This window comes from Cricetulus griseus, assembly GCF_003668045.3.
Source record: "Cricetulus griseus strain 17A/GY chromosome 1 unlocalized genomic scaffold, alternate assembly CriGri-PICRH-1.0 chr1_0, whole genome shotgun sequence".
Lineage (NCBI taxonomy): Eukaryota > Metazoa > Chordata > Mammalia > Rodentia > Cricetidae > Cricetulus > Cricetulus griseus.
Genome location: NW_023276806.1, coordinates 104,823,633 through 104,967,811, shown reverse-complemented (window position 1 = coordinate 104,967,811; position 144,179 = coordinate 104,823,633). Strand labels below are relative to the sequence as shown.

At 36.4% G+C, this 144,179-nt stretch overlaps 1 non-coding gene and 1 pseudogene across 1 annotated transcript; both read left to right on the top strand.

Annotated features, from left to right (window-relative positions):
• The first annotated feature begins 24,294 nt into the window (after positions 1-24,294).
• Positions 24,295-116,536, top strand: LOC100757938 (annotated as a pseudogene).
• Positions 116,537-127,517: 10,981 nt separating this feature from the next.
• Positions 127,518-127,680, top strand: LOC113833022. The gene has a single exon (XR_003480569.1). It is a non-coding gene; the product is annotated as a U1 spliceosomal RNA (small nuclear RNA).
• Positions 127,681-144,179: the final 16,499 nt, after the last annotated feature.

The window sequence follows — 144,179 nt, the reverse complement described above, 5'->3', positions numbered from 1 at the left end:
TTCCCCTGACCAAGAAAATATACATTCCGTGAAAACAAGAAATCTTTTGTTCACTTTTATTACCTTGTGGTTTGAACATATGCACAAAAGAGATATTTGTTGAACTCATTCACTATAAGGAATCATGGATTCTCATCAGGAATGATGCTAAACTACATAGAAAAACTGGCATATAAATTTTGAGCCTCTCTTTAGTGAGAGACAGTAAATTGATTGTCCAGCATTTGCAATATCCTGTAATGGCATGCAAAGAAGAGTCATCTTCAGTGTCTGCAGAGAATAATAATCATTTGCTTAATAGGTTAAACACACTGATTTTCAGATCATATCACTCAGGACTTTGCTTTAATAGACCCAGAGAACAGCCTCCTTCCCAGTTGTCATTTCCTAAGTTTCTTCCATGTCCTGGTCAAGTTGTCATTGTAGTACTATTGCTCAGAACTGTTGCCCAGAATAACTGTTTTATATTTCAAGATCAGTCTAAACTATCATTTTACTATGGTTATTTAAAAAAATGAATCATTTGGATAATCAAAATGCCCAGGAGAGTAATATTAAAGACTCTTCAAGAACTTTGGGTAACAAAATATGTTAACCCTTACATTTTGCTTTAAAGTTTTGTTTGTCTGCTGGGTGTTGGTGGCACACGCCTTTAATCCCAGCACTCGGGAGGCAGAGGTAGGCTGATCTCTATGAGTTCAAGGCCAGCCTGGTCTACAGAGTGAGTGCCAGGATAGGCTCCAAAGCTACACAGAGAAACCATTTCTCAAAACTCAAAAAACAAAAAAACAAAAAAACAAAAACAAAGTTTTGTTTGTCACTTGAAAAATTGTATATAGCACAAAATTTGTATGTATTCCCATCATTATTAATTGTTGATTTTTAGAAATAGTTTTTCTTCCAAAACACACACATATTCTGTAGATAAATACCTCATTTATATGCATATATTACAAAGATGTTAGAGGATATTTTGAGGAAAAACTTATACACTCAAGATTGAGATTACATGCTCACTTGGAACTTCATTTTAAATATGTTCAAGGGGTCAACTTATAAGTTAGTTATACACAATGAGTTATAGACTTCCAGATCCAAAAAGACATATTCATGCTCTACTTTTCCAACAGCGTATGTTATAAAAAATAAAAAGTCATGTTTCAGGGAAGAATGTTTTTGGTGAACTATCAGTAGCACTTCATAGCATCTATTTTCTAGCATGAAAATCATAAAGGCTCAGTAATGTTGGTTTTATCACTAAAGAAAGGACATTACATCACTTCATATGTTCACAATAAGGATGAACCTTCCATTGAATATTTTAATGACTTTGTGGTATATTATTTACAAACAAACAAAAAATGTGAAAATAATGCTGTGAATTTTACTTTCATTCAAAATATTTATCTTAGGGTCATTGGAAATTGGCTCTGCTGTTATTCTTCTGTCCCTATGTCAAGAGATGCCAGAGACACATTAGACTAATAACAAGGCCTGTGGTCTTCCATCTGTTCTTAGGAGAACAAACAGTTATGAGCTCTGAACTCTAGCTATCCCATGCCTTGCAGTCCCTCTTGAATCCAATCCAACAGATATTTAGTTTCCCAGAAAAAGAGAAGGATGTAATTATAATATCAATATACCCACAGAAACATATGGCACAATGGAACCCAACATAGATGGTCTAGTTTCTGTTGGCATCTTACTAAACCCAGTGAAATTTCTTTTCAAGGCAGACTTTTGATACTAGCTATCCTCTAACATTGCCTAAATATCCTCCTCAGACCTCATATGACCAAGTCTTTCTTAGACTCATATATACAAATGTAGTCATATTCTGTCTGCCTATTTTAATCTCAAATTTGTAGTCCATTTTGAATAACACAAATCCTTATGCTATGTTCCTTTGGAAGTTTTCATTTGTTTGTCACTGATATTCACATAGCATTCAAAGGCAACAGGCAGATAAAATAATGGTGTAGAGTTTGCACAGAACACGTTATATGGATAAGCATCTTGGAGAAATAAAACTAAATAATTTCAATGACCTAAATATATCATACAATTTAAACAATTTTTGCCAAATTATACATATTAAAGAAAAACTAGTCAGACATGAAATATGTATAAATGAGATTAATAATACAAATCCTTGTGCAAAGTATGTATGTGTAAAATTGTGCATGCGTGTGGAAGCCAGAAGTTAATTTGAGGCTTCCTTCAATTGCTCTCCACATTATTTTTAGATGGTGTCTCTCACTGAGCCCAAGGCTAACCAATTTGTAAAGACTGAATGACGAATGAGAAGATCTGCCTCTGTGCCTCCCCAGTGCTGGCATTATTGGCACAAGATGTCCTGACTAACTTTTATGTGACTTCACGGAATAAAACCAGTTTCTCATGCATACATGGCAAGCACTGTAACAATGGAGTCATCTCTCTATGCCCATGAACTACATATAGGTGTGTAACCACATAGAAAATATCTTTATCTGCCCTGTCATGGGAAATAGGTGCACAGATATGAGGCATTAACACCTGGTCTTGGAATGTATTTTATTAAAACCTTTTTATGACATCTAAGTGATGTGAATTACTAAATGGTTTCTATGACACATATTTAATTAACTGAACTAATAATAAACAATGACATTACAGAGACTATCCAATTCATTTACTATATAATAATATGCTGGTTAACACTTTTAAAAAGTGGCCCTTAATTATCAATATCTCATTGTGCATTGTGGGATCATTAATCGAATCAAGTTAATGTAGTGTTATTTTTAACGTAGGCAGGCATTAATGAACGCTTAAAAATGTCACCATGACATGTTATCAAAATATCAAAAGCTTAACTCCATGTTTAGCATAAAAAGGTTCATTAAATACTAATGTTGATGAGAACTTTGTTTTTTCTTATTAAATGATAAAAATCAGTATCAGAAAGTACTTTAAAATTTATTTTTAACAGGGTATCTTCAAAGTTGCATTTGTGAGGAATAATAATACTACAGTTAAGCTATGGGAATTCTTTTTCACCTGCTACCTTTAGCCAGAAGATCAGTTCATTTCTCTTACGAAACAGTAATATGACTTCATATTAATGATGGAATCAAAACATGTGGAGCTATTTAATGGTTCAGGCAGGAAATGAGAGGAGGAATTATAGCTTCTTACACTTATATCTACCACTGATTCACTCAGTGACCTTGGGCAAATTACTTAAGCTGCCAGGTCAAATTTTCTAAGTGCACATCTTTTTTTTTTTATGCCAAGAGCACATATTAACAGAAAGGAAACTCTAGAGACATAGAAAAGGGAAATGATATAATATAGAGAGGAGAAAAAAGCCTTTGGCATGCAAGAGATTTAAGTGGCTTATCTAAAGTTTTACAGGCAGTCAGTGAACTACCTGAGTTTCAAATTCAATTTTGGATGAATAGATTCTCAACTTCTCAGTCTCCAACATCAGCAGAACAGTTACTATGAACATACATTACAATAAGGGGAAGTTAGTCTGACAAACTATAGCTGTGACTATGCCATATCATTTCCCTTTTCCAGTAATAACCAGTAATACCTTTTATTCTTTAAACGGTGTTTCTTTTCTATCTGTATGCATGTGTGCTTGTAAAACATGTGTGCACAAATGTGTGGAGGCCAGAAATGAGCATCAGGTAACCTGGAAATGGAGTTACACATGGTTATGAACTGCTCCGTAGATGATGGAGCCTAAACCTGGGTCATCAGCAAGAGCAGAAAACTCTCTTAAACGAAGAAACATTACTCCAGTCACAACAGTTTCTATTCTTAAAATAGCAAATGGATTCATGTTTATTTAAGGGAGACTTTACCATCCCAATTTTATGTTTAATAGAACTGACTAGGCATTCATTAATGTAAATATTGCTATTATATAACACCATTGCTTTTCTACACCCATTCATGTTGCTGCTGTCCAGAATACATACACAGAAATTTAGACCACAATACTAGAGGATCTAGAACACAATATGAAGAGGGCCAAGACCTTTTTTCTACAGGAACACACTTAGTCTTGTAAAATATGTGGAAACAACAGCAAAGTGTATGTATACTATTATGTCTGGATCATCTTTCTAATACCCAAATTCAGTAAATTTGCAGGGTACTTATTCTACTTTCTATCTTATTTGTGTCTAATATTCATAAACATCAATCTAAATGGACATCTCTCCAATAAGACATATATTATCTTCTTGGAGATTGGGCTAGTTCTGCAGGCTCTAATGTTTCTTCCTGTTTTCTTACAAAACTCAGGACATCAACCCAGAGGTGGCACCATCCACCATCAGCTGAGCCCTCCCCCATCAATCATTAATTACCAAAATAACCTACAGGAGTGTGTACAAACTGATCTTATGGAGACATTCTCTCCAGTGAGGTTCCCTCCTTTCTCATGCCACTAGCTATGTCAAGTTGAGATAAAACCAGCAAGCACATCTCTGCTTTCTCCTCTACCAGATCCACCAAATTTGACTTTCCATCTTCAGGAAGCCTGTGTGCTTTGAAGATGGCAGTTACTGGTTGTCTACATTTTCATAAACAATTGGCATATACCCACAATTAGATTAATTCCAACTTTTAAAATTATGAATTCCATTTAGTTTTTGTTGTTGTTGCTGTTGTTTCTGTTTTGTTTTTTTCATTTTGAGACAATATCTTAATTGTTTTTAACATCACAGAGAAAATGTTCCTAGTGGAATTAAGGGGAGACTTGATTTGTCTAATGTAATAAGGGTGAGGGTGAACTCAATTTTGTTTCAATAAAACACAGGATATTTTATAGTTACATGGAAACATGCTGAAGGCTATTATTAAGAGGAGTCACTGGCCAGGCATCTATGGATTGGCATGGATGCTTAGAGAGCTGAGATTCACCTTGCACAGAGAGGCTCTTGGGCATCTTCTTCCTCTGTAATCCTATTTTATGATGTCTTTAAAATGCCTTTCCTGAACCATAGATCTGGTAAAAGGCTGAGAGATTTACATCTCTAGGGGGCAAAATGAGAATTTACAATTGTAAGTTTTCTGAAGTAAATATTGGAGGAAAAGGGAGGTCAGAGGCCTGTGGTGAGGCTGAAACCTGTCTGAAGTAATTGAAGCCCAAGAGAATTAAGGCCATTTGGTGTGCAGGATGATTTATTTTCTGTTTGCCTAATTATAGATACATCAGAACTTCAGATGTTGCATAGAATCTACACATTTGCTTTACTTTTTTTCTTTGTGTACTCTGAAACCGTTCCTCATTTTTCTTCACTTTATTTTTTTGTATTTTTAGTTTTCAAGACAAAGTTTCTGTGTGTAGCTTTGGAGCCTGTCCTCGAACTAGATCTTGTAGACTAGGCTGGTGTCAAATTCACAGAGATTGGCCGGCCTCTGCATCCAGAGTGCTAGAATTAAAGGCATGTTCCGCCCTGTGTTTTATTCACTTTTCTTGTTCCTTCATTTATATGCTATGGTCCCTGTCTTTATTAGTATTTTTAAATTAAAAATAATTTTTATTAGAAAGAAAATTACTTTAGGTGTCAATCCCAGGTCCAACCTCTCCCCCCCAGCAACTAACACCCTACCTATCCCATACCCTTTCTGCTACCAGGGAGGGTGAGGCCTTCCATAGGGGATCCTAAAAGTCTGTCTTAATTTTTGGGAAAGGGCCTAGGCCAACCCCCTTGTGTCTAGGCTCAGGGAGTACCCCTCCATGTGGGATGGGATTGGCTCCCAAAGTCCATTCCTATGCTAAGGGTAAGTACTGTTCCACTACACAAGGTCCCATAGATTTCCAAGGTCTCCTCACTAACACCCACATTCAGGAGGTCTGATCAGTCCCATGCTGGTTTCCCAGCTCTCTGTGGACCGAAAGCTCTCCCTTGTTCATGCCAGCTGTTCCTGTGGGTTTCACCAGCCTGGTGTGGACCCCTTTGCTCATCAGTCCTCCTTCTCTGCTACTGGATTCCAGTTCAGTTCAAGATTAGGATGTGGGTGTCTGCTTCTACTTCTACCAGCTGTTGGATGAAGGGTATACAATGTCATATGAATTAGTCATCAATCTCATTATCAGGAGAGGGCATTTAAGGTAGCCTCTCTTCTGTTGCTTAGATTGTTAGTTGCTGTCATCTTTGTAGCTCTCCAGACATTTCCCTAGGGCCTGATTTCTCTTTAACCCTATAATGTCTCCCTCTATTATATTATCTATTATCTTGCTCTCTTCTGTTCTTCCCTCAACTCAACCTCACTGCCCCATCATGTCTTCCTTAACCCTCCTCTTCTCCCCTTCTCATTCTCCTAGTCACCCCCACCCCCACCCCCCATCCCTATGCTCCCATTTTGCTCAGGAGATCTTGTCCCTTTCTGCTTCTCCAGGGGACCATGTATGTCTCCTTAGGGTCCTCCTTGTTTACTAGCTTCTATGGCAGTGTGGATTGTAGGCTGGTAATCCTTTACTCCATGTCTAAAATCCAAATATGAGTAAGTACATACTTACCTCACTCAGAATGGTTTCTTCTAGTTCCATCCATTTGCCTGCAAATTTCAAGATTTCATTTTTTTCCCCCACTGAGTACAATTTCCATTGTGTAAATGTACCATACTTTCTGTCTCCATTCTTCAGTAGAGGGGCATCTAGGTTGTTTCCAGGTTCTGGCTAATAAAAATAATTTGCTAAGGTGACCCGAAGAAGTCTATGTTTAAGCAATGCCTATTTTCAGCTCTACCTGGGTGAAAATTTTCACGGAATTTCTTACCTCACATTAAGTAAAACTTTATTATTGAAAAAATAATAAAAAACTGAAGTTGCCAAGCAGTCTACTGCTTTGAAAACTTCAGAGTCATCAAAGGGAGCTGGTTATGTAGAAAAGAGGGTACAGTTTCCACTATACAGTAGAACTCAGATATATTGTTTGGGATGACTGTGGGTTATTGGGAGAAGTTACTGTAGCCCAATTCTAGTAATTTCACCATATTTTGCACAGGATAACTACAGAATATCTTTTTTGGGGGTGGCTGAGGGAGCAGAAGAGTAATCACTGTGAAATGTGCCCTATTCATTAGCTGTGATTAAAAATCAGTAAACAAGACAATCTCTTTAGAACTATACTCCATATCCACTGATCTTTCCTATCCTGTCCCAGGAGGAATAGGGTAGGGGCTAAGAAATGTTTGTAATTCCATCTATAGTTTAATTATATTAGCTGCCTTGTGTTTATGAAGAGACACAAAATTAAATAACAATATGATTTCTTATTTTGCATCACAAGTTGAAAGAGTTGTTTCTAGACTTATCATTTGTCATTTATTATTTTCATTTAGGCATGGTGTGGGAGGACCTCATTGACAAGTCTTTTGTTAATGGTCCTTTAACATAAAATGGAAATGTCAATGGTACAAGAAAGAAAAAGAGGATAAACCTGTGCCATTTAGTTAAGTAAGTAAAGTAAATAAACCTTCAACAAACTAAATAGCACTGTAATTACTAATTATATAGTAGCAAATAAATTGCATAAAATGAAAAACAATAAAATGGCAGGTTCAAAGCCAAATGTATTCTACCTTTTTTTTCAAAATATTATATTTCTATGTTCTAAGTCAATGAAGATAAGAGGTAGATGGAATTTTTCAATTAATTTTATGAAGCCAGCATAATGTATAATTACATCGGTTGAGGAGAAATAGGCATTTAATGAAATTCAAATGTCATGTCTAATAAGAGATCCAAATAAAACAAGAACAAATGGTATGTTATTTAAATATCATAAGAAATACTTAATAAAATTGAATTGCAAATATCAGCTTTAGAGAGACACTAGCATAATTAAGTTAAAAACAGTAATGTCCTTTACCATCATCACCATTAGGAAGTTTTTGAGAAGTTCTAATAAATACTTAAGGTAATGAAATAAATAACTGGAACAAATATTACAAAAGAACAGATGAAGTTATCTACCTATGCTGATGATATGATTTTATAATTGAAAAACCACAAAGATAACTTTAGAAACACTGTAAATTTTAGCATTTTGAATACACTACTACCTCAAAACAAAATGAAGTAAAGCAACTCAGATATGAGAAATAACTCCCCCCAATAGAGACTAAAAGTTGTTTATATTACATGAAGATAATTTTTAAAGGGGATCCGTTTACAAAAAACAAACTTGTAACATGCATGGAAACTTCTGTGTTATCTTTTTTGTGGCTGTGACAAAGTGCTTGCTCAAAGACTATAGCCCCTGTTAGATCAATTTTGCTCAAATAGAAGACCAAACATCCCAGAATTGTTGGGTAGCACAAATTGATCTTGATGAAGAAAAGGGGGGAGAGAATCACAATGTTGATTGAATAGTAGATCTGGGAATAGTTGTGGAGGGGCATAGATACTATCAAAACATTTTGCGTGGATTTTTTTATTGCATTACAATATATTATTTAAAACAAATTTAAAATTTAAATATATTTAATCAAATCTTTCCCTTCCAAAAATCCTTGAAATTCTTAAAGAATGTAGGGTTTTAAAAGTTGTATTGGAGATTTTCTGGGTCATGAGTTTTACAATAACTGAGCAAAAGCAACTCACATAAAGAAATACTTAATGACTCATGGTTCTAGAGACTTATATGGCTGTTCAATTATATTGATTGAGAAACTGTAGTGATATATATAAGCTGCTCACATTACAGATGGCTATAAGCTTGAAGAGAGTAGAAGGGGTTGGGGCTGCAATATCCCCTCAAAGGGAATGCCTGCAATGATCATATACTATGACTCACCTTCAAAGGTTCCATCACTTATTAGTACTGCAACAAGTTGTGAACTAATGTTTAACACTTGCACCTTTACAGAATTTTATGATCTAAGCCATAACTATATTTAAAGGTGCTTATTTCTTTTTTTTGATACATCAATAACTATAGTTCTTCTTTATCTGGCTCATGTTGTCTTCATGCTTCTTAGTTTATAATAGGTGCATTCAGAACAGATAATTGTTAGTTGAATTTGAGCTTGTTTTCTCCTTTAGTGGGAAGTTACTTGCCCTGGTTACAAATATTTGTAGGAGAACAAAGCCCAGGTCCTGCTTTTATGCAGTTAGTAAATGAAAGATGGAAAGATCAAGTCTGGAATGAAGAAACATAGGCATCTCAGAACTACCAATGTGGGGACAACTGACTTGCACACAACAGCAACACTCTTGCACTATGGTTTCCAAAGCCTTTGAAAGGACCAACAGGAGAAGAAAAAGTGGAATTTAGTGTATAATCCATTGTTCTGGAAAAGTTGAAGAAAAAATTGAAGAAGACCATGCCAGGAACAACTGGTCAATCTGTGCTTCCCTTGATTATTTTATAAGAACCTTCATGAATGAAGCTTTTGTGAGTTGTTACCAGTGCTGTGTTGAGATTTAGGCTGTGTAACTTCCTCTGAATTATTTATTTGGAAGTAACCCATCCACACTATTCCTGTAACTCCATAAATCACTCCAGTTCAGTAAGTTATAGTTGTTAGCATCATTACTTCAATCAGGTTTTTAGTTGCTCAGGAAATGTCTCTGGAATCTTCCATTGCAATTACTTTCTGTTTGCTTCAATCACATTGATGCATTTCACATGGCTTTGCTTTTTCGACAGGATGGCTTGATTAATGTCATTTCTGCTGGTATTACTGTCATTAGCAATCTCACATTACCCTTATTAACTGCTTCAGCCCTGATATTAGACTATATTGTCTATAAAGATGCCAGGTGCCCTGCATTTAACACTCATGTGTGACACAGTCCATTAGCTTACAGTCTTTCTGAGGCCGGCTGAATGATAAGTATTTTAATTTAGTTCACAACTTTATTGCCTGAATCATTGTTGGACTGCCCAGGAAACTTTCTGTCTTTTAATGTATTAATCCATTTTGCTCTTTGTAAGCCTTTTGATTTCAGAATATTTTATTGTCTGTGAATATTATATTTGGTTAGGTAGTGTTCTCACTTGTAAAATATCCTGCATTAAATTAGACTTACTCATTGAATGGTGTGCTAATTATCTTCTTTTGATGCAGAACTACAGAAGTGTTAGCACTAGTTGGACAATAAGTATAATGTAATAGTTATTATTTAACTATGTAGTATAAGGTTTCTAAATTTCATACTGAAAACTGGGAGAGGGAACAAGAGTACAAGAGGAGTATTTCCTGTTAATATAAAGAGATAATGATGATACTTAATAATTTAAAGATGATAAAACTGGTCTTTCATAACATTTTTCAAGATTTTAAGTTTATTTACATTTGTAAATTTCTAAATGACTGTTATCTAATCATCAATCTGAAAAGTGTATTATTAAGGTGGGAAAATAATGCCACTGAAAATAGATTCTATAGCAGAATTCAAAGATACAGTATACATCAAACTGCTTTCTTTATGTAGAGCGAAATATTGTATGCCATGCAAGACTGACATCTTTAATATCAGATAAAGAGAGTCAGAGATCTGTAAGACAATGTACCTGAGCCATTTAACCAGAATTGGTGAGCTCCTCTTTCAACAAGATACTCTGCCTCAATAAACCCAATGGTATATAATCAAGAAAGACAATCTGTGTCAGGCTTGTGCCTCTACATGTCTGTGCATATAGTACATGCACACCTGGGTGGGGATATATTATTTACCCTGAATAAATAATACACCTGAGTAAATTATTACACCTGAGTATTCAGAAAGCAAAGTCAGCCACAAGCTATAGAGGTCAGGCAGTGGTGGCACACACCTTTAATCTCAGGATTTAGGATTAAGAGGAGACAAATCTCTGTAAATTCAGGGCCACTATGGCCTACGCAAGAGTGAAGAGTAATATTGCTCATGCCTTTAATCCCAGAAGCCATAAGCTAGGAGGTGGTGGTATACACCTTTGATTCTAGACTCAGGATTAAGAGGTAGACAGATTTCTGTGAGTCCAAAGCCACCCAGATCTATACAAGATTGATCCAGTCCTAAAGAGAAACATCTCAAACAAGAGATGATCTCAGCACCTGGGGTCACATGCCTTTTATCCTAGCATTAGGGGGGTATATACGACAAGAGCAAGGTCTCAATATTAGGCATTCATTCTTCATCCACGTTGAGGATAGGAAGACATTGAAGTCACAGAATTTTGCAGACATGCTGAGAAGACATTACAGTTTGAGGTTTTGTGGAGCCAGGATCACCTTTCATTCTGAGGTAGTGAGCAGCTGCTTTGCTTTTCTGATATTCAGCTTGAATTGTGAACCCCAAAACCAGTCTGTGGGTCATTTATTTTTTGTGTTACATACTTGTACACATACACCTGTGAAAATGCATACAAATTGGGTGCATTCCACATACACATACAGATGCAAAAAAATGAGCTATACAAAAAAATAGAAGCATAGATGGGAAAATGTAAGGAAATAATAGTATTGGTTTTCTACATGTGAAAATAAAAGTAGAATTAAAACTGCAATATCAACAAGAGAAGTGAGTTTTATGGAAGAAAATTATAAAGACTATTAAGAGCTATAAAAGTATGATTAAAATAGAAAGGAAATTTCATAAATTTTAAAAGTGAAACAAAGTGACCACAGTAAATATCTCCATATAAAAAGGAATCAGAAAAAATGTATTTGAATGAAATAACAGTATCAAGTTGAGGCCAGACAGAGACATAGTATCTATTGTGTGACTTAATTCCTTGACTAGAAGATTCAGACTTGTGGATAGCTGTCTGCTCTCCACAATGCAAGAGCCACACACAAAATGATATCACTGGAAAATCTAAGTAACATAGGTATGGACAAGTAAGCATATTAAAGACACAAATTATAAGACAGCAGGCATGGTGGGCTAGATACCACTGGAAGCACAATCGGGGATAAACTGTTATTCTTAGAAAAATCAGACGTTAAAATACCAAGGCCACAACTTTAATGAAGACAAAATAATTTTGTGTATTTATGAATTTAATAACAGAGAAATTTCCCAGTAACACTGAGCCTAAAAAATTAAAGGAACTGACCAAACCCCACTAATATTTGACTTTAACACTAAATAAAAAAATAAAGACAATTGCAAAGTAAGTCACATGATATATATCAATTTTGCTAAGATGGTGATAATGTATTACCAACTTGGAGTATTCTAGAAAACTGAAAAAATATTAGGCACAGGAACATGAAAAATGCAATTAGCATAGCAATTATATATGTATCACTAATAGAATTTTGTTCATAATTCACATATTATATCTGGACATTAATATCATGTTATCAAGAATAAAAAGAGCCTACTCTTTAAACAGGTATAGATATTCTTAAACTGCTTGAGTTAAATGCTAATATTAATCAAATCTACTGTATTTATAATAATATTGGTTGTCAAAACACTTGAAATCAAAATCTATAACTTGCAATTAAAGCTGAGAGTCTACAGCACTGTATTATCTGTGTAACACATCAATAATAGTAAATCAAAGAAAGCCACTGAGATAATTCTCAAAAAAAGCTAAATAAATGAAATAGAAACCTAAACTCTGACAACAAAGTTTAACATCAGAAATTAAGAATGCTGTTAAAAAGTAAAAGTATTGCAAGATATCATGCATAATGAAACTTTGAAAGCATTATTGTTGCCTATAAAATACTGTATCATTTTTTTTTCGAGACAGGGTTTCTCTGTGGCTTTGGAGGCTGTTCTGGAACTAGCTCTTGTAGACCAGGCTGGTCTCAAACTCACAGGGAACCTCCTGTCTCTGCCTCCCAAGTGCTGGGATTAAAGGTGTGCACCACCACCTCCCGGCAACTACTGTATCTTGAAAGTGAGAAAAGATTAAATTTATAGAAAATAAGCAGAAAAATTAAAAATGATATAAAAAAGGTTAAGGTCAATAGCTGCTTTACTTATCTCTATGTAAATAGATTTCACAACAAAAGTGATGTTTGGTAACATAATATTATCAAAATTTGACCAAAGCAGAGACAGTTTAAATAATCAACTTCATATAGAAAGATACAGAAAAAAGCATACTTGATTTCATGTAGTAGGAAAAACCTTTCTTTCAAAACCCATTAATGGAGATCACATGAAATAGGCCTGAAGAATTATGTGCCCAACACTTAAGATTTTCTAAGTCTAGTTAGAAAACACACTTATCAGGAAAATTTCTAAATAATAATCAAATGGGATTTCTTCTAGAAATTTAACTCAGATGTGTTTCAGTATTAGGAAATGTAAAGCATTTATATAATTCTTTATTATATTAGAAAATTGGATTATCTTCAAAGACAGCATGTGTTTGATATTAGCCCAGTCTGAACATCCATGAGTTAACACACTCCACACACATGGAGAATTAATGATAAAATGCTGGACATGTGTCCACAGTAAAGGCATACAGACTGTGTTTTATTAAACAGTCTTTCAACATTTCTGTAAATTTAAAACTAGAAACCAAAGTCTGTAGGTCCTACAACCATTTCTAAAAGAAAAATAAAGGAAGGAAGGTTTTTTTTAAATATGATACAATTTTAAAATAGCTGAACCACAATTGAAAAGTTAATGGCATACTGTAATATGACCAAGGCTTAGACCTACTTTTGAGAAGTTCAAAGAATATTTACAGATCAGAAGTTTCCATCTATGTCAGCAGAAACGTCGTGGATTCATGTCTACTATGTACAGAAGCATTTCAACATACCTCACAATGCAGATGTTTGAGACTGCTACAGAGAATTTCATAACTTATACAAATCATGGGCTGGCATAATGATCTATAAGCCATGAGTAAAACTTCAAACTGAACTTGAGTTTTTCAAACATTTACTACAATGGTTTACTATGAACAAAGGATAGGTAAGGGTAAAATAGTTTTGTTGTTGTCTTGGTTTGTTTTTTTCTTAATAAGATGACTAATAATATAAGATATGACACAAAATAATTATTTCAGGACTCAAATCTGTATATAACAACTCAATGTAGTACAAAGTCATAAATTGGGCAATTTTACTTTGAATTATATGATTAATCAATTTTATCCCAGCTTCCAGTTTAAACAAGGTGTTCATCTAAAGAGGTTTGAAAGTATTTGTGAGGAAAATGTCTCTCTGTTTATATTTATTTTTATTTATGAGTGTGTATGTGTGTGCATACATATGTGTGTGAATATGTGCCACATTTGTGCAGGTTCCAGGGTTGAGCAGAAGAGTGCAATCAATGCCCTGCAGCTGGAGTTTGACTGTTGTAAATTGCCTGATGTAGGATCAGGAACAATCCCTGGTCCTCTGGAAGAGCAATTGGTACTGCTTTTCACCATTGAAACACTGTACCAGCCACACACACTATTTCTGATTTACTATTTCAAAAGTACACTGGATGCAGTAGGGATTAGATTGTGTGCTTGCAGAATGTGATTTAAGGAGTTGTATTAAGGGTAAAAGATATATATATAATATATAATATATTATATATATATATATATATATATATATATATATATATGCCATTTGGCAAAAACATTATGACTCAGAGATAAATTCACATCTCAATGATTCAACCTAACCCCCCCTGACCATGTCATCACTGTGGGGAAGAGTTTGGTTCACTGACTCTTGCGGATGTTAACTCCTAGGTCAGCAAAGCTTCTCTGGGCAAAGCAGCCAGTCCTCAGTTTGGAGGACAAAAGAATGATGCTGTGCCACAGAAGGGGTTACTCAGATTCAGCTTCCCTATACTAAAATCTATTTCTGAGATAGAGGCTGTGCTGGCCAGACAGCTCAATGGGTAATGTGCTTGCCTTATAAACTTGAGAATCCTAGTTCAGCCTCTCAGAACTGAACTGGTCTTGGTGGTGGGCTGCTATGTCATGTGATGGAGAGGATGAAAGAAGAGGGTGTCTGGGTCCTACTGGCTAGCCACCCTACTCTGTTTATATAATTCTAGGCCAATGGAAGACTTTGTCACATCAAATGATGGATGACACCTGGGATTGTTCTATGTTCTTCTCATATATGCAGACACACACACACACACACACACACACACACACACACACACACACACACACACACACACACACACACCAGTGATACTGAAATAATATCAGAACATGGTTTTCTTAGTTTGAGAAAGGTTTTTTGTGACTTTGACTTCTGTTTTGTTATCTCCTATATTCTACTGTTTTATTTCATCTTTATTCTCTAAATAAAAAGCTAAAATCTCATCCATAAGTAAAAATACAAATACTATACTTAAATGAAGGCAGAATCAAAGAGGAAAAGTGGTGATTCATTACAATGCTTCCTGAAATAAAAAACAGAAGATAAAAGAACAGAAGCAGCTCCATTCTTCAGGAGCAGAAAAGGAAGCAGGGGAAGGAGATGTCCACATGCAGAGGACAAGTGATTGAAAATCATCTTTGCAAACTCTTCCTCACATGCAGAGTGAGCAGGGTTCATTAGCATCTGATTATCCTACACAGTGGATACTACGGAGCACTCTTTCCCTCACACTTGCAAGAGTAATGGATTTATAGTCTTATGGATATGTTCAGGGTTCCATCTTTATTATTTCATTTTGTGGAAAGAATGCAGGACTGCGAGGTTACAGTCAGGTGGGAAGTTCTGAGAATGCCCTGGTTTAACTATGAAGGATATATTATTTTCATTTCTCTTGTTTGACTTTCTAGGATAGAAGTAGGAGATATGGATGATACAGCATCAAAGTGAAGTTTCATATTCCTGTAAAGTGAATTGAATGATTAAAAACAGAAAATTTAATGTAAAGCAGTGATTGTCAAACTTTCCAATGCTGCAATCCTTTAACAGGACCTCGTGTGTGATGACTTTCAACCATAAAATTATTTTCATTGCTACTTCATTTCTGTAATTTTGTTGCTGTTAAGAGTCATAATGCAAATACCGGTGTTTTTACAATAGTTTTAGGCAACCTTTATGAAAGGGTCATTTATCACATCGCACAGTTGGAGAATCACTGGTTTAAAGTGGAAGTTATAAGGTCTTCCCTAAGACATTATGTAAACCTTTGTGTATCTCTGTGAGTAAAATTTGAAAATAAAATATACAGCTAAATTTACTTTCACATGTATTTTATAGTATATTTACACTTTATTTTTGAAAAAGAAAGGAAATGATAGTTATTAGAAATAAAAGTTATAATTGCGATTCATTTTTCAATGGTGATGAAATTTGCAAACTGTAATCTAGTTACATTGATAAAATACAATCGATGAAATATAAAATTTTATTAATGTGATTATGAAATCAACTCTGCTCATTATACTTTGAATTTATCCAACAATAAAAAATAAAATAAAATTTTATATTTAATGGAAGGTGAAAAATCAAAAAGAGAAATAACTGAAATTAAAGTAAATCCATATGCTTTGGTTTTAGAATTACTGAAATGAATCTTTCTGCCATTTAATTATGTTTCGCAGAACAGTGTAATCTCTTAATTCCCATGAGCTTCTCATTTATCCTGGTAACTGGCACGCACGCCTCCAGCATTCACAGTCCACTTTTCATGTCAGGAACAAGGCAGACTTTGGAATTAGAAGCTTTTCAGAAGTGGAGCTCAGCTCTTTAGCTGCTGATATACGAATCACATTGAATATCCCATCAAACATCACCCTTTGATGGGGTTAATCTATATGTTAATGCTGTCTCTGCTTTTTGTGCATATTCTTGGCCTTTTCATTTGTTGAATATGTTGTATCCTTGAAGTGTATTTTGCTCCAAAAGAAATTTGCAAGTCAGTGAAGAATGTAGTATCCTCTCATGACAGGGAAATTACATTCTGTAAAACTTCGATTTTAATGATACATTCACATTAGTTTAAAAAGCTCATTTTCAGCGGGTTTTGTTTGTAACAGAAGAATGTATGGAAGTTGCAGGTAGATTTTAGGGAGTACAAGGGAAGATGAGCTATACTCAGAAACTGAAATTAATGTTTCTGCCACTTAATTATGTTAATGAATTAAACTATAAGGTCTGCTTTATTGTAGCATTCAGAGATGTTAGATGTACAATGTACATCCAGCTGACAGATGCACAGTAAATAACATCTACCTCCAAAACACTGAACCTTCTGAAATTGACTAACATATTTCCATAACTGAATAGATCTACAGATGGTACTACAATATATAAGGAGACAGATAAAACTGTTAGGCATTCAGGAAAATCCTTCTCTACTAAGATGTGATATAACAAAGGAGTATTATTTTGGGGAGGAACTTTGTTGTTGTTGTTCCTGTTTCAGACTGTCACAAGGAAATGTACCAAGTTTTAGGGTCTTGTCAAAATCTGGTCACTAAAATCATGAGCCATGTTATTTCATCTATTTCATACAGTATAAATTCCAATGATAGAATTTTATCTGCACCACATTTGCACCAGTTATTCTGTCCCAGTTGATTTATTTAGTTCACATCCTTCAGTTTTCTTATGTGTTAAATGATGGTAATGTGTATGAGTGTGTGTGAACAGTAAGTTTTTAGTAAACTGAGATGAAGAATGTGAATGCATAAAATTCTTGGAATAATGAACAGTAGTCATTATTATTATGCTATTAACTCTAAGCCTAACAATGTGCTGCGTGTTAGGTGTTGACAGAACTGTGGAATATCCTCTCTTTGTTCAAGAATTTCGAAGCTTAGTCTGGGAAAGGAGGGGTTTTGTGGGTTTATTTGCCAAAATTAAATGCATATAACTGCAAATATTTGACAGTCTTGGTCTTTCCAAATTTTCAGAACATGAATAGCTAATTTATTTTAGAATAATAGGCACTATGCATTTTCAAATCATTTTGTTGACTTTTATCTTTGTATTATAAATTTGATTTCACTTACTTTGAATGTTCTAAAATTATGATCTAATAAATGTTATCTTTATTTGGTAAATTAAAGCAATGAAGAATAAGTCTCATTTGATGTTCAGTTCTTGTCTCAAAATAGTGCCCTTCTTAGCCATTTGGATCAGGTGGTTGGTCCAAAAATGTGTTATGCATTTGTACATTGTGTGTGTGTAAGGGTGGTTTCTCACATTGAAAAGCATCCTACTACTTAAACCATTTGTATACTTCAATACTTACTGTTTCTTTGTGCACTCAGATCTACTTACTTTAAAGTTACTCTAAAAATTATCTTTGTGGCAAAGACTTAATGCAATGCCTTACTATTGCTTAAATTAGTTTCCTATAATTTTAAGTATTAGCTGTATATGTCAATTTTAAGATGCTTATTAAATAGGGTTTGCTTTTATATATCAGTTTCTTGGACATTCTTCCTACTCCTTCAGTGTCTTTGTGATCGGGCTGGGGTAAAGTTAAGAAGTGGATGTGGGGGTTGGGAGTGGAAGTGTTGAGAAAGAATGAATCTTTAGGAATAACTGTGTGCAGTGGAGCAATGGAGCTGTGGAGAAATGCTGTATCACCAAGGCTAGGTCGTGCTTTAAGTGATGTGTCTTGTTTAATCATCCATGATACTGTGAGTCACCCATCTGCCACACTCCTGTAAGGAATCCCAATAAATTCACTGGTTCAACAAGGTAGGCTTGGTAGAAACATGTCTTTGTTCTATAGTGTGTGCTGTCTGGGGTGAGATATTAGTTTATGTTTTTCTACCCAGTAAAAGTCAAAGAACAGAAACCTAAGACACTCTTTTCCTTGACATACAATACACCAGGCATCTCTCAGTGATAAGAACCATTTAGGATTGTGAATTGAAGTGATGCCACTCTTGTAGATATGTAGAGCACATTATAGTGACAAACTCTCAACTGTCAATCTTTCTTACTAATCTTTTCATTCATTATTAGGACAAAACCTTCAGGGGGGAAGAGCCTTATTAAGATCCCTATCAATCACCCCTGTTTCATATCTTCCTTCTCTACTTGTGTCATTTATTATACTGCCATGGCCTTCACTTGTTGAAAGTGGTAACAGTGACAGTTCAAAAGAGCCACTCCAGGGTCACAGGTCACAACATTTTTTTCTTCACACTCTAGAAAAACAGTATAGGGACATGAAACTATTGAGTTAGTTTACAGGGAATATAAAGAATATGAAACGTTTTTATCATCACACTATTATTGGTATTTGTATTTTGGAAGATAAAATTAAACTTATTTATAATTTGTTCAATCTTTTACTTCTCGTAGATATAAAACAAGGTCAAAGGACATCTTCTATATTCCATCTCCAACTTTCAACATCAGCAGACCTCATTCAATCATCTGTTTTATTCATGTTCCATGTCCATTGATCCATGTTCATTTAAAATGGTTTAGGCTATAAGCCGTGAGCACCAGAGCTGCTCAGCTTAACAGTAGTTGAATCACATAGTAAGAAGTGTCAACAACATGGTGAGCAAAACAAGGCTATGTTTTGGATCTCTGCATTTCCCTGTCTTATCACCATGTGTGTTTTAACCTAGGGCAAGATCTCATTCTGGTCATTTAATGACTGCACCGAAGTTGCTTCCTGCATTGAGATACAGCTGTGTCCAGAGGCAGAAAACGATGGTTTCCCCAATGTGCTTGTTAGAGTGAAAACAAGAAGGTAATCACCTGAAGTTACCTTCTGCCCCTAACAATGCCTCACTAAACAATGACAAAAGTGTTCTAATGCCTAAAGCTGTCACTCAAAAGGATGGCTTATACTTGACAGATATAAATTGGTTCTCAGCCTGTCCATGCCAGCACCTTTGGCTGCAGGAGTGATTGACCTTCCTGGGGGTCCATGGCCATGGGGATGGCCATAGGGAGGTGATTGGGATCTGGATTCATGAGAAGCTCTGTGATAGAGGGGTTCCAGGGAAACTATGCCAAATATTGTCTAGGTAAACACCAATTTCTATTATACTACTGCAAGAAAAAAAGGGAACATTTTCTCCCTTCTAAAATGGCCTCAGATGAAGATTAAAGTGTTCAAAGAGCAAAATAGTTAAGAAATCAATAGAGAAGTGAGAGGACCTAAGGATAAAATCTAGCAAGCTTTCTGTCGCAGAATAGGAGTTTTTGGATTGCTAGTTTTTCAAAAATCAAAGTCACATGATTACCAGTAAAGTACATGAAAATAAGTAAGTTCATGAATAATAATTATAGCATTTCATATAGAAATAATAACTAAAGTATTTGTTACCAACCAACCAGTTATGAAACAGCACAGTTATTTGAATAATAAGGGATTTCACTACATAAGTGCAAGCTCTCAACACTGATAGAAGAGTGAATGGTAAATCTCTCAGGAGATCAGGTTGGCCTCGAACTCACCGAAATCCACCTGCCTCTGTCTCCCGAGTGCTGGGATTAAAGGCGTGTGCCACCAATGCCCGGCCTACCACCAATGCCTGGCCCACATGTACTTTCATGACAACAGTTCTATAATGTAATTAGTAGAAAGCATTCAGAATAACATATGTGCCAAGTCAATAGTTCTATTGTTATTGAGATATGTATGTTCTACTTCACGTTCAATGTAGACTTTCTATAGATGTTCACTCTTCCCACTGTACACTGAGTTTCTGGAGCAGGCTGCCCACAAATAGATCATGTCTTTCTTCATTGCATGAGACTTACACATTTCCCTGTGAGGTCCAAGAATCTTGGCAGATATTGTTGGCATATTCATACTATCTAGCTTCAGAACCATGTCCCAACAGGTCATAATGAGTTATATCTAGAGGGAAAAATAAGTCCTCCTAATTTTCTCTTCCAAAGAAGCCTTACCTCTGTAGTACTCTATGTGTTATTGAATATGTTCAATGTACAACATATATATATATATATATATATATATATATATAATATATATAAAGCTATAGATGTCTTTACAGCTATTGTGGTATTTTACCTTTTTTCTTTTGTGTGTGTGTGTGAATTTTTGTGTAGATTCTATAATCCCAAATTCATGGACAGGATTTTTTATAATTATTTTTATTAATTTAAATAAATAAGTATGTATGTATGTATGTATGTATGTATGTATGTATGTGTTTGAGTGAGGGTGTGTGAGTGAGAATGTAGGGTTCCACAAAGGCTGGAATGAAGCAGCACATCCATTGGGACTGAAATTACAGGAGGTTATATACTACTTGACATGGGTGATGGGTAGTGAACTCAGGTATGTGCTGCTAATGTTTGTGTCATCTCTCCAGCCCCATGTAGACAGCTTTTAAGCTTCAATCATACCCTCTTGTTTTTTATACATAATCCTTAATTTTAACAAAAGCACATGTCCTTCATCTTGGGATATATATGAAAGTTATTAGTTCTTTTTTTCCTATGGAGGCCCACAGTCATTTGTCATGACTGGTAAGATCTTATATTTGCATCATTATCATCATTGCTATTGTTACTATGAGAGTCTCATTATGTAGTTCTGGCTGGCTTTGAACTCTCCATCCATATCTGGCTAGACTTGAAATCACAGAAGTATGCCTGATTTTATCTTTGGAGTGCTTGGATTAAAGGTAGTTGTCACAATAACCATCTATCATGTTATTCCATCTACTGTGCACACTGATTTTGATATCCTCTGAATGAGGTTGATACAGAGTTATATGCCATGACTCAGCTCTGTTTCCACTCTGATTCATTGTTTTGTTCTATGTGGCTCCTTACTTTGTAGCACCATTTTCTAGAGTGTGTTAAATAATGTCTTTTTTTTTTCAAAGGTTACATTACTATTTATTTTTAGATTACTATACTTTTAACTAAAAGTAAGATTAAGATTGAGTTAATTGTTAGTTTAATTTGAGAAAGAAATATCCTATGTAATTCATTTATGTGTTTGTTTCAGAGATTTATAATATAGTATTGTGGGGTCTTTGTAGTCAATAATCAATAGTCAATAATCATAAATTTCCCATGATAGTGATGATAGTTTATTTTTGATATATAAACAAGTCATTATTATTTGAGTTGTATGTAAATCTCATATTCTGTAATGACCAAAATATGAGCTGATGAGATGGCTTAGTTTGCAAAGGTACTTGATGACTCCTTATGTTCTGAATTTTATACATCAGATTCACATGGTATAGAAGGAGAGAACAGATTCTTTCAGGTTGTCCTCTGACTGCCATAAGTACTTTTGCACAAAATCATGCCACCCCCTAACATACTCACTCACTCACTTACTCACTCACTCACTCACTCACTCACTCACTCACACTTTCACACACACACACACACACACACACACACACACACACACACACACACACACAAACACACTAAATAAATATAATAAAATGTTAACTTAAAATGTCTAGGCAGTATATCAACTGTATCTATAAAAATTTAGATCATTTGGTTTCTTTATCTGTTCTCTCCAAACACAAATCAGCATAAAATATATGTAATCATAGTTGTTGTTTTGTATGAATATGGGTAGAAAGGTTTGTGTCCTTGGAGATGTTTAAATAATTTCAGAAACTGACAGTATATTCTAAGACACCATTATTCTCATCTAAATGTGCGATGCTCCTGAATTTAGATGAAAATATTTGTTAGTTACAGTTTGATATTCCTGGAATTGTTGCTGCTGTAAGATCTATGTGCTTCAGTACCAGGAGCACCCTTACTACAATTGAAGTGAGAGTAGATGCTTACCCATGAGTGATATCAATACATGCAGATCAAGCAGCAGAAGCCTGAAGCCGGTAGCTTTCCTACTAATATCAATCACATCATTTTGTTAACTTATAATAATGTATTTTTGAATTATATGTGGTTTAGACAATGTATCCTGCTTGTCATATAATGAAAGGTCATGTTGGAGGATCATACTGGGCAGATAATTTCATTAATATTTGGTCAACTGTTTTCATTATCTAAACCCTTTAGGAGTTTGTTGATCCTACTTTGATTGCCACAGTGTTGATCACCTCATTTTCAATGAATGAGGGCTTTTTCAATACACTTCCAATTCTTTCAGTTTTCATCTATCTAATAGAGAAAACAGACAATATAGAGTAATCAAATTTCTATGTGCTTTCCTTCTGTGAAATGAATACATCTGAAGGTTTCATCAAATGTGATGTTTGCTGAATGGAGTCACTATACAATGGAAATCACTCTGGTCCTTGTCCAAGGGTACTTAAGGCAGGGATCCTTTCCTTAGAAATCTCCCCCAAGAGAAACAGGTAAAATTAAGGGATTAGAGTGTTAGTATGGAAAGAATACAGTAGATACTTTCTAAAATATAAACATTATATATATATATATATATATATATATATATATATTATTTAAATCTCCAAATAATGAGGGACAAAGCTCCAAGTGGCCAGCTATTGTCACAAACAAAGCTTTTCATCCCAAGAATGAGTTACATATAGTTGATTTGTTGACCAATAAGTTCCCCTTGAAAATTCCCCAAACAACAGAGATTGTTGCCAAGAATCTACAGTAAGTTCCCATTTCTGAGGACAACGACTACACAACTCTTGAACATGGATAAATCAAGCTGATGCCTACCCACAGCCTTCACCCCTATGTTCTAGGATCTGTGATCCAGGATGAATTGTGTGTGTGTGTGTGTGTGTGTGTGTGTGTGTGTGTGTGTGTGTGTCCAAGGAAGAAAGATTAGTTCATTGTTGAGCCATCATCAGAGATGCTTCCTCCTGCAGCAGATGGAAACAAATACACAGACCCTCAGCCAGAATGCAGAGAATGAGAGAACTTGAAATACTTACACCTAAATGGGATATCTCCATCAATTTCCCCTCCTTGGAGGTCAGTGAACCCCACCAAAGGTGATGCAGCAAAATTGCAAGAGCTAGAGGAAATGGAGAGAAGAAGGCCATCTAAATCAATTTGACACATGAACTTAGAGAAATCGAGGAAGTATCCACAGTGTCTGAGCCAATTATGTCAGGCCTTGCTCCCATTTTAGTGTTTTATCATTTCCTGAGTGGGTCACTGTTTCTTGGGTTTTTTCTTCTGCTGCTTGTTTTCCTCAATTCAAATATGTTAGTTTTTAATTTATCTTATTATATTATATGTTACTATCTCTTAGAAGTTTTGTTTTTTTTTTCTAATGAGAGATGTGAAGGAGAAAATGGGGCAGAGTAGATAGAGAGAAAACCATAATCAGGATATATTAATTAAAAAATTGATTATCAATAAAATGGAAAACAAAGCAAAACATCCCCAAGAGTAAAAAGAAGAGTGAAAATAAAAAACAAAAGGGTGTATTTTGAAGCAGCACAATGGAGAACAAAGAATGAGATGAGCATGACAAATAAGTTCTACGAGGATGAAGTGACTGTGGGAGTGGAAAACTTCCTTGTGTCTTCTGAGCCCGCCCAGGAAGAAATAATTAACTTCATTCTATCATGGTTAGTTGTAATATTATGGTCAGCCAAAGGTTGTCCTAGGTAGCACAGAAATCAGAAATATTTAAAATAAGAATGCTCAAACAATAACGAAAAGTGTTTAAGGCCTAAGGGTAAGTATCTTGACTTTTGTCTTACTTATTTCTCTTCTTGAAACTATGAAACTTTCTGAGAAAATTTGAAGCAAGATTGTAAAACATGTACAAAGTCAAAATATACATATGTATCATGGAATTTATTTATTGAAATGAAATTAGGATATTGTTTTTAAGAAAACAGATGGAAATGGAAATTGTCAGGTTAGGTGATACATTCCTGAGTGTCAATTGGGCATGGAAGTAGGAAGGAGGCCATTAGAGAAGAAAGTTATTTAGTGAATAGAAGAGAAAAAAATGAAGGTAGAGGAAGATCTGTGAATAAAAGTCATGAGAAGCAAGTCAGTGAACAGAAAACTTCCATGGCCTCTGCTTCATTTCCTGATTTCAGGTTCCTGCCTTGAGCTCCTACCCTCACTTCTTTTGATAATGGACCATGAAGGGGAAGTAGAAGAAGAAAAATAAAACCCTTTGTTTTCCAAGTTGCTTTTTGGTCATGCGTTTTATCTCAGCAATAGAAACGCTAAGAGAATCAATATAGTAAGGATTTGTGCATTCTTTTGACTGATATTTTTATCTTAGCCTGAACAATGTATGTCAGAAAGTAACATTATAGCATTCACTAAAGAAGTTTTCATTTATAAATAAGCATAAAAATACTTTTATTTACTTTCTAAACTGTTTGATAATTAAAACTCCAATGCTAGTTGGATATGTTATTTTTAATAGAATTATTAAATAAGGAACCTATCTTAAGTCTTAACATTTATTTTAAATAATAATGTTATAAGTGATTGTTAAATGGGCTAAATAAACTTTTTATGGATACATAATACAATAATTTTTGTTAAATGTCAATTGCTGAGGTTCATAAGAAAGTATATTAGATGTTGCTATCAATATCTCTGCCTAGTATGATTAATATGTAGAATGAGGCACTAGAAAAATTTGAACTGTACTTTATTATACTCTATCAAATCTCAAATAGCTACAGTTTCTACTGTGAAGGATGCCCAGTGATTTACAATATAGACAATTTTATATACATGTGTGAGTTATGCGATTAGACTACCCAGAGAGGAAATCATGGTGGGATATTGCATTAGCACATTTTCTGTTACTATGATAAAATAATGTGATGAAAGGCAATTTAAGGCCGGGCGTTTGTGGCGCATGCTTTTAATCCCAGCACTCGGGAGGCAGAGGCAGGCGGATCTCTGTTAGTTCGAAGCCAGCCTGGTCTCCAGCGTGAGTGCCAGAATAGGCTCCAAAGCTCCACAGAGAAACCCTGTCTCGAAAAACCAAAAAAAAAAAAAAAAAAAAAAAAAAAAAAAAAAAGGTAATTTAAGGAAAAAAAATAGAAAATAGTTTATTTGGGCTTACGGTTCCAGAGAGATATGAGTCATTGTTGGCAGAGAGGGGAAATGACAGCAAGCAATAGCCATTGTGGCTGTAATAGGAAGCGGACAGCTCGATTCTCTACAGGCATGAGACCAAGAGAGCAAACCAGAAGTAGACAATGTGTTTTACTGTCAAAGCCTACACCCATGATGTACTCCCGCCTGCAAGGGTGTACCACTTAAACATAACCAAATACCCCAACAACTGGTGACCAACTACTCCAATACCCTAGATTACAGGGGTTGTTTTTCCTTCTAACTATAAGAGATACATATAATCAAATACATGTAACAATATCATGGAAAATTCAGCTCATTGTGAAAAGAGGAATAAGCAATTCTGAAGAAAAAAATCTAAAGACTGAGTCAGATCAATGTAACAACTGCTGGTATGTGGTGGTACATCCTTTAATCTCAGAAGTTGGGGGACAGAGGCAGGAATATTTGTGTGAGTTCGAGGCCAGCCTGGTTTACAAAGATAGCCAGGGTTGTTATGCAGAGAAACCCTGCCTCAAAACAAGATAAAAAATCATAAACAAAAACAAAAACAAAAAAAACAAAAAGGAAAGAATGTGAACAAATTATGAAGTAGATAAAAGAATGGCACACCATTAGTTAAGTTTTATATCTCATGCTTCCTGAAACACATATATTTTAAAGGCTTATTAAATATCTTCATTTAATCTTAGTAACAACATATTTTATTGTTATTAAGAACAGTATAAAGTCTCTAGTTTCTTTGTGATGTTCACACATATATTTGATAATTATTCATTTATATTGTTTCTAAGTTAGATGTACCAAACATTTAATAAAATATTCATGGCATAATAGGATTTTGTTTGGTGTGTGTGTATGTGCAGTATGTTGTATATGTATGTGATCATGTGCACATGATTGTAGAGGCCAGAAGTCACTATTGGTCATATCATTGTCAATCAGTTTCCACCTTGTTTTCCAGACAGCGTCTGTCACTGAAACTGGGATTTACAGATGAAGCTCCTCCATCTGGCCAGCAAAACCTAATAATGGGATTAAGTCACACACCACTGTGCTCAGTACAGAAATCTTCGTGTGGGATCTGAGGGCTTAAACTAAGGTCCTCAAACATCTTTCTGACTGATCAATGTCCTTAGTATTCATATGAATTTTAGTATTCACATTTATTAGAGAATTACAAAATAAACAACTTTGTCTAGTCCCATATGCATGTGTGTATTTGCATTGATCATAACAAGTAATGTTCTTGATTTACTTATATTTCGGGCAATGCCCTATGATTGGTTAGATTTACAATAATGAGACTTGACAAACAATGGCAGCAGAAACATCAACACCTTTAGACCACCTATCACTATTTCGAACACCATAGGACAATTAATTTTAGAATAGAGGTGGCCCAATATTTTCACAAAAGCTCAGCTTTCAAAATGTTTTTCACTATACTTTTCCATAATTGTATCTGGCATTCATGAACACCGAAGTTGCTAAAGGAGAGAATGAGAGTATGATGAATATGTTGAATTTGTTGTGCTTTTACTGGCAACACTTCTTACATCTTATATTTTATTGTAATGATATGAATATAGTATTCACAATGTGTTATGGACACTCTCAAGGAGGTTTCTGAGATGCTGTCACCAAATGATCAAGGTCATGTCTCTATTGATGATGTCTCTAAAATACACAAGCATTAATTGCTTGTGTGAATTTAAAAATAAAGTGATTTATTTTGCTTTCTGACTTCCTACCTGTTTGAAGTCCATTTATTCATAGGTGTGGGCATATTGTCCTCTAATCAAAATTGTTCAAACCAGGTCTATTAAGAAGTTAGTAAAACAAAGTATTGAAATGCAGATTGCATTGATTTGCTCCAAGTTATTGCAAGGTAAGAGGAAACAGTTGTGTTAGGCTAAATCAATATAATCTACATTAAAGTACATTGTCTCTCAGAGTGCCAGGAAATATCCAGCAATGTCCATTATGAAGTGGTCATTGTGACTACCTTATGTAACCTGTCCTTAGATTTTTAAATTTATGTCCTTTGTGTTTCAGAGTAAGTTAGGCTTGCAAGCTTTCTCAGATCCTAAATTTAGCTTCCTTTTGGTTTCCTCTTGGTGCTTCCAATTGCTGATCCAAGAATCAGGGCTCAGTTCCATTGCCAAGAATAATGATATCTTTATAACATTCTTATCATAAAATTTATACCTTTACTGTAAGTTTGGTATGCAATTATGACTTTATTAAATATTTGCATAACAAAATATAATTAATATTTTAAAAAATATTTTTTCAAAATCTTTATTGGTGGTGACTTATTGTTCTTATTTTGACAAGTCAAAAGGGCTTTTAAAATCATTCCCCTTGGGATAATAATTGTTTTATATGAATAAAATGAACTTTGTAAACTGTTACTAGGAAACTAATGTCACAGCAAGATGTGACTCCTAATGGAATGTAAATTTTTTACTGCTCTCTGATGCCCAGATACCTGGAAGACAATGTTGTTAGAGGAAATAGATCCAATAAAAGCTGCCCCCAAGGAAGATATAAGATAAATGGAGGATTGTAGTGAGAAAAGGGGCAGGAAGTCCACATTCTGGAGGAATCTTCTAGAATGTCTTCTCCAGTTGGCATGCTTCATGAATTTACAGCTTCTGAAGCTACTTGTCACACCTCAAGAAAGGCTGTCTTCCATACATAAGATCAGGAGGAGAGAAGTCACAAGGAAAGGAAGCAGGGCAGCCTCAGAGGAGCTCCTGGTGGAAGATTATTACTTCAGATATAGTTGCTTTCCCAGGCATCATGCTCTATGGCTATAAGCCCAACACTCAGAAGGCTGAAGAGGGAATATTTAGTGTTCAAGAAGAACACAATTGAATAGAGAGATGCTGTCTCAAAATTAATCATGCAAAAGTAAAGCCAGAAGGTCCCTGATTCTTTACATTTAAATATGTGTGAAGAAAAGAAGCAATGGAATGTTAAGATGACCATTAGTATCTTTGTAACATTATTCTGTAATGTTTATATTTCACAATTAAAAAATATGCTTCAAAATTGCGGACAAAAAAGCAGTACTGGTATTTGCTTGCCTTTGTTATTGTGTGGTTGACAAGTCACTTTTTGTTGTTTTATCTTGAGAATGAGGATGAGACACAGAGTTCTAGACTACTTGAAGATTTGAAACAGCCTAAAATACACTATTTTCAAGAAAGATATTGGATGGTAGATGTGCCTGAAGTACTGTAGAAACGTTTTTTATTGATTTTGACCAATTTCTTTTGATCATTGTTCTAATATTTACTAGATACTTATGCTGGCAACATTCACTTCACTAGTATTTTTCCTTTAATTCATGATGAATAGACTACTTGAAAATGATGTCACTACAGTCACATGAGGTATGTTATTTGTATTTAACTTACTGTATAAAATCAATATAATGTATAAAATTTGTTTCTCCACTGTAAATAAAATATATCATTCATAAAATCTCAATAAAAATTGTAATTAACATATTAATATACTAGCTGCTGGAGAGATGGCTTAGTGGTTAAGTGTAGGGAGCCCTTCCTGCATTCTCCATTACAATGATGGTGCCTGCAGGCACCAAATGTAAATTATTTCACAGGCGCTGGGTAATTTCCATTCCTTTGATCTCTGCCTATCCTGTGGCTCATTTGGCCTGAGGAGCTGAAGCCATTCATAGGGTAACACATCCCAGGCGGGCTGCCAGCCTTTATTAAGGAACGGGATTCTTGGGCCGGGGTCTCCGCTCTGGTAAGCTTATGCTCTCCCACTCTCAAGATGCATTAAAGCTTTCCTGCAGAAGGATCCGAGTGTCCTGCGTGTTTCTTGCCAGCGAGAACATAGTACGCGGGACATCTGGTGCCGAAACCCGGGAAATTGACCTCAACATCACCGGCACCTCGGAGACCCCTCTAACGGGGCGGATTCAGAACTGCAGGGTGGTAAATTCGGAGAGGTATGTCTTTTCTGGACTTTGGCTTGGGAATGTTGCTATTTTGGGAGGTTAATGTAGAGGCTTCTGTGCTTTTACTAGGAGCTATTTTGACCTTTCTCACTGTTGTAGCAATCTTAAAGAAGTCCAGAATTACATGTCAGAAACCAAATGTAGTGAGAGATGGGGCGCGCCCAACAATAAAATATAAGGAAAAAGGACCTCCCGGGATGTCTACTGACAAGGGACTGTGTATAAGAAGAGAAACAGCAACAAATAAGAAAAAAGGACCTCCCGGGATGTCTAATGACAAGGGAGTGAATAATTTGTTAGATGATTCTGTAAATAAGTTTAAAGCTTTAAATCTTAATAGCTCTAATGACTCTAAAAGCTCAAGAGATAAAGTTTTAGAGGAAACAGCTCAGCTAGGTAAACAAGAAACAAAAAAGGAGGGAGAGAAAATAGGGGATAACCGGTCACACCCTGGTAAATTTAAGAGACCTGTTAATCCAGCGGGTGTACTTCCATCAACACCCCCATTATTTGGTACCCACTCCTTCTTACCATTAGAGGAGCGGAGGAAATTACAGATGGCTTTCCCAGTCTTTGATAGGGGAAAAGGCCATACATGTTAGGCCTGGAATGCCTGGAGCTTTAAAGCCTCATAAACATTGACGCTCTGGCCAAGCGTCTCACCTCAAAACCTAAAAGGCCAATATCTTAACTGATCTTTGGAGAGGCCCGGATCCTATTCTCATAAGATCCAGGGGAGCTATTGTGTTTTTTCACAGGATAAAGAGAATCCCCTGTGGATCCCAAAAAGACTCACCCGAAGAGCCCCTTCGGACCTTCAAAAGTTGAAACTCCACCCTCTCCCCGGGAGTTGAGAGCCGCTATTGTTATCCAGATTAACTCCTGTCCTTGACGGAGAGATTGTCATCATAGATCGCTTAAGGGGTGGAGGATGGGATTGTTTGGTGCAGCTGTTTGCTGCGGATTGGTGTTACTTCTCTGGGTGGTCTGTAAGCTCAAGGCTCAAAGTAAGAGAGACAAGATGGTTATCGCCCAAGCGCTTGTAAAATAATTTACATTTGGTGCCTGCAGGCACCATCATTGTAATGGAGAATGCAGGAACGGCTCTTTCAGAGGGTCAAGGTTCATTTCCCAGGACATACATGGTATCTTAAAACCATCTGTAATTCCAGTTACAGGGATGTTGATGCATCCTTCTGTCCTCCTCAGATTCCATGAACACAGTAGTGCTCAGACGCTCATACATGTAAAATAATAAAATGAAAAATATACTTTTATACTACTATTATGATAATATACTAATATTTTGGAGTCATATATACATATATATGATGTATTTCCATGTAATTTTATACATTAAAGTAGCTATTTATATTTTCCTAGAATTATTATAATTTGCAATTATATTTAATAATATATGCACATGCATATCAACATGTATACATATATCTATATGTGAGCATGTTTGGTATGCATGTGTATATAGGTGAATGTATATGGGTATGGATGTACATGTGGAGTCTAGAGGACAACCTTGAGTGTTGTTCTTCAACAGTTGGCTGTCTTTGTGTTGGAGATTCTCTCACTGAATCTGGACCTTATTCTGTAGGCTTGGTAGAGTAGCCAGAGAGTCTCAGGTATCCTGCTGTCTCTATCTTCTCAGTTTTGGGATTATAAATGTTTGTCCCCATGCCTGGCTCTTAGAAACAATCCTATCTTTATTATTTTAGAAGTTGAGAAAAATATATAAATAAATTTTGGTTCACCATTTATCTTAGGGTTTTTCTGCTGTGAAGAAACGTTATGACCATGGCAACTCTTATAAAGGAAAACATTTAATTGGGGCTGGTTTACAGTTTCAGAGGTTTAGTGCATTGACATCATGGTGGAAAACAAGGTGGCATGAAGGCAGACATGATGCTGGAAAGGTAGTGGAGAGTACTTCATATTGATCCCCAGGTAATAGAAGGATACTGTGTACTAGAAAGGGTGTAGCTGGAACATATGACACCTTGAAGCCCGCCTCTGCAGTGACATAGTTCCTCCAACTAGGCCACACCTCCTATTAGTGCCAATCCCTATGGACCAAGCATTCAAACACAGGAGTCTATGGCAGCCAGCTGTTCCTATTCAAACCATCACACCATGTTTAGTTCCTCCTTTTCACAATGTATCTTTATTTATTTATTGGGAAGGAGATTTAATTCAGGGCCAGGTTTGTAGGAATTAAGTCAGTTCTTCATGCTTGCTAGACAAGCACTTTTTGAAGTGAGCCTAGAGACAGTTTCCTGTTTTCTGAGAGTTCATATTTATAAATGATTTACTCATTTAATGAAAACATTATGATGTAGAGCTATCAGGACACAACTTTGTCTCTTTCTAACTTTATAAATTTTCATAGGTAACTAAAGGTGATAAAAAAAAACCTTCTACCTAGTCTTGAGGAATTGACCCAAACATCTGCTGCCTTCATTGTCCTTGTATGCCCTTACAAAAGCACAACAGTTTTATTTTATAATCCTGTCATGAAAGACAAACTGGATCTGAGAGTGGTTATACTCACCCTCAGTTTTCCAGAAAAAGTGCAGGGAACTTTTTCCAAACAATAGTATCATTAGAAAACTTCATTCTTTGAAGCATACTATCCTTCAAATGTGTAATTAATCCTGGCCAGGTTTTTATCTTATTTTTTCTCATATATTACATCCTGACCACATTGTTTTCCTTCCTTTCCTGCCAGCGCCTTCACCTCCCCTCCCCTCTCCTCTTCCTCAGATACACTCCTCCTCTGTTTCCTTTAGAGAAGGACCTGCAGGAATATCAACCAAACATGACCTAACAAGACACAGTAAAATATAAAACATACTAAGACTGGACAAGACAAACCAGTAGGAGAAGAAGAGCTCAGAGACACACATCCCCACTCCCATTGTTTGGAGTTCCACAATAACACCAAGCTATACAACCATAATATATATGCAGAGTACCTAGCTCAGACCCATACAGGATCCATTTTTGTTGATTCAGTCTCTGTGAGCCCTTATGAGCCTACATTAGTTGAATTTGGGGTTTTGTTGTTTGTTTGTCTGTGGTTTCCTTGACCCCTCTGGCTTGTAAAAGCCTCCCTCTGCCTCTTCTACAGGATTCCCCTGCTCTGGCTGTTTGGCTGTGGATCTCTACATTTGCTTCCATCAGCTGATGGAGGAATCCCCTCTGATGATGTTTATGCTAGACTCTGGTCTATGGGTACAGCAGAGTATCATTAGGAAACATTTAATTGACTTTTTTTTTGCCATTTCATGTTTTGTTCCATCCTAGGTCTCTGGGCTATCAGCTTCAGGTTCCTGTCTCTCCAGACAATATCAGTGGTAGGCTCCCTCTCATGGCATGGGTCTCAAGATGGATCAATCATTAGGTTCTACTCTCACAAGTTCTGCACCACCTTTACTTCAGCACATCTTATAGGCAGGACAAATTGTAGGTTGAAAGTTTTGTGGCTGGGTTGTTGTCCCAGTGCCTCCATTCCTAAGATCTTAAAGCTATCAGGTTTTATCCATTAACAGCAGTCATGTAAATAAACTAAAAGTCTTTCCTCAAGAATGACCTTATCCATGTTATTTTCCTATAAGGCTTGTAGATTTAAAAATTTTAGTTAGAGTAGGAGTGAATATTGTCTTTTTTCTTCAAAGGATATAACTCCTCATTTTATAGCAATTGGGATTGAAGCTAGGACTTGGTGTACACTAGTCAAATTCTCTACCACTGAGATATGCCTGGAGACTGATTTGGGTTTCTTTTATTAATTTTGAGAAAAGATGTCACCAATTGTCGAGGCTGCATTGAACATGTAGTTCTCTTTTCTCAGTCTCACAAATACCTGAGAATCACAGACTTGTGTCACCAGGCCCAGCTTTCCTGCCTGTTTCATGAAAATGGAATTTTGAGAATATTGCATAAATAATCTGAATTCTAATCTTGTTCCATGAAGCTTAGAGAAGGATTTGTCTTATGTCTGGCAAATAAGAATCTTCCATACAAACCACTTATATTAGCACAAGAAAAAGTGACTGAGGTCAGTTCCATTAAAGAGAACCTTGCTGAGAATTCCTAAAATAAACACTCTATTAAAATTGATTAAAACACCAGATGGTCCACACAGACTTCCTAGAATCCATCTGCACTATAGAAGAACTGGGTTTGAGAGTATCGAGCCTACAGGGAGGAAAACAAAGCTGAAAGTGAAAGACTTCATCATGTTGTCTTTGTTTCAGACTTCTGTCCCAGCCATGCCTAGAGTCAAAGTTCCTTAGGTCTTTTAAATAGTTAGTATAACCTTCTCCCTTCCTCCCCCCTTCTTCCCTTTCTCCCTCCCTCCATCCCTCCTTTCTTTTTCTTTTTTTCCTTCCACCACCTTCCCTCCATCATTTTATTTATTTATATATTTATTTAGTTAGTTAGTTAGATTTTGAGACAGGGTTTCTCTGTGTAGCTTTAGAGCCTATCCTGGCACTCTCTTTGTAGACAAGGCTGGCCTTGAACTCATAGAGATTCCCCTGCCTCTGACTCCTGAGTGCTGGGGTTAAAGTCATGGCCTATTTATTTATTTATTTTTGCTTTTACACCCCAACCACAGTTTCCCCACCCTCCTCTCCTTCCAGTTTCCCACATCTTTCTCCTCTTTCCCTGCCTCATTCACTTCTCTTCCTGCTTACTCTTTAGAAAAAGGCAAGTCTTCCATGGGTATCAAACCAGGCATGGCATTTGAATTTGCAGTGAGACTAGGCACCTACTCTCCTATTAAAACTGGACAAAGCAACCCAGTAGTATGAATGGGTCCTAGAAGCAGGCACCGGAGTCAGAGACAGCAGCTGCTCCTACTGTTACAAGTCCCACAGGAAGACCAAGCTACACAACTGTATCATATATATTGAGAGTGCCTAGGTCTGTTCTATGCAGGTTCTCTGGTTGTCAGTTCAGTCTCTGTGACTCCCTATAATGGTCTTATAGGTTTTCTTGTGGTGACCTTAAACTCTCTGGCTCCTACAATCCTTCCTCCTCCCTATTCAGCAGGAATCCCTGAGCTTGGCCTAATGTTTGTGTTCAGGTATCTGAACCTGTTTCTATCAGTTGCTGGGTGAAGCCTCTCTGGTGACAATTGGGCTAGGCATAAATCTAGGAGTAGAGCAGAATATCATTAAGAATTATTACCTTGTCTTTTTTGCCAGTTATATTTAGTTATATCCTAGGTCACTGGGCTATTCTGCCTCTGAGTTCTGGTGTTCCAGGCAGTGTCAGAGTAATCTTACTCTAATGGTATGTGTATCCCACTATTTTATTAGAATTATGTTTTTAAAATTTCATTTTGCAGTCCAACAAAAGTTGGACTCTTTACTTCCTCCTAATCCACCCTCCATGCACTCCTTCCAACAGGTAAGGGCTCCAATGGGGGAGTTGAAAATGTCTGTGACAGGACTAAGACCCTCACCTCTGAATTAAAGCTGAGTATGGTATCCACTTTGCCCCACTTTTAATTCTATTATTTGGTTTGTGATATCTAGTTTCTTGAGTTCTTTATATAATTTAACAATAGCCCTCTGTCAAATATAGAATTGGTGAAAATCCTTTCCCATTCTATAGGTACCTGCTGTTTTGTCCTATTGACAATGTCCTTTCACTTAAAGAAGGAGGAGTGATAAGCAAAGTGGTCAAGACCAGGCTGGTGAAACCCACAGAAACAGCTGATCTGAACACGGAGGAACTCTTGTTTCCCAGAGTGATAGCTGAGGAACCAACATGAGACTTATCCAGACCCCATGAATATGGGTGTCAGTGAGGAGTCCTCTGAAATCTATGGGGCCTTTTGTAGTGGATCAGTACTTATCCCTAGCATAGGAATAGACTTTGGGAGACCATTCCAAATAGAGGGATACTCCCTGAGCCTAGACAAAAGGGAGTGGGCCTACACCTTATCCCAAAGGACATGACAGACTATGAAGACCCCCTATGGAAGGCCTCACTCTCCCTGGGGAGCAGAAAGGGTATGGGATTGGTAGGGTGTTAGTTGGTGGGGGGGCAGGGGAGCAGGGGAGGCAGAGGGATTGGGTTTGACATGTAAAATAATCTTGTTGCTAATTTAAATAACAAATGGAGAGAAAGAATAAAAGAATTTATCAGTTTTATGATGTCCCATTTATTAATTGTCCATTTTAGTGCCATTGCTGCTGGTGGTCTATTCAGGAAGCTGTCTCTTGTGTCAATGCATTCAAAGTTATTGTCCACTCTCTCTTATATCAGGTTCAGTATATCTGGTTTTGTATTGAGGTTTTGATCCATTTAGACTTCAGTTTGTTCAGGGTGATAGATATGAATCTATTTGCATTCTTCTACAAGTTAACATCTAGTTAGACCAAAACTATTTATTGAAGATGCTTTCCTTTTTTCCAGTGTGTATTTCTGGCTTATTTATCAAAACCAAGATGTCCAGAGGTTTGTGGGTTTACATCTGGATCATTGATTTAATTCCACTGATCAACCAGTCTGTTTTTATGCCAATACCACATTGATACTATTAGTATAGCTCTGTAAATCAGGGATGGTTATCCTGAGTTTTGTTATTCCATATAAGATTCAGTATTGTTCTTTTAAGGCCTGTCAAGGTTTTGAAAAATTTCAACTAATTTTCAGAAATTTAATTATGGTTGGCTTAGACAGTCAAATCATGATGTTTTTAAACTTTTTCTGCTCATTTGTTAATGATTTCTCTACTAATTATTTTATTTTTCTTATTCAGAATATACAAATTAGCGTTTGTACCATCTACACTTTTAAGTGGCAAAACACTTAGTGATTGTGTTTTACTTTCTTTGTTTTTGAAGAGAAGCTTCATTAAAGACCTCCAGTTCTGCATTGAATGGGTCCTTCTGGGAGATGAAGATATGAAAATAACTATTCAAGCAACCTATTTGGAAAAAAGTTTTTTTTTTTTTTTTACAATTCTTCAAGATATCCTTAATGTATTTAAAAAGTTCACTCATCTCTATTTGTGGGACAAATGTCACACATGTATCTATTATTCCATAGCATCAGCAGAATTATATATACTCAGCCATTACTCATTCCTTTCTTCTAATTCACTTGACAGTTGACAATGGTTGTGGGTTTTTCCACTGATTTATGTGAATTTACCTTTATTTTTCCAAAATTTGTGGACATATTTCTATATGCCTAAGACAAAGATGGATGGAAGGAATGTAAATGGCCAAGATATATGTCAAATAGATCTGAAATGATTTTCTATAGTGACATTTTATATCTAAAAATAATCTTTAATACTTTCTTAAGTATTTTGAGGTTTACAGAAACCATTTGGAAATGTGTTTATGAAACACATAACTGATAAACAGAAATAATATTCATTGTGTGTTAATTTGAATACTAAGAATAAAAGCAACTTGAAATTGTCAAATTAACATTGATTAAGATGAAACAACCACTCATCCTATTGTTCTCCATCAACTGTTGGGTAAATGTGACTTAGCAATGAGGCAATTCCTTGGACTGATGTGATCTTAAGGACCTTATCAAGTATTCTGAACAGACCTGGCATTTTAATGACAATTTTTATGTTGGCTGTGTGTATCAAAAGTTTATGTATGCTGAAAAAAGCAGTAGAAAACTCTAAGCATTTTTTAGTTGATGCTTATTTACTGTATAACTCCCTTTATATTGGCATCCAAATATATTGCTTTGCAAAGTCCATTATAACAAACTTTTGAATTCTATTCCTCATTTTTAAAATAATCACTGGCCTTATGTATGTATCTATGTCTTCCAGGCATCTATCTTCCTTTTCCACACTGTGTCTCCAAGAAGCTTTCAAGTCACCTGAACCAATTTACTCTAAGCCACATTTGAGGCTAATGATTTCTAGGTTTTCTTCTAAGTAAGGGTTGGAATATACAATTTAATCACCATTTTGTCACTTACTTTTTGTATCTTACACAAATAAGTATTCACCCAATACTTTGGGGGTAATCATCCTTTCATCATTTATTAAGTCACCAATTTGCTAACTTTCTTTTTTAAATTAGTTTACTTAATTTAGAAGCAATCTTATTTTACAAATATCAATCTCCGTTCCCTCTTCCTGCTATCCTCCCACCAAAGCCACACTCCATCGACTCCCCAGGGAGGATGAGACCTTCCATGGGAAACCAGAAAAGTCTATCCCATCAATTGGGGGAGGGCCTAGGCCCTCCTCTCTGTATCTATGCTAAAAGAGTATCCCTTCATGGAGAATGGGCACCCAAAGTCCATTTGCTCACTGGAGATAAATACTGGTTCCACTGTCAGAAGTCCCATAGACTGCCCAAGTCTTCTAACTAACACACTCTTTCAGAGGAATTTCTGGGTCTTGATGTAGACTGATCCCCATTTTCCTGAGAAACCACCATACTGATTTCCAAAGTGACCACACAATTCTGCACTCCCACCAGCAATGGAAGAGTGTTTCCCTTTCTCTACATCCTCTCCATCATAAACTGTGATTGATGTTTTTGATTTTAGTCATTCTGGCAGCTGTAAGATGAAATCGAAGAGATGTTTTAATTTGCATCTCCATGATGGCTAAGGATGTTGTGTACTTTCTTACGTGTCGTTCAGCCATTTTAGATTTCTCTATTGAGAATTCTCTGTTTAGTTCTGTACCCCACTTTTTAAATGAATTATTTGGTGTTTTGTTGAGTAGCTTCATGCGTTCTTTGTATATTTTGGATATCAGCCCTTTGTCCATTGTGGGGTTGGTGGAGATCTTTTGCCATTCTATGGGGTGCTGGTTTGTCTTGTTAACCGCATCATTTGCCTTACAGAAGATTCTCAGTTTCAGGAGACCCCATTCATTAATTGTCTATCTCAGTGTCTGTGTACTGGTAGTTATGCTCATGAAATGTTCTCCTGTATCATTTTTTTAAGGGTACCTCTCACTTTGTCTTCTAAGAAGTTCAGTGTGGCTGGATTTATGTTGAGATATTTGACCCATTTGGACTTAAGTTTTGTGCATGACAATATAAGAATTGATCGGCAATCTTGTATATGTCAGCATAGAGTTATGGCAGCACCATTTGTTAAAGATGCTTTCTTTCTTCCATTGTAAAAGTTTAGCTTCTCTGTCAAAAATCAGGTGTTCCTATGTGTGTGGATTAATATCAGGGTTTTCAATTCAATTCCATTGGTCTTCCTGTCTGTTTTTGTTTCAATACCAAGCTCTTTTCACTACTATAGCTGTATAGTAGAGCTTGAAGTCAGGAATGGGTGATGCTTCTGGAAGTTTCTTTATTATACAGGGTTGATTTGGCATCCTGGGTTTTTTCCCATATAGTGTTTAGTATTGTTCTTTCAAGTTCTTTGAAGACTTGTGTGGGTATTTTGATGGTGATTGCATGTAGTAATAATTGATGTGAAAATAAAACAAAGACACAATCATAATTTTGGTGAATTAGTATGACTGGGTATGTGAACTGCTATTGCATTTAAATAATATTATTTATTTTGTTTTTTAATGTAGTTAATATAGAGTTGTTTATTCTATGAAGATCATTTATTGAAAATTAAGGGATCTCAGTCTTTTTTCTTCTTTTATTCCCTACAGACATACAAGTGTACAGAAAAACCTTGACTTACAACTCTCTCTCTCTCTCTCTCTCTATATATATATATATATATATATATATATATATGTATATATCACATTCATGCCTATATATAAATTCTTCATGTACGAAAATAAAAGCACACTGTTTATCATTCTTATTCTTGCTTATGCTTAGCACAGAGAAATCTGTGTCAGAGTTTTCAAGAAAATAAAAAACAGACTAAGAAGTACCACAAGCCGCAAGATGATGATTTTGATTAAAAATTCAAAAGAAACAAATTTATGCATAATATTTATTATTTGCTGTTAATATATAATACAAATGGAAATTAGAAAACAGACAATATGACAAATGAGTATGTGTATATTTAGAGGAAGCAATACTAGCATTTTCTTCTCTGAATAGCATTTGTACATATTACACTCAACGTAAAAATATACATACATAGGATATAAGACTGATAATGTGCAAATGAGAAAGTACAAAAGCAGATTCATTAAGTATTACCTGTATTTATTTTCTTGGACAAATTTCCCATCTTGGTATGTGTGTGGCTTGCTTATAACGCGACTGTTGGGTCCTAAATTACATTATTATAGAAACAGACATTTTACTTAAAATTATACAGAGTATAATGGATTAGATATACTGAGTTCAACACATCATTTATTTGTATATTATGGAGATAATGCATATTGACACAAGTTCAGAAATAATACCACTTTAAGAACCTACAGAGCAAAACAGTGTATTTTTAAATGTGCTACATTAAAGTTCTTAATAGTTTATATATAAGAAAAAGTATTATCCATCTGTTTATAAATAGTCAAAGAAAAATGAGACTTCATTTGCCTCTGTTTATCTTGAGTAAATTTCAGCCTGTCAGCATTCATCACATGCATTCTGTACAGGGTCATCCCTGGTTAGCCTACCTGGAATCAACTTGAAGAATAAGTTTTGAAGTTGTGTTGAATCCTTATTTGCAGAAAATAGCAGGCCATTTAATTAATATATATATATATATATATATATATATATATATATATGAACTTACTTAAGGTTTTCAATGTGTAGACATTGAACCTTTCCCTAAGATTTTCTGACAGACAAGAAAGATTCCTGCATATACTAAAATTTGAGCATCACCAGAATAAAAAATTGATTAATGTACTTCTTCTTATTTCTTATTTAATTAAAATATGTATAATTGGAGATAAATAGTCCCTGTTCTGCTTTCTGCTCTCTATAGCCTGAGTAATTGTCTAAATGATTGAAGCATAAATGCATTTTAAACATCACACCTTATCCAAGGCAACCAGCTCACCTACACTTCTAATGGAGCATACATTTCCTAAATGACTCACAAGCTACCCACAGAGATAATTTTCCTGCAGGATATAGGGAAGAACTTGTTCTTTATGTTTTGTATTTGAAGAACTTTGAGAAAGCTATTTCTTATTATAAGTATGATCCTGCTTTGTTTCTATTGATTTTAAAAGAAACCAAAACCTTCAACTACAAAAAATTACAATTCCATATCTTTTTTCTTTGTTAAAACAGTTGGATCTGAAAAACTACACTGCTATTTATCAACATACTATTTCTAAGGGAGGGCAGCTGAAATTATAGCCCTGACCCTTAAAATTACTGACTGCAGTAATGTGTCATTTTAATTTTTAGTCATAGTAAAATGTGAATAACTTCACACCAAATTTTTGGTATTAGAGAATTTTAATTTGTTTTCCATGGTCATTCTTATCAGTGAGAGCTATACCTAAACAGGTGTTCTTAGAAATGTATGTTTATTTCAGGATTTTTTTGTCTTTTTATTTATTTATTTTTTTAATGAAAGTGTCTCCTACATCCCATTCTACTCTCAAACTTGCTTTTGTGGACCAGATTAGCCTATAACTTTTGATTCTACCTTGTTCACAACCACAGTGCTATGAGATTATTTTGTGCAGTGTTGGGATAAACCCATGGCCTCCGATACTAAGAGAGATATCTACCAGCTGAGCTGCATCCATGACTCTTGCTTATTTGGGTTCAAGATCTCCCATTAGTGATCTGGTCAACATTTCTCATATCTTTTGTATATCTGTCACAGTGTTACCTTTCCCAACATCCCAGTATTATTTCTGAGTAATTGTTTTGCTTGTTGGCACTACTGCTATTATTAGCTAGTTTCCTTTGATGAGGCAAATATTACTGGCCTATTAGGTTCCAACATGGAAATTTGCAGTCAGGTGAATTCTTCTTATTATCCTAATTGGAGATGTTTCTTTGTCTTTGGAGTTGAAAGGATGCATTTGTTGCACAATATCTTGGGGGTAGATTAAAAGAATAATTGTGATCTTTGACCCACGTTGTACCTAAATATGGTCTCCTCTGAGGTTTGGCAGTTTCCTGCTATGATGACTTTCAATAAGCTTTCTGTCCAATTGACTTTCTCATGTTCCCTCTGAATTCAAATATCTCTGATCTGAGGAAACCTATAAATTTCTTACCTTTCGTGACAGCAATTCCGTTAAATCTTTCAAGCCTCTTAGCTCTTGCTGAATTTTACCACTAGGTTTTTGTCTCTCTGTATTCCAGTTAAAGAATCAGCTCCATCCTGATACTTAGTAACTCTCTTCATACTCATTCCAATCACTCTGCCCTGTATACTCTTTCTCATCCAGCAGCTCCTCAGTAGATGCGGGGGTCTCTGGTCCCCATTGCATTCCTAAGCAGTTCAGGGGCAGACATTTCCTGCTGTCCTGTGCATATGAGAGATTGCACCTTTGTTTCACCAAGCTCTGGAACAGTTCTGATACCACTGAGGCTTCTGTGAGAGGGAAGGATCCTTTCAAAACTCTTAAACTCTAAAAGCCTCTGTACTTGCTTCTGCTTTAGTTCAGCTCTCCTGGCTGCTAAAATACACCAAAGTAAATATACTATCATCTGACTAATACATTCCTGTTTCACATCTCTAACTATGTACATTTTTACTCTAAAGGTTAACTCACTTCTGTTAATCATCTAGCTAATATTCCCCTGTTTTACATCTACATCTGCATTTTTTACTCTGGAGTCTAACTCATTACATTTCATTTCTTTATCATCTGACTTTCATTTCTCTGTCTCATATCTACACTTGTGCACATTTTCATTATTAAGGTTAATCAACCCTTTTACTTTTTTGTCAACTGACTAGTATCTTCCTGTTTTATATTACAATTATCTGTTTCTTATTTCTACAATTGTATACGCTTTTACTCCTCTTAAAGTCGTTCACTCACCAAACTGCACTTGTGTTAGTTTTTTTTTTTCTTTTTCCTGTGCATGTTTCTTCTAAGACTTGTATACCTGTGGTGTCTATCTCTCTGCAGTGACCTCTCCTCTGTGGTGTCCACTCCTCTGCAGTGTCCATCACTTCTTCCCCCGTTCTCAGACCCAACTTTTCTGCGCCATTTTGCCAGGGTCGGCCTTGTCAGTCTCACACTCCAGAGGCCATCTATTTCTGACTGATGTCTTTGGGGCTGCACTCAGCATACTGTTTTGTTGTGGGTATATTGGTTTCCACCAGTTTCAGGAGGATGCTTGTCTGAAGATGGTTGAGCAAGGAACATCTTTCTCCTTTGACAGTGCAAAGGAACTTCCTGTACCAAAGTCCTAGGAATATAAGGAGGGAGGTTCTATGTAAGCACAAGCTTGGCTTATTAATGTCCAGTGAGTTGTGGAAGCATCATTTTCATTAACGAGGCCCTTGAAAGTTTCTGGACAGCAAGCCATATATAGTCTTAGAAACAGCCTTCATCATTTGTGGTTCCCATGAGACACCATTTGGCCAACAACTCAATTAGACATAACTGAATTTTGGTACTAGAAGCTTCATTAGATGATAAGAGATGTTCAGAAGGGACTCAGTACCCCATTATTTTTAAATTTCAATTGGACCATATATATATATTCAAATAGCTCTTAATATTAGCTGTTTCTCCACATATTGCCTCCCATATCTCCTTCTCCCTTCTTCCTCCCCAATTTATCTTCTCATTCTAACCCCTCATCCATCCAGTCATAATTATCTCTTCTATTTCCTTTTCCTATGGAAGTCTATCTATACCTCCCTACCCCTTTCTCTATACTTAACTTATATTATTCTACAGATTAGAGCTTAACAAATAATATTAACATAAATAAATATCTATTATATTGTTCTTTCTTCATTTGGGTTACTTGAATCAGGATTTTTTGTCCAGTTTCATCCATATACTTGTGAATTTCATGATTCTATTGTTTTAATGGCTCAGTAATATTTCATTGTGTAAATGTAGCACACTTTCTTCTTCAATTATGCTATTGAGGGACATACAGGTTATTTCCAATATCTGGCTATTATGAATAATGCAGCAATAAACATGATTGAGCAAGTGTCTCTATGGTTCCTACATGCCCAAGTGTAGTATAGCAGGATCTTGTATTAAACAAATTCCCTTTTTCCTGAAGAACTGACATGCCGATTTTCATAGGGGCTGTTAAACAACTTTGCATTCCCACCATCAATGGATGAGTTTTCTCCTTATTCTACACCTTTGCCAAAATAACTGTCATTTGTTTTATTGATCTTAGTCATTCTTATGGGCTTCAGATGAAATTACAAAGTAGGTTTGATTTGCATTTTCTTGATAACTAATGATGTCCATTTCTTTGTTTTTCACCCATTTGATATTTTCTTTTGAGAATTCTCTATTTATAACTGTGCCCCCCTTTAAAATTTGTTTATCTATTTTCTTAATTTCTAGTCTTTTGAGTTCTTTATATATTTTGGGTATAATCCCTCTATCAGATTGTAGTTGATAAAAATCTTTTTCCATTCTGTAGGCTTCTACATTGTGTGAATGATTGTGTCTTTTCCCTTAGAGAAGTTTCTCAGTTTCATGAAGTTCCATTTATTAATTATCAGTCTTAGTGCCTGTGTCTGTGTTCAGGAAGTTGACTCCTATGTCAATGAGTTCAAGGTTACTATCCACTTTCTCTTCTATCAAGTTCAGTGTATCCAATTTTAGTTGAGGTTTTGCTTTTTTTTGGAGTTGAATCTTTTGCAGGATGATAAGTATTGATCTATTTGCATTCTTCTACATCTTGACATCCATTATGATCAATACCATTTGTTGAAGATTCTGTATTTTTTTCATTGTGTATTTCTGGCTTCTTTATAAAAAATCAGTTGTCCATAGGTGTGGGGTATTATGTTTTTACCTTTATGGTAAAAGTAAAGACCATTATGTCTGTTTTGTGCAAATATCATGCCTTTTTATTGCATTAACTTTGTAGCACAATTTTAAATCAAGGATAGTGATACTTCCTACAGTTCTTTTATTATTCAAGATTGGTTTAGGTATCCTGGGTTTTGTGTTTCCACATAAAGCTGAAAATTGTCCTTTCAAGAACTGTGTTGGAATTTTGGTGGGGATTACATTGAATCTGTAGATTGATTTTGGAAGGATGATCATTTTTGCTATATTAGTCCTACAGATATATGTAAATGGGAGATATTTACATTTTCTTATATTTTCTTCAATGTTTTAAAGTTTTATCACACAAGTCTTTTCCTTGCTTGATAATAATGAATTACTCCAAGATATATTATATGAGGCTGTTGTGCAAGGTGTCTTTCTAATGTATTTCTCACCCATTTTGTTATTCGTATATGGGAGAGTTACTGATTTTTTTTTTCTTTTTTGGTTTCCGAGACAGGGTTTCTCTGTGTAGCTTTGGTGCCTATCCTGGCACTCGCTCTGGAGAACAGGCTTGCCTCGAACTCACAGAGATCCGCCTGCCTCTGTCTCCCGAGTGCTGGGATTAAAGGGATTTTTTAAATTAATTTTATATCCAGCTACTTTATTGAAACTGTTTACCATCACTAGGAGTTTCCTGGTAGGATGTTTTAGATCATTTATATATACTATCATATCATATTCAAATAAAATGATTTTGCTTCTTTCCCTCCAATTTCTATTCCATTGATCTTCTTCAGCTATCTTTATTGCTCTAGGTAAGACTGAAATCACTATGCGGAATAGATATGAAGATAGTCAACAACGTTGTCTTATTCATGATCTTAGTAAAATTGCTTTGAGATTCTCTCCATTTAATTTAATGTTGGCTATGAGCTTGATGTAATCTGCCTTTATTATGTTTAGGTATGTCTCTTTTTTCTATAAACAAAATTTCCCTGGCAGTGCTTTTTGTTGGTGGTGAGTGGAATAAAGAAATGTGTGTGAATGAAGGAAATTTTTAGTGAAGATCTGTGTCCTCTAGTAGATATGAGGATCAAGGGAGGCTCCAGGATGTGGTTTGTACAGAACTGTGAAAAACTGGAGCATTGGATTTGGAGGTGTTGAAGAAAAGCTGAAGATGAAATGTTCATTTAACCTACTTGCTCCCCCATCCAGAGTCCTGATTATTTTCCAAAAGCAATAATCACTTGTCATTTCTGTAGTAAAAGGCTGAAGTCCAGTTTTGGCCTAAGTTCCCTCTGGTATGCTACATTTTCAGCTGTCAAAAGTGATCCAAGAACAGGCCTATTCCAAAATCTGCAAATGCATGTTGGAGAAAGGACTCCCCCATAGAGTTGCTTTATCCTTCAAAACTTCTGCCAAACTCTAGATAAGGGATAAGGTCATTCATAGTCAGCAGCTTGGAAGAAGACACTGAAAGGTTCTGCCTAGCTTTGAGAGACTGAACTCAAACCACAAGGCAATTTCTATGTTCATCAGAATAACAACAACAAAACAAAAGCAAATAACCAAAAAAACATGTTCAGTTCTGTAACCCATCAATACCAGGAAAAGAGAGACACGGGACCAAAGACCACACAGCTATCATGACTTAATTTGTTCTAGACTGCTGTCAATAACCCACCTATATTAGTTAGTAATTTATTGCTCGTGTTAAATATAATACCTAGAAGTGGTTTACAGAACCATTGGGCTTATAATTCTAGAACCCACTCCTCGTAAGACTATCCAAATGGTGATACCAAGTAGAGACCAAGTATTGGAATATCTGAGGCTATGGGAATCATTATCCTTCAAGCCATCATATTGTATTTCCTGTCCCTCCCCCACAGATGCACAGAAAAATCACAATGCAAAATAAATTTAGTCCAATGCCAAAAGACCTCATAGTCTTTCTGACTCAAAACTGCTTAATGTCCAGAATCTCTTCTGAGACTCAAGGAAATCTCTTAACCATAACCCCCTGTAAAATAAAAAAACTAAATTACATATTTCCAATATATAATGGCACATTACTGAGATAACTGTTATGTTCTGTCTTCTGGGAGTGTTTTTTCTTTCTTTCAAGGTTTGTGGCCTGAGCTATAGTAGTGCTGGTGAGAATGCCTTCTTGGCCATTAACAAGGATGTGCTGTCTTGGGTGCTGAACCCAAATCCATGCTGCAGTGAGAGAGATACAGCCAGGAACATGAATGTATATCACTAAGAAGAAGAAGTGTTTTTTTTTTTTTTCTTGGTGCTATAGCTGTTCTGGAGATTCTATCTATGAACACTGGCCTGGGGGATAGCTGTCATGTACAAGCTGGGATGATGGGTGATGGAGACAATTTCTTGACCACAAGAGCAAGCAGGATCACACCGTAATCTTACAGCTTCTGGAAACTACAAAGAGTGGGAAACAGGGTGGTATAATTAAGTCTACTGTAAGGCTGGTGAATAGTCAAGCCAAAACTCAAGTTTATCTCTCTTGTATAGCTCTCTGAAGTTGCTAGGACAGGCTGTGTCTCATTCTGTAAGCTTTAGCATAAGATATAGAGTTTGAGCATATGCACACCAATATATTCAAGAACTGAGTTTACATATAAAGTCCCACACTGGCAATTGTACCCAGAACCCAGAAATTATAATCTGGCTAACTTCTCTGCTGCTGGACATTTAAGGAAGAAACATTGGGGCAACCTTTTGTTTTCTGGTTAATACAACTCTTGTGGCTTTCTCTACAGGCTTGAACTAAGGCTAGAGGCTGTGTAGCTCTATTGTGCCCTGGCAGAGTAGTAACTAAGGTTTCAAATTCAATTTGAAACCTGGATTCAATTTCCTTTCCCACCCACAAGTGTAAAGTGAGAGATAGAAAGAATTGTAGCTCTATTTTCTATCAATGTTCTAAAAGAAATTGGCAATATCTTGAAACAAATAGCATTGATAATTTCACACTAGTGTCTTTATTGTTTCTGAAGAGCTAAAAAGGAACTAATTTATTAGGCGTAACATAATTACCAAACAATTAAACCAATTAATAAGTATATATTTATTGAATCGCCTGCAAAGTGTTCCGTTAAAAGTCTCTGCACAATGGAGAATGCATAGTCAAGATTATGTGTAGTTTCTGTTCCTCTGGTTTTTAGTCAAGATGGAGAAAATTTAAGTCTTCCATAAGGTTTTAGTCAACTTAATTAAATTTACTAGATAAGGAAGTAAAAAAAATGGTTCCAGGAGAGGTGAGGTGTTAAAAGTAGATGGGCCCTCACATTCAAAGAGACCTAGTGAGAGCTTTGTATGAAGGCTCAGAATCACAACAGCAGAACCCACAAGAGTCATGAAACAAAGGGCTTCATTTTACAGAAAGGGAAAGATGAATCTAAAATGCAATTTCTCATTGCAGCTGGAAGTTAAATCACTCTGGATTCTAGAGTATTAAATGGTGATCAAATAGTTTGAATAAAATATACTGTGCTAAAACTATACTCGACACACCATATTTCTTTATTAACATACCAGAAAATAGAGTGCAAACTTATTTAAAATGCATTAAATATGTACCTTAGTTCAACTAGAACTCAAATGTGTAAGCCAATATTTCTATGTGCAAACAAATACTACCATTCGCTTTTATTGGGAAATGAAATCATTACAAACAGCTAAAAGTTGAAATCCTCCTGTGGTGTTTCTATTTTAGGGAAAATAATAAAAAAATGTTGTGGCTAATTAAAGCGGCATTTCTCCAAAGTCACTATAAGGATTCCAAAACTCTGGAATTGATTTCCCAGGTGTAATGATAAAAGCCTACAGGATTTGAGAGAAAATTTAGCCATAGAATTATAGCCAAAGACAGCAAATATAAGACAAATAATATGTATTATTAAAGATGCTAATATTTAATGTAAAAAAGGACCACTTTCCACATTAAACTAATTGTATTGCTTCTAGGCAGAGCTGTGAATCAGGGCATCAGTACAGTGAAAACTTATGTTAAGCACATTTTTCTACAACTTGATCTTGTTCTTTTCTTTCATTTTTAAGATTTATTTTACTTTTAATTCTATGAATCTGTGTTAGTATCTGATTCTCTACCCAAGAGTGCAAATACTGGGACCAATGTTAGTGACTCTCTGGAGATGGAGTTAGGAGCTATTGTGAACCTGCTAATGTGGGTAGTTTAGGTGAACCAGTGTCTTTTGCAGGTGTAATATGCACTCTTAATAGCTGTACTGTCTTTATAAATCCTCACACCTTTGAGAATATCAGAGCCTGATTGACCTGGAACATAGGTAACACTGACTCCCTAATAACAATGTTTAAACAGTTGATTAAAACTTTATTTCAGCATCTTATATACATATTCAGAGATAGTTTTGTAGGGAAAGCTGTAGCCACGCCTTCTTAGGGGCTGGCTACAGGTGTGCCTGACCAGGCTTGTGAGGGCATGGTCAGAGTGACGTAGTGGGACTGCCTTTTCGGTTTCAGTTTCTTTTTGCTTCTTGCTGTACAGACCTCTACTACGCCAGCTGGCTGGGCCGCTCTGTAAGTAAGGCTTTTCCCTATTAAATATCCTTATATTTCTACCTGACTCCGTATTGGTAATTTCCCACAATATCTGGTGTCAGGAGTGGGATATTGGAAACCTACACCCTCTCATAATTGTTATGCTCTCATGGTTACATTCCCCAGCATGTGTACATACACAAGCAAACATTTCTCTGCTAACTGTTTATGTTTGAGTCCCACACAGCCAATGAAGACCTGCCTGACAGCAATCCCTGCACACCCTGGAAAGAAAATGGGCCACACCTCCTCAACTGCACTGGATCCAACTTGCTCCATTTCAACGGACACTCCGGCCAGAGGTTCGGGTACTGACTTCAATCAAGTTGAGGATTTCAAGCGAGATCTTCAATCAAGTAAATCCCATATAACATGGACTGGATACTAACATTTTCTTCCTACAGGACCCCACATGACTATCATCATCCCATTTCAGCAGGAAGTAACTTGGAGAATGATACGCCCCCTTTCCCCATTGTTGTCATTTAGGATAGTGTATATACCTAGTTAGGGATAGCTTCCTATTGTTTTTGGTTGGGATTGGAAGGAGGTGTTCAGGCCTGGACACCTCTTTCAGATGACTTTAGGGTTTAGTTAAAATAGATAGTTAGGATATGACATAAGCAGATTGTTGTATCATCTTATATTTTACCTTTATATTTTACCTTTATGATTGTTAATTTTGGATACTTTATACTGTTAAGTTTTAATCCTCTTTTAGACTAAAAGGGGAATTGTAGGGAAAGCTGTAGCCACGCCTTCTAAGGGGCTGGCTACAGGTGTGCCTGACCAGGCTTGTGAGGTTGTGGTCAGAGTGACGTAGTGGGACTGCCTTTTCGGTTTCAGTTTCTTTTTGCTTCTTGCTGTACAGACCTCTACCACGCCAGCTGGCTGGGTCGCTCTGTAAGTAAGGCTTTTCCCTATTAAATACCCTTATATTTCTACCTGACTCCGTATTGGTAATTTCCCACAATATAGTTTATTAAACTTAAATTAGTATATGTTTATTTAGACAATTTTTGAGAAGTTTTCAAAAGGGGTACTTATTTTACTGGTAATTGAACACAATATCAACCTGTTATATGAATAAGAACAAATGACTTATCAGCCATTGTATTTTAATTGCTTAAAGCAAGAAGCTGTCTCTATGAGAACAGTAATACCATGCTGAGTGATCACAATAATATGACTGCTTGAGCCTCCAGCAGAGGACAAAGTACATAATGCAACTTAGAGTGAGTTGAAAGTAGACAAACAAGGCTAGTGTGGTGTACACAAGGTTAAATAATGTATTCTAGGAATGTGAGAATATGTACAATATACCATTTTCTTAAAAAAGTCTTCCTTTTTTTTGTATGTGTATGCTTTTGTACAAATGTATATGTGTATATGCATATGCTTGTGGAGGCCAGAGGTCAAATTCTGATGTTATTCCTCAAGGGCCATTTACCTTGTTCTTAAAGGCACAGGCTGCCAATGTCTAGTGCTCACTAAGTAGACTGGCCTGGCTTTTTGGTGAACTTTAGGGATCCACGTGTCTCTGGATCCCCAGTGCTGGGAAGAAAAGTGATTCATTTGTCTCAGGATCCCTAGTGCTAGGATAATAAAGGATCATATTGTCTATGGATAACCAATACTAGAATTTCAAGAGATCCACCTGTCTCTAGATCTTCAGTGCTTGTGTGACAAGGGATCTACCTGTCTCTGCATACCCAGGACTGGGAAGACAAGAGATCCCTGGATCCTCAGTGCTAGGATTACAAAGGATCCACTTGTCTCCAGATCCCCAGTGCTGGGATTGCAAGGGATCCACCTTTCTCTGACTTCTCAGTGCTTAGGTTACAAGCATGCTCTACTGTGATTTGATTTGTTCTCTGTTTTTTAACAAGATACTGTGGTTAAACTCAAGACTCATGCTTGCAAAGGCATGTGCTTTAATTCCTGAACTTTACTCTTAGCACAAAATTCACCTTTTGAAGCATGAAATCTCAGGAGCCTCATCTCTATGTCAGAAAAAACCCGGGAAAATACAGGGAAGTAGAGGGTTATTTTGACACTGAAGTTCCTGAGAAAAGGTTACTTTGTTGGTGTTACTGAAAACAACAGAGAATCAGCACAGTCTCTGGATTATGAATGTTAGCATCTGCCCCCACAATGAGATACACTCCTTGTCTGTTGTTTATATTCCAAAGGAAGATAAAGAAACTGACTTTGAAAAGCACACAGGAAACACTTTGGTAGTTACTTTCATTCCATGAAGAGCATCAGATAGAGTGTTTTAAGAAATTCTAGGCTTGCATATTGATATAATGAATATTTGAAATGACCCCATTGACATGCCATGGAGGCAATGAAGAAAGCATTTCCTTCATTAAAAATGGCAGAAATTAATTTTCTGTATAGTTAATCTGCTCAGGGAACAAATTTGCTGCTGTGGAAATCATCCCAGAGGTTTACTCTCTAAAAGTCTTTCCAGAACACCTATTTTGCACATAAGGCAGTATCAGGTGATTCCTTAGTTCATATGTATATTTTATGAAACCTGTGATCATGTGCATAGATCTGGCTTCATGAGGAGCAAACCCGTTCATGGTCACTATACATGCTGCAGGACCTAGAACAACTAAATTAGTGAACATGACCATGAAGGCTGCTTTGTGCAGGTTCTCATTAGCCAGATATAATGCTATTAAATATCACTATTGTGAAAAAAGATTTTGTTAGAATCAGGCTTTTATGTGTGGTGTGTTTATTTATAGGGTTTATTAAAACTTGTTAGTAATATTTGAGGGTAGGTTTTATTCTGCACAACATGGTGGCTTGGAACTCATGATCTATATCCCTGACTTCCATGTGTTTGAGCTAAATTTTTGACATGAGACACACCTTAAAATTATAGTTCAATAAATGATCTACAAGGATGACACCAACTAACAATCTAAGCAACAGAGCAGAGGCTACCTTAAATGCCCTCCCCTGACAATGAGATTGATGACTAACTTATATGCCATCCAAAAGCTTTCATCCAGCAGCTGATGGAAGGGGAAGCAGACACCCACAGCTAAACACTGAACTGAACTAGAATCCAGTTGCAGAGAAGGAGGGGTGCTGAGCAAAAAGGGTCAAGACCAGCCTGGTGTAACCCACAGAAACAGCTGACCTTAACAAGAGGGAACTCCTGGTACCCAGACTGATAGCTGGAAAACCAGAATGGACCTGATCCAGACCCCACGAATGTTGGGTGTCAGTGAGGAGACCTCAGCAATCTATGGGGCCTCCTGTAGTAGACAGTAGTTATCCCTAGCATAGGAATGGACTTTGAGAGCCCATTCCACATAGAGGGATACTCCCTGAGCATAGACACACGTAGGAGGGACTAGGATATGACAGACTCTTAAGACCCACATGGAAGGCCTCATCCTCCCTGTGGAGCAGAAATGGTATTGGATAGGTAAGGTGTTGGGGAGGGGAGGATGGGGGGAGAGAAAGGGAACTGGGATTGACATGTATAAGAAGCTTGTTTCTAATTTAAATAAAAATGGAAAATATATATTAAAATAATAAATTAGAAAAAATAACTCATGTTCTATTATTTTCAAAACCAGTTTATTGGTCATGTCATTATTTTATATTTTAAATCTGGTACATTTGTCCTAAAATTGTGTAGGGCAGTTTTAACATTGTTTTATAATTATTGTTATCTTCTAATGTATAGATAAAAAATTTAAAATTTAAAAATGTTGTTTAATATATGTGTAGGACAATGTATTTCCCAAATGATTCCTTATAGGAAACTAAAAAATATATAAAAATAACAATAAATTCAGTTAAATAATCCTTTAGGGAAAGTTATAGAACTTCAAAACCCATCCTTAATGGAAGGAGAGTTATTGAAGAAAGACCAGAATTTAAATGTTTTCCAAAAATGGGCTAAAAATTAAGACACATTTCCTAATCAACAATATTGTAAAACATGAAACCTTGGTCAAATATTAAGGTTCCCAACATGTAGAATAATCATGAGTGCACACACGTGTACACACACACACACACACTCACACACTCATCCACATATGCATCAAGATTTTATCTCTATTCCCAAAACAAATTGCATGTGTATATGTATATATAAAATTATTAGCTGTCCTTTAGCCCAGCTATAAAATGGATAGTTATTCATGTCATTAATGTGCAGGTGTGATAATCTTTTCCCAGAAAACTTTTCTATTTTGCATGAGGGTTTATTGTTTTTTTTTTTTTTTACAGAATTTGTTAGGGATAGGGTTTAGGAAAGGCACAGTTGAATAAATCCAATCCAACTAATAAAAAAAGCAAAAATCCAATGGATGCATCAAAATATAGAAAGGAATCCTCTTACATTGATTTATTTCTTTTCTTGCAGATTTTTTATTTGAATTAGAAACAATGTTGTTTTACATGACAATCCCAGTTCCCTTCTCCCTCCCATCCTCCCATAAAGCCCCCCAACTAAAATCCTACCTATCACATAACCTTTCTGCTCCTCCTAGATGATGAGGCCATCGATAGAGTGTCATCAGAGTCTATCATATCCTTTGGGATATAGCCTAAGCCCACCCCTGTGTGTCTTGGCTCAAGGAGTATTCACCTATGTAATGGGCTCCCAAGTCCACACATATGCTAGGGATAAGTTCTACAGCAGGTCCCTTAGATTTCCGAGGTTTCCTCACTGAAACCCATGTTTCTGGTGTCTGGATCAGTCCCATGCTGGTATCCCAGGTATCAGTCTAGGGAGCAAGAGTTTCCAATGTTCAAGTCAGCTGTTTCTGTGGGTCTCACCAGCCTGGTCTGGACTGCTTTGCTCTTTACTCTTTCTTCACTGGATCTCAATTCCAGTTGAGTTCAGTGATTAGTTGTGGGTGTCTGCCTTTACTAACACTAGCTGCTGGATAACACTATCGGGTGGCATATAAGTCAGTCATCAATCTCATTATCAGGGGAGGGCATTTAAGGTAGCCTCTCCTCTGTTGCTTAGATTGTTAGCTGGTGTCATCTTTGTAGATCTCCAGACATTTCTCCAGTGCCTGCTTTCTCTGTAAACCTGAAATGTCTCCCATTATTATGGCATCTGCATTCTTGTTATCTTCTATTCTTCCCCTGAAGCAACCTTTCTACTCCCTCATGTCCTCTGCATGCCTCCTCTTCTCCCCTTCTCATTCTCCAAGCTCCCTCCCCCCTCTTCCCATGCTCCCAAATTGCTCAGGGGACCTTGACCATTTCCACTTCTCCAGAGGACCATGTATGTCTCTCTTAGAGTCCTGCTTGTTACTAGCTTCTCTGGCAGTGTGGTTTGTAGGCTGGTAATCTTTTATGTCTAAAATCCGCATATGAGTGAGTAAATACCATGTTTGTCTTTTAGTGATTGGGTTACATTGCTCAGAATGGTTTCTTATAGATCAATACATTTTCCTGCAAATTTCAAGATTCCATTGTTTTTCTGTTTTGTTTTGTTTTGTTTCCTGCTGACTAGTACTCCATTGTGTAAATGTACCACATTTTCTCTATCCATTCTTCATTTGAAGGGCCTCTAGGCTGCTTCCAGTTTCTGGCTATTTGAAATAGTGCTGCTATGAACATCGTTGAACAGAAGTCCTTGTTATATGAATGTGCTTCTTTTGGCTATATGCCTAGGAGTGGATTTGCTGGATCTTGTGGTAGACTGATTCCCATTTTCTTGAGGAGTCGCCGTACTGATTTCCAAAGTGGCTGTGCAAGTTGGCACTCCCATCGGCAGTAGAGAAGTATTCCCCTTTCTCCACATCCTCTCCAGCATAAACTGTCATTGGGTTTTTTTATTTTTGTCATTATAACAGGAGTAAGATGGTATCTCAGACTTGTTTTGATTGCATTTCCCTGATGGCTAAGGATGTTGAACACTTTCTTATGTGTCTTCAGCCATTTTAGCTTAGTGTATTGAGAATTGTCTATTTAGTTCTGTACCCACTTTTTAATTGGATTGTTTGGTGTTTTGGGGACTAGTTTCTTGAGTTCTTTGTATGTTTGGGGGATCAGCCCTCTGTCAGATGTGGGGTTGGTGAATAACTTTTCCCAGTCTGTGGGCTGCACTTTTGTCTTGCTTACTGTTCCTTTGCCTTACAGAATCTCCTCAGTTTCAGGAGGTCCCATTTATCAGTTGCTGATCTCAGTGTCTGTGCTTCTGTGAAATGTTAAGGAAGTGATCTCCTGTACCAGTTAATTCAAGGGTATTTCCCACTTTGTCTTACAATAGGTTCTGTCTTGGTTTATGTTGAGGTCTTGGATCCATTTTGACTTAAGTTTTGTGCATGGCAATAGACTTGGGTCGATCCACAGTCTTCTACATGCCAGCATCCAGTTATGCCAACACTATTTGTTGAAATTGTTCTCTTTGTTCCATCATAAAAATTTGGATTGTTTGTCAAAAATCAGGTGTTCTTAGGTGTTTGGGTTAATATCAGGGTTTTCATCTCTATTCCGTTGGCCTACCTGTCTATTTTTGTGCCAATACCAAGCTGTTTTCAGGACTATAGCTCTGTAATAGAGCTTGAAATCAGGGATAGTAATGCCTCGAGAAGTTCCTTAATTGTACAGGGTGGTTTTGGCTATCCTGGGTCTTTTGTTTCTCCATACAAAGTTTAGAATTTTTCTTTCAAGGTCTGTGAAGAATTGGGTTGGGATTTTGATGGGGATTGCATTGAATCGGTAGATTGCATTTGGCAAGATTGTCATTTTTACTATGTTGATCTACCTATCCAAGAGCATGGGAGATCTTTCCTTATTCTGGTATCTTCTTTAATTTCTTTCTTTAGAGACTCAATATTCTTCTGGTCTTTCACTTTTTTTGGTTAGTGCTACCCCAAGGTATGTTTTTTGCGGCAATTGTAAAGGGTGAGGTTTCTCTGATTTCTTTCTCCACCGATGTTTCATCGGCATATTGTAGGGCCACAGATTCTTTTGAGTTAATCTTGTATCCTGCAACTTTGCTGAAGGTGTTTGTCTGCTGTAGGAGTTACCTGGTAGAGTTTTCACGTCACTTATGTAGACTATCATATCATCTGCAAATCGTGAGAATTTGACTTCTTCTTTCCCGATTTATATTCCCTTGTTTTCCTTTTGTTGTCTTAATTGCTCTAGCTAGAATTTCAAGGACAATATTGAAGAGGTATGGAGAGAGTGGGCAGCCTTGTCTTGGACCTGATTTTAGAGGAATTGCATTGAGCTATTCTCCATTCAATTCGATGTTGGCTGTGGGCTTGCTGTATATTGCTTTTATTATGTTGAGGTATGTTCCTGTTATCCCTGATTTCTCCAAGACCTTTATCATGAAGGGGTGTTGGATTTTGTCAAAGGCTTTTTTTGGCATCTAATGAGATGATTGTGTGCTTTTTCCCTCATTCTGTTTATATGTTGGATTATATTGATGGATTTTCATATGTTGAACAATCCTTGCAACAGTGATTTATTTCTAAGTACATAAAATTTAGCAATGCTGAATTTTTATTGTGCTTGGTGAGTGGTCATTTATATGTCTAATATCAAATGCTTAAAACATGTGATATATAGGATGATGCCTCATCTAAGCTATTCACCTTTTATTACATGAAATTCTCCTAACACCACAATTGTATTTTCCATCAAGTAATCCTCTATTGTACCACCTCATGAATGTCTTCAATGGTAGACCTCCTTAATTTTGGTCACCATTTAGTCAATTTCTGTTTCATTATTTCACTTATTTAGAATATTAGGTTCTCTAAAATCTTTTAGTTAGGTTTGTAAAATTAGCCCCCAGGTACTCTCTGTATTATGATTTTACTGGGTCATATATGCTACAGTTCAGGATATTTTTGAAATTGAATGCTCATGCACTGCTGCCTTGTATGACATTTAATTTTCTGACAGCTCTTCATGTCTACAATCTCCTCTGTTATCATGTCTTCCACTTCATACCCCCTGAAATAAACAAGTAACTCTGACCCCTTTTCCTCATCCTGAAGTCCTTTGAAAAAGCCTTTTTCCCAGAGGGGATCATAGTAGTCCTATTTCCCTCATGAATGTTTTCCCCTTCAAGATCCTATTGTAGATATAAGAACTACACAACTCCCAAAACATGGCTTACATATCCTGTCACGCATTCTACTTTTAAATTCTATGATACAAAAATATAAAAAAATTAAGTAATGTGCTTTTTGAAATTAAATGATTATTGGATTGTTTTTTGGCAACTTCAAGGGTTCTAAACCAAAATTTTTTAAGTTAAGAGATTTTGATCACTTAAAGGAATTTGATCTATCTTACTTTTGGACTATTTTGCACATGGCACCATAATCCTACTGCTACTACTACAATGGCAGCATGCCTTTCCTCTTACAGTATTTGAGAATAAGGAATAATGCAACATGTTAAATGATGGAGTAGATACAACAAGTGGGATTTTTTGTTTTGTTTTTTTGCTGTCATATTTGTTTTTTCCACCAGAGATATTCAATCTGATACTTAAATTCCATGCTCATTGAGTTATTCTAGATGAGAACAGACAATGTGTCAGCATATCACTCCAAATACATTGAAACCTTCAAGCAGTAATCATTCCATCAATCTTGACATCTTAGGAAGTCACTGTCACTAAGGCTGGTACCATACCCATTGTCATTCAATATGTTTGGAACAAACTACAAGCTTAATTCTATTGAACTGAAAACCATCTCACCATTATATTGCCTGTGGTCAGTCTAGACTTCCCAGAAAGTAAACATTTCACTATTAAGATGAAGTGATTTATTTGTGTCTCAGAAATAAAACAACTCTCCACCTCCATGAAAAGTTTGTTTTATCATCATTCACATCAATATAATACATCAAAAAGAAGAACTGGCTAGGGAGAGATTGCTTTATTTCCAATTGGTGATTCCAAAGAGCTACTCTTTACAGGGATGTAATCTTACAATTCTCTAACTAATAAAACTGCCACATCAATAGACTGCTTCAGAAATGATACCCATAAGGGATTAATGAAAAGAAATGTTTCCGTGTATACACCTTCTGTCTCTCACAGGTATTAAAAAGTAATTGTTATCCAGTAGAAGCCATATATGGTTATAGGATCATTGAGCATAGTCTCACAGTAAACCCTTATAAATGAAGAAAAATTGCAATTGATCCTGATGAAAATAATGACTGGGAAAGTGTTTATTCCCTGGCAGCTGAACAAGAAGCTGTAAGCAAACCATTAAAGGGATTGTCAGTTCAAACATTTTCTTTAAAGGATATGAGTATGTCTTTTATCGATGAGGAAGAAAATAACATATTAACTTATTATCAAGAGGAAACTGAATAACATTTCAAAAGAAAAATAAAACATAATATGTGATTCTCAAATATATAATGACACTGGAAAATCAATCAAAATATCTTTACTTAGATACAACAACCTTTGTTATTGGATATTTAAAACAGAACTCAATGTTTCTATTGTGTTTGTCCCTCCCCTTCTTTTTGGGATTTATTCTGTTTCATTATTTACAATTATCTTTGTCTTTTTGTATTCATATGTTATCAGATTTGATTCACTTTTTAACTGAATATCCTTTAACGTGTACTTATAATTGAATAGTGACTATAATATTTCAGTTGTCTATATATTTACCCATAGATATTTCTTACGGCACTTAGGGATTTTCTTTAGCTATCAAAATTCTCTCTTCACAAGAGAAAGAAAATGATGTTTTCATCTGGAAATGATTTTCTTTTAGTTGCTCTAAAAGATAATTTTTCTAAGATAATTCATTGATTTATTAAAATTAATTTTTTAGTGTCTGTCCCTTTTTTTATTAAGATTGTTTTACATGTCAATCCCTGTTCCCTCTCCCTCCTCTCCTCCCCTGCCCCCCACTAACACCTATCCAATACAATTTCTGCTCCCTAGGAAGAATGAGACCTTCCAATGGGGGGGTCTTCAGAGTCTTTCATACTAGGCCCTTCCCCATGTGTCTAGACTGCGGGAGTATCATTCTATGTGAAATGGGATCCCAAAGTCCATTCCTATGTTAAGGATAACTAATAATCTACTACAAGAGGCCCTATATATTTAGGAAGCCTCCTCACTGACACCCAAATTTATGGGGTCTGGATCAGTTCCATGCTGGTTTCCCAGGGATCACTCTGGCAGCCAAGAGCTCCCTCTTGTTCAGGTCAGCTGTTTCTGTGGGTTTCACTACCCTGGTCTTGACCCTTTGCTCAGCACTCCTCCTTCTTTGCAACTGGATTCCAGTTCAGTTCAGTTTTTAGCTGTAGGTATCTGTTTTGACTTCCATCAGCTGCTAGATGAAGGATCTAGGATGCTATATAAGTTAGTCATCAATCTCGTTATTAGGGGAGGGCATTTAAGGTAGCCTCTCCTATGAAAATGAATTGAAGAACAATGTGGGTAAACAATAGCATTGTAATTGTACAAGGAATCAAAAGCTGTTGTTGGAAAAATTGGAATATTTGTACATTGAAACTTGTACAATTTGTACATTTCATATCTCACAAAACATTAGAAGTCACTATCTCTCTAATCAGAAAGAAAGAATAGTTCTTTCTGAATAGCTGACTTGGAAGTGCAGCAAATACATGCCTTTGATCTTAGTAGAAATAAGTCACCCAATGAGGTAGCCACTATTTGGGATGAAATGCAGATTCAGGATGTTTGAGTTAAATGGGGCCTTTCGATGTAAAGCATAAATGAATCTTTTATGTACATAATACCTATGAAAGGGTTTGTGACCTTAATGCTTACAGATATGGGTTAATATTTTATTTGCATGCATCCCCAAGTCTGGCCCATTCTTTGCATGGATTTATCACAAGACTGCAGGCATGATTTACTGGTAGAATGGACAATTGCATTTCCAGTCTAAAAATGAGGCAAAGATGCCACTGCAGCTGGATTTGCTAAGCCTGTTAGTAGCTGCACAGATGAGGGCAAAAGAGGTTGGAATGCAAGAAATCTAAAGTACAGATGAAAATCTCAAGCTTGGTTGGGACATTGGTATCCATGAATATGACCTTGTCACATCAAAGTAGCAGAGCCACACAGGGCTAAGAAACAAAAATGTAGAATTGTAAATCTTTAAATCTGTAGAGCAGCTGTTTATCTTGCATCTTCATTACAGTGAGAAATGGTACCTATCTTTAATATATGTTTACTGGAAATTCTGTTTCATGAATTGTTTAGCATGTAGACTGTAATAGGCAATTCATTTCCTATTTCCAGTGTTCTTCACAGGTATGCATGCATCCAGTCACACATCCTTGGTGTGCATTGATGCATAAACAATGCCAGGTTTTGTTTAATCAATCTTATAAAGAACAATAGTTGCAGGAACTTTGAATTCTATTTTCAAGCAAAGCAAAGTCATTTTCAGTATCTCTTTGATACTTGAAATGATTGATTGTTTTCATTTGTATGCTTTCAAGTGTGTCTGTTCCATAATTAGTATTTATCAAAATCTAAGAACATACAAATTCTCAAAATAGACATTTTCCTGACCGTTTACTCATCTGCATTCTGATTATTGCTCCAATCACTGTGCCCTACTATTTTAAGATATCTAAGCAGAGTTTTACTTAGAAAATTTCAATCTGCAAATAATTTTGGTTGCTCAAACATTGCAATTTGTACTGCTGGAATGACCAATTAAATAATTAAAATACAGAATGGTTACTTTTCAACTTATATTTCTGATCTGTCTTATATATAGGCATAAATCAAGAAACTTGAGCATTTATCTTAGTTCAGAGTGGCTTGGGACTAGGATTTAGCTCCACACCAGTGGCATACATAAGTAAAATGAGTTGGGACTGAAAGAAAATAGAGAACTCAGTTACTGATCTGCAACATTTATCAAAAAGAAACCAATTACATAACCTGCCTGTTAAAGTCTCTTTATTGAGTAGAGCAAGGTTTTCACTTGCCAATTGATATGGTACTGGTTTACAGAATTATTTCCAGCCAGTAACTGCCTCCTTCAAAGTTTTAATATTTTCAAAGGCTCATAAATAAGTTCTAATTTTTAAAGTTATTTTGTTTGTTGACAATTACTCTTTTCAATCTTAGAAATTTAAGATATTATGACTAATTAAGTTTTTAATGTTATACAGTATGTAATGTCATACATACTACTCAACAAGAAGAAGGTGCTAAACTAAGCAAATAATACATGTATCTTTTTTTTTTACAATTATTTTGTCTTCAGATGGGATGGTTGTATGACTATCTCTCTTTTAACCTTAGTTAAGTGTTCTATACCTAACTTCTCCAAGGCCTTAGTCATGCACACATATAACACACACACATAAGCACACATATTCAACACACACACACACTCATAAACAACCCACTCACACAAATATACACATGTACAAACACATACAAATGAAAAAGATCTATCTATATCTAGTTATCTATATGTATTTGATTTAAAATGAATTTACTATGTATTTGTCTGCATGCCAAAAATGACTATCATAGCCTTTATAATTGCAGTCCATCCTGAGAACATCAAACCTCTTAATTGATAAGCCACCTCTAAAGCCAAAACTTTGTGCTGTATTTTGAAAGAGTGTCTTTAAGATTCCTACGGTGGCTTCAAATTTGAGATCCTCCTACCTCTGTCTCTGGCTATCTGAGATTACAAGTGTACACTCAAATATACAGCTTAATATGTCTTCCTCTGCCTAAATGCTGATATTTTCTGACTATGCTTTCAAACCAGCCTCTGAATTTAACTGAAAAATAACATGCTTTTCAAAGTTAAATTTGTAGTGTTCTTGCGGTGAACTTGTAACAGTGGCCACACCCACTTGGGCGTGGCCTCAGGCAGACAGAAGCAGAAAGAAGGAAGCTTGAGTCTTGGCTTTCCTTTGTACTTCCTTTCTGGTGGATCAGTCTACTCAGTAGGAAGTGCAGAGAAATGCTCCCTCAGTTCTTTGTATTTTTCTATGTAGTTGTTCCTCAATAAACACCCATTTATAAATACATACCAGCCTTATAATTTAACATTTTGACATACTTAGCATGAATTAAAAATGCTCATTTATTAAGGAAATACCAATTTTGATTTGAAAGCGGTTACATTTTTGTTTTTTACATAAGTGTTATTCTGGGTAATACTTTTTTTTTTCTTTTGGTTTTCAAGACAGGATTTCTCTGTGTAGCTTTGGAGCCTATTTTGGCACTTGCTCTGGGGACCAGGCTGGCCTCAAACTCACAGAGATCTGCCTGGATCTGCCTCCCGAGTGCTGGGATTAAAGGCGTGTGCCACCAACGCCCAGTGGGTAATACTATTTTTATAAATAGAAGTTGTCATATTATATACCACTGTGACAATGGAAGAAAAAAATAAAATAAAGATTACTAATATTAGAAAAACTGAAATTTAGAAACACAAAACATAGAAAGTAACTGTTTATTAGGATAATCTGTTAAAGGCAAGCATTTAGAACACTGATCTAGTCAAATATGAAACTCATAGTTCTTATATTTGTATGAATATATACTAGACCATGGGCTGGGAGATGGTTCACTGAATAAGAGCACTGGAGACTCTTCCAGAGGATTTGGATTCTATTTTCTGCATGTACATGGAGACTTAAAACCATCTAGAATTCCAGTTCTAGGGATCTAATGTTCTCCTTTGGCCCTCATGAGCACTAAAGGCAGTTGTGGTGCAATACATGCTTAGCAGATGTATGTCTATACATGCAGACAGAACACCCATACACATAAATATAGACATACAGCCAAATTCTATTTCACTTTTGTTATTTACTCTGCTCGAATCAATAATTAATTCCATTTAAAAAGAATTTAATCACTTGTCATTAATATTTTAAGAATTATATGTATCCAAATTAAAAACTACATGAAAAAATTCTACTCTATACAAATAGGCCACACAATCTCTACAGGCTTAATTACATAAGGCCACAAGAAATACAGTATTGTTTTTCTTTTATATATGTACTGCTTCATTTGAAAGGTGTTCTTTACTTTTCACACTTTACTGAAAATCAAATGAAGTTCAGTGCTGCCGAGATGTTCCTGTCCTTAAGTACTTGTAGTGCTTTAGCAGAGAAACTGATAGTCTTACACATGGTTCCTAAAATAACAGGACTTAAAAACTGAACATACATACATACATACATACATACATACATACATACATACTTGACTTTACAGGCTGAGATGCAGCTGCTCCACTAATCCAACAATCCCAACCAAAAGGTCAATACCTGAGTAGTTGCTCAGTCAGTAATCAGAATGTCTCCATCCTCAATCTATGTTGGAATTCCAAAGAAGGAAGTGGTAATACCCACAAAAGAAAACCTCAGCAGAATGGTAGATGAACTTTCTAGCAGGTGGGAGGGGAAGCAGACAAAAAACAAAAGCTTCATTCTTCCTTCCTCCATGTCATTTGATGTTTGGTACTATCAGAAGGGTTAGCTCCGTTTTATGTTGGGTCTTCTGACCTCAAATGATCCAGATGTAGAGTGGGACTTCCAACTTCAAATGAGCCAATCAAGAAAATCCTTCTCTGGTTGTCCTAGCTGTTTGGGTTTTAGTTGATTCCAGATTTGGCCAAGTTCTTAAGCAACATTAGTCGTCACCTTCAAGTTGTTAGAACCCATATCAAGTGGCTCACAACTACCTGTAACTGCAACTCCTATTTAGGATGTGATAATTTCAGCCTTCCATGGACACCTTCATTCATATGCATGTACCTAAACACACACACACACACACACACACACACACACACACACACACACACACACAGCACAAGTAAACGAAATTTTAAAAATCTTCAAAGAATATTGAGTCCCACTTTTCTCCATGCTTTTTTATTACAGTATTTATTATTTATAAGGAAATAGCACCAAATATACATAACCTGTCTTTCTTACTATATGCCTTATTCATTATCACATTTGTGTGTGTGTGTGTGTGTGTGTGTGTGTGTGTGTGTGTGCTACAAAGCACATACGGAGGTCACAGGACAACTTTTAGTAGTCACTTCTCTCTCTCCATCCCGAGCATTTAATTCAGGTTGTCAGACTTGACAGTGGACATCATAACGTAGTAAGTCATATTGCTGTCTCTTGCATGCTTTTTAAATTTTGCATATAAACAACCTGGAACTCCAAAAGAGACTTGGCAAATAACTGACATTTAATATGTGTGCATTACAATGACAAATATGTCATAGTATATATGAGTATCATGCAGGTGAATCAAATTAAAATGGAAACTAGAAGAGTATGTTATGAGCTATATGTAATTGAGACAGAAATTTAGTGGAAAAGCATCCTGTGGCTTTAATTTAAAACACATGACCTTCCAATTATAAACCAAAAGTGTGTGGTAGGGGCTCGAAAGTTTTATCTATTTCATAAACAATCAAAGTACCAAAAAGAAGCACTCAGAAAAAAGACTCACTAGACTCCAATCACATGTTAAGAAGATATCATCATATACGAAAGTAATTTCAACAATAGTTGTTCAAAAAATATAAGTTAAGCTCAGAGATAATAAACACTCCATTGAACTCCTCAGCTTTATAGAGCTCTCCATGTGAGCCCAGCATCAATGCCCTGAGTTCTTTGCTTTTCCTCATAGCTCTTAACCTGAGGACATCACACAGTTTGTCATCCCTGGCTTATAAGCTTTGGAGAACTGATCCTTCATTTTTTTCTACCTGTCATAATTCTATATGCTGTTTATGACCCATTTTAATAAACATCGAGGAAGTGAAGACATGCTATGAAAAGAACGTTTATCCAAATGATAAATATATATGTATTGTAGGTAGGTAAGAATGTGTTAAGTTCTAAAATTATTTATTGTTTAGCTGCAATTAAAATACAATTAAGCTTGTGAGACACAAAGATCCTCACTTCAAAGAAGAACCCTGGGGACTTAGAGTCACAAAATCTATGATTTTGCAAGTTGAGACTCAGTACAGACTGACAGATTCCAGTGTAGATCTGGGGGTCGCAGAGAAGCAGTTAGGATGGATAGGGAGAATAGCTAGATTAGTAGAGACTAGCTGTGTGCCAGTATTTTGGTACATCCATATTTGGACTTATGTTGATTCAAGGCCCTTCTCTTCACAAAGATTTTATGATAGTGCAACATGGTTTGAGTAACAGTAAAGGCATATACAACTGGAGTAAGCAATCAGAGCTTATTAATTCACCAACTTTCTAGATGTTCTAGTATGTTTTTGTTCTTTGATATAATAATAACTGTGAATTCTGTGAAAATTTCATAGAGTTAATTCTAAACATATTCACATCTCTTCTCCCAACTCTATGCATAACCACCTTTTCCACCTGCTTGTCTTTATACAACCTACATTGAGTTTTCGTTTTTGTCCACTAAGTAAAAGGCTTTTGAAAGTAAACAACCAGGTTAATTTTCATTTTCTTTTAAAAAAACCTCTTTATTATTAATTTATGTTTATGTGTGTGTTTACATGATTTTATATGTACTATAGTATGATGGTTTCTCATAAATCCCGACAGCTACATTTTATCCCCTGTATCTGGTGTTTTTAGGAGGTTGTAAGCTATCAGACATGGATTCTAGGAGCCAAGCTTGGTCCTTTGCAATAGCAGTAGCACTGTTAATGGCTGAACCTTTTCTCCAGCCTCAGATTTTACTACTTATAAGTGTAGTCAGTTTAGGTATGAATGAAGTCTATAGACTTTATTGCCCAGTAGAAGACTATACTGCCTAGTGGAAGAAAATCTTGACCCAACGTTTAATAGTCTCATTACCATAAATTACAATAAATACATATATATACTAGCAACTTTTAACTATTAGAATCTTAACTGTTTTTGACATATCACAATAAAAAGTAAAATTATTTTATGGAGATGACTCAGTTGGTAAATTGGTGGTCATGCAAACAAAAAGGCCTGAGTTTGAACTCCCAAAGCCACATAAAAAATGGACACATTGGCATAGATTAGTTTTCAGTAGGTAGATGCATATCCATGGGAGAGTCTGGTCTGGATGCTTAGGATATTTGGTGAGTTCAAGGCCAAGTGAGAGACTCTCAAGCCCTTTTTATTCACATTCCTGCTCATATATATCTATATATCTATATCTATATCTGTATATATATATATGTGAACATACACACACAGAGAGAAACATAGAAATAACAACTATAACAAAAATAACAACAGCAGACTTTTGCCCTCAAGAGTTACATATTCTTGCAATCACAGTTCTCTAAGCAATAGCTATTAGTGCCTTCCAGTCAATAAAGAGCTGCCCTACTCATTCCATGAATTTCTAATAAGTATTTAACACTGTTTCTCAAAGGTCCCAGTTCTGTGGGGAGGGGAAAAAGAAACAACACTATAATGTACTTTAATATTGAAGCACTGATTAGTCATAGAATTCTGTGTGAACAAGGTCTATTATCTACTTGACTTTTAATTACCTTAAAAAATATATGTCCAGGGACTTTACTTATATTCATTACACCTGCCAAACCCTGAACTTTTAATTTCAGCCTATTAATTACAGTGATATCCCCAGGTCCTTTTCACCCTCTATTTCTGCAAGAATAATATCATCCTAAACATTTACTTTGCTTCTTTGTCTATCTCCCTGGATTTCCAAGTTCACTTTACACATAGTGAGTTCCACAACACTTTGTTGCTGCCATAACAAATTTCAATTTCTTTTCTTCTTAGCAGTATCCTTCTCAGAGCTAACAATGTTTCCTACTCCATCACTAAATTTTATTGTCAGGAGATCCTGCTGTAGAAATCCAATTGTCTGTAAATCTGAGCACTGGTAGAACTGCTAAAATCACTGTGAGTCTTATTTAACTGTCTGGCACATAAATCAGGTAAATTTTATTTGATTTCAGTGGGATGTTTTTCTAGACCTTAGTACTCTAACACATACTGATATTAACTAACTGCACATTCACGAGCAGATTGTTGCTTTAGAAAGGGACAGTTTGTCTACCAAGCACGACCTATATCTCTAAAAGGCAATCATGAAGAAACATGTCTGCTGTCAAAGGAGCCTGGAGAGACAAAGCTTTCCAATGTTGTCATTAACTCATTCCTAGACTGGTCAAGTGTCTCTAAATGTCAGATGCATTACTTTGCTGCCTCACATACCAGCCTAGCATTTCTTTCAGGGGAGAAATACATATAAAAATTTTTGAAGAAGTTATTGTTTTGCATATATGTATTTATACACATAAATTTTATTGCTCTTTGTGTGTTTTCTTGTTTGTTGGTTGATTAGTGCTGAGGTGTTGGAACATGATCTAAGAGTGGAGTGTGTGAGGAGAGTTCTGAGTGATTGTGAGAAAACTCTAAGAAAACAAGACAAAACTCTTGTGACATCACTTTAAACAAAACACAGAATTTCCTTGGAATGTGTTTTGTACTCTTCCCAGGTGTGGCAAATAGGAGTGAATTTACTTCAACTGCTTCTGTGTCTGAAGAGAGAGCTGACATCAGCTATGAGACAAGAGGACCCTCACAAAAAGAGGTGAATGAGAACAATCGATCACAAACCAGGGAAGGCTTTGCCTTATGTTGAGCTTTTGCATTATGTTTTTTAAAGAAAGGATGAGCACAGATATAATCCCTGTTTTCTTGAAGAAGAAACTTGATGAAGAGGAACCAATGACAAGGGGAAAAGATCTCTGTTCTATTTTGGGTCACTTGGACATTGATTGGAAGTGTTATTAAAATACTTAAAGAAGATAAGACATGTATTAATCATGATAGAGAGATGGATAATCTCTTGCATGAATATAAACAGAACTATCAAATTTCACAAAATATAAAAGAGGCAAATGTATAAAAAATAGCCTGAAGCATGGAGCATGCAGTTTGAACATCAACCAAATTCTCTTCATTTTTTGATGAGGACTTAGGAGTCTATGACAAAGCTAAGTTTACAATCAAGACATACAAGGGAATGGCAGGGAAACAGAATTCATTTAGTAATTCCTCCCCTGACTCATGACCCACACTTGGTATTTCCAGTGCACTAATCTATTTAAAACTCTAGAAGGAAAGATGGTGTTGGACATTCCTTGCACATTATCTTGGGAGGTAAAAAAAAGAAATTTAACTATTTGAATCATGATACTTGTTTCAAGTGGATCCATCTCTGCCTTCAAAGTTACTTATTTTCACCACTAAATTGTATCCAACAGGTATCATAGCACACGAGGATAATTCCTTTGGCAAGGATTTATTTATATCATAGGAGCCTTAAAATATTAAGTGCATACTTTACTCTTCTTGCTCAACTAACAAATCAGGGCAGGGCCTGATGTCATCAATGATATGGATTTGACTCTTGCTGTATTATATGAACCCTTAAATAAGAATTGATTTTTAAGAGTGTTGCAGAGATTTTTGGATATTCAAATTTCATTTGCAAATGCCAACCATGGAGGTATAAAAACTGATCCAGACCCCGGAACATGGATGTCAATAAGGAAGCCTCTGCACTCCAGGCAGCCTCTGGTGGTGGATTAGTATTTTTCCCTGGTGCAAGAAGGGATTTGAGAGCCCATCCCACATGAAGGGTTACACTTTGACCCTGGACACATGGGGAAGGGCCCAGGACCAGCACAGGAAGATTTGGTGGATGTTGCAGAGCCCCCATTGAGGGCCCTACCCTGCCTGGGGAGTGGTGGGTGGATGGGGTGTGGGGTAGGCTGGGGGTGGGGGAGGAGGGATGAGGGTGAGGGGAGGGAGAGGGAAAAGGGACTTTCATGTGAAACAAGCTTGTTCCCTAACTGGAACAAATAAATAAATAAATAAATAAATAAATAAATAAATAAATACAAATCATTATCCAGGTAAGTTATGGGGTATTCTTATATGAACTGAATTTGTCATTATAAAATTTGTTCAATTTTCTTCTGTCCCACAGGCAATACTTATTTTATTGATAGTTCTTCTAATTAATGATATAGGAGGGATTCATGGACAAGATATTCATCAATCTGTTAATATTTCTTTTTCCTCAGCCTAACATGTGGAACTGGTTGTTTTGATGCATCCCAGGGATGCAAGGATGGTTCAACATACGAAAATCCATCAATGTAATCTAACATAAAAAAACTGAAAAAGAAAAAACACATGATCATCTCACTAGATGCTGAAAAATCCTTTGACAAAATCCAACACACCTTCATGATAAAGATCTTGGAGAGAACAGGAATAACAGGAAAATATCTAAACATGATTCATCCATAAAGAACTATAGAAATGGAATGTTCTTAGTGCTACTTTCATATAAGGTTCTAAAATCTAATAGAATAATTTTTCCACAATAACTAGTACAGGCCACGTAATTATATGATATTTAAATACTGGTTTTTCACTCCTACATAAAACTGCTCTGAATTTAAAAGTAGGCTTAGAATTTTCTCATGCTTTTCAATTTTCTTATACTACTGTCTAGGTCATTGATTCTCATACACATTTATACTGTCTGGTATGTAACCTTGCCCTCCAAGGCATTAGTCCCCCCTTTTCCTCCTCATGGTATATTAGTATTTCTACTACTGCTAATACTAACTACTACATTAGTAACTTAACAAAATAAAAAAGAATTACTTTAAAAAATAAATAAATACTGGCTTTCAAATAAATGTGTTTTTGTGTGCTTGTCTATGTGCGTTTGTGTTTACAAATTATATACATGTATATATTATTTAGGCTAGGAATAATAAATGCTTATGAATGCAAAAATATTCACACATAAATATATGTAATTTAAAATACTTTTAGCTCACTTATTTAGTATAAGCAAATGCAAGTGTAGATGAGTACTTCAAATATTTTTCACAAGAATGTCACTAATTTCAAGCAGAGGTATTAAAGGAGAACACATTGGCTGCCAGAATTGACTTCATTACAAAAACAAAACAACAACAAAATAGCCCAAAGCACCTCATACTATAGTTTGGATGCCAGTGAAGAGTTTGATCAGGTATTACATTTTTTTCCTAGCTGTTCATTCATGGCCTTAGAATCTTGGTAGAGAGATAACTTCTGGAATGTCGAAGGTTGCTTTTATTGCCATGTCCTTTACTTCATGAGAAGCATTCTCAGCCACACCTTGCTAAACACAGCAAGTCCTCAGGGCCAGTGAACACTCTGAATAATAAGTAAATTGACTATGTCACAGAACAGAATTTATTAGTTCTTTATCTATGCTTGCATTCTAGAGAATTGCTTCTAATGACAGCTTTTTCTATTTACAAAGCATCCACCCATTAATTATGAGAAAGAAAGGCTCGCCTAAGAAGGGAAAGGTGCAAGTAAGAGAACCTAGTACACTGTCTAAACCCACCTTGTGAGGTTAGAAGGTCAGTGCCACAATACATTCTTGACATGTAAATATATAAATAAAATAAATTAGCATGTTTTAACATTTTATGGGTTATATAAGGCAAGATTTACCAGGATCAGAATGAAGCAGATTCCTGTATAAATAAATTGGATAAATCTTAAAGGTAAAGTAATTAGGGATACAAACACTGCACATAAACACACACATGCACATAAGCATACATACACATGAATACATACATACACACATATTACACATAAATGTATATGCATATGCTTCCATATATACATAGAAAATACAAATATACATAGACACCTATATGTATACATACACAAATATACACATGAATGAATACATGCACACACCTACATACGTACAAACATACACATTCCTACTTATACATACACACAATAAAAATATACCTACACATATAAAGAATTACACACATAAAATATGCACACATAAACAGACATATATACACATAAACCTACTCAGGCTTGTATATATGCATAGACACAACACAAATAGATATATAAACACACATATACAACAATACATATAAACATTGATTTTATATACATAAATACACACATACACATAAAGATACACTTTCAGAATGGTGTCATCCAGCTACTGATGGGAGTAGATGCAGAGATACACAGCCAAACATTAGGCAGAGCAAAAGGAACCTGGCAGGGGAACATTGTAGGAACTAGAGGGGTTGAGGACAGCAAGAGAATACAACCCATAAAATCAACTAAGCAAGGCTTATGGGGGAACCACTGAGAATGAAGCAGCCACTACAGGTCCTGTATGGGTCTGAACTATGTACAGTTCAGTACAATGTATATACATTATGGCTTTGTGGCTGGATGTTCTTGTAGGACTCCTAGAAGTAGGAACAGAGTGTCATTGACTCACTTACCTGGTCTTGGGACCCTTTTCCTCCTATTTTCCCCCTACTGGATTGCCTTGTCTTGCCTTGATATGAAGGTATGTACTTAGTCTTATGGAACTTGTTATGCTGTGTTCAGTTGATATCCCTAGATGCCTACTCTTTTCTGAAGGGAAATGAAGGAGGGGTGTGATGGGGGAAGTGCTTCTGTATATGAGTTTGTCTTACTGGATGATAAATAAAATACTGTTTGGCCAATGGGGTAGCAAGTTAGGCAGGACTAGGAGTCAAAGAGGATTCTGGGAAATGTAGTAGAGAAGTGGGGATCCAGGCAGGAAGTGACATAGAAAGGAGACTCATATTTAAGCTAGGAGAAACAGGAAACGTCCCTTTTCCCCTCTGCTCTTCCTCCAGAGGCATGATGTGATCCACCTGCAAGGGGCAATGCCAATGGAAGGTGTCGGATAAGATAAGTCTTATAAAATATATAGATTTATGATAATTAAGACTGAGCTGACAGATGAGAATCCTAGTCTTTGGCTAAGCAGCATTTTAACCTAATACCAACTTTCTGCGTATTAATTTGGGCCCTAATTCCGGCGGATGGCTGTGGTAAAGAGCACACATGGCAGTGGGGCTCGGTGGCTTTTGGCAGAAAGATTTATTGTAACAGGAGTGGGTCTGGGGGAGAGAAGTGGTTAGGGTAGGCACTGGGAGGGTTGGAGAGAGGGGAAACTGCAGTTGGGATATAAGAGAATAATAAGTAAATATAAAATTATGGACTGAGTTAACAATTCCTTGACTTTTTTTCTTATGTATCATGTACTTTCTTAAGGTATACATTATTCAGTTTCGCATAGTTTTCGTAAGTCTAAGGCTTTTAGAATATATTTTCTGTGAATTGCATTTGAGACTCATCATTGCACTGCATGACAACTTCTTCAGGCAATGTAGGCACCGTTTATCTCTTTGCCTTGATTTTGTCTTTCATAATTGGCTCCCAGTATTCACCTGTCCACTTAATCACACTCTTGCTAAAGGCACATAGACCCTCTAAATCCATAAGTTTAGGCCAGACTGTTGGACTAGTGCCTGGCCTTCAGTTGGACAAACCCTGAAGTTGTGGCATTGGCTTTGTAGAATTTTTGGTGGATGGGGTAAATGGTAACTGGTGTTAGATAATGATGAGATACAGTAAAATTATTAAGAAAAAAGCATGTTCCTGGGCAAGTTGCTTCTTTGTAAACTTGAAAGTAGCTAGAGTTATCTGGGTCAGTTAACAATTCATCAGAGAAGAACAAAAAATATACATTCAAATGTCTATGTATATTCACCCAATATAAAATTGCATACTCACATATACATAATACATGCATATACATATGCATGTAGTCATAAATACACATCAACAAATATACACAGATATGAGCATATACTTACATACACATAGGCATATATGGAGATACATATATACATTTCTACACATGAACACACACACACACACACACACACACACACACACACATACACACACCACAATCAAAATCTTCAACATACACAGTATAGAGAACCACCACAAAAGATACATATTAATTATAGAGCATTGATACCAAATCCAAAATACTGTGTGTGTGGCATACTACTCCTCAAATAGAGACCCTTAATAAAGCCAGAAGGGATAGAGAGCATCAAGAATACAAGGTTCTTTAAATCAACATGAACACAGTTCATAAAACTCCCAGAGACCGAAGCAGTATCCACAGGGCCTGCAAGATTCTGTACCATGTCCTTAACCCTTATATTACACTTCCAATTTAGTTGTTCTGTGGGGTTCCTAAGTGTGTAAATGAATGGGCCTCTGACTCTTGTGCCTTTTCTTTGGCTCTTTTCCTTTTGTTGAGTTGTCTTGTCCAACTTCAATGAAATAGCTTTTATTATATTATATTATATTTTAATTTATAATATGTATTAAATTAATGAGAGAATGTATGAATGAATAAAAACCTAACCACTACTAGGATAAAGAATCAATTTTCTCAAATGGAGTTACACTGATTGTATTAACTACTCTAGGATAGGCCTCATGCTCAGGAGTAGTTGGCCAGCGTACAATGGACTCCATTTTGTGTGTGTGTGTGTGTGTGTGTGAGAGAGAGAGAGAGAGAGAGAGAGAGAGAGAGAGAGAGAGAGAGAGAGAAAGAGAGAGAGAGAGCACTGTGACAGTTTGGTGTTTATGTTTTAGGGGTGATGCTTCATTTTTTCTTGTTTTGTCATTTTTGTCATTATATTTGGTATCTGTTTTTAGAGAAAGAACTTTAAATCTTAAAGATGGATGGGTAGAAAGGGGAAGAGCACTTGGGTGAGGGAAAGGATATGGTCAAAGTATATTTAAGTTTTTAAAATACTATTTAAATTATCTTAAATGATAGTAAAATTATTTAAAAGGCATCATTAAGTCCCCTGCTGTCTACCAACACATTCCATCTAGCTTCTTACCTGGAACCTCATCTGCATTCACACTATGCAGCAGGTAAACTTGGAGACCCATATTCTCCTTTTCCAAGACAACCTGACTCTGAGTTCACAGATATGAGCAGACACAGTGGTCCTTAGTTGTCTGGAATACTGTGTTACTTTTCCATGGCCACTGAAACAAATTAGTACAGAACAAGTGGCATAAAGTGGTACAGGTTTATGTTGTTATGGCTCTGAATTTCAGAGGTCAGAAATGGGCCTTGCAGAGCTCAGAGCAAGGTGTTTTGGGTTATTTCCCCTCAGCAGGCTTCAGTGGAGAATCTGCTCCTCGATGTTTCTGTTTTCCAGAAAACTCTGAACCATCCAGTCAGGAGAGAAGATATACAGCAGACATCATGGCCCCTTTTTTTGGTTTTCAGAGTACTGAGACAATGAGACCTAAAAAACTGGAATTTCTTCATGAATCTCATTGTGTGAGAAGGAAAATGTTTAAGCCTGTGGAGGAATTTGTCTCTAGGTAAGCGATTTCACAAGTTCTGATGTTGATGATGGTGGTGATGATGATGGTGATGATAATGATGGTTATGATGATATGGTGATGGTGGGACCACACTCTGACTAGGAATACTTAGGCATGTATATCTCTTGTCATTTTATTTAAACCTAAGAACTAGGGCTAGGGATGGAGCCCTGAACCTTATTTATCTACTTTCCAATGTGGCCTCATTGAAGAAATTAATTTTCCTGATTTTTTAGTACAAAGGAATGCAAACATCCTTAAAAACAAGGTCTTTTTAAACTAACTTAGATAGAAACAAAGGCTAGTGTTTCTAAACATATGAAATTCAGTAATTATAGTGGAAATTATAAAGCTCCAGATATAAAAGCACTTGTGGCAGCCAGCAGATCTAAGGTTTGTTCTTGTTTTTGTTGTTTTGGGTTTTAGTTTTATTTTTTGTCAGGATTTCTCTGTGTAAAAGCCCTGGCTATCCTGAAAGTTGTTTTTAAACTGGACTGGCTTTGAACTCAAAGAGATATGTTCGGCTTTAATTCCTGTGTACATCTACACATGGTTGAGGACCTGAATTTTAATCCCTAGAGCCCATACAAAAACTGGAATATAGTAAACATTGTAGAAGGCAAGAATGGAAGTCCAAATTTATATCTATACCTCTGCCTGTGTACTGTGGTAGACACATGTCGCTTCAGGCACACATACACAAAATCTTCATGCATACACATCCACACATACCGAAAATGTATCTATGGGTAAAGTAGATGAAAGACACATATGAGATGAAAATATCCAGAGTGTAATATAGAAAATGGGACATAAAATTAAGAAGTGAAAGGAGGAAACAAGGGAAGTTATTTTTGTTTTATACTTTTTGCCAGTAACATCTACTGAACAACATAGAAAAAGTGTGTGTGTGTGTGTGTGTGTGTGTGTGTGTGTGTGTGTGTGTGTGTGTGTGTTACACACCCTTAAAACATTCTCTCAGAGAACCTGGAGTTTGCCCTTTTAGCTAGGATGGAGGCTATGGAGTGTCTGGAATCACACACCTCTGCCTCGGAGTCCTGGAGTTACATGTAAATAGTAGATAAACCTAGATTTTGCATGGGTACTAGGGATCTGAATTAAGGTCTTCATGCTGTCCAGCAAATGCTGTCACTAATGCAGTCATCTTCAGAGCTAAATAAACAAAATTTCCCTACCTTTAACTAAGAAACTATTTATAGTGAATGGCTTCTAGGAGAGGGAGAGTAAGTTTTATTTAAGGGACATGAATACAGGGACAGCAGAAATTTGACTAGATGACTAATGAAAAAAGAGAAGATAAAAATTAGGAATTCGGGAGATGGTGGTGTGTTTGGGAGTAAATAAGGGGATAAACAAGGGTGAATATGACCAAAGTACATTGTATGAAATTCTCAAAGAGTTAAGGAAAAGTACATTAGAAAGAACTTAAGTATAGTAAAATAAAAATACATTTGTCCTCTTATGATATGGCATGCATTTATGAACTCCAATATAAATTCACAAAAATCACAGTGATACATAAGTGAATATAGCAACACAAGTGAAGCATTTAAAATTTATCTTTATATAACAACTTGGAGTTGGAACATATTCAGTATATTTAATATATTCCAGATGGATAGAGAAGTAAATAGATACATATTTATATACACATTCATATAAACACACTAAATACACATTTATTTGTATGAAATTTAAATAATGTCATAACAAATGCCTTCCTGGTTGTCAAGAAGACAAGCTATATACAAACTAAAGCTTTGTTCATTTAGAGCGCACCAAGATGGGGCAAGAAGAGACCCTGTTGTAAAATAAATCTGAGACTGGAGCCTGTTTGGAGAATAAAAACTAAGGCAGGTGCTAGAGAATCCACTTGGAACATAATAGCACACAGTGCTTTGAAAAGGATCAATGATCTGCTTCCAGAAAATAACAGTACTCACAAGCCCCTGCAATTCCTGGTTAAGGTGTTCAGACATATTCTTTTTATCTTTAGTTAACACTTCACTCACATATACAAATATAGAAACGTTGTCAAAATTAAAAACCCAGAAAAGATAGGGATTGATGTGAAAACAGCTCATACAAGCACAGGTCACTTAATGAATATCATGGGCAAATGAATGTGCTTACAGTATACAGGTGTGTGTGTGTGTGTGTGTGTGTGTGTGTGTGTGTGTGTGTGTGTGTGTACATGTGGTGATATATTATTTATGATTTAACAACGCCAACTAAAGATCAAAAGGCAAAGCACGTGTGTCCTCAGATTGCATCTTCATATTGCACTATTTTCCAACAAGCCTCAGAATCCTAGACTGCTCTTAACTTCACTGCTCCTTAGATTCACTCAGACTGCTATACTGTCCTCAAAGTGGCTGGAGACTAGTTCCCTAAGCCTGACTTTGCCTCTTCATTATATACCTCTCTAGTTCTGGGTTTACAGCTGTGAGCTCTGCTTCTCTTTCATAATGATGCACACTTGTGTAGTCCTAGGTGGCTTTATACTCAGAGAGATCCATTTGCCTGTGTCTCCTGAGTCCTGTAATTAAATGTGTGTGCCACCACCATTTGGCTTCTTTGGCTAACTATTATGGCTGCTGAGATTAAAGGTGTGTATCACCACTACCTGGCTCTATGGCTGTGGGTAGCTTTGCATTTTGATCTCCAGCGGCTTTATTAAATCTCTCTCTCTCTCTCTCTCTCTCTCTCTATATATATATATATATATATATATATATATATATATATGCTCCTGTAACTTATCACACCATATAATTTTTTTTAAAAGTATCCAGAAAGCCAGAAAATGATGTTTATGTCTCTGCAACATTAAAATTTCATTATATATATACAATCTTATTACAAAGATTGCAAAAACTTATTACAAATTTGGTAAAAAAAATCTAGTAATGTGTATGCCCAAGACAGTTTTTATATACCATATTTACAGATTGGGAGAAAATAAACTATAGTGGAAAATCAACAACTGAACAAACTATGGTGAATGATCCAAAAGTAAATAGACAGTTGAAGTTACAAACTAGGAAATAGTGAATAAAGCTCACCAATGAAGCCAAAAATTCTATGAAGTATTTTACATCTATAGGTATGTAAAATATCACAAAATATGGTTTCCTCATAAGAATAAAATGAGCAGAAAAGTAATCCGTACATGAGATTTGTATTGATGCAACTGCAGCAACTTTGGAGACTATGAACATATGAAGATAATGTCAGCCAGCAATAGTCTTCCCCCTTTTCTAGAGAAACTGCCAAAAAAGGAGTATGCAGATACAGACATATAAAACACTCACTTGTCTCATTAAAGAATTTTACTTGGATAAACTGGAAACAGCCAAAACTTCCAACAAGAAGGAAATGAATGATTGAAATGTCATACCCATCAAATAGAACATATAATATCAATATTTGTTATTGATGCCCAACATCAAATGGACCAAATTCAAAGGCATAAGTTTTAGAAGCGAAAGAAAAATCAGGAACAGAAAAACAAAATAAAACAAACAACAGCAACAAATAAACCCTGCATATGTCATGACAGCACTAATATACTTGAGAGCTGGAAATAATCTGAATTTACTTTTTAGTCAAAATACTTATGTTTTGATTTTATTTATTTTTAAAATTTGTTGGTTTTTAAATTATCATACAAATTAGTCATTTTAATTATGGAATTCTGTGAGTTTAGTTGCTTCTCACATCAACTAGTACAGATTTTGTGATATTATTGCTGAGATATTACATCTAAAACACTGAAGTACTCTCAGTTAAGTTAAGTAAACAGCCGAAGGTGGGGCCAGAGAGATGGCTCAGCAGTTAAGTGCAAAAGCTGTTCTTTTGCTAGTTCCCCAGCTATCAGAATTTGGTCCATGAACTTCTAGTTGCTCAAGTCAGCTGTTTCTGTGCGTTTCCTCAGTATGGTCTTGACCCATTTGCTCATCGGTCCTCCGTCTCTACCTCTGAATCTCAGGAGTTTGGTTCAGTGCTTGGCTGTAAATCTCTGTTTCTTCTTCCATAAGCTACTGGATGAAGGGTCAATAATGGCATTTAAGGTAGTCATCAATCTCATCATAGGGGAAGGATACTTAAGGTAGCATGTCGACTATTGCTTAGATTCTTAGTTGGGGTCAACCTTTGGCAGTGGAACCAGTATTTATCCCTAGGGCACAGATGGGCTTTGGGAGACAATTCCCTATGGAGGGATACTCTCTCAGCCTAGATACATGGGGGAGGACATAGGTCCTGCCCCAAATGATGTGACAGACTATGATGATCCCTCATGGGTGGCTTCATCCCCCTGGGGAGTGGATGTGGGAGTGGGTTGGGAGGTTGGTGGGGGGCATGGGAGGACCGTAGGGAGAGGGAACTTTGATTGGTATGTAAAGTAAGATTGTTTTTAATTTAAAAAAATTATTTTTAAAAAAGAGCAAAAAAGAAAGAGAACTACTGTTTTAAATGTCCTGGTTTCAGTCCCCAGAACCTACATTACAGGAAAGCACTGTCTGTAATTCTAGCTCCAGATGATTCAACACCATCTTCTGTCCTCCACAGGCACTGCATTCGCATTGTTCACAGACTTATATGCAGGCAACACTCCCATAAACATAAAATATTCTCAAAACAACTTTTACTTACAGAATATACTGTGTTTAATGATCTTTGGGAAGCTGATAGATTCACAATCAGCAACAAGCAGTGGAAGAACTGAGGTATCCTGCTGAAGACTGAAACCAAAGATGTATGGTAGCTCTAGCATTCAAGATAGGTCTCTTCAAGCTGCAGTTGACCACTTTGCTTCAGTTGAGACCCTTCAAGGAAGGAGTGAGGCATCTAGATTCTGTTGAGAGGTCCAAAAAGCTTAAAAATTCCAACAATCTTAATTGCAAAGGTATCTATCTACACATAGACTGACCTCAATAATGAAATAACAGTCAAAAATAAAATTCAAAAACAGAAAGAAAGATATTTTTTAGAGGATCAGTTACAAAATTGACTATTCTTAAAGAGAACATATCAGAATAGAATCTTCAAAATTTTGTTAGATGTTTTCCAGACCCCCTGAACAAGGAGGTCAGTTTGGAGGTCTGGGAAATCTATGGGGCATCTGGTAGTGGATCAGTATTTATCCCTAGTAAAGGAATGGACTTTGGGAGCCCACTCCACATGGAGGGATACTCTCTCAGCCTAGACACACAGGGGAGGGTCTAGGCCCTGCTCCAAATGCTATGGCAGAATTTGAAGATCCCCCATGGAAGGCTGAGCCTTCCCTAGGGAGCAGAAAGGGGATGAGATGGGCGTGGTGGGGGGCAGGGGAAGAGGGGAGGGAAGGGAACTGTGATTGACACATAAAAGTAGTTTTTTATAATAAAAAATTTAAAAATTAAAAAAAATGTTGGAAAATGAATCCTGGTCAAGATTGTAACAAAATGAAGAATACAATGGATAAAAAGATGGGCAAATAACTAGGTTCACTTATTGAGTATTTGCTGTCTCTCTCCTGGCACACCCAGCTCATATTTGGCAAGACCAAAGTCTAGCACTGTAGATGATTTAGTACATGAGCCCTGATCATTCATTGTCTCCATACAATGCTTCTACTTTTCAGGAGCAGCTGAAGGCTGCACAGCCTGTGTGTTGAACTAAATAGCAAGGCATAAGGAGGATAATGACATTATTTGACAAAATAACTTTCATCTTATTACCAAGACAAAACATAGCTTTTCTTTCTCAATCTAACTATGCCCTACTTTTGGGTCCTAGGGATTTATCTCAAAAGAGTCTAAATGTTAAATTTATCACTGTGATGAATAATTTTTTGGATTATCTTGTTCTGTAGAGAAAATTTATTTCAAATGACTTAAATAGCCATTCATTCATTTACTGGGGCCAGTCAGCAAGTGCTTACTGAAGCTGGCACCATATGCTAGACAGTGTCCTAATTTATGACTTCAGTAGGTTAAACTGACAAATAAAAAACAGCCTAACTCTCACTCCATTCATAATATAATAGAGAAAAAAGATTAAATACAGGGCCAGTGAGTTGACTCAGCGGGTAAAATTACTTGCAGCCAAGGCTGATGACCTGAGCTTGATTGATCAGCATGACCCACAGGTGGAGGAAGAAAACAGATTCCAGCAAGTTGTCTGACCTACATGCCCATGGTAGTATCATGCATGCATATGCACACACCACAAAACAAAAAAATAATAGAAATTATAAAAATTAAATAACATGAGTCCTCCACATATGGTGCTTATATCCATGGATTCTATTAATCACACACCAGAAATATATACAAAAAACTCTCCTGTGAATATATATGGACATCTTTTCCAGGGAGATATACAATGAAACCACATAAGAAAGTAGGTGTGCGTCATTAACATCATTTCATTACTAGGGGTTAAATCATTTCATTTCAAACATATCAAGACAATTCTAAAATTTACTAACAATCTGCTTAGTATTCAGGGCGTGTTGCTGACCTTGAAACGTTAGTAGATGTTTTAAAAATGGATTATAACCTCATAGTCTCTGACTTGCTCCATGATGTTTTAAAAGCTAGCTAAATATTTGACGTGTTTCCTATTTTATCTAGAGAAAAGCATAATGGGGATAAGATCTCTAATACAAGCTAGCTTTAATTGTTAAAAAGCTTATAAAAGTACCAGAACTTTGTTTAGATGATGCTGGTGCTATTCTTAACTGTCAAAAAGTGTCTGGCTTAATTAATTTTAGTGTGTTTTTTTGACTTATGTGTGTGTGTCTGTGTATATGCTTGTGTGTGTGTGTGTGTGTGTGTGTGTGTGTGTGTGTTTATGTACAGGTATCTATGTGTATACTTCTATACAGTTGTGTGTGTATATGCAGGTGTGATTTTAATGTGTGTACATGTGTGTGTATACTGTTGTGTGTATATACAATACAGCTGTATGTTTGCAGGTCTGTTTGTGTATATATACATGTGTATGTGTATTCAAGTATGTGAGGGTATGTGTGTATGTGTCTAAAAGGTGTGTATATACACAGGTGTGTATTTGTATAAAAGTATGTGTGTGTGTGTGTGAAGGTGTGTGTGTGTGTGTAAGTGGCTCCTTTTTTCTCCAGGCAGAAATGAGGCTCACAAGTTGATACAGTGTCTTACAGAATGATTCCCACTTTATTGTTGTTGTTGTTAAACAACCTATTTACAATAGGTTTGTCAATGGACCTGGACCTCTTGCTTTGGAGTAAACTGGATGGTCAGAAAACCCCAGGATCTACTTGTCTTTGTGCTATTGCTGGGTCTATAGGTATGATGTGTATAACCAATATAGGCTTTTACATGGGTGTTTGAGATACAAACTTGGATCAGCATGTTCGTACAGCACACTTTTTTCTTTTTTATAATTTTTATTTGAATTATAAACAAGATTGAATTATATGACAATCCCAGTTCCCTTCTCCCCCCCTTCCTCCCCTACAACCTACCCCCAACTAAAACTCTACCTATCACATATCCTTTCTTCTAATCTACAACTGACTCAAACTTTCTGCTCCCTCATGACCTCTGCATCCTTCCTCTTCTTCCCTTCTCATTCTCATATCTCCCTCCCACCTCTTCCCACGCTCTCAATATGCTCAGGGGATCATGACCCTTTCCCTTTCTCCAGGGGACAATGTTTGTCTTTTTTAGGTGCCTCCTTGTTTACTAGTTTCTCTGGTAGTGTGGAATGTAGGCTGGTAATCCTTTACTCTGTGTCTAAAATCCACATATGAGTGAGTACATATCATGTTTCTCTTTTTGTGATTGGGTTACCTCATTCAGAAAGGTTTCTTCTAGTTCCATCCATTTTACTGCAAATTTCAAGACTACATTGTTTTTTTTTTCTGCTGAGTAGTACTCCATTGTATAAATGTACCACATTTTCTCTATCCATTCTTCAGTTGAGGGGCATCTAGGCTGCTTCAAGTTTCTGGCTATTACGAATAGTGCTGCTATGAACATCATTGAACAGATGTCCTTGTTGTATAAATGTGCTTCTTTTGGCTATATGCCTAGGAGTGGAATTGCTGGATCTAGTGGTAGACTGATTCCCATTTTCTTGAGGAGTCGCTGTACAGGTTTCCAAAGTGGTTGTGCAAGTTGGCACTCCCATCAGCAGTGGAGAAGTGTTCTTTCTCCACATCCTCTCCTGCATAAACTGTCATTGGGGTTTTTGATTTTGGCCATTCTATCAAGAGTAAGATGGTATCTCAGACTTGTTTTTATTTGCATTTCCCTGATGGCTAAGGATGTTGAAGACTTTCTTATGTGTCTTTCAGCCACTTTAGATTCCTCTATTGAGAATTGTCTATTTAGTTCTGTACCCCACTTTTTAATTGGATTGTTTGGTGTTTTGGAGACTAGCTTCTTGAGTTCTGTGTATATTTGGAGATCAGCCTTCTGTCAGATGTGGGGTTGGTGAATATCTTTTCCCAGTCTGTGGGCTGCCGTTTTGTCTTGCTGACAGTATCCTTTGCCTTACAGAATCTCCTCAGTTCCAGGAGGTCCCATTTATCAATTTTTGATCTCAGTGTCTGTGCTACTGGTGTAATGTTCAGGAAGCAGTCTCCTGTACCAATTAATTCAAGGGTATTTCCCACTTTGTCTTCTAATAGGTTCAGTGTAGCTGGATTTATGTTGAAGTCTTTTATCCATTTTGACTTACATTTTGTGAAAGGTGATAGACTTGGGTCTAACTGTAGTCTTCTACTTGTCCATGACCAGTTATGCCAGCACCATTTATTGAAGATGTTCTCTTTATTCCATTCTATAAATTTGGATTGTTTATCAAAAATCAGGTGTTCATAAGTTTGTGGGTTAGTATCAGAATTTTCAACTCTATTCCATTGGTCTACCTGTCTATTTTTGTGCCAATACCAAGCTGCTTTCAGGACTATAGCTCTGTAATAGAGCTTGAAGTCATGGATGGTGGTGCCTCCAGAAGTTCCTCTATCTATTTTACAGGGTTGTTTTGTCTATCCTGGGTCTTTTGTTTCTCCATATATAGTGGAGAATTGATTGTTCAAGCTCAGTGAATAATTGGTACAGCACACCTTTTACCCACTCTGCCATCTACTCACTCCCTCTTGATTAATTTTATTTTGTTATTCTTTCAGAATTTCATATCATGCTATTTGGATCATATTCATGCCCTCTGTCAACTCCTCCTGTATCATCTATCCTTCCCTACCCACAGTTTTTTTCCTTTTTACTTTTCATGTGTGCATGTTTATGATTTCTATTCTTAATCATAATAATTTTTTAAAAATAAAGACAACCTATATGCCCCTCAACTGAAGAATGGAAAGAGAAAATGTGGTACATTTATACAATTGAGTATTACTCAGCAGAAAAAAGCAATGGAATCTTGAAATTCGCAGGCAAATGGATGGAACTAGAAGAAACCATCTTGAGTGAGTTAGCCCAATCACAAAAAGCAAACATGGTATGTACTCATTTACACATTCATATATGAGTTTTAGACATAGAGCAAAGTTTTACCAGCCTATAATCCTCTTCACCAAAGAAACTAGGAATCATGAAGGACTCTAAGGGATAAATAGACCCCAGGAATGGGAAGTGGCATGAACTCCCGAGCTAATTGAGAGCATGAGGGTAGGGGAGAGGGTGCTGCCACAATAAGAACACAAGAAGAAGAGTAGAGGAGAGGAAATGGAGGAGCAGAGATATTGAGTAGGGGGAAGAATAGAGGAAAGAGAGCAGGATGAGAGATACCATACTAGAGGGAGCCACTATAGGTCCGAGAAGAGATCTGGAACTAGGGAGATCTCCAGGGACCTACAAGGATGACAAGATCTGACAGTCCGGGCAGTGGAGGAAAGAATAGGCTAGAAGCCCTTCCCCTAGAATGAGATTGATGACTACTCTCTGTGCTATCCTAGAGTCCTCATCCAGTGGCTGATGGAAGCAGAGACAGACATCCACAGAAATACACTGAGCTGAAATCTGGAACCTAGGTGAGGAGAGGGAGGAATGAAGATTGAGGGGTTCTGTACCAGGTTGGAGAAACCCATAGAAACAGATGGCCTGAACAACGGAAAGCATATTGACCCCAGACGCTGTCTGGGAGGCTAGTGCTGGATTGATCCAGCCCCCTGATCATGGATGCCAATTGGGAGGCCCCTGCACTCCGGGGAGCCTCTGGAGGTGGACTGGCATTTTTCCCTGGTGTGGGGGGGCAACTTTGAGAGCACATCCCACATGAAGGGATGTGCTCTGTCTCTGGACACATGGGGAGGGGCCTAGGCCCAACATAGGAAGATTTGGTGCACTTTGTGGATCCCCTGTTGGGGGCCCTACCCTGCCTGGGGAGTGGTGGGTGGATGGGGTGGGGGGTAGGTTGGAGGTGGGGGAGGAGGGTTGGGAGTGAGGGGAGGGAGACGGAGAGGAAGAGGGAGAGGGGACTTACATGTGAAACAAGCCTGTTCCCTAACTTGAATTAATAATAATAATAATAAATAAATAAAGACATTGGCCAGGCATTGGTGGTACACACCTTTAATCCCAGCACTCGGGATTCAGAGGCAGGTGGATCTCTGTGAGTTTGAGGCAAGCCTGGTCTCCAGAGAGAGTGCCAGGACAGCCTCCAAATCCACACAGAAAAACCCTGTCTTGAAAAAAACAAACAAAAAAGACATTGAATTAATGTTTAGTACTCCTCTGGAGGTGCTAGATAGTACATTTGATTGCCAGCTTTCCCATGAAAGAAACTCTCTTTTCCCACTTAGGCAGTGAGGTAATAATTTCAATTATAAAATGACTACATGAAAACATGACAGATATTTTCCATCAATGCATATTATTTTCTTTTTGTTTAAAAAATGGGAAAACTGAAAATGATTAGTTATTATAAATTAACCAATTGATCCTCTTCAGGAACATTTATTGCTAGTAAAATTCATATAAAAAGAATGAAATTAAATTTATGAGGAATGTACTGTGTATGTTTGTCTTATTGATTGTTGAATAAAGTTCTGTTTGGCCAATGAAACAGCAAGTTAGACAGGACTAGGAGTCAAAGAGGATTTTAGGAAATATAGTAGAGAAGTAGTGATCCAGGCCGAAAGTGACATAGCAAGGAGACTCATAAGCAAGGAAGAAACAGGAAGTATCCCTTTTCCCCTCCATTCCTCCTCCAGTGTCAGGATGTGAGCCACCGGCAAGGAGAGATGCTGAAAAGTCTTATAAAATATATAGATTTATAATAATTAAGATTGAGCTAACAGATGAGAATCCTAATCATTGGCTAAGCAGATTTGTACCAAATATGTCTCTGTATCATTTTGTCCATCCACATGGTGGACAGAACTCGGGCGGCTGGTGGAGACTGCCCACGTGGTGGTAGGGCTCAGGCGGCTTTTGGAGGAAAGATTTATCGTAACATTAAATGACATGAATTCAAAACATTTGGAAATCACCCAAACCAATCAATGACATTATTAGGAAATTAAACATCTGAATATTGCCCCATATTATATTTTCATGATCATATGAGCAATGGAGCAACCAGCAAACTGTTTGCAACCATCAAATTGCATACTTGAAGTTATGAGTGTTCACATGCAGTTCAGAATTCTATTTCTCAGATGAAAGTCATTTGATTTAATTCACTCAAAACGTATAAGTTATAAGGTGATGCTATTCACAACCAAACTTAGATGCAGCCATTAATTTTGTCTATTTTGTCTTCAGTGTATCCTATAATCTATGTTAATAATTAATGTCTTAAGAATTTTTAATTACTGTGATAAGACATGGCAAAAACAACTTGGAGCAGAAATGGTTTATTTCATTTTGTAATTTATAGTCCAAAGAGAAGTAGAACAGCAACTCAAGCAAGCCATGGATCTGGAGGCAGGAACTGAAGCAGAGACGATGGAGGAATAAACCTGACATTGCTGTTCTGCAAGTCTGAGTGAACCACCATTTTTATAATTCCCCTATTCACCTCCTCAGAGGTGTCATTTCCTTCAGTAGGCTGGGCCCTTTTACATCAATTATCCTTGAAGAACAGAGTTATGTACATGCCAATTTTTTCAATTGAGGACCCCTCTTCCATGATGACCTTAGTTTATGTCAAGTTTACAACAACAAACAAAAAACCAAAACTAATCATAATTAGTAAACAAAAATTATTTTATATTGTTTGTGTCTTTTGTGAGGTATGTTGTTTACCTGATTAATTTCTCAGTCCATTAGTCTTTTTTATATGTTTAATTTTCAGTTAATTGACGAAGGTGTTTATCAGCTGTAGTATTTCCTAGTAGGATTTTTGAGGTCTCATGTATACCACAATGTCATCTGCAAATAATACTTTGACTTCTTCCTTTCTGATGGGGGATGTTCTTCTGTATGCTGTGACTATGTGTTTCTCTTATTGGTTGATGAATAAAGCTGTTTCAATCAATGGACAGGCAGAATCTTGGTAGGCTAGAAATCTGAAAAAAGGAACAGAGAGAAGGAAGACAGAGAAGAGGAGACGCCATGCAGTTGCCATGCAAGCAAGATGCCAGGGCATCATGTCTAAGCCTAAGCCATATGGTGTCATAGAGACTAAAAAAAATAATGGATTAATATTTAAGAGGGAGATAGCCAGTAAGATCCCTAAGGCAAACAATTATAAATAAATATTAAGTCTCTGAATGGCTATCCTATAAGTGGCTTCAGGGACTTGATGGACAAGGAGAATCTGATCTAGTGTGACCAGAATAGACAGAGCAAATTCTTCTTCTACATCTTTGCAATTTCAGTTGTCTTATTGCTCTACCTAGAATTTCAAATACTATGTTGAATAGATATGGAGATAGTGGACAGCCTTGTCTTGTTCCCAATTTTAGTTGAATTGCTTTGAGTTTGTTTTCACATGTGTCTATTAATATTTTTCATACATTTCACCATGGTTCCTTTTTCATTTTGAGTGGCAGTAATGTGGCAATGTTCACATTGTAAGTTCTCATCACTGTGATTTCTGTACTCTCCTTTAATGTGCTACATTTAATTTTAATCTGAATAGATGTAGACTTACCTAAACTCCTAAGGGACTTCAGTCATCTTTCCAAATTGAAACAAGAACATATAAGACATCTCTTCTTGGAATGTCTTATAAATCAGTTCAGTCCCTGGGAACCAGACCATCATGCATTCTTTTAGTGATGAGGAAGAATTAACTTCCATTTAGTCCATTTAGGCTTTCAGAGTGCTAATGGATAAGTGGGTCTTATCTAAACAAAGCCATGCCTGATTTCAATTACCATCAACTGTGAGCTATAATCTCTTCTGTTGGAGATGTTGTGAAGTCCCTGGACACATTTTTTTTTCCATCCAAAAGTTTGCCATGCTCTATATTCTCTCCTGGTTGTGTATAATGTTGGTTAATAGGAGCATGTCTTCCAACTTACTGTGTAAGATCTATGACTGCAAACATTTTCTCTTTTCAGGTAATTCCTTTCTAGTCTACTGATGAAAAATAACATAAGGATAGATCTGTTGAATCTGTTAAATTCAACAGATGGGGAATATGAGTAATTCAAATAGAAGTTGAAGTATGACGTTACTTGACCTGACTTTGCTTTATGACTTGCTCCTGGCTCAGCCAGAGTCACCTCACTCACAACAGTCCATCTTGAGTCAATAATCACTAAAGGCTTTTTACAGTTCTGGATACAATATTCAACATTTTGCAAGGTGAGATAGTTTTCTTAGACATGAGTTCAAAGTCTTCTTTGATCTGCAGTGAAGCATCCTATTTTTCTTACCCTGGACATTTCATGTTATTTCCTCAGATAATTCAACATCAGATATTTGTTTTCATACCTTTCTTCACTGGAATAAAAGAACTACTTGGTAAAAATTACAACAACTGATGTATAACTTTGCAATTTATTCATCTTTACAACTACTTTAGTAACAACTGCACTAAGCAATATTCCAATACTAATTAATTAAATGAAACCAGTCCTCCCATGTCCTGAAATAATAAAATATAAAACTAGCTATAAAGAAATATGACAATTACATTTTTAACAAAACAGATGCTTAGTAATGTATTTTAAAATTTATATTATCCCTATATTTCTTTGTTTATATCAGTACAATGCTTTATATTTGGTTATTTAGCATCATTATTATTAATTATTATTATATGGTATGTGTGTTTCATTCATGTGTGCCCCAATGTGTCTGTGGAGGTTAGGGGATAATGTAGATTATTTTTCTTTTTTCTTCTCTCATGCTAATTATATGGGAGAAACCATGAATCAAACTCTTAGACTTAGGCTTGAAAAATAACATTTTTACCTGCTGAAATGTTTTTCCAGACCAATATGTAGTTGTCACTCCTGTATGATATGCCACCAAAGATATTAGGACAGTATGCATTGCATGGAAAAATGGCATCTATATCATTAAGGCACCCCTTGAATTAATGCACACTGGTTTGCACCAAACTCATTTCATTCCAAAAATATTTTAGGAGTATCTTTATTAACAAGTCAGTCATGTCAAATTCCTCTACTCTTCCTGTCTGAAGTAGTAGGGGAAGATATGTTCCTGCTAATAGTTACGGATTTCATGATGTATATACTCAAACTTGTCTCTGAATTGCAGCCCAACGTAGAAAGGTGGGAAAATTTTACTGCATATCACCAGGTGGGCATGTTGAGAAAAAAAATTTTTTTTTTGTTTTTTTGAAACAGGGTTTCTCTGTGGGTTTGGAGGCTGTCCTGGAACTAGCTTTTGTAGACCAGACTGGTCTCGAACTCACAGAGATCCACCTGCCTCTGCCTCCCGAGTGCTGGGATTAAAGGCGTGCACCACCAATGCCCGGCCATGTTGAGAAATTTAAATCTTAGAAACATCAATAGTTAAATCAAGATACCTCAAGTATCAAACTCGCATTGCTCATTTGGATTAACTTCAAATCTCTACCTAGGGAACAAGACCATCTCCTTTTCTATCCAATTGCTTGTTTTAAAATTGATATTTTAAAGACTTGTTTTCTATGAAAAGAAAGCATATGTTTGTCAATAAATTTTCCATAAAATCTTTAAGACAAATTACTTACAAATATGGGGAAATTATCTGTTAGACAACTGTATGTTTTACTCATATTGCACTAATTAAAAAAATATTGTAAAGGAAGAGGAGTAGAACTGTAGAATGCCACAGCTCTGATGGTGACAAATATCCATCATGATTGACAGGTCTATGGTGATGTAAGGAAGGCAGCCAGAGCTCTTTCCATCCCTGAAATCTGTCACACTTTTATATGTAACTTCTTGACCCAAACAGTAAATGTAGATGTGCCAGTCTGGCATTGTTTGTGTTTTATTGTCATTGAACTGGATTTCCTTTCCAGACAAAGTTATAATTGATAAGAGCTTCCAAACTCTTAAAGACTTAACACATATTTCTACACCTCAGACTACTCTGAGCAGACACATAAATTAGTAACTCCATACTTATTAGAATTATTATTTAATCCTAGCACTCTGGAGGCAGAGGCAGGTGGATCTCTGTGAGTTTGAGTCCAGCCTGGTCTACAAAGCGAGCTCTAGGACAGCCTTCAAAACAATACAGAGAAACGCTGTCTTGAACCCCCCCCCCAAAAAAAACCCAACAACAACAAACAAAACAAAATGAAGCAAATTAGTTGGGCAATCTTCAGGGATTTAACACAATTGTTCACCAACTAGAAATGCTGCAACAAGTATTTTCATTGAAATGTTCATGTCAAATATTAAAAGATAATCCATGGTTTATAGATAATACATGGTAATTTGGTAGAAGAAATGGCACCAGTTCTCTTTTTTTGCTCTAAAGCTCTAGCCAATTTGTCTATTTTCAGGCAACGTAATCAAATTGGTTGTATGTTTAATGTGGGGCATGCTTCAGGGTTTTATCTGCTATAAGTTATTAATAAATAATTTTTTAAATATTCTGCACCAGTATTTTTTAATACTCACTCTTTATTCATGAGAAAGGATTTCTCTGTGTAACCATGACTGTTCTGGAATTGGCTACATAGATCAGACTGGCCTTGAACTGGAGAGAACTGCCTGGCTATGCCCTCTGAGCTCTGCTGTTAGTGGTGTGTATGACCACAATGTGTCTGGCTCACTTAATTGTTTTAATCACATACAATCTTAAGGTCTTAGGAACAAAGTACTCATATTACGTTAAATTTATATTTTTATTTATGTTTTCATAAAGTCCCTAGGAAAATTGGTTTTGTTAAGATTTGTCAAAATATTACTGGTTAAAGATTTATTAAAATTACTCCACTGAACTTTTCAACTAAATTTAGATTCTTGGGAGGATCTTCATTTTAAATTACATTAAGTTTGCTTACCTTGTTTTCAAAATATGTGTAAATGCCATGCTGCTTTGGATTGGACATGATAGTGTTTCCAGAGACTTGGGAGCAAAATGTATTTAGCACTTAACCTGACAACTCAAATTCTACCACTAGTACCCACATGTAGGAATGTGAGAAGCAACTCACAGAATGCTCTCTTCTGACTTCACATGTCTGTTGTTTCATGCCTGTACCTACCTACAGATACACACAAAATAAATAAATACAGTGTAATAAAGATTATAAAAACTTTTTAGCATGGAGGTCATATATGAATTTCATAAATATAATATTTAAATATAAACACACATATACATGTGAGATGTAATTATCAAAAATTTTAATTTTATGAATTATTTAATAGATTTACTTTTGTGTTAAATTTTATGCTGTTTTAGAGATCCATTTAATAGCTACTTATAGAACATGAGAGATGGTATAGTGGTCAGTGAAAATTGGACACCTTGCTAGGGGAATAAATAGGAGACTAATAGTGCAAGACATATGAAACATACATGAGCACACACACACACACACACACACACACACACACACACACACACACACACAAAGGCTTAAAGAAATAATACATGTTTATTTTATAAAGTTAACTTTATTCTCATTAAGATATATGATTCAGCAGCCCGTGTATCACAACAACATTATCTACTTACTTCTAAGCAGAGTATCTACCAAAGTGCCTATATATCTTCAATTTGTGTTCGGCACATTAAAGAGGGAAGACTAGTTAAGACATGGCAACTTGTTTTCCCATAGTCATATCTATTTCAGAAAAGAGTTAGCAGAGTTGGGGACCATTCACAATGTCAGGACATGGAGACAACACAGGAAGCAAATTTTCTGCTTCTCCTGTAGTATTTTCAAAAGCAGCAAACATGCTGGCCTTTGCTGTGAAAAGGAAAATGGCTCCCAAGCAGCTTTGTATATTTACACATATTAAATAACAAAATTAACAGTGAAAATGTACATCCTTATAAATTTTCAGTAATTAGAAAGCATAGGAATGATAATGGGGTAGACTTCTTGTTGAAGTAAAAAAAAGGTATAAAGAACCATAGTTAACTCTGATTAAAAATAAAGTAAAATATGCTTCTAATTTTAAGAGCGACTTAAATTTAGGAATTTATCTCAAGTTATCTAGTGGTAAACTGAAAAGAAGATATCAAAACATTTTCCCAGGCACAGTTCTTCTTATTGAAGGAAAGAGTGATGTCAGTTAAATACCCACTGCATAAACCTATACTGTGAAAAGGAAAGATTTTTCTTCATAAGACATGTTTAAAACTTGTAAGCATTTTAGCTGAAAAATGAGCAAACTTCCTACTATCCACTCATTTAATTTTAATAATATTTTAATTTGAAACCAAAACCCACTTATTTTTGTCAATGTTCTTGGAATGTTTCTGCTTTCCATGTCTCTTTGCTCATGCAGAACATTGCACATTTATTCTGGCCCTTTCTTATTTTGGAGGACTGTGCATTATTTTCATCTTCGATTTTAAGAAGAGCTATAAAAATTGCAATCTGTCACCAAGTTTTTCTCATAACCTTGGACCGAGTTCATCATTGCTAAATTGCAAACTTGGCGAAAAGTTGTTTCCATTTGCTTCATTGATTTTAAAAGTGATTGGATTTGAGAACTGCTGTTGGTGATGATGAAATCTACCACAATGAAGTTTGTATGTGTATTCAATTGCTTCCTCCTGCCTTGTGGCTAACATGCTCCTTTCTATTGAATGCAATCATAGGTTAAAGCTGAGAACAAAGAAAGTGATTTTCATTAGCTAACTGGGCCAAGGTGTCTGACTATATTACCAGTGGATCAAAAATAATTATCTTGATGTAAGCATTGCATGACCACTGAAACTTGAGTTTAAATGTAAATGTACAGTGTTTGAGCACTTGTTTCCCAGATGGTGGAACTACTTTAGAAGGTCATGGAGTAGAAGGCCAGGTGTTGATGGAGAAAGTACATCATGGAGCATGCAGCTTTCTCTGTTTCATGGGTAAGGTACCTTGATTATCCGTATAATTTCTTACATATTCATAATGGAGTTTTGTCTTCTGGAACCTTAAACCAAAACCAACAAGCAAACAAACAACAGAACCATTAAACTCTTTTCTCCCCCAATTTCTTTCTTAAAGGTTATTTTATCATGACAAAAGAAAATTAAATAATACATTAAAACTTGTTTTTCATCCCACAGAGCTTGGGTTAGTAGACAACCAATGACTAGTTTAACTTACAGCCCACTGCTCAAGAGAGAGCTCATTCCCTACACAATCTGGATGGTCAGGAAACTAAGACTGGATAGCCCAGAGACCTGAGCTATAACAAAAATGACTCTGTCTGTCTGTCTGTCTGTCTGTCTGTCTGTCTGTCTGTCTGTCTCTGTCTGTCTGTCTGTCTCCCTATCTCTCAAACACACCTGCACCAAGAAGAAATAATGACCATTAATGATAGTCTTTTATACTTGCCAATCTATGCCTGGTCTAGTCATCATCAGACTGGCTTCCAGCACGTGGGAGCAGGTGCAGAGTTCTACAGTTAGACATTGTGTGGAGATAGAGTCTTAATTGGAGGTCTCTGTCAGGTCCTTCTGCTGGGAGTTTAGAGAATCCCTTGGAAGTGAGGCAGGAAAGATTGTAGGAGTCAGAGTGACTGTATGACACTAGTAAACAGTGGTGTCTTAATAAACTAAATAGGGCTTACATGGATCCAAAAAGACTAAAACAGCAAGTAAGGACTTGTATGCGTCTACAACAGGTTTTCTGCATATATGTTATGGTTGTTAGCATGCTGTTTTGGGGCGACTCCTAACAGTGGGAGTTTGAGTATCTCTGACTTTTTTGCCTTCTCTTTGGACTCTTTTCCTCCTATTTGGTTGCCTCAATAGTCCAGCCTCAATAAAAGAGCTTTTGTATCATCTTATTTTATCCTGTTTGACTGTCATCTCTTGGAAGCCTGTTCTTTTCTGAAGAGGAAACAGAATGGGAATGGATCTGGGGGAAAGGGAAGGTGATGAGGCAACTGGCAGGAGAAGAGGGGAGAAAATTGTGGTTGGAATATGTTCTATGAGTGTAGAATATAGATATAGATATATAGAGAGATGACATACATGTATGACGACTTTCTGTATTTTCAGTGATCTCCAGAACATAACACGTCCAATTCTGTGTGTGTTGTGTGTGTGTATACACACATATATAGTGTATGTGTGCATTTTTATGGCCGGGACACACACACACAGACACACAGACACACACACACACACACACACACACACACACACACACACACACACCTAGAAAGAAAGAGAGTGAAAGACAGAGACAGAGAAATTATTTTTCTATTTTTCTTTTATTGAAAATATATTTTTCATACAATATACTCCATTTAGAGTTTCTCCTCACCCAAATCCTCTGAGATTCTCCCATCTCTCTTCCATCTGAATCTACTCTTTCTGTCCTAGAAAATAAACAGCTATCTAAGGAACACTAATAAAATAAAACAAAAACAAACGAACCTGAATAGGACAAAACAAAAAAAGTAGAAAAGAAGCCAAAGCAAAAGCACAAGAAAGGACATATAGGTGCAGGAATACACACATTCACACACACAGAAATCCCATAAAAGGATAAAAGAAGCCACAATATATATGCAAAATTCAAGTAAGAAAGAAACAAATAAATCTAAACAATAAATTAAAGAGTAAAATAAATGAGTAAATACCCTGACTAAACATTATGTGAAAAATAACCGTTACAGACACCCTTGAATTCATTTTCTGTTGGCCATCTACTGCTGGGGATGCAGCATTCACTTGAGTGGTTCATACCCCCAGTGAGACTCTGGTGAAGAAATCTAAGTTTTCGTTTGCTAGTTGTTTTGAATTATTGCTATTTTCTGCACCCATGGTATGAGATTATGTCCAATTCTCCTCTCAGTGCTGGGACTCCATCTAGCAAAGACTTGTGCAAACCCCCCAGCATGCTGCAGCACTGTAGTATTTAACTGTGCCCAATGTACTCTCAGGCTCTTGACCATCTGAACAGTGTCAGGGTTGGGATCCTTCTCATGTAGTGGGCCTTAATATTGTTTTGTTACTTGCATAGTGCCATGGGAACCTCCCAGATCACAGACCAGGCTATTACCAAGGCTATTGCTTATTCCCCAAAGACTGATGGTAAAGTTTAACTTCTTAGTTTGTTATTTTCAGAAATCCATTCACATAAATTTGAGATGGGGAACATGTCTAAGGCTGGCCAGGAGGCTAATTGATGCTGTCCTCAAATCTAAAGGCAGAATGTTGACAGTCTCATATAATCTGTATAACTGTGTCTTTGCTTGTGGACCACTAACAGTCATTGAGGTCAGGGCTAATCTTATAAAAATATTTCTCAAGAACACCATTCATCAAATATTGGGTACCATAGCCTATCCTACTTAAAACATCTAATAAAACTGAATGCCATAGCATTGAAATGCCTCTCCTTCTCAAAGCTCATGGGAAATAAGCGAATAACTAAATAATTAAAAAAATACTCCATTGAAACGAAGAATGACAAAAATGTCCAGAAAATTGAGGTTTGAAAGGTGATTAAACTCCGATATATGTAATGAAAATTCAGCACACTAGTATTATCTGCTAAGTTACCCATTTCCTTTATATTTCTGGGATGATGCCCATACAAGGACATATCAAATTCAGTTCATGAGGCCATGGCTTACAGGGTCTTGCTTATGAACCCCAGTCTCTATAGTAAGGAGAGTGCAAAAGAAGCAGATCAGAAAAGCCGTGACCTGTCCCTACTGGCACCACAAGACACTGTGGTTCCTTTCCCTCTCAGTTCATTCTATGCTACTAGGATGTCTCATACCCCGTGCTTGTATTTTCTTAGCCTCTCAATCTCATTTCCCGTGTACAGTTAGGCTGTGGGAATTGCACCTGCCTGATTTCTCTGGAATCACAGCTAGCCATCCACAGACAGTCTCAAACATGCATAGTCTTACTATGGAAGACTGAGACAAATAAATTAAATTAATTAGGATTTGGCATACACACTGAGAACCTGAGAAGACCCATCTTAGAGTTTGATACCAGCAGCCCTACCATATCCCCTCTAGTTTCGTGTGTTTGAAAACGTATTCCCGGGTTGATGTTGCTCCTTGGGAAGATGCCAGAACTTTTCGGAGAGAAAGCCTCACTGAAGAAATTGGGTCACTGGGGTTAGGCCTTGAGGTTTGCTAGCCCAGCTCCATTTCCTGACTGCTCTCTGATTCCTGACCTCAGATGCCACGTGACCAGGTGCCTAAGACTCCTGCCAATCATTCTCCTCCATGATGGGCTACATTCTTTTAACCTGTGAGCCAAAAGAACCCCTTCCCCTTCAATTGCTTTTTGTTAGATATTTGATCACAGCTATAAGAAGGGTAAATATTACAATAATCAGAAAGGAGCGAAAGGTAGTTTCCAGTTTCTGAGGTTAATATTTTATAACATCTTGGACTGGGGATTTGTGTGGAACATGGTTGACAGTAGTCTGGTATTTCAAACTAATTACATTTTGTTAATGATTGATTAGTATTAAAGTGGAGTCTGTTTTTGCTCCCTACAGAGACTTCCTCACAGTCCACACAAGGACAGAGAGTATCGCCGCATACTTCAAATTATCAGGATGTGCTACTTTTTTCCAAAGAGCCCATGTTCTTTTTAGCATAGCATATCTCCAAGTGAGGAATGAAACTCTGAGGCTCAGAAAGCACCAGAAGTAACTCTAGGGCCAGAGAAGAGAAAGAGAAAACAGTGCCATACAATGCTTCCTCATTACAGCTCCTCTTGCTTAAAAGTTTCACAATCCTTGTCTGGTCTCAATTTACTGTTTGTGTGATCAGCATCTTTACAGGATGATGAAAGCCAACTTTACTAGATCCAGACATTTCAAGACTTGCTGAAAGTACTTTTCCCTTCTTAATATAGATGAAATAAACATGACTAATTGTTGGTACTTCTAGGAAATTTTATACACAAAGCTCAAGTAACATTTGATTAGTAGGTTTTATGTGTGTGTGCAGCAATAATAATGAAATGAATTTGAGAGGAAGTGGTAGAGGACACAGAAGGGGAAAACAGGAGGAGATAGAGCGATAAAATGATGCAATTCATGAAGAAAGTCTCAAAAATAGTTTAAAGATATTTCAAGTCAATATTATCTGGTTTACCCTAAAATTAAAGTCATACAGCAGTCTGTGTTTTGTGCTTACATAATTTCAACATGCAAAAGTTTGTCATTATAGCTTTAATTCTTTCTTCTTTGAAACACTGTGTTCAAGTGTTCAGATCTGGAAATGTTTTCCTTTGTGTCTTTCATTTTGTTTAGAAGTCAAATATTAGCTTATGCATAAAGGAAGTGTTCTTGGGAATTATGTACATTTATAAGTATTTGTTTTATTTGCACAATCTCTGCCAATGCTCTAATATATTCATTCTCTGTGTTATATATCTATGCCAATACACTGTCAACCAGTCTCATCACAAAATATGACTTTCTTTTGTGCTTGCTATTGTTACAACAAGGGATCACAGCATCTTAACTGAAAAAACGAATTTTTCAGTTCTTTGGTATTTTTTCCTTACATATTATGTATATATATAAATCTTGATTTCTTTTTTAAAAAATTCTGTAGTTTTACGTTTATATATTTTGTTTATTTTTCCTCAGATTCTTAAGTTTTGAATTAGAAACAAGCTTGTTTTACATTCCAATCCAGGTTCTCTCCCCCTCCTATCCTCCCTTGCCTGCCACCAACTCCCTATCCCATCCCCTTTCTGCTCCCCAGGGAGGGTGAGGTCTTACATGGGGGATCTAAATCTATTTTTGGAATTCAGCTATTTTAAATTTTCTATCATTACTTTTCTAATTCTTACTTTTTCTTTTCATTTCATGCGATATTGTCAATATTTTGAATTTTTCACTTTTATTTTCCCAATTTCTCTTTATCTATCTCTTATGCAAAAACTGGGTAAATATGTAATATTTTTGGCCATGTTTGTTTGGCCTGCTTGTGTGTTTGTGTTCCATTGTGTGCATTGCCTGGGGAAGCCAGAAGAAGGTGTTTGGTTCCATGTAACTGGAGGTACAAATGATTTTAAGCTCCTATAAGAATGCTAAGAATTGAACCTGGGTCCTCTGGAAAAGCAGTTTTCAATCTCTGAGCCATCTTTCCAGCCTCCTATTACACCAACTATATTACAGTGTGAAAAGAATCTACAGCTGGCAGGACTCTGCCTTAGTATCTTCCGGGAATATAAGCCAGGAAAAGTAAAGCTACTTAAAACCTTTAATTGACTGTGGAAGAAAAGAAGGAATGGATTGCCTTGAGTGAAAGAGGCTGAGGTAAAGATTTTAAAATGTTCAGACATTAAAAACATTTTTTATGTATGTGTCTGTGCAAGGGAGTGTATGTGTGTGTGCCTGTTTGTGTGTTTGCATATGTGTGCCTGTGGAGGCCAGCAAAGGGCAAGTGGTCCCCTGGAGCTAGAGTTACAGTTGAGAGTAGGTGCTGAGAACAAAACAAGAGCTGTGTGGAGGAGTAATAACCACTCTTAAACTCTCAACCATGTCTCCATCCTCCAGGTTTTGAGCATTTTTAGAGAATGAAATATATAATTAGTTGTTCAATGTCTGAAATTATATTAGCTGAGTCAGAAAGTGGAAAGTGATTAGTAGTGGTTTGAGAGAGCAATGAATTCACTTTCGCACAATAGATTAAGCCTTTTCATAAAATGTGTGGATACTGAAAATAGACTAGAGGCACATTCATTATACCACACTGGACTGGGCATACAGAATCCCTTCCTTTCCAATATCCTTATTTGTTTCATCACTGTCTCCCTCTGTTGCAGAGCAAATTACTAATGGAGTATCCTTTTTGCCTTGTGCATCTTCAACTCAATGAAAAGCAAGTACACATGCTTTCCACTCAGCAGGACTCAGGATGCAGATAAGCTCCAGGGGAGTGTCAGAGATTGCTGAGGGATAGGGTGTACCAATATACTTACACTTCAGATAGCTGTTCAATATCAGACTTGCAGTCTTCATTCACTTCAGACTCATAATAGTTTTTGAAAGATTCAAAGTAACTACACAAGAGGAAAATATATATTTATGTAATGTATTATATGGAATACACAAATATATTTACCTGATTTTTTCTAAAAACATAACATTTATTAATATTTAAATTATTCTTATGAAAGGATAGGAGTGATTAAAGTGAAAAGATCAATTTATTGTTTCCATAGCTAACAATTAAGATCACATATATAAATTATCTTTCACATATTATATTTTTGGTTTAAAAGTTCCTATATTTGTGTGTTTGTACCGATGTATGTATAAATCTCTCTATTCAATGTTTATATTTATTGCAATTATCCGAAAATCTTTACAATATTTTTAATATTTGAGCATGTGCTTGAAATGACTTCATAACAGATAACGCTTACCATTAATGTGATTCCTATATGTGTTTTTGTGCTCTGAAGTTCATTGTGGAGCTATTGAGTTATCCTAATTCCAATGTTTAACAAACTGTGGTATTTATACTTTTCAATGTACTCATTTGTAAAGTAGATTGTCTGATATTCACATGGAATGGAAACTTGCCAGCATTTCAATGTAAAACACAATCAACTCTGAACACAGCTCACAGAGTGATCTGTGTTGAAAAGCATCTGCTGTACTTTAGCAGACCACTAAAGTGAATTTAGTGGCTGGGAAAACTGCCAGACACACAAAAATGCAAACCAAAGTCTTTAAACCATAGAATTATAACATCAAAGTAGGCATAATTACTGCTGCTGATATCCTGTCTTACTGGGCACTTCTCCTCACCCTGGCAGAACCTCTGATTCATTAAAGAAACAATGTCAGGCTGCACTTTAGTCCGAGCACAATTCACTTCACCCAGTATTGTTATCTGGACATTTAATATCTAAATTTAGAATCCAATGCATTTTAAAACATAGAACAATGTTTACTTTTTAAAAGCTGTTTTATTTTTACACATGTGTATGTGTATGAGTATGTTCATATGAGTTCAGACCTCTGTAAAGGACAGGAGAGGATTCCATTTCCCCTGGAGTTGGAGTTATAAGGGGTTCTGAGATGTCCCATTTAGGTGTCCTCTGATAAAGCAACACACTTTCAAATTTTATATGAAAGTTATATATGAATATATAAATTGTATATGAAAATATGTAAATCCCTCTCAAATGAATGGACTGTTACACACACACACACACACACACACACCAGAAGACCAATTTGGAAATCATCATGCACTACACATTGTTTGCAATCTCACTGGTCTTGAATAATTTTCTTATTCATCAACATATATACATATTTATCACAAGTAGATAAAAATATCAACTTCAAATCATTATAAAATTAAAAAGCAGAGCTATTTACTAATAAAACTTTAAAACTGAGATAAATAATCTTATATTCAATAATGTTTTTGATATGGATAAACATGAACATAAGGAAGTAGTTAAGAAAATATGAGTTTATATGAAACACAAGAAATCTATTTTCCCTCATGTTTTTTGTCTGCTGAGGATCAAACTAATGGCTCACTAATATCAGGCAAGCACCTTACTACCGAGCTACAATCCTATCGCTGAAGATACTCTTTGCCTTGCTTAATACATTATGTTTAATTGGAAGAAAAAAGTTAAAATTTATAAAATAATTTACTTTTTAGGATACCTTTTACAGAATAAATCATTAATTTTAAAATAAATCTCAAATTTGATCCATTTACAGTCATAAGTATGTATCTCTTTTATATTGACCTGTATGGATTTGATTATAATTTTCAATAGGTATTAAATGAACATGGTCTATACTAAGATTTCTGAACTATTTAAACATCCAATAAGGACTTCCTGGAAAACATACAAGTTATACATATGGATAATTTATCTTATTAACATATTAATCATACATATAATAACAATTCTTTGTTCTATTATGAAAATTAATCATATTTGCTGAATTTTCTAAGACCTTGCAAATTTGCATATCACAGTTCAAAATTTTAAATTTCATAAGATGAATGCCATATATATGTATTTATATATAATTTTGAACACACATAGGTTAACCTAGTTTCTAAATGCTATGTGCTTAATAGGTACTATTAATCTTAAGTAAGTAGACATTGGCATTATTGAGTCTTCCTTCTTTATTTTATTTATTCATATTTTAACAATTATTTACTGAGATTTTTAAAAATTTAAAATATTTAACAAAAACCATACAAAATGCTTATAGAATTTATAATGTGCCAAGGATTAAACTCAGTATTATGTGTATTTGTTCAGCAATTCAAAAGCCACTAAGAAAAAGCAACAGTTAATCATGTGATTGGAGAATTTTTATATGTTGAGCTAGAGAAGGAAAAATAATTTCTACATAGAAAGAAAACATTTGAAACCAAACAGATCACTTGAGCTACGTGTGGTGGGCTTAGATGTAATCTGGCACCTGGAAATTGGAGGCAAAGACTGAGAAGCTCAAGGGAGATTACCCTGAGCCACATGGAGTTGGATATTATCCTGAGCTATTAAAGTAAGCTTTTACCTGTTACCTACATGATCGGAAAATGCTCCCATACTTAGTGGCTCTTACTATGATTTATTTTGAATTACGTAAAGGGTTGCAGTTTGTACTGATCTAAGACCTGGAAGAGGAAAATGATATTTTTCCAATCACTTTCACTTCCTACCAGAAATTCCAAGTCTTCTACTGCCATAGTTCCCTCCATTTAGCAGGTTTTACATTTTGGTTACTCTCAATTTCCAAAAGTAGTGACTTAACTGAGCACTCAGTTTTATTTATTTTTTTCTTCTTTTTTTTATTAAATTATTAATATTTTCACGTGTACTTTCCCTCTCCCTCTCCCTCCCCCCACCCCCATTCCTTCTCCCCCACCTCCAACCTACCCCCCACCCCATCCACCCGCCACTCCCCAGGCAGGGTAGGGCCCCCAACCAGGGCTCCACCAAGTCCACCAAATCTTCCTGTGCTGGGCCTAGGCCCCTCCCCATGTGTTCAGAGACAGAGCGAATCCCTTCAAGTGGGATGGGCTCTCGAAGTCCCTCCCACCCACCAGGGCAAAATGCCAGTCCACCTCCAGAGGCTCCAAGGAGTGCAGGGGCCTCCCCATTGGCATCCATGATCAGGGGGCTGGATTAGTCCTGTACTGTCCTCCCAAAGAGCATCTGGGGTCGATATGCTTTCCCTTTTTCAGGCCAACTGTTTCTGTGGGTTTCTCCAACCAGGTACAGACCCCTTCGTTCTTCATTCCTCCCTCTCTTCAACTGAGTTCCAGATTTCAGCTCAGTGTATTTCTGTGGATGTCTGTCTCTGCTCTCATCAGCCACTGGATGAGGACTCTAGAATAGCATAGAGAGTATTCATCAATCTCATTCTAGGGGAAGGGTTTCTAGGCCAACTTCTCCTCCACTGCCCAGACTGTCAGATCGTGTCATCCTTATAGGTCTCTGGAGATCTTCCTAGTTCCAGATCTCTTCTCGGACCTATAGTGACTCCCTCTGATATGGTATCTCTCATCCTGCTCTCTCTCCTCTATTCTTCCCCCAACTCAATATATCTGCTCCTCCATTTCTTCTCCTCTACTCTTCATCTTGTGCTCTTATTGTGGCAGCACCCACTTCCCTACCCTCATGCTCTCAATTAGCTCGGGAGTTCATGCCATTTCCCATTCCTGGGGTCCATTTATCCCTTAGAGTCATTCATGATTTCTAGTTTCCTTGGGGTAGAGGATTATAGGCTGGTAAACCTTTGCTCTATGTCTAAAAATCATATATGAGTGAGTACATACCATGTTTGTCTTTTTGTGATTGGGTTACCTCACTCAGGATGGTTTCTTCTAGTTCCATCCATTTGCCTGCGAATTTCAAGATTCCATTGCTTTTTTCTGCTGAGTAGTACTCCATTGTATAAATGTACCACATTTTCTCTTTCCATTCTTCAGTTGAGGGGCATCTAGGTTGTTTCCAGGTTCTGGCTATTACAAACAATGCTGCTATGAACATGGTTGAACATATGTCCTTGTTGTATGGACAAGCAGTATTTGGGTATATACCCAAGAGAGGAATGGCTGGATCTTGAGGTAGATTGATTCCCATTTTTCTGAGCAACCGCCATACTGATTTCCAAAGTGGTCTTACAAGTTCACACTCCCACCAGCAATGGAGGAGTGTTCCTTCTTCTCCACAACCTCTCCAGCATAGGTTGTCATTGGTATTTTTGATTTTAGCCATTCTGACAGGTGTGAGGTGGTATCTCAGAGTTGTTTTGAGTTGCATTTCTCTGATGGCCAAGGATTTTGAGCACTTTCTTAAGTGTCTTTCAGCCATTTCAGATTCCTCTGTTGAAAAATCTCTGTTTAGTTCTGCACCCCACTTTTTAATTTCATTGTATGGTGTTTTGGTGGCTAGCTTCTTGAGCTCCTTGTATATTTTGGAAATCAGTCCTCTGTCAGATGTGGGGCTGGTGAAGATTTTTTCCCATTCTGTGGGTGGTCGTTTTGTCTTACTGACTGTGTCCTTTGCCTTACAGAAGCTTCTCAGTTTCAGGAGGTCCCATTTATTAATTGCAGACCTCAAAGATTCTCTGGATTTCCACAGTGTCCGTTGTTATATCCCCCTTTTCGTTTTCTGATTTTGTTAATTAGTGTGCTCTCTCTCTGCCTTTTGGTTAGTTTGGCTAGAGGTTTGTCTATCTTGTTGATCTTCTCAAAGAACCAACTCTTTGTTTCATTGATTCTTTGTAATGTTTTCCTAGTTTCTACTTTATTGATTTCAGCTCTCAGGTTGATTATTTCCTGGCGTCTACTCCTCCTTGGTGAGTTTGCTTCTTTTTGCTCTAGTGTTTTCAGTTGTTCTGTCAGTTCTCTAATGTGACTTTTTTCTAGTTTCTTCATGTGGGCACTTAGTGCTATGAACTTCCCTCTTAGGACTGCTTTCAGAGTGTCCCATAAGTTTGGGTATGTTGTGTCTGCATTTTCATTAGAATCTAGGAAGTCTTTAATTTGTTTTTTTATTTCTTCCTCAACCCAGGAATGGTGCAATTGGGTGTTATTCATTTTCCAAAAGTTTGCAGGTTTCCTGCCATTTGTATTGTTGCTGAATTCTAGCTTTAATGCATGGTGGTCTGATAAGATACAGGGGGTTATTTCAATTCTTTTGTAATTGTGGAGGTTTGCTTTGTTGCCTACTATGTGGTCAATTTTGGAGAAGGTGCCATGTGGTGCTGAGAAGAAGGTATATTCTTTTGAGTTTGGATGGAATGCTCTATAGATATCCGTTAACCCCAGTTGGGCCATGACTTCTTTCAGATCCTCTGTTTCTTTGTTAAGTTTTTGTCTGGTGGTCCTGTCTAGTGGTGTAAGGGGGGTGTTGAAGTCTCCTACTATAAGTGTGTGTGGTTTTATGTGTGGTTTGAGCTTTAGTAATGTTTCTTTCACAAATGTGGGTGCCTTCGTATTTGGAGCATAGATGTTCAGGATTGAGATTTCATCTTGATGGACTTTTCCTGTGATGAGTATGAAATGCCCTTCTTCATCTCTTTTGATTGATTTTAGTTTAAAGTCCATTTTGTTAGATATTAGGATTGCTACACCTGCTTGTTTCTTGAGGCCATTTGATTGGAAAATCTTTTCCCATCCTTTTACTCTGAGGTATCGCCTGTCTTTGAAGTTGAGGTGTGTTTCTTGTAAACAGCAGAAAGATGGATTCTGTCTTCGTATCCATTCTGTTAGCCTATATCTTTTTACGGGTAAGTTAAGGCCATTGACATTTAGGGATATTAATGTCCATTGTTCGTTGGTTCTTGTTTGGTTTGGATTTATTGTTGGTGGTGTCATTGTGTGTGGATTTTGCTCTCCTGCTTCTTTTTGTGTTTGGCAATATTAGATTATCTATTGCCTGTGTTTTTGTGCATGTAGTTATGTTCCTTGGGTTGGAGTTTTCCTTCCAGAACCTTCTGTAGTGCTGGATTTGTGGATATGTATTGTTTAAATCTGTTTTTGTCATGGAAAATCTTGTTTTCTCCATCTATAGTGATTGAAAGTTTTGCTGGGTACAGTAGTCTGGGTTGACATCCATGCTCCCTTAGTGCTTGTAGTGTATCTATCCAAGACCTTCTGGCTTTCATAGTTTCCATTGAGAAGTCGGGTGTGATTCTGATTGGTTTGCCTTTATATGTTACTTGGCCTTTTTCCTTTGCAGCTCTTAATATTTTTTCTTTATTCTGTAGATTTGGAGTTTTGATTATTATGTGTCGGGGGGACTTCTTTTTGTGGTCCAGTCTGTTTGGTGTCCTATAAGCTTCTTGTACTTTCATAGGCATATCTTTCTGTAGGTTGGGGAAGTTTTCTTCTATGATTTTGTTGAATATGTTTTCTGTACCTTTGAGCAGTGTTTCTTCACCTTCTTCTACACCTATTATTCTTAGGTTTGGTCTTTTCACGGTGTCCCATATTTCCTGTATATTTTGTGTTAGGGATTTGTTGGTCTTGAGGTTTTCTTTGGTTGATGAATGTATATCCTCTAGTGAGTTTTCAATAGCTGAGATTCTCTCTTCTGTCTCTTGAATTCTATTAGTTATACTCACATCTGTAGATCCTGATCATTTATCCAACCTTTCCATTTCCAGCATCGCTTCATTCTGTGTTTTCTTTAATGTGTCTAATTCAGCTTTCATGTTTTGAACTGTTTCAAGAGCTTCCTTCACTTGTTTGGTTGTTTTATCTTGGGTTTCTTTAGCTTCTTTAAGAGATTTGTTTATTTCTTGAATATTTTGGTTTGTCTTTTCCTCCATATCGTGTAATTTTTTGCTTACTTTTTCTTCTATTTCTTTAAGGGATTTTCTTGTTTCCTCTTTGAAGGTCTCTATCATCTTGCTCAGATAATTTTTGAGGTCCATCTCTTCTTCATGCACTGTGTTGGGCTTTTCAGATCTTGCTGGAGTGGAGTCCCTAGATTCTGGTGGTGTCATATTGGTCTTTCTGTTGTTGAGCGGGTTCTTATTCTGTCTTCTTCCCATATCTTTTTCCAGTGAGTGCAGGTAGGATCTCTCTATCTCCTCTTGTTACTCTGTAGTGTGTGTGGGCCAGGAATTTAATGTCCGAAGCTCTGGATGGTTTTGCCTCTCCTCGTAGCCCCCTCACTCTGATGGCGTTAGGCCTCTTGGTGGATCGGTCGCTGGGAATGGAATGAAGAGTGGCCTGTACCCAGATTCGGGGAGCTCCTCCCTGCCTGGACGTGTCTGTTTCAAGCAGGGACCAACCTGGAGGGGTCTGGGCTTTTTTTGGTTGGGAGGCTTTTGATGACTGCTTCTATTTAATTTTGAAATCAAGACAAAAGTTTCTATTGACTGAATGACTATGTTAGAATCATGAGATAAGTAATGTTGAGTTAGCATTTAGAATGCAGAAGCAACAAGGTACTTGTTTACCAATAGAGTCCTCCCAAAATATTTGGAAAAGTGTCATCATTTTCATCTACATGTTTTTGACTCCTCACAAAGCATTGGTAATGAATGTTCAGCTTGCATTTTAGATGAGTGTTAATAAGAACAGAATGATGTCTTCTACTCTGTTTATTTCCTGCCTGATCATTTAGTGCTTCTTACAGTCCCATGGGCCTCTGTGTTCCCTATAAGTGAGGTAAGTAACTCAAAGTATTTATTAGAAAACATGAAAACACAACTTCTCTTTCAAGCCACTTGACACTTAAACCAATATGTGCATATCACTGCCCCAGTTCTCTAATAAATTTTACAAGAATTATTTCTTTGGGTGTTATCCCAGAAATTCTCTTAATGTAGATTGATGAGTAAAAGTCCAATTGTTCTAAATATGAGCATTTATATTATCACTGAAAAGGCCTACTCTGTTCTTTCACATTTGTTATGTTGACATAATACATTTTTTGTAAGATCTTCTTTTTTAAGTTCTGGGTTCAGGTTGGTTTCTACTAGGCTTGCAGACAACTCTGTTATGAGAATTATGGCCTGGGTTCCTGCTTATCATACATCAGAATGAGCACATCTTCACACTGCTTGATGAATGTGACTGATGTACTCATGCAGCATTAAGTAAAAAAATGTTTTTACTAATATAGACACAAAATACTGTAAAAATATTATTTATTATTTTTATTTGTGGAAGCTCTTAATTTGGTTCAGTCAGGAGAAACTTTCTTCCAAAGTCTTTATTTGTGTGCCCACATCTGAACCTACCAGGTACCAAGTGATAAGTGGATGCATTGAAAGTACTTATTAATCTCAGTGGGTCACAAAAGGAATAAACAAGAACATATGGCAAAGATTTGTGGGGTGGTGCTAGGGGGCATTAACAGAAGTGTTAAGGATAGAGAAAGTATGTATTGTTTACAAATGTAATAAACAAGGAGGACCCCAAGAGAGACATACATGGTCCCCTGGAGAAGGGGAAAAGGTCAAGATCTCCTGAGCAAATTGGGAGCACAGGAAGAGGGGGAAGGGAGCTTGGAGAATGAGAAGGGGAGAAGAGGAGAGATGCAGAGAACATGAGGGAGCAGAAAAGTTGAGTCAGGGGAAGAATAGATGATAACAAGAAAGGAGATATCATAATAGAGGGAGACATTTTAGGTTTACAGAGAAATCAGGCACTAGGGAAATGTCTGGAGATATAGAAACATGACACCAGCTAACAATCTAAGCAACAGAGGATAGGCTACCTTAAATGACCTTCCCTGATGATGAGATTGATGACTAACTTATATGCCATCCTATAGCCTTCATCCAGCAACTGTTGGAAGTAGAATCAGACACCAACAACTAATCACTGAACTGTACTGGAAACCAGATTCAGAGAAGGACGAGTGAAAAGCACAGGGGTCCAGAACAGGCTGGAGAAACCCACAGAAACAGCTGACCTGTACATCGGGGAACTCTTGCTGCCCAGACTGATAGCTGGAATACCAACATGGGACTGATCCAGACCCCAGGAACATGGGTTTCTGTGAGGAAACCTCAGAAATCTACGGGACCTCCTTTAGTGGTTCAGTACTTATACCTAGCATAAGTGTGGATTTTGGGAGCCCATTCCATACAAAGGAATACTCCCTGAGCCAACACACACAGGGGTGGGCCTAGGCCCTATCCCAAAGGATACAATAGGCTCTGATGACACCCTATGGAAGGCCTCACCATCCAGGGGGAGCAGAACTAAATCCCTACCTATCACATATTTATGTGATAGGTATGTGATAGGTAGGGATTTATTAGGGGGAGGGTGCTGGTTGGGGAGAATGGGTGGGAGAAGGGAACTGGGATTGTCATGTAAATCAATTCTGTTTCTAATTCAAATAAAAAGTTGAAAAAAATAAAAATAAATTATAAAAACAGATATTATAAATCACTAAGTTTATAGAAGCACAAATTGAAAATTCCTGAGATCAAAAATTACTATAGTTGCATGGCAGACAATTTTTGACTAAGGCAATAAATAGCTGTTGATGTGATGCTTGAATGGGATTTATTTACCAGATACCAACCACAGGCCATGAAGTATTACAGATAGCTATTTTCAGAACTAATATTTTTTCACAAAATAATTTAGTTAGAGCTTTTGCAGCAATTAATTTATTAAAGGTTACCATTTGTCAACCAAAAGAAGACATTTTTCTCCCATCAAATGAGTAAAAGAAGAGGACCTACCCATTAGATTCTTTAAGTTGCTCACAATTTACAACATAAAATGTGTAAAGAAGAAACAAAAATACTTAATCATGTCAAATACAGCTTTAATAAGGCATTTAGGGAGCCCACAAAGAATAGATAGTGCTGCCATATGTGCATAATTTGAGGCTATTCACTGGAACAGAGGAAAATCAATAGTCAAATAATAAAATCAATTAAGAATGACCATTCCTTTACCAGCAGATATCAGCTTCCAATAGCTCCTTTTTAAAGGGCTGAGCCTAAAGAAGACATATCCCATCTGCATTTTTGATCTTGTTTTAGTCTTGATTAGGTAATCACAGCTGCTATGAGAGCAATAGAATATTACAATTAAAAACAAACAAATAGTTTCAGAAACACTTTTTTTGTTCTCATTTTTTCTTGTTAATATTTATTTAAATTAAAAACATTCTTATTTTACATAGCAATTCCAGTTCCCTCTCCCTCTCATCCTCCCACCAGCCTCCCACATCCCACCCCTTATCCACTCCCCAGGGAGAGTGAGGCCTCCCATGGGGGAATCATGAAAGTCTGAAACAATTTAATGCCCAATTTCCTTAGAAATTTTGGCTTCAAAAGTAGAGTTAATGTCAAATCTGTAAGCTGTCCACTGTCTATATGTTGATCACACTCAGTCCTCATGAAAAAAAGATAAAAATCAAAACTCTTTTGGAATTGATAGAAATTTGACCTAGAAGGATCTAGAGTGAGTGCAACCAATGCTATTGAGCAAGGTATTGTTTCAAATTCACAAATAAGTGAACAGGAACAAGTACAACAAACAAAAACCTTGACAAAATCATGTATTCTTTCTGGTGCCTTAATTTGGAAATAAGATCTTAAAAATGAAATCGATATTAATTTTAATGAATATTGACTTATTATTAGATGTTTGCTTTATTTATTTCTTAATAAACAATTCCTATGTTGAATTAAGAATTATATTACACAGGCAGTACAAATATTAATAATGACTTCATAAGAATGTGTTAAAGACTGTATGCTATTTATTGTTTGATGCTTTAAAAGCAATTGTCTCCTCATTTTTGGATCACAGCATTTCTTAAAAACCCCAAACTAATGAAAAAACAATCCTAATAAGTTATTGTCGGCTATTCAATATGAGATTAAACTACATCAAATTTTCATTTATAATATATTTGCCATAAATAAATAAAATTGAATCTAGAAATTCTTAACTATCATCTATCAAGTGATATTGCATTCTTAGTACAGATGGTAACATTGTTTGTCTGTTAAATTTTTATTTAAGTGAATATTACTTTAAATTACATTGATCATACCTTACTAATATGGAAGCTAATATTTAACTACGAAAAATAACAACAGAAAGGACTAGCAGGTTATAAAGTGGAGGCTATAAAGAAAGGACAACAGTCACAGGGACAGATGTGGTAAGAAAGCTACTTTCAGAGATAACACGGTGATTTTGAAGACGTGAAAATTGAACTGCTCCTAAATAGATAAAGTCAGTTGCTCCTCAAATGATAAACAAAAAGAAATTTCCCACAGTGTTGGGGAATGGGAAGCATTTTGGTGTATGACAGAATATGCTCTACAAAGGACAGGTTACAGATGTTAGGGTGCCGGACCTGATCATCAGAATCTCAAAAGACAGGATCAAGCATCTTGTTTTCTGTGTCAGATTTACCTTGAATTAGAGTCAATTGTGAAGATTCCTCTTCTACTGGTAAGACTCAATACCATCCTATAATATTTTATTCTATAAATAAAGATACATACTTCTGCACATAAGCACCTACTACCCACATTTTCAAGGAAATGTTTTCCCCAGCCTCTAGTGTGGAACTCACAACAGTCAGATGCTGTTATATCAACTGCTTCTTGTTAGAGTATGATTGAAATGCCTGACTGAGGAGTGTATCATTTTTTTCTATGTTCTCATACAATTTTTCATATCATACTAAACCGAGTTCTAATTAACCCATACGTTGCCATGTAAAATGAGATTTATTTCTTAAATGAAAATGGGGCAAAGTCATGTTATCTCTTCTTAGCATATACTGCTATACTGTTGCACATTATATATGAAAAAAGCAAAGAAAGCTAATATCACAAACTATTAAAATGAGGAAAAACATTACCAGAGTTTTATTTTAAATAGATTATTTTATTACAATTCAGTTTTCTTGTGCATCTATTACTAGTCACTAGATATTAGTACCAAGTAAAATTTCCAATGTAGTAACTTAAGTATGAAAATATATATTTTTCTTATTTTTCTCTATCTAAAATTAGTAGTAATAAACATAGTCCAGGAGTAGAATAAAGCTGCCTATAGAGTTTTGATTATTACAACAAAATAAAACTATAGCTGACCACAAACAACATTTTCAGCAAGTAAATGCTCTTTCATAAGACTGGCTTGTTTGAGTGTGATAAGACATCAATTCCTCATGCTGTTGCAGCACACACTCTTATATAGTGTGACTTACCTTCCACCCAGTATATGTCCAGAAAAAACACATTCTTGCAGTAATTGTAATTGCTCATGTCCATGTCAGAGGAGCAGCAACTGGAAATTGAAGTTCAAGGTGTCAGCCCACCAGGAGGAGACTCTCATAGATCAATCTTGATTAGGCAAGACACCGAGATCACAGACCCTGGAATGTCTTTTGCTTCTGCTGTGCCTTTATATATTTGCTGCTGCTATCTTTCTCTGATATCTGGCATGGTATGAATTGGTACCTGTAATGAAGTGTGTTCATCTCATGGACACATCCCACTCTACTAGGCATTTTTATGTGTGGTTGTCATGAAGATGATTTCTCCATAAGCTGTTCTGTCCACCTGGTAATAATAATGTTAGCTTATATAGTGGTTAATGAATAAAAATTAAAAACAAGGAAATGCAACACAGACAGGGCCTGTGAGTTTCACCTAAGGAACTACAATGTTTCTAGCTCAAGTTAATGATTAAGAAACAATTACCAATATTGAAATTGATGATTACCTTATATGCAATCCCAGAACCTTCATCCAGTAGCTGATGGAAGCAGAAGCAGACACCTCCAGCTAAAAACCTGGTTGAAATCCTGGAATCCAGTTGCAGAAAGGGAGGAATGATGAGCAAAGCAGTCAAGACCAGGATGGAAAAAACCACAGAAACAGCTGAAATGAACAAGGGGGAGTTCATGGAACCAAGACAGATAGCTGGGAAACAAGCATAGGACTGTTCCAGACTCTGTGAACATGGATGTTAGTTTGCAGGTCTGGTTAATTTTTGGGGCCTCTGATAGTAGATCAATATTTATCCCCAGTACAGGAATGGACTTTGGAAGCCCACTGTAAATAGAAGGATACTCTCTTAGCCTAGACACATGGGAGAGCGTCTAGACCCTGCTCCAAATGATATGACAGATTTTGAAGATCCCACATGGAAGATCTCACCCTCCCTGGGGAGCAGAAAGAGGATGGTTTAGGGGGCCAGTGGGGGGCATGAGAGGAGTGGAGGGAGAGGGAGAGGGAACTGGGATTGACATGTAAAACAAGCTTGTTTTTAATTTTTAAAAAAAGGAATAATGTTTATGCAAAAAAGGAAGCAAAAGAAAAAAGTAAAACAATGGAATCCCAGGAACCAGACTGGCTCCAATTCCTTTAATCTTAACAATGAAAGACACTCACAGGTTTCAGTTTGCATCACTAGATGAAACAAAGCTTTAAAATAACTTTAGGTTAGATCAGATATTTGGATAATAGCTTTGGGATGAAAAACTCAAGAAGACAATTTAAAGTTCACAGGAGACATAGCTGAGTTATAGATTCAAAAGGTTAGGCTTAAAATTACAAAGCAGCCCAATTATTACTAGGTGATGTAATTTCCTTGCTAAGATTGGTTGATGACCAAAAATGATGATTAATTCCTTATACCCATTTCTAATTTCAATCTTCTAATATAAAAAAATGTTGATGAAATGGGTAGGCACCCTAATGTTTAAAGTAGCTCTGACTGATTCTTTTTCAAATTTAAAAGTTTAGTTTTGTGATTCCTTTACAATTTCTTATAAAATTATCTTTTAAGACAATTAGATAAGCAATAAAGTAATTGACACTTTCTTTGTAACTGCAAAATATAGGCTGCCAGTGAAAGACCTGACTGATATAAATATTTTGCTTGCTTACATTGTTAATATATAACAAGTTGCTTGGGTGTGAATGTATGTGGGTTCTTGGTTTAATTTGTTTTTGACATGTAGTATGTAAAGGATTTAATCATGTAAGGGATAGAGAAACTATTCTGTTTTTTACTGTTTGTTGTATATTCATTCACTTTTAAAACACGCTGTAACCACATTGTAATTCCTACATTGCCTGAAAAACTTTGTTGGGGTATATAAACTGTAGAAAAAAAATGTATACAGTAGAAAGAACACAAAATATGTGAAGAATAGAGAATAAAGAAGAAAGATAACATCAAGGGAGAGTGTGTCTTTTCCCTAACACCCTCAGATAGAAAAAAATCTAACATGTGCCAAGGCCATGGTTTCCTTTCCAGTCCTGTGCTATCTGGAGGCTGGCCCCCAGGCAGCAATATGCAATGATACAATCTGAAGTCACTTTGGTATTGAGGTGAAAACTGGAGTAGAACCAATGAAGACAAAAGAAATATCAAAAGCCTAAGGTTTTACCCTCTAGACACAAAATTATATGTGAAGTAAAATATTCTGTAATTACCTTTGAAAAGTTTACAGCTGTCAAAAGTTCAACATAAAACATGCTGAAATACATCACTGCTCTATCCTGAAATTATATAAAGATGTTTTATTTATTTATTTTTCTCTCATATAATGCATCCTGACTGCAGTTTCTTCCTAGTTTCCTCCACAACCACACACCAACCCAGCATCCATTCCTTCTTTTCCCTACAGAAAAGGGCAAGTATTCCAGGGATATAAACTGAACACCGTGTAACAATTTAAGACTGGTCACAAACAAAACAGGATGAGGCAACTTAATAGGAGGATCCAAAATTAAAACAACACTGTAAAAGGACAAAAGTACATTCCAGAGAATCAGAAAAGATCTTCACCAACCCCACATCTGACAGAGGGCTGACTTCCAAAGTATATGAAGAGCACAAGAACCTACATATCAACAAACCAAATAAACCAGTTAAAATGTGGACTATAGATTTACATAGAATTCTTAATAGAGGAATGTTAAATGGCTGAGAAACACTTAAATGTTCAACCTCCCCTGTCTTCAGGGAAATGCAAATCAAAACTACTTTTGGATTCTACCTTAAACCTGGTAGAATGGCTAAGATCAAAAATGCAAGTGACAACTCATGATGGTGAGGACTTGGAACAAGATGATCACTTCTCCATAGATGGTGGAGGTGTAAACTTTTAGAACCACTATGGAAGTCAATATGGTGCTTTCCCAGAAAATTGGGAATTGATCTACATCAAGCTACAGCTGTACCACTGTTTCTCATATACCAAAAGGATGCTTTAGCCTACTGCAAAAATATATTTATTACTGAGATATTTCTATAAAATTTTCTGTAAATAGCATTCAATACTCTATAGAAAATCTATGTCTTTATCCCAACTAGTGTACAAAGTCTTTGTGAAACACTGTATATTCTGTAAAGCATGCTATGAAAAGAAAAGTAACCTGAGACAGCACTGTGGAAGTGCCTTACTCTGGTCTTGTCATTAGAAGATTCCTTTCTCTTTGAATGTCTTATGCATTATATAACAATGCTACTACAGTGAGAAATGATTTACTTTTCAATCAATTGTTTAAAGGAAGAAAAATATGACAAAGTTTCTCAGTAGAGATATCATACTACAGTTTGAAAGGTCTATTAGTCATGTTAAATGTACTAAAAACCTAGCTTCAAATGGCACCAAGTCACTGTAACCTGCTGAGGCAGGGGCATACATTTTCAGAGCTGTAGTGTTCAAAAGACCCCAAATGACAGGAATGAAAGTGGTGCAGAAATCTCAAGCAAAATAACACACTTTTTTTTCTGCCTTTAAGAACATAAAACACTTTGCCTAGTATGTTTAACTTTTCAGTCTTTGACTTGATACTAACATCCCGATATTTCATTCCTTAATCTTTCTTCCCTTCTGTCAAATCCGCTTTAAGTGCACACTGAACTCCTGCTATTCTTATTTTAATAATAGTATAGCAGCACCTATTTTGCTCTTTGCTGACATGTCTCCAAGAGAACAGTAAATCAAGTCTGGGAGGATGTTCCAGTGTCTCCTAGAGAGTTGAGATCAGAACTTTCATGCCTCAAGGACTTCATACACTGAGAAAAGGACTAAAAAGACTCCACTCCCACTTTAAATCCAGAACCATGCCCACTTTTCAGGAATTCCTGCCTTCCCTATTCAAGTTTCCTTTGGCACAGCCAGGACAAGTTTCTTTCTTCTTTTTTGAGCTTCCTCTCTGAAGGCTGTGATGATTGAACATTTGTGTATTCTGTCTCAGAGACTTTCATAAGTGATGATAAAAGCTGGCCTTTTTTCTTTTGCTGAAGATATTGATTGCCTATGCCATATGTAAATGAGCAAAAATGGATTAATCTTGTTTAAGAGCATTAACACATAAAATTTTGGTTAAGTTTAATAATTTTCACATTCTTTATTTCTGTAGGTGAAATATTTACTATTCCATATCTTCTTTTAAATTATTTTAAAATTTTAGTGTTTTCCACTTCTGTATTTTAAGTTTGAGGGCACAAACATAATACCTTTGAGACAGGGTCACATGCAGCTCAGGCTTAATATATAGTTGAGACAGGCCTTGAACTCCTGGATCCCCTCCTTTCACCCTCAATGGACTGAGATTACTGGTACGGACCACCAAACTTAGAATTACAAACATTATTAAGTCCAATAGGTACACAAAATATTGAGAAACACACTATGAATTAAAAGTAGATACAGATACAAGTAAGTCAAAATTATGTACATGCCGGATCTAGCGTAGCCATAAGCAGTAAAAGTTGCTTCAAGTGTGGACGCCCTGACCACTGGGCCCGGGAGTGTCCTAAAGGAGGAACTCGCAGGCGAACACCAAGAAGTCGTGGCCAAGGTCCTCAATGCAGCTCTGCCAGCTAATCCGACATCTGTTTTTGCTGTCGTGAAACTGGTCATTATGCCAAGGACCGTGATCTTCTCCAGGATACCTGCTACCACTGCGGGAAAAGAGGCCGCATTGCTAAAGACTGTACCCAGACTAAACAAGAGAGCGAGCAGTGCTGTTACATCTGGATGAGACCTGGTCATCTGGCTCATGATTGCTACCAGCAGGAAGAGCAGAAGAAATGCTACATCTGCTGCGAATTCAGGCACATCCAGAAAGACTGCACCCAAATCAACTGCTACAGATGTGGTGGGAATGACCACACTGCAGTGAACTGCAGCAAGGCGAGCAAAGTCAGCTACTACCGCTTTGGCGAGCCCAGACTTCTAGCATGTGAATGCCCATTGAGGCTACTGTTTAGAACTCTCTCCCCTAGGCCTCTCTTGTTTGCTACTGTTATGCCTTTTCTAAAATGTCCTTACTAACAAAAAGGTGATAGACGCTACTCCTAACCCACCATAATTACCATCTTAACAGAGGAAAAGACTTGGGGGGAAACCCCTTCAAAAATGTTATCAATGTGCTGTTCGGTTGTCGAGAGGAGATTCAGATAGGGCACAGCCATTTTGAGTGAGAGAGAACTGGTGGGCACTTTTAGTATGTTTAGTTTGACACATTTAATTAGGAATTGATAGTGAAAAAAATCAGAACAACTTTGGAACATCGCCCTTGAATTTACTAACAAATAATATGTATGTGTGTCAGACGAAGGTTAAGTGCCATGAATCGAAAGAAAAAAAACTAAAAGGATAAGAAGAGAAACTATTTACTTGAAGTTGTGGGGGGCAAGAACATCTTGAGGAAGTAGTATTTCCTTAGAAACCTTTGGAGCAAATAAAACTGTTTCTGAAAAAAATTATGTACACACCTATTTTAATGACTCCAAAAGATTTATACTGTATTTTAAACACTAAAGCTAGGAAGGTATTTCAAACCGTTCATCTAGGTACCATCACAGATAATTACCGCAAGATGCCATGTACATAGCTGTTTTCTGATCAGAGGGCTGGAAGAGTGTTATAATTACCCTCACTACCTAGTATGGTGAAGTAGTATCGAAGCAATTATTACCACATTGGGAAATATGAAAATTCAAGTTGCAGACACAATTTCTGACAAATGAACATAATTTCATATTATAGAATCAAATAAAGATGTCAGGTAGTCACCTTAAGTATTGCAGACATGCAAACTAAACAATTTAGATAATATTGTGGACTGAATCTACTTTAGATTCTTGGGAATAGAAGTATGGAGTAATAAATCATAGTTCATTGAAATCTAGATTAACTAAGTTAGCAGTTGAGGAGGAGTTTCAAAAATGATAATCATGGCAAATTAGTGTTACATATGTCAGACTCAAGACTTCCAATTTAGGAAATTATCTAAAACAAGGACAGGAATACCTGAGAGAGTATACAATTGGTTAAATCAGGTTTCCTAACAATCACTACTAAAAGTAGCAATAATTATTTAGCAACTCTCCTGCTTGGATCTTCCCATCCATGAACGCAGAGTTAATTTCAGAAGGAAGTATGCACCAGAAGAATGGGTCTCTGGTACATGGAAGAGAGGACAACATGATCACTAAGAATGAATAAGTGATAAGAATGTGGGTTCAGATGAGATCTAGACTAACCTACATTTATTAAATCCAGGGGAATACATTTATTTATTTATTTATTATCTATTTATTATTTATTTTTGCCAAGAAAGTCAAGATTTGCCATCTCTCATGGAGAAAGAAGAGTCAGCAAAAGACAGGAGCTGTTTGCAGCTAATTGCTATCATGCTACACACTTCAGGGAGATCCCTTTCATGCATATTTTAGTGGCAAGAGGCAATCTGAGGTTGATCACACCCAACTGGCAAATGGACCCCAGAGAAGACAGGTTAAGCACCAACTATCAGGAGAGAGACATGGGATTCTCCTTCCAAGAAGCCTCTGATCCATCTATCTTTATCTTTTCATTACATTTATTGTTGTGCCATTCATTAATAGTATGGATTGTACTGCACTTTCTTAGCATGTTAGGAGAAAAAGAGTAAGATACACACACATCTTACTATTTTATATACACAGTTATATAATAGTAAGTGAATGAAGTTTTGTTTGCGCTTGATATAGTAGAACATGGAAGATATTTAGATGACATTTTAGTGTATTAAATACTTTATTCCATTTGGTTTTGTGTGATAATACTTCTGTATAAATAGAATTTCAGTCTAAATTGTTTTTACAGCATATGAATATGATAAGGTATCCTGGAGGCAGTATCTGAAAATAGTTATGGATTACATTGACAAATATCTTTGAAGTTCGGATCCATTATTTTGCCCTATATCATGACTGATATTTATTTGTAAAATGCCAGGCATATCACTTAGTAAGATGCAAAACAACTTAATTAGAAAACTTTAGTACTTTATTATAACATGTGCCCTTGTGAAATTACAGACCAATACTTTCGAGTTTGAGAATTGAAATATGCCTTATTTGTGCATTCATGTAATCTTTTCAGCATTTTGTGTGCTACAGTCAAATCTTGTGATCATCCCAGTAACAGTATGTTCTCTATGTAGTGGTATAATAGAAGGACTAGGCTGCTTACTTTCAGAGATGGGAACTACCACTCTTTAAATTGTTCTTCAATTATGACAAATCACCAGATATTCAAAATTGAACAGAAATTATTTATAATTTTGAAGGCATTTTTTTCACTTTAAGAGTTAAGAAAGTTGGTGAATATCTTTTCCCAGTCTGTGGGCTATGGTTTTTGTTTTACTGACTGTATCCTTAGCATTCCACAAGCTTCTCAGTTTCAGGAGGTCCCATTTATCAATTGTTGATCTCAGTGTCTGTGCTTCTTGAGTAATGTTCAGGAAGCAGTCTCCTGTACCAATTAATTCGAGGATATTTCCCAATTTGTCTTCTAATAGATTCAGTGTGGCTTGATTTATGTTGAGATTTTTGATCCATTTGGACTTAAGTTTTGTGCATAGACATGGATCTATCTGCAGTCCTCTACATCCAGCATCCAGTTATGCCAGCACCATTTGATGAACATGATTTCTTTATTCCATCATATAAATTTAGCTTCTGTCTCAAAAATCAAGTGTTCATAGGTGTGTGGGTTAATATCAGAGTTCTCAACTCTATTCCATTGGTCTATCTGTCTATTTTTGTGCCAATACCAAGCTATTTTCAAGAGTATAGCTCTGTAATAGAGCATGAAGTCAGGGATGGTGATGCCTCCAGAAGTTCCTTTATTGTACTGGTTGTTTTGTCTATCCTGGGTCTTTTGTTTTTCCGTATAAAGTTGAGAATTGTTCTTCCAAGGTCTGTGAAGTATTGTGTTGGGATTTTGATGGGGATTGCATTGAATCTGTAGATTGCTTTTGGCAAGATTGCCATTTTTACTATGTTGATACTACCTATCCAAGAACATGGGAGATCCTTCAATTTTCTACAAGGAACTCAAGAAGGGAGTCTCCAAAACAACAAACAATTTGATGAAAAAGTGGGGTACAGAACTAAATAGCCAATTCTCAATAGACAAATCTAAAATGGCTGAAAGGCAAATAAGTGTTCAACATCTTTAGCCATCAGGGAAATGCAAATTAAAACTCTGAGGTACCATCTCACTCTTGTTAGAATGGCTAAAATCAAAAACACCAATGATAGTTTATGCTGGAGAGGATGTGAAGAAAGGGGAATACTCCTCCACTTCGTGTGGGAGTGCCAACTTGTACAGCCACTTTGGAAATCAGTATGGTGACTCCTCAGGAAAATGGGAATCAATTTACTATAAGATCCAGCAATTCCACTCTTAGGCATATACCCAAAAGATGCGCATTCATACAACAAGGACATATGTTCAACGATGTTCATAGAAGGACTATTTATAATAGCCAGAACCTGGAAGCAACCAAGATGCTCCTCAACTGAAGAATGGAGTGAGAAAATGTGGTACAGTTACACAATGGAGTACTACTCAGAAGACAAAACAATGGAATCTTGAAATTGGCAAGAAAATGGATAGAACTAGAATAAACCATTCTGAGCGAAGTAACCCAATCACAAAAATACAAACGTGTTATGTACTCACTCATATGTGAATTTTAGAGATAGAGTAAAGGATTACCAGCCTACAGCCAACACTGCCAGAGAGGCTAGTAAACAAGGAGAAGACTAAGAGAGACATACATGGTCCCCTGGAAAAGGGGAAAGGGACAAGATATTCTGAGAAAATTGGGAGCAAGGGAGAAGGGGACAGGGAGCTAGCAGAATGAGAAGGGGAGAAGAGGAGGTGTCAGGAGGACATGAGGATCAGAAAGGTTGAATTGGGGGAAGAATAGAAGAAAACAAGAAAGGAGATACCATAATAGATGGAGACATTTCAAGTTTACAGTGAAATCAGGCAGTAGAGAAAGGTCTGGAGATATACAAAGATGACACCAACTAAGAATCTAAGCAACAGAGGAGAGGCTACCTTAAATGCCCTCTCTTGATAATGAAATTGATGACTAACGTATATGCCATCCTAGAGCCTTCATCCAGGAACTGATGGAAGTAGAAGCAGACATCCACAGCTAAAAACTTAACTGAAATGGAATCCAGTTGCAGAGAAGGAGGACTGATGAGCACAATGGTCCAGACCAGGCTGGTGTAACCGAAGAAACAGCTGACTAGAAAAACGGGGAGCTCTTGGTCCCCAGACTGATAGCTGGTACACCACATGGGAGTGATCCAGATACCAGGAATTTGGGTTTCAGTGAGGAGACATTGGAAATCTACAGGACCTCCATAGTAGTTCAGTATTTATCCCGAGCATAGGTGTGGACTTTGGGAGCCCAATCCACATACAGGGATACTCCCTCAGCCAAGACACATGAGGGTGGGCCTAGGCCCTATCCCAAAGGATACCATAGATTCTTCTGACACCCTATGGAAGGCCTCATCCTCCCTGGGGAGCAGAAATGACATGTGATAGGTAGGGTTATTCCTTGGGGAAGGTGGTAGGGGAGGAGGGAAGGGGAAGTGGGAATTGGGAGTTACATGTAAAACAATCTTGTTTCTAATTCAAATAAAAAACTCCAAAAAAAGAGAAGAAATAAATCTCTCTAAGAGTATTCCTTTCCATATTTTGATACATCCATTGGATTTTTGTTTGTCAGTTAGATTTATGCAACAGTGTCTGTCCTAAGCCCCATCCCTAACAAATAGTGTAAAAAAAAATCAATAAACAGTCATGCAAAATAGAAAAGTTTTCTGAGAAACATAATCACACCTGCACATTGAAGACATTAATAACTATACATTTTATATCTGGGCCAAAGGACAGCTAATAATTTTATATATACATATACACATGTAATTTGTTTTTCGTCTAGAGATAAAATCTAGAAGCATATGTGTGTGTGTGTGTGTGTGTGTGTGTGTGTGTGTGTGTGTGTACACATGTGTGCACTTATGATTGTTCTACAAGTTGGGAAACTTAATATTTGACCAAGGTTACATGTGTTACAATATCATTGATTTGGAAATGTGTCTTATTTTTAGCCCATCATTGGAAAACATTTAAATTCTTGTCTTTCTTCAATAACTTTCCTTCCATTAAGAATGGGTTTTGAAGTTCTGTAGCTTTCTCTAAAGGGTTGTTTAACTGAATTTATTATAATTTTTATATATTTTTTAGTTTCCCATAAGGAATCATTTGGGAAATACATTGTCCTACACATATATAAAAGAACATTTTTAAATTTCAAATTTTTTATCTATACATTAAAAGATAATAATTATAAAACAATGTTAAAACTGCCCTACACAATTTTAGGACAAATGCACACTATATAAAATATTGAATATGACAAGACCAATAAACATGGTTTGGAAAATAATAGAACAAGAGTATTTCTTTGTAATTTAGTATTTTAATATATATTTTTCAATTTTTTATTTAAATTAGAAACAAGCTTCTTTTACATCCCAGTTCCCTCTCTCTCTTCTCCTCCCCTGCCACCCAATAACACCCTAACTATCCAATACCATTTCTGCTCCTCAGGGAGGATGAGGTCTTCCATGGGGTTTGGTATTCAGAGTCTGTTATATCCTTTGGGATAGGGCCAAGGCCTTCCTCCGTGTGTTTATGCTCAGGGAGTATCCCTCTATATGGAATGGGCTCCCAAAGTCCGTTCTAATGCTAGGGATAACTACTGATCTACTAGAAGAAGCCCCATAGATTTCTGAGGTCTCCTCACTGACATCCACATTCATGGGGTCTGGATCAGTTCCATGCTGGTTTCCCAGCTATCAGTCTAGGGACCAGGAGCTCCGCCTTGTTAAGGTCAGCTGTTTCTGTGGGTTACACCAGCCTTGTCTTGACCCTTTTGCTCAGCACCCCTCCTTCTCTGCAACTGGATTCCAGTTCAGTTCAGTGTTTAGCTGTGAGTGTATACTTCTACTTCCATCAGCTGCTGGATGAAAGCTCTTGGATGGCATATAAGTTAGTCATCAATCTCATTGTTAGGGAGGGTATTTAAAGTAGCCTCTTCTCTGTTGCTTAGATTGTTAGTTGGGTGTCAACCTTGTATATCACTTATTTAAGAATAATTTAAGAATAATTTGACATGTCTCATGTCAAAAATTTAGCTCAAACACATGGAAGTCAGGGATATGGATCATGAGTTCCAAGTCACCATGGTGTGCAGAATAATACCTGTTCTCAATTATTACTAACAAGTTTTAATAAACCCTGTAAATAAATACACCACACATAAAAGCCTGATTTTAACAAAATCTTTTTTTCACAATACTGATATTTAATAGCATTATATCTGGCTAATGCGAACCTGCACAAAGCAGCCTTCATGGTCATGTTCACTAATTTAGCTGTCCTAGGTCCTGCAGCATGTAGTGACCGTGATTGAGTTTGCTCCTCATGAAGCCAGATCTATGCACATGATCACAGGTTTCATAAAATACACATATGAACCAAGGAATCACCTGATACTGCCTTATGTGCAAAATAGGTGTTCTGGAAAGCCTTTTAGAGAGTCAACCTATGGGATGCTTTCCATAGCAGCAAATTTGTTCCCTGAGCAGGTGACAGATTACCTATGCAGAAAATTAATTTCTGCCAATTTTAATGATGATAATGCTTTCTTCATAGCCTCTATGGCATGTCAATGGGGTCATTTCAAATATTCATTATACCAATATGCAACCCTAGAATTTCCTATGATACTCTATCTGATACTCTTCATGGAATGAAAGTAGCTACCAAAGTGTTTCCTGTGTGCTTTTCAAAGTCAGTTTCTTTATCTTCCTTGGGAATATAAGACATAAACAAGGAATGTATCTCATTGTGGGAACAGATGCTCACATTCATAATCCAGAGACTGTGCTGATTCTCTGTTGTTTTCAGTGGGGACTTGTGAGCCTCTCGTATGTCCACAACCCATGACAGATAGTTAATGGCTCAATGTTGTTCAGATACTTGTGGATGATTACAACTTCTGACATTTCCAGAAGGGAAGAGTAATTTTATGTATGAGAGACTGAATTTTCTACTAATCATAGTAACCTCTACCATTCTTCAAATAGAGTCAAATGTCAATGAATAATAGTTTACTATCAATATCACTTGAACTCTTAGTTAATGGTTTTCAATGAATTCTACTAGAATGATCCTATTTTAAAATATTATAGTGAATATACAGTGAACTGAATATGCAAACACCTGAAAATGGGTACTAACAATTTTATTTTTTTATGAAATTCCCAGAAAAGCAGAAGGGGTCTCACTGGGGAACTTTGCATTCATCAATGCAGAGGGAAGTATGGTTTCCTAAATGATGTTAATTACTCTCACCATCCCTATTTTATTATTAGCAAACAGAATTAATTATTGAACCATCAAAATTCATTGTAAAGAGTGACCTCAGACTTGGAAACTAATTATTACAACGGTCTCTGGACAATTTTTAGCAACTGATGTTAAAATTTCTGAAAATTAAAGAATCATATTCTTCAAATGATGTTTTAACCATTTAAATTTGTATTGTATTTACAACTCATAAAAAACCATTAAGTGCTTTCTTGGTTCAATTTAAAATATGCCTGGGTTCACTTAGAATATTTAGAACAATGAAAGCCAAAATATAAACCAAAAAGAAGGAAAACATAAAAAATAGTAATAGACTCAATACCAATAATTAAACATGATTCTTTAGGACTAATTAGAATATAAAATAAAACAATAAAAAGATTGAGAGTTTCTATAAGGATATAGACTTTCAGTTGAAACTTCAGTTGCTTTGTGGAAGACTGTTGGTAACACAAAGGGCAAACTACTTGTTTCCAATTACATTAAGATAGATAAGTAAACAAATGATGCCAGTATTTTATGAACTTTAGAATAAAATCAATTATTGAGATTATTCGGTGCCTTTGCAGTAAAATTATTCCATTTTATAAAATGATAAATATATATCAACTGAAGATGTAAAATACTTTTAAGAAAATGTTTTTTAAAGCCCCAAGGCCTCAACCTTGCACAAAGAGATGCAGTCACCTGACGAAAGGTGGGAATGGGAAAAGTGGTCCTCAAGGAAGAGCTTACCATCTAGTTGTTCAGTGTTAAAGGGTCCATTCTGAAAACACACAAACAAGTAACATCAGATGGACAAAAAAGCTGTATTAGGATATATATATATATATATATTATATATATATATATATATATGTGTGTGTGTGTGTGTGTGTGTGTGTGTGTGTGTGTGTGTGTGTGTCTAAAATATGTATATGCATGCAAATATAATTGATGATAAAAGAGAGTATGCATTCAAAGGCGAGTGGGAAGAGATATATATAGGAAGGTCTTAAGGGAGGGATGGAAAAGAATAAATGTTATAATTAAATTATAATCTCAAAACAATAACAAAAATGATTAAAGTGGAACATTTTATGGTACATGTGATTTGTAACACTAAAAGCAAGAAATGATACATAAAATTTCAATAAAATGTTTTTTATTTTATCATATCGGGAAACGATACTGGTGTAATTGATTTCATTAGCTCTTGATCTTTATATCTCTGCAGATAAACTCCTAAATGCTTTCTTTCCCAGTTAAGAAGAAGTTTTCTACATAGCATTCTTAATCCTCTGTTCATAAAGTTTGTCCTAAATAACTGTTGTCTTTCTGATCTGACCTCCAGCCCTATTAGTGACTCCTTAGTTCATCAAGGAGAATATATAAATGAAAGAGTTTTCCGGAAAGCAACTTTTTTCTTGCCTTGCTGGCAAGTCAAGACAACTTTTCCTGGATGCATTCTTCCAGGTCTGGAGAGATCCAGAACCTCATTAGATACTACTCACTTTCTGGTATAGAAATTTACTCTAGGGAAGCACTCATGTGGATAAGCTTTTAAAGCAATGCTAACAGACATTGTGTAAGAGTTATAATTTATCTATTCTTTTTATTCTTCTCATAATTCTTAAAAATCAAATTCGATTAGAATTATAATATGAATTTCTAATTATCACATTTAAAGATAGAGAAACATACACAACATAATTATGCTTATCATCCAAAATTAGATAGCACCTATGAACTCCTTTTACAATCTTTAAAATTTTATCAGTTCTTTGAGAATTTAGTGGGTTTTGATTATAGAAACAGCTCAACACTTCTCACATCCACTTTCTTTGTCTAATCATTCAAATTGATATCCCTTTTGTTATTTGTTTGTTTGTTTAATATTTTTACCATCAAAACCAATTTTTGTAGCCCAAATAGTTTTGGAGGTGTGGTCTTCCACTAGAACATGTGCAATTTACCACGTGCTACACTCTTAGAGAAAACATACTCAACTTCTTCCAGAAGTTAACATTTGCCAGTAACTCCATGTTAGTAGTAGGATTTTGAAAGTAGTGTTATTACACACACACACACACACACACACACACACACAATATTGGTATATTGGTAAAATTTTTACTTTATTAAACATTAAATAAAATCATGTCATTTATTTCAGCCTCCAGTTTTTTATTTATACAATATATCTTGATGATCTTTAATCCCTTGTTTTCTATAATAAAATCTTTTTTTATTCTTTTCATTGTTCCCTTCGTCTTACCTTCAAGCTTGCCTGTTTATATGCAATCTCAAAAATATAACTGACATGGCCTGACCTATTACAACAACTGTTGGTATGCCAACACTAATGGGGAATTCTCATGGGCTCACAGCCCTAGATGAATAGCAACAGGCAATTAATGAATATGGAGAATGAGAACCAGTCTCCTCTAGGGATGAGCTACCTAATTGGTTATCCAATAATGAAATGGTCACCACTAAACAAGCATACATGAGCAATACTAAATGGACTCAGAATGTTGTATTTACACACACACACACACACACACACACACACACACACACACACACACCAATATTTAATAAACAAGACAATACAGCAATCTTAAGATAGTCTAAAGTAAAAATATATTTCCCTTATTATCGTTAATCTATCAATTATACTCTAGTTCAATCTTATGTCATAAGACACTACAATCAATATTAGTATCATTCTGAGCAATTTTAACCATATAAATGTGTACATACAGATATATAGATTCATACATACATACATGTGGCAAAAGTGTTCATATACATATTTTCAGTTTTTTAAATACCAGTCCTTCCATCTAATCATCTGTGGGAGATCTTTGCAAACACCAGGGCTGACAGAATAACAATCAGTGGAACACAAGAAATAAATAAATCTATTTAACAAGAATCAGTAGCTGGTTTTGGTTTAAACTTTCAGAGTCTAATACCAGGCAGTTTATTTTAGCCATATTTAAGTGCAGCTCTATTTGGGGGAAAAGATTTCCTAGTAACAATTAACTTAATCCCTTGTGCACAATAAGGCTTCAGGCATGTCTACATTGAAATTATTTGTGAAGTACAAGTGGCCTCTTTCCAAAAGATGTGTTCTATAGATTGCCTGAGAAAGAGTGTACAAGATAACGTTCTACGGATAATGACTGAGAAAAGCACTAGTCTGCGCAAGTTAGGTGTGAACTGGGTCTACAGATAGAGTGAAGGTCACTTACATTATTAGATTATTAGCCCTGCATGTGGGATTCTAGGGGAGCGAGGTAATGACTGACTCTACAGATAGCACAGGGGCCACCAACATTATTAGCCACTTCTATTCCCAGGCTTCAGATTAGAAAATGGATTTTACATCTCCCGTTAAAGTGACAACACTGTATGTTTAACATTCATGGTTTCCCTTGTGCTATCTATGAGTGCAAAGACGTTTGTGCTCCCAGCAAACTTCAGGGTTTATGTTATAAGACTAACAATGGTTCTCTGAAACTATGGCCATATATATACCTGACCAGGGAGATCCATGATCACAATCGTGGTTTTCCCTGAGCAAGGATTATCCACTTCACTCCAGATGTGCAGACCTCTGTAATTTTTACAAGTTCAGGAAACCCAGCTGCCTAATTTGTGGTGGTGAGGGACAGCGTTTGCACTCTCCTCTGAAAAGAAAAAAATGAAACTACATACATACATGTACATTTGATGCTTTTCCATAATTTGTTCATGTGAACACAAATTTAATGTTTTCTACATGTGAACTAACCATTATCATTCACTGTGGCCGTAATATTCACAACTTTATGAAGCATATCAGCAAAATGTGTACAAGTGTCTTTTAATTTCCTCACCATTTCAGATAGTTAAGACTAATTTTTAGCACAGATTTTAGTGACCTGAGTATGTTAGATTGTTTTTCTTAACTGTGTTTATGGAATGGAAAACTTCCACTTTTTCACTTGTAGGAGTCGCTTAATAGCTTGACTCTGTCACTCCCAAATTCCCCCAAGTTATCACTTTCACCCTTTATGAATACTACACAGCAGGAGAGCTACTCAACCACGGTCAGTCACAGTGAGATTGTCCATCTGGTGACAGAGGCAGCTGCTGAGAGAGCAATGGGACAGCTTATGCAATGTGGACATCATGAATAAAGGGGTGATTCGTATTGTAGACCAGCCAGAGCAGGATGTTGTGACACTTCAACACCATTCTCAAAATGTCAGGAAATATTAAAATTTGGATTTTTTTGGTTGCAGAATTTTTATATTTAATACTTTAGACTATATTTGGCCTCTGAAAAATAAAACCACTGGAATCAAAACCAAAATAACAGAAAGGTTTTGTTCCAAAAAGACTTTGTGGAGCACAGGGCATTCTTTTGCCACCATGTACATAGGTTCTAATTTACAAAACACATAGTTCATAGCAAATGCAGGCACACTTAATATTCAGGTGTGTTGTAACAAATATAAAATACCAGGGACTGTTCTTATTAATTAAATAAAAATTAATATGATTTTTATTTCCATGACTAGTGCACCTTTATAAGGAGAGGCAGTAGTTTAAAAATGTAACTATAGAATATATAAAACTTTCCCATAAGTTTTATTTTATAAAAAGAATGTAAATAAGGAGGAACTAATAGTTTTAACAAATGAGTGTACCTAAACTTAGAAGATAGGACATGATGAGGACAAAATGCATTTCTTTAGAGAAAGCACATTTGGTCTGAGCTCTGACAGTTTATTCAAAGTACTCTTTGGAATAAACTATTCTTACAAAAGCTTTATTTTTTCTCTCCATGTAATTTGTTGGCAGAGCAAAGCAGCTTCATTATTAATATGATGTGGAGAATTACTGTAATAGTTAGAAAGGGGTCATGCTCTGATTAATATTTTTAAGAGATCATATTAGCAGATATCTGAAGATTACTTTGGGCTGAAGAGTGAAATTTGGCATAGTTTGAATGGCATGGCAAAAATTTAGGTGAAGGAACAGGGTAATAGAGGTTGAAAACATCTTATCAAAGTGAAAAGTATTAGGCCAGTTATCATTTCTCAGTGATTTCAGAGGTGTAGAAACAACATTCCTTTAGGAGAAGTGTTGACTGCAGGTGAATCTAGTGCTGTTTTCAGCCAGTAATTGTGGCTGAGTTACTGGCTGGCTTCTCAGGCAGCAGGTGTGTGGGACCTTTACATCTGGCTGTATCTGCCTCCTGTTGCTGCCACCAAATGTATTTTTTTTGTTTGTTTGTTTGTTTTGTTTTGTTTTTTGGTTTTTTGAGATAGGGTTTCTCTGTATAGCTTTGTAGTCTATCCTGGCACTCGCTCTGGAGACCAGGCTGGACTCGAACTCACAGAGATCCACCTACTTCTGCCTCCCTACTGCTAGGATTAAAGGCGTGTGCCACCAACGCCCGACCCCAAATGTAGTTTTTAACTCAAAGTCTATCATTATGTTTACCAATAAGACTCGGTATCAAAGGCTGGTATGAAATCTTGCTAGTTCAGAGAAATTGAGGAGCAAGTAGCTGAACTTCACTCTTCACTGTAGTCTCAAAAAGAGAGTGTCCTTCCACACCACCAAACAGAAAAGACTGTCACACTCAATGTCCCTTCCTTCTACTTCCTGTGCATCTCTCTATCCATCCTCCAGGTTCCCTCTGACTCTCTATGATTACTTTCTGTCAACTAGTTGCTGGCTCAGCCTTTTGACCCAAAGTTGATTTTATTTAATTAATGCAAATATAAATGTGGAGTTCTCAGTGGGATTGAATATACTGCAATGTGTGAATGTGTGCGTGCATGTGCATGTGTATATAGTGGGTATAGCTAGTAACATGGGTGTACACATTTGTGTGTATGTATGGGTGCTTGTGTGTACATACACATATGAAAGTCAGAGATTAACATCCACATCTTTCTTTGATCACTCTCCATCTGTTTTTATTTTAGAGTTTTAATTATGTTTTTTTTAATTGTTTACTGAATTTTCTTTTTTTCCCTCTTGGGAATTCTATATATGGATACAATGAAACAGGAAAATAACATCTATACTTTCCTCTTAAATACCTCTAAATCCCATCTATCATCATCCCCTACCAATTTCCTGATGTATTCCTCTCTCATTTTCTAAATTAACTCACTAATTCCAGCCAGTGATGCATATATGCATATATATATATATATATATATATATTATATATTATATATATGTGTGTGTGTGTGTGTGTGTGTGTGTGTGTGTGTGTGTGTGTGTGTGTGTAGCTAGGGTCATCAATTGGCATATGAGAGATCTATCCATGGCCACAGATCACAGATTCAGGAAAGTGTGAATCTTCCTCCTCCAGCAGGTATCAACTGACAATAGTGCCTCAGTAAGATGGAGCCTGCAGAAAACCTATATCATCCAAGTAATTTTGGTTGGACTGATCTAGGGCAGGTAACCATGGTTGCTTTGAATTCCTAAATTCTATAGCTTCTTTAATTCCATGAGTTTTGTTTTCATAGCACTCCTTTCTGTCATCCAGCTTATATATTCTTTGTGATTCCTAGTCAACTATGTTCCATGTTCCTTTGCTTAGGGGTGGGAAGAGGTTGAGAAATAATTTCCATTTAGGGCTGAGAAAGCAATTTCATGTTATCCGCACTATTATCACTAATTCCTTGGAATATTTGTTAAAGCCCACTGGAAAAAAACAAAACAACAAAAAAAAAAAACAACAAACAATAAAAAATCAAACAAACAAAAACATTTCTCCAACTAAGATCAAGAGAAGCCCAGGTCCTGTGGATATAAGCAAATGTTCGGTATTTGATCTTGTTAACACTGAGCAAAATAATAGTAACAGATTCTAGCCAAGGGCCTATGACTTCTCAAATCATAGGCTTTCAGTGTGGTGCATGAAGTTCCCTACCCTGGAACAGGTCTTGACTAAAAGCAGAAAGCAATTAGTTACCTCACTACTGTGCTGGTGGGCACCTCTTGCTTGGCAGGTTATTGTTGTAGCATAAAGGGTCCAGCACTATGTAACATCATTAATGTTTTGCACATTATTAATGTTTTGCACTAACCATCATTAGTGGTTTGCACAGCACCTTCAGGCACTATGAAAGTTTTTTAGTGAGTGAGAGGTAAGTTTCTTGGTCTATTTTAGGTTGATTTGCTTATGTCCTGTAGCCAAAGTTTACGACATCTTCAACAATGGGGTCTTGTCATGTAGGTATGTTGAATAACCCATGTTGTTTTGAGGCTTCTGGGGAACTCCCTGACCAATAACTCCCAGGGATGTATCCATGACTTGTACTGAGACGTTTATTAAATATAACCCTTGTATTATAATCATCATAAACCATGAATTGTAGTTATTCCATTCCATATCTTATTTTTGCACTATATTTTGAAAATAGCTTGCTAAATATTGGGTTTCCAAAAAACATCATCATATAATCTTAGTTTTGGTTAATACACTAAATTCTTTACCACACCCCATCTCTCTTAGTCATTATATGTTTCCTCCTTCTGTTAATCATATATATTATACTATCACTCCAAATGTGGTCTGCTTCAATTTATAGGCACAGTTAAATAACATTCTGAATAAAACTTTGGCAGTACAGGAAATAAGACCAGCCATCAACAAATAGGATCTCATTGAGTTCAAAAGCTTCTTCACACCAAACATAACTAAGAAAATAATGACTAAGAAGCGCGCGTGCACACACACACACACACACACACACACAACACTTTGGAGGTATAAAGTGAAATATCAATACGGAGTCGGGTATAGATATAAGGATATTTATTTAGGAGAACCCTACTTACTCAGAACAGCCTAGCCAGCCAGCAGGACGTAAGTAGAAAATGGGGGTTCACATGTGTGTCCCTCACTCTTAAACCTTCCTCACTTCACCCTGACCACCCCCAATTGGTCATGGCCAGGCACATATGTAACCAGCCCCTAGGCAGGCATGGTTAGGGTGTCCCCTACAATTCCCCTTTTAGTCTAAAGAGGATTAAAACTTAACAGTGTTAAATATCCATAATTAAAAATCACGAGGATAAAATACAGGAAGATATAATAATCTGCTTATGCCACATCCAAACTATGTCTATTCTATTTCAACTAAACCTTAAAGTCATGTGAAAGTGGTATCCAAGCCTGAACACCTCCTTTCTATACCAACCATAAACAATAGGAAACTAGCCCTAACTACGTGTACAGCACCAGATCTCATAACATATGGTTGTGAGCCACCATGTGTTTGCTGGGAATTGATCTCAGGACCCCTGGAAGAACAGCCATTGCTCTTAACCTATGAACCATCTCACCATTCCTGGTAACCAGCCCCCAGGCAGGAAGGTGTCCCCTACAAAGGTGGATCTCTTCCAGCCACTTATCTGACAGAAGATTGAGGTCTAGATTACCTTTATCTTTGAGGCAGGATCTCTTCAGTTAGCCTGAAGCTCTAGATTCATTGAACTTCAGGGAGTTGTCTATCTTTGGCTCCACTCATGTATGCAATCATGTTCTGATATGCCTGGCTTTTTACAAGTGTTCTGCAGATACAAACATAAGTTATTGTTTTTGTGCATTAGAAGACTGACTCTCTGAGCCCTGTTTTCACTTCAGGAGAGGTGTTCTACTCATCAAATTAAGAAAGCCCACAAGACAAGCATCATAGGTGTGTGGAGTCATCCGACTGGGGATGGCAGATAAGAGCTTTGGCAGCTTTCTCAGGCCGGAAGGATACTTTCTCATTTTCCATTTCTGGGTTGTGATACTCTCAGAAATGATGATTACTTCTGGGGTTTGAACTATAAAATTGAGGTTGTAACCTCAACACTTTAAGAGTGCTTCATAAAAGGAAAAATAGTCATTGATTCAGAAATCTTGCAAAAGCAGTCTTATGGCCAACTACTTCAGACTAACAATCAAAATCCCTTTAGTAAACATAGTCGCTAATTCAAAACATAATCTTGGAATTTTATCTCTGCTTCAAGCAGTATGAGAAGAATTTACTTCCAGTAACAAAGAAAATAACTATAGTCCAGGCCTTATAGGAATTTACACAACTGTGTGTGTGTGTGTGTGAGAGTGTGTGTGTGTGAGTGTGTGTGTGTGTGTGTGTGTGTGTGTGTGTGTGTGTGTGTGTGTGTGATAGAGAGAGAAAGAGACAGAGAGGTTAAGGATTTTGCTATTTAATGTGTAAGGAGTCATCAGTATGTTAAGTAGTTCAATATTTGTTCGGATATACCTGGCTTTTTTTAAAAAATAAGTATTCTGCAGTGACAAACATAGGTTATTGCTTTTTTATATCAGAAGATTGACTCTTTGAGCCATATCCATCTTTATTATATATGACTAACACTATGAACGTGTGTTTAAAGTGGAATCTTAGGAACGGACTTTGAAAATAGGGAGAAGTTTCTTCATAGAACATAAGGAACTGAAGAGCATGTTTACAAGTGTTCTTTACAGCCATAATCATTAATCTCAAGATTTATAAAGGCACTTCAAAGGTGCAACCACCATGTAGTAACTTAGGCCCACTTAAAGATGTACTGGCATAGAGGATATTTGAAGCACAGCAATGAGGTTTCTTTTTTTTTTTTTTTTTTTTTTTGAATGTTTTATTTCAATTGCCAACTGGCACAGTTCCTGTTTGTCTTAGATATGATCTTTAGTGTCTTCAGTTTCCTTCGCATTTAAGTCTGAAACCAGTGTAGCTTGTTCTAACTTTCTAACCCAGGCTTTACATTTTCAGGATTCACAAGATGATAGGCTGAATGGGCTTATATTCCAATGGCTTCTGGTTTGGATATGGTGAGTTTTATTCTTTCCATTATTTGTCTTGTGGTAACATACAAATATTGTCAGTCTTACTGCTCTCTTATAGCTTCTGGCACAGCAGGAGGCAATTGAGGAGATTTTCTTTTCTTCCTAAGGTGATTTTGAATTTTCACAAGATTTTCCTTGTCATTATTCCCGATCTTTAGGTGACTGGAGTTCTATATTTCACTTTCTCTGATGTTACTTAGACCCGACTGTTCAGTTATTTCTACTGGCTGTTGGTTATTGGTGTTCTCTGTTGCGCAGGATTCTTTCCACAGTTTTAACCCTGCCAGGGGTCTGCTCCAGTCACCTGTCCTCTGCAAATTGCCCCCCATGATTAGTGTAGGACACCACCATTCAACTTGTGTGGTTGATAAGAAGCCCCACCCCCCCAGCACCACATAGAGCCAGTGACAGTTCTAGACTGGGTTATGTATCACAAAGTTCCTTTATTCCTGACATCTCTGCAGAGGTTGAGGGGAGAGTGCTAGGCAGGAAAGGTTAGACAAGGTGGTTGTTTCCTCAAAACTAGCTGTATTTCCATCCTAAAATGATTTGCCTTTCTTTCATTTCCCTGTGGTTAATTCTCTGTGGTCAGATGGCAGCAAGAAAGTGATTCCTTCAATACAACCTCACAGCTCCCCCACCCCCAACCCCTGCCCTGCGCCCCGATCACATTTGTTCAGTTCTCATGTTTTTTTTTTTTTTCTTCCTGGAAATAGAAATTTATTTTTTCTCTTTTACTGAAAATAGATTCTTTTCCCATACAATATAGCTGGATTATAGTTTTATCTCCCTCTATTCCTCCTAGTTCTTCTCATCTCTCCCATTCTGTTTCATTTGAAAAGAACAGGCTTCTGAGAAATAACATGAAAAAGTATAGTAAGATAAAGCAAAAAACATCGTATCACAGTTGGAGAAGGCAACTCAAGAGAAGGAAAGAAGTCCCAAGAGGAGGCACAAGAGTTAAAGACCAAGTTGTTCTCACACTTAGGAGGCCCATAAAAATATTAAGCTGAAAACTATAAAAGGACCAGGGGCAGACCATGTACCCTCTCTGCTTTCTGCTTCAGGCTCTGTGAGTTGATATGAGCCTTGATTATTTGATTAAAAAAGGACCTTGTTCTCCTGGTGTCTTCCATCTCCTCTAGCTCTTACACACTTTCTGTATCCTCTACCATAGGTTTCCTGAGCTCTGAGAGGGAAGAATTTGAAAGAGATTTCCAATTTAGACTTCCTCTCCATGTAATGCCTGGCTGTGGGTCTCTACATCTATTGCCAGAGAAAGCTTCTTTGATGATGACTGAATAAGGCACTGAGCTATGAGTATTACAGGATATAATTAGGAGTCATTTTATTTTTATTTTTATTTATTTATTTATTTATTTATTTATTTATTTATTAGTTCAAACTAAGTACAAGCTTGCTTCACATGTCAATCCCTTCTCCCTTCCAGCCCCCTCCCCTTCCCCCACCCTCCCACCTTTTCCCCCCATCCCATTCGCCCTCCACTCCCCTGGGAGGGTAGGGACCTCGACCAAGCAAGGTTCCTCAAAGTCCACCATATCATGCTGGGCCAGGCCTAGGCCCTCCCCAATGTGTCCAGGCCAAGAGAGCATCCCTTCACATGGGACAGGCTCTCAAAGTCACTTCTTACACCAGGGAAAAATTCTGAACCACTACAAGGGACCCCATAGAGTGCAAAGGCCTCCTCATTGGCATCCATGTTCAAGGATCTGGATCAGTCCTGTACTGGCCTCCCAGACATCAGTCTGGCATCCATGTGCTCCTCTTGTTCGGGTCACCTGTCTTCCTGGCCTTCACCAGCCTGGTCACAAACTCTTTGCTCTTCAGTCCCCTCTCTCTGCAACTGGGTTCCAGAGTTCAGTTTAGTGTTTAGCAGTGGTTGTCTGCTTTGCTTCCATCATCCGTTGGATGAGGGCTCTAAGATGGCATATAAAGTAGTCATCAGTCTCATTATATGGGAAGAGCATTTAGGGTATCCTTTCCACCATTGCCTAATTTGTCAGTTCGTGTCATCCTTGTAGTCTCTGGAAATCTCGCTAGTGCCAGATCTCTCCTTGGACCTATAATGGCTCCCTCTGTTATGGTATCTCTCATCCTGCTCTCCTCTAGTCTTCCCCCAACTCAACATTACTGCTCTTCCATTTCCTCCTCTCCCCTCCTCTTCTCCTTTCATTTTGCCAGCTCCCTCTCGCCTACCCTGAGGCTCCCAGGAGACTGCTTCCTGAACATTACACCAGTAGCACAGACATTGAGATCTACAATTAATAAATGGGACTTCCTGAAACTGAGAAGCTTCTGTAAGGCAAAGGACACAGTCAACAAGACAAAATGCCAGCCCACAGAATGGGAAAAGATCTTCGCCAATCCCACATCTGACAGAGGGCTGATTTCCAAAATATACAATGAACTTAAGAAGCCAGCCACCAAAACACCAAACAATGAAATTGCAAGGTGGGGTGCAGAAGAAAATAGAGAATTCTCAACAGAGGAATGTGAAATGGTTGAAAAACATTTAAGAAAGTGCTCAAAATCATTGGCCATCAGAGAAATGCTACTCAAAACAACTCTGAGATACCATCTTACATGAGCCAGAATGGCTAAAATCAGTAACACCAATGACAATCTATGTGGAGAAAAAGGAACACTCCTCCATTGCTGGTGGGAGTGCGAACTTGTAAGACCACTCTGGAAATCATTATGGCAGTTGCTCAGAAAAATGGGAATCAGTCTACCTCAAGATCCAGCCATTCCTCTCTTGGTTATATACCCAAATAGTGCATGTTCATACAACAAGGACATATGTTCAACCATGTTCATAGCAGCATTGTTTGTAATAGCCAGAGCCTGGAAGCAACCTATATGTCCCTCAACTGAAGAATGGGTAGAGAAAATGTGGTACATTTATACAATGGAGTACTACTTAGCAGAGAAAAACAATCTTGATATTTGCAGGCAAATGGATGGAACTAGAAGAAACCATCCTGAGTGAGGTAACCCAGTCACAAAAAGACAAACATGGTGTGTACTCACTCATATATGAATTTTAGACATAGAGCAAAGTATTACTTTATGTCTAAAGAAACCAAATAAACTAGGAAACAAGAAGGACTCTAAGAGAAAAATACATGGAATGGGTAGGGCCAGGATCTCCTGACCTAAGTGGAAGCAACGTGTTTTAAATGTATTATTGGAACATAAAGATAAAATAAAGCACTAAATTGTAAGAAGTTGTTCAATTTCTCAGTTAGCTTTAACAGTTACAGTGTCAGTGTAGCTAGGAACATGTTTATGAATAAAATAGTTTTTAAAACAACTACAGAAGTAGATTTTGGAGAATACCTTGATATTTAAGAGCACTGGATGCTCTTCCAGAGGGTCTGCTTTTGATTTCCAGCCCTCAAATGGTAGCTCACAACTTATAGTAACTCCAGTTCCAAGGGATCAGATAGGCTAATCCAGCCTCTGTGGGCAGCACATTCATGTGTTAAACAAACATGCCTTCAGGTAAAACATCCACACATAGAATGGAATTTTTAAAAATCACATTATTAGCTATAAAAACAACAAAGTGTAATGCTCAGTTAAATGAATGCTCAGTTAAAATAATTTACCTGCTTATGATGTAACATATTATTGGCATAAATATCTTTCAGACATCTTAAGAAAAGCCTCAATTTAATCAAAGCTAGATAAACTAGCTGCGTCTAAAAATACAGACACATGTGATTATAATTAAATGAAAGCACATGATTGTCTCTCTCTCTCTCTCTCTCTCTCTATATATATATATATATATATCAATAAAGTTAAGAAAAATGTTAGTTTTAATCAAAATACATAGTTTGGTCACTGATTAAAGTAAAAGCTGAGAATACATTTTTAAATATTGTCTAGCTTCTTTTAATCACTTAAAAACAATATAATAAGTAATATGTAAAATTTAAATTACATTGAACTTACTATGCGTAAGTGCCTATGGGACATTTTGGTTTCGAGATATGTCTAGTTAGGAGAGTGCTTGCACAGCATGAATATGGTACTGTATTTTACCACAAGTAGTTTCTTTTTCCCCATGCACACAAAGGTATTATTGCATTTGAATATTCTCAGATCCACACATCATTCGCAGATATATTTACTTCCTGTTTTCCTTTGTTATTTAAATATAACACTAAATTAGTTTTAGCTTATAAAATGTACCTTTTGGAGTTTCAATGACTAAACTTCCTAAGTATATATTAAACTACCATCATTACCCTATCTGTCTTAGGGACTGATGAGACTTAAATCAACCTGCACTACTGAAGGCTGAACACCAGAATTTTGGAGGCTTATATGAGAATGTGAAAATCTGACGCCAAGCTGATGAAATTAACCCAGGATTTGAATTAAAAGGTATTGTTACAAACTCTGAGAAATTATGGGATATTAATTTCACAGTAATAAAATATCCACTCATAAGTGCCTAGTGGCAAAGGAATATGTATGTAACTAATACATATGTGTGTGTGTGTGTGTGTGTGAGAGAGAGAGAGAGAGAGAGAGAGAGAGAGAGAGAGAGTGAGAGAGAGAGACAGACACACACAGAGAGAGTGCTTGTGTTGTGCATATTATTGGCAAAATATTATATGTAAAAATTATCATATTATATATATTGTATCATATATTACAATATTATATATTGTAATAGGAATGCCACTGGCAATTTAGCATAAAGGGTTTTATTTCTTTTGCTTGTATGAGTGATTTTCATATATATCTTACCAGAGAAGGTTCCGGACCTCTAACTCCTTTGGCTGCTCACATGGTGACTGTTAAGAATCTCCAGAGAGAAAGAGTCATTTCCTGTTTGTCCCTGCTTATATCCTGATTCTGCCCAGCTATGTTACTTCTTGTCTGTCTGTTCAAACCTCTATGGTTAGATAATGGCAAGTTTATGCTCAGCTATGTCCCTTCCTGTCTGGCCAATCAACCAAACAGTGTTTTATTCATTAACCAATAAGAGAAACATATATACAGAAGAACATTCCCCATCATCTAGCTACCCAACTTCAGGCAAAATAGTTATATGTCCCTTCCCTACCACAAGCTATTTACTGATGATTTAACCATGGGAAGGAGTCTTGCATATCTTGGTCACTTACTGAGATTTTTAAACCCAGATTCCTGAGACTTCCTGACTTCTCTTCTCATAGGAAATAACATTGCAATATTTTGTAACATGGCAAATGGACCACAAGGTACATGAGTAGATGAGGAGAACATGAAACAGGTATGTCCTAAGATTAGGCTGTACCTGACCCTGTAGAGCAGTGGTTCTCAACCTTCCCAATGCAGCCACCCTTTAATACGGTTCCTTATGTTGTGGTTATTTTCATAGCTATTTCATAACTAATTTTGCTACTGTTAATGAATCATAAAGTAAATATCTATGTTTTCCAATGGTCTTAGGCTTCCTCTGTGAAAACATCTGTCAACCACCCTGAAAGGTATGAAAACCTACAACTTGAGACCTGCTGCTCTAGAGGAAGACAGCAGAGTATTTCTGCTTGCACATCTCACTTAATGTGAATGCCCAGCATGACAGAGCCCACATTGTCTCAGAAGCCTCTTCGCACACCACAGCCAACAAAGGGCTAATTCAATCCTATGTTCTCTATGCTACAGCTCCTCCTCTAAAACCATATCTTTGCAAAAAGACTAGTATAATCATCAGAACAAAAAAAAATCAATTGGAGTCCATCACCCATGGAATAAGAAGCTGCTGTGTGCTGAAGTAGATGATAGATGCAGAGAGACTCTGATGCAACACAATACCAATAGAAGCTCGGTAAGAGTAAGTTAACACAAAGTCTACACTCAGTAATGTGCTGAGGCAATTATTACTGCAGCTCATCAAAGTACAAAAGAAAAACCAGCTCTTCTCAGCCCCAAGTTCAAGATCATTTTTTGTTTGTGTAGTTGATGTCATTGTTTTCCATGTTTTATGTCCCTATAAAAATCTGCAATTGATTTTTCTTGCTTTAAACTTGTTTGTGTTTATTTAATTTATTTTTGTATTTTATTTTTGTTTTTTGAGACAGGGTTTCTCTGTGTAGCTTTGGAGCCTGTCCTGGCACTCACTTTGTAGAACAGGCTGTCCTTGAACTCATAGAGATCTGCCTGCCCCTGCATCCTGAGTGCTGGGATTAAAGGCGTGTGCCACCACCACCCAGCTGTATGTGTATATTCTTATAAACATATTATAAATTAGTATGTTAATGAAAACATAGGTATTATCTATTTTAAGGCTATGATTAAGATTAATGGAGAGGTAAAAATTTATTTTTCTATCTTAAAGCTGTACTTAGGATGTTGAAGAATAATTTTAGGAGACACTAGAAAAAACATAGTATTCCATTTATCCTTCACAAAAATAAAGTAAAAACTTGCATTCTGTAAGTCTTAAGAATATAAAAAGCTGCAGTATTTTATGCCTAGGAAAGACTTCACAAAATGAAGGGAAAAAGAGGAAAATTGGGTATCCTTTCAACCACAATATTTTAAAATTATAAATTGTTATGAATCCTTTTAAAAGTGTAATTGACTTAAATAATAATATATCTCAGAAAAATGCACAAGAAAATATTTTTATATGAGCTGCACTCATAACAGATGACATTGATAAGAGAGTCACAAAAATGAGATGAAAACTGGAGGAATATTCACAGCAATTCTAAGTGCCTTGAAAAGTTGATCTGAATTGCTTGCATCAAAGAGAAAATAGACTCTTTAATGATCACTTCCCTGACAACTAACAGTAACATCATTTTTAGCTATGACTGCTAAAATTAGATACCTTCCTGGTGGAATATGTATCCCCTGACAGCAGTAGGGGATGACAGCCTTCAATGCACGATAAGAGGGAGAATAATAATTCATCTTTAAATGAGCAATTTCTGTGATGAAGAAAAAATGTTACTTAAGAAGGATTTGATGGCAGTCTAACAACAAAAACAACAACAACAAAACAACACTAATTGCTTGAACAGTTTTTAGTGAGCTACTTGTTTGGATTTCAGCTGATACCATGTTCAAGGTATTCTCATTATTGTTCCTTACAGGAAAAGAACATTTTACTGGTGACAAAAAGACTTTTAACAACTTGTTATAAAATTATGCCTAGTGAATAAACTACACAATGGAGCATTCATGTAAGATGTGCAAACAAATGACTTTTCAACTACTGCCTTGAGGCTGTTAGATGCTGATAACTAACAGGCAGACTGGTGCCATCATCATTTGCCTGGCAGAGAAAGGCTGAGCTACAGGACCTTGTCAGACCATGCATCAATGCTTGTCACCTAAAGACTTAAATAAAAAAAATCCAGCATTTCCCTAGAACTATTAGAAGGCTGGTTTATCTATATGGTCTCCTTGTGACAAAATTATGGCGTAGATTAATCTCTTTAAGATGTACACGCTAACTAGTACTAGCACAGTCATGGAGTCAACATTCATTTTATAATGTTAAAACAAAATGAACCTTGGAAATTAGGCTCAAAGTGAGAGAAAAAGCTGCAGACATAATATCAAGTTAAAAGCCTCTAATTTTATAAATCATGGTAATTTGACAGATCAGTGTGTTAATGGGAAAGAATCACATCTATTATGGCTATATAGAATTGCCAACACGTCATAGGAAAGGAAAAAAATAGCTTTCCTGTTCTTTTGAAACATTTTGCTAAAACACACTTTCAAGTGGAAGCATGGGTCATAAAACTACCGTAAATCTAGAGTCTATTAGAAATTTGTTCTCTTTCTACAAGGACCAGAGGACAGTTTCAGAGTTTAAAGGCCACGGACAGTCTCTTTTGCAAATTCCTGGCTGAATTTAATAGCTCTTATGTTCATAAAGATTTTTCTTAGGAGAGCAAACGACACCAAAAAATAGTGTGAAATGATTATGCTTAACCTCTGTGCATAATATCTTGTAGATCACTATTCAGCAAATTCATATTTACATAGCGAACAAAACCTCATTATGACATTATACTCTTAAAGAAAATAGTTCTATAAAGCTAGGCTACATTCCAAAATGTCAGAAAAGAAACTATAAACCCTGGCAAGTAAGAACATTTTCGTTCAAATCCTGTTTTAGGCTAAAGTGTTACGGACCTTCTACAACAGCAGGATACAACAGGTTAGATGGTGCTTCAGGTTTCCACTGCTACTGAAAACAGTGTAGTGGACTCGTGGGTGAGGGATAGGGTTCACAGGTTCTCACAGACCCCACACACAAAGTAGCAGCTTGTACAGCCCTGTTAGTTTCTCAGAATTGCCATGATCCTGACACTATGGGCCATATCTTTAACATGACAATTTTACTGAAAACAAAAGAGCAGAAATAATCAACTTTATGTTTTAATTCTTTCTTTTTTCATATATGTGTTTATTGTAGGCCTCTGCAAATGGAATATCTTAGTAGATATTTTGAAGGGTGAGAAAAAAGCATAGGCAAAAAGAAAACACAAACAAACAAACATGAAAAACTTAATATTCTGGAGTTTTACTGTGCCAAAGACAGTATTGTAACAGGATGCAGTAGATTATAAATGTGTTTTGCAACATTAAATGAAATGGTCACTCAAGTTTTATATACTACTCAGAAATGCTTTGAAAACACATTGACATTTGGTCACTCAGTGCAAAGTTATCTTTAACACAATAAATTTGTTTATCTGATGGTATAATAAATTGAAGTTTTATTGTAGTTGTGTTTTTCTTTAAAACCACTCATTTCTACTTTTTGTATCAGTTAAATATACTGAGTATTGCTATCTTTTAGTACATTAATTTTTTAAGTCACATGTTTAAAAAACTTTGATGTGTCGCTGGAGAGAGCATTGGCTGTTATTGCATAGAGCAAGTGTTCATTCTCTAGCACTCAGACAAAGCTCGTAACCACCAGTGACTCCAATTCCAAGAAACAAAACTCTCTTGTCTATACCCCAGAGAGTCCAGTACACACACACCACACACATATGTACACATGCTTGTGTGTTCATGCACCCACACAAGCAAAAAAACAGTAAAATAATATTAAATCATAAATTTGAGATGTTGAGGACAAAACTTTTTTAACCAATATTCATATGTTTAGTTTTTTTCTCTACCTTTTTACTTTTTTCATTAATATATCATTTTCACTGTGCTTCAGTTATAATTTGAGTTTGGAACTGCAAAACATTAGATAATTCATTTTAGAGTAGACAGCTACTGAGTGAGCTGTAGGGCACATTTAACATTTAGTATGTGTGGTGGGCAGTACTAACACCAAAGATGCTTTTCATAGTGAAAGCCTCCACACTAAACCATTATACCTAGCCTATTATGGGCCACAAGGAAGGAGAAAGACAACACTCTTGTGTTTAAAAGATTTTAGTAATTCACCTCATAAGTAGGTCACTGATGTTCAGGACTTCAGGATAGGGAATCAGGCGCCTTGTTTCTCCTAATAGCCATGAATAGGGGCAGAAACAGGGATTTTAATCTCAAAAAAAAAATCACAAATTTTGTTGCCATGTTACAGTTGCAATTTTCACAAATTAGGATTTAGAGATCAGGGGCTTCCTTGAATGCTCCATCACTGTCAATATACAATGCAAGCTTCTCAGTCCAACCAATCAAATTCATTTGTTTCTTCTGTTGTAAAAGTGACATAATGTTTCTAAAATTCTAAAGATATATAACAATCATTTCAATCATTTAGGGAGAAGGGTTTTCAGCTGGTTTCAGCTCCCCAATGCCTAGGGGAGCTGAGCATTATTTCACGCTATATGTAAAATGGAGTCTTATATCAAAATGGAAGTACGTAGGCAAAGGTGCTTTTGCCTGCTCCCGTCAAAACAACCTTAAGCCAAGTCACAAGATAAGTGACAGGGAAATTAACCAGTAATTTCATAGTGTAATATTAAATGAGGAACCAACAAGTAAAAGGTTGTAAACAATCAAGTAACCTATAGTAGATAGGCTTGCTTTGAATCTAGAATATTGTATTTTTTTATTTTTATATTTTGTGCTCTACCTCAAACCCAGTTTGCCCTCTAACAATTTGTTCTTATTAGTAAATGAAAGCACCAGAATGTCTTAACAGAACCACAGTTATAACTGGTATAAAGATTTGTCTGTAGGAACTAATGTCAACATTTTCCTAATTGCTAATTGAAGTAGGGGGATCCAGGCCACTTTTGGCAATTTCATCCCTAGGCAAGTGTACCTGCATTGTGTACTCTTTTTTTTTTTCAAGACAGGGTT